Source organism: Sparus aurata, chromosome 7, assembly GCF_900880675.1.
Source record: "Sparus aurata chromosome 7, fSpaAur1.1, whole genome shotgun sequence".
NCBI classification, from domain to species: domain Eukaryota; kingdom Metazoa; phylum Chordata; class Actinopteri; order Spariformes; family Sparidae; genus Sparus; species Sparus aurata.
This window is the reverse complement of record NC_044193.1, coordinates 6,219,499-6,332,579: the sequence shown is the minus strand read 5'-3', so window position 1 is coordinate 6,332,579 and position 113,081 is coordinate 6,219,499. Positions and strand designations below refer to the sequence as shown.

At 43.5% G+C, this 113,081-nt stretch overlaps 4 protein-coding genes across 11 annotated transcripts; 2 read left to right on the top strand and 2 right to left on the bottom strand.

Moving 5' to 3' along the window:
* Positions 1-1,683: 1,683 nt before the first annotated feature.
* On the top strand, positions 1,684-8,179 carry LOC115584591 (homeodomain-interacting protein kinase 3-like). 2 transcript variants are annotated; one of them, XM_030422122.1, is made up of 11 exons: positions 1,684-1,833; positions 2,293-2,500; positions 2,797-2,988; positions 3,087-3,268; positions 3,453-3,576; positions 5,220-5,330; positions 5,483-5,557; positions 5,662-5,987; positions 6,104-6,394; positions 6,515-6,805; positions 6,943-8,179. In XM_030422122.1, exons 2-11 carry the CDS (start codon positions 2,309-2,311, stop codon positions 7,088-7,090), a joined length of 1,932 nt encoding a protein of 643 aa, XP_030277982.1. In that variant the 5' UTR covers positions 1,684-1,833; positions 2,293-2,308; the 3' UTR covers positions 7,091-8,179. The 2 variants fall into 2 exon arrangements, with proteins under 2 accessions (XP_030277982.1, XP_030277983.1); XM_030422123.1 differs by lacking the exon at positions 6,515-6,805.
* Positions 8,180-9,016: 837 nt separating this feature from the next.
* sdf4 (stromal cell derived factor 4) lies at positions 9,017-16,618 on the top strand. The gene is made up of 7 exons (XM_030423650.1): positions 9,017-9,378; positions 10,209-10,525; positions 13,012-13,148; positions 13,300-13,413; positions 13,530-13,688; positions 14,744-14,919; positions 15,073-16,618. Exons 2-7 carry the CDS (start codon positions 10,215-10,217, stop codon positions 15,247-15,249), a joined length of 1,074 nt encoding a protein of 357 aa, XP_030279510.1. The 5' UTR covers positions 9,017-9,378; positions 10,209-10,214; the 3' UTR covers positions 15,250-16,618.
* A 1,535-nt stretch (positions 16,619-18,153) lies between these two features.
* hipk1a (homeodomain interacting protein kinase 1a) lies at positions 18,154-31,749 on the bottom strand. 4 transcript variants are annotated; one of them, XM_030423813.1, is made up of 17 exons: positions 31,353-31,749; positions 29,320-30,053; positions 28,700-29,073; positions 28,488-28,611; positions 27,184-27,303; positions 27,005-27,091; positions 26,650-26,831; positions 26,381-26,531; positions 24,347-24,551; positions 24,066-24,184; positions 23,609-23,629; positions 22,307-22,455; positions 22,027-22,179; positions 20,589-20,759; positions 20,309-20,502; positions 20,036-20,166; positions 18,154-19,956 (listed from the first exon to the last, which is right to left on the bottom strand). In XM_030423813.1, the coding sequence occupies exons 1-17, from the start codon at positions 31,390-31,392 to the stop codon at positions 19,531-19,533; spliced, it is 3,381 nt and encodes a 1,126-aa protein (XP_030279673.1). In that variant the 5' UTR covers positions 31,393-31,749; the 3' UTR covers positions 18,154-19,530. The 4 variants fall into 4 exon arrangements, with proteins under 4 accessions (XP_030279673.1, XP_030279674.1, XP_030279675.1 ...); XM_030423814.1 differs by lacking the exon at positions 23,609-23,629 and having other exon boundaries at positions 22,307-22,458; positions 24,332-24,551; XM_030423815.1 differs by lacking the exon at positions 23,609-23,629 and having other exon boundaries at positions 24,332-24,551.
* Positions 31,750-34,751: 3,002 nt separating this feature from the next.
* acap3a (ArfGAP with coiled-coil, ankyrin repeat and PH domains 3a) lies at positions 34,752-109,254 on the bottom strand. 4 transcript variants are annotated; one of them, XM_030422574.1, is made up of 25 exons: positions 109,001-109,253; positions 75,693-75,750; positions 72,321-72,440; positions 71,563-71,616; positions 61,514-61,572; positions 60,992-61,175; positions 59,193-59,237; positions 58,983-59,078; positions 58,385-58,459; positions 56,170-56,181; positions 49,563-49,675; positions 48,257-48,308; positions 47,824-47,924; positions 47,481-47,592; positions 47,160-47,368; positions 45,600-45,669; positions 45,143-45,237; positions 44,830-45,047; positions 44,110-44,199; positions 43,787-43,876; positions 43,457-43,683; positions 43,002-43,111; positions 41,919-42,029; positions 41,766-41,827; positions 34,752-35,714 (listed from the first exon to the last, which is right to left on the bottom strand). In XM_030422574.1, exons 1-25 carry the CDS (start codon positions 109,045-109,047, stop codon positions 35,608-35,610), a joined length of 2,517 nt encoding a protein of 838 aa, XP_030278434.1. In that variant the 5' UTR covers positions 109,048-109,253; the 3' UTR covers positions 34,752-35,607. The 4 variants fall into 4 exon arrangements, with proteins under 4 accessions (XP_030278434.1, XP_030278433.1, XP_030278435.1 ...); XM_030422573.1 differs by having other exon boundaries at positions 43,787-43,885; positions 109,001-109,252; XM_030422576.1 differs by lacking the exon at positions 34,752-35,714 and having other exon boundaries at positions 37,640-41,827; positions 109,001-109,254.
* Between the last annotated feature and the right edge of the window lie 3,827 nt (positions 109,255-113,081).

Here is a 113,081-nt window from a genome sequence, read left to right as displayed (position 1 = left end):
AGTGTTGAATTAAAAAACATGAAAACATTAAGGATCATTCTACAATACGTCTTATCTCATGTATGCTTCTATTGCTTATGTGTGTTTTGTGCATCTTTAACATTGGCTAACTTTTAGCTTACCTTAGCCTAAATTGCCATTTTATCCATTACTAAGGCTGCTATTTGCTATTTCACTTTGTATCCATTTTGTTTAGCTGTCCCATTTAAACCAGCTAACTGTTAATTCATTACTTTAACCTGTGTCGACTGTGTATCCATTACTTTAGCAAGGTTAACAGCTTCAACTAGCCTCCATTCATGACTTGTTTCAATCTGTTTTGAACCATTTATCAACGACTTTTAGCTAATTGTTTCAACTATTCACCATCTATCTGTTTATCCATTACTTTTACCAATCTGTCAACCATTTTGCCAGCATTTATTAGCTTTATTTTAAACATTTATGAATTACTTTTAGTCACTTTTTAGACCATTTAAACGTTGCTTTTAGGGCTAACTGTCTCAACTACTTTCACTACTTTTTTTTAACCAATTTCAGCCATATATTCATTACTTTTATCTCTGTCAACAACTTACTTTTAGCAAATAATATCAAGTTAATATCCATTACTTTTAGCTAAATTTTAAACCATGTATCCCTTTTGTCTTCTTTTAGCTAAATTTCTAGACCGCTTCACTTATCCCTACTGTTATTTTCCACCTACATTTACTTTACTACATTTTCCCAATCTTACATCCTCCTATTCCTAATCTCCAAAACAATTTATAATAAATGCATTTAATTCTCAGAAATTGAACACACAGAGCTGGATTAACTGGACTGTTCATTACCTTGGGTAGACTAACACACATTTTGATTCTATTTAACAAACCGAATTGCTTTAAATGCCACTTGATTATTATTTTCATACTGATGAATCAGTAGGTGTGGGAGTGGCTCGGCTTAGGAGAGCTTTTGTCTGAGTATGCGTGAGTGTATTTGTGTTATTTGGCTTTATGTACTGTATTTTCTGTACATTTGTGTCAAGGACCCCCTTGACAGAGGGGTTTAAGTAAACACTGTATATTTAGCGTATCTCCCTTTATTTTGGTATTCATATGCAATTGATTCGTCATGTACTTACAAGGTAAGTATATCTTACATTGTATGTGTTGGTGATTTATTTTATTTTTATTTTAAACTTTATTTAAAGTCCGCAGCTCTTTGTTCCTCACACCGTGCCCCCTGGTAACAGGTTATCTGGACATTACACTGTCTGACAGAAAATTTAATAAGGTTTGGTCTTATTTTTTGTGTCTGTTAGGCGCCTTGTGACGACATACATCCTTTTTTTTTTACCACATTATTATTGCACATTGATCCCCTGTCATTGCATACTGCCTGCTGCGGAGGCGTCAGCATCCCTGAGGCTGAGCATGGATCTAAAGATACAGTTTAATTGATGCATACTTAAATAATAACCCAATAAAATGACACATCATCACTTTAAACCTATAGAAACACAACACTGATTATATCTTGTAGGACCAACCATGAAAAAAACAAACTATTCTCTTTAAATTCAACATTTGTTATTGTTCAATTTATCTCAGCTCACGCAACACTCCGTGTTTATCTTTAAAATTAAGGTTGGTATTGGAACACAGTTTTATTTTAATTCCAACTCTTCTTGACATCAAAGGCAGTTTTAGAATTACTGCACCACATGGTTTAAAGCAGATCTGGGAGAAGTTTCCTGCGAGTAGTCAGACAAGTCACATCCTTTAAGTTAGCAAAAACTTCAACCATCGATCCAAAGAAGACGACTGTCGATCTAGAGCCGTGATACAGGTAAGTCACTTCTTCCCACTTTGTCAGAGCTGCAGTTATCCTGTCATTTACAACCAGAGTAAGAAAGAAGAGAGAAATTAACAACATTAAGATCTCTTTTTAGTCAGTTACTGAAGCCAGCGACTGTTTCTAGTATATTTTACTGCATTCAAAACTCAAAAAGAGGATCAAGTGTTGATGTAAAGTTCACCAAAGTGCTGCTTGCATTTCACAACTTGATGCTGAATATTAAGACTCACAGTTTTGATAAGAGCTCAACAAGACAGTCAGGTGAATACTGAATTGTGGAACATGACATAAATATACAATCGGCGATGTAACCATCCAAATTAGTGTTTTTACATGCTCTGTGTGTGACAGGATGGAAAATGTAGCAGATCTGAAAACGCTGTCATGGTCCTTTAAAGGGAACAAGCATTTAATTTCTGCCTCGTCTTGTTTTCACCCGTTTTGTTTCAGCTTTCTGAGAAGAAAAATGGGGCATGGAAGCTCCTCACCTGACCCGAGCGTAGACAATCACCCATATTGGTCCCATCTCCCCAAGAAATATAGGTTTGTGGACATTCTGGGAGAAGGCAGCTATGGAAAGGTCCTGAGATGTCAGGAGAAGGACTCGAACCGTTATGTGGCTGTGAAGATCCCCAAACAGTTCCAAAATGACCAGGAGGTTAGTCAGTTTGTTACAATTTGATGTTTCTTTTCACAGCTGTAGAAAAGATCGTACTGTCTGCGGTGTGGTCAGTGCCTAGAACTAGCAGTCAGTTATATATAGTGTGTAATCATAAGTGCAAAAAAGCAATTCCCTTTTGTTAGTGCTATTTAATGGTAAGTTACAAGATACAGCTATTGACAAATGTTTAATACTACTATCTGTTGTTCAGTTGAAGTGCCACAGACATCATTATTTCCCATTATATTTCTCTAAACAACTAATCTTGTAACACACTTGCCGTGTGTCCTCAGGCCTCCTTGCTGAAAAAGTTGATGGAGCACAAGTTCGACCAACACAATATAGTCAAGTTTCATGATTCATTCAACACCGTGTTTGGAAAGGCGATGGTGTTTGAGACATTGGATATGAGCTTACTTCAGTACATTTCAAGGTTTAGGCTTCTCCCTATGAAGCTGAGTGAAGTCAGAAACATAGTCCAACAGGTATGTATACTGTGACTTCAGACATATAGAAAGCAAAACACTGGTCAGTTTAAACTGTGGCAGTTCTCTGAATTGTATTACTTGCCTTGTACTTGCAGGTAGCCACAGCATTGAATGCACTGAAGAGCGTCGGGATAATCCACGGTGATTTAAAACTAAACAACATAATGCTGGTGGATCGTGTTCGAAAACCCTTAGAACTCAAGGTGATAGACTTCGGACTGGCCATGAAAACATCAAAAGTGAAGCGGGGCAAGCTAGTGCAGATTCTTCCCTATAGGTAAAGTCTCAAACAACACTCATTGTTATTGTATTGGAGTGAAGAAGTAGTTTACCATCTTTTCCGATGAATAAAAGCAGCTGTGTGTTTCATATAATTGTTTCCTTCATGTGTCGACTTGCATTCTGGATCTTAATATCTTGTAATTTGACATATTTGTTTAATGCTTTTTTTCCACTTTCAGGGCCCCAGAGGTTATTTTGGGCCTACCACTGTCTGAGGCCATTGACATGTGGGCACTGGGCAATTTGATGTTCAATCTGGTCACTGGATGGATGCTGCAAGCAGCAACATGTGAATATGATGCTGTAAGTCATATACTATAGTGATCTATGCTTGCTGCCGCCCCTGTTACTAAGAGATTGAGTCGGCTATGTCCTCTACCTTCAAAGCCAGCCTCAGTTCTTGACATGACGGGTTTAGCTCGCAGCTTTCTTGTCTTTTTTCACTGGCGCTTTTTGGTTTTATTTGTTCTCCGTTCATAGCCTATAAACATGGAATCATTTAAACCTTCAAAGTAACTAGTAAACGGAAGTTATCAAATAAATGTGGTTGAATGTACATGGTAGCAGAAAAAGGAAATTCTCATTTATAGTACCTAAGAATTGCACCTAAAGTAAAACTCTCGCTAAAATGCAACTTAGGCTTTTTTTGTGAATGTATCTGAGTCAAACCTTCGTGTAAAAGCATAATTATGAGGAAAGAGGACTTTAAAGATTTACCGTATTTTCGCTTCGTGTCAAACTCATTTTAAATGGGAGCGCTTGGGGCAAATTAGCAATTTTTAAAACAATAAGAATGCTCGACACAACATGAAACTTTGCTCGTAGTATCACCAGGGTCTCTACACATGAACACGAGCATTGAAAACATTGTTTGTGTACAAAGAGTTACTAAAAAGAGAGTTTTTGAACAACTCACGTTAGCAGTAGCTTGTTCCGCTCGCCGCCGTCCTGCCAGTAGAGAAGTATCGACCTCTGAATGTGACGTAACCTGGAGGACAATTATGGTGGATCGCTCCTAAAGCTTAGTTCCATATAAATGCACAAATAATTTGTTGTTTTGTTGTTAGCGAAAAACAATATTGACCTTGTAGTTGAAAAAGGAGCCTCATATAAGAAACAATACTAAAATAAAAAGCTGGAAAAGTCACTTGAGATATCACGTGGATCATTGTTGCCGGAAGACAGTAGTGTTCCACCTTAACTGTCCTCCATGTTACGTCACATTCTGAGATCGATACTTCTTGGCTGCCATGATGGCTGCGAGCGGAACAAGCTACTGCTAACGTGTTGTTCAAAAACGTTCTTTTTAGTAAACTCTGTGTACACAAACAATGTTCTCAATGCTCGTGTTCATGTGTAGAGACCCTGGTGATACTACGAGCAAAGTTTCATGTTGTGTCGAGCCTTCTTAGTGTTTTAAAAATAGCGATTTTGATGCTAGCATAAAAGTGCCCATAGCACTCCCATTGAAAATGAGTTTGGCCTGAAAACGAAAATACAGTAAATCTTAAAAGTGCCTCTTTCGTAGTAATTATGCTTTTACACGAAGGTTTGACTCATATACATTCACAAAAAAAGCCTAGGTTGCATTTTGGCGAGAGTTTCACTTTAAGTATAGTGCTTGATTAAATTGTACTTAGTCACATCACTGGTTATTCTAAATCTGGACATTAAGACTTTATTTTTAATGCCAATGTATACCCCTTTCAAATATTGTTCATCATCAGTCTCCTTGATTACCAATAATTGGTAATCAGACCCCCCAAAAAACACATCAGTTGATCTCTATTATCATCAGTTTTATTACCACCCCAAGGAATTCACAATTAACAGATAAAATAAATTAGGACAAATAAAATAGGGAAGGAAATAAACCATACACCCACTGGGTTAGGGTTAGGGTAGTCCTTTGTTCAAACTAATTAAAAACTGCATATTATCTCCAGATCAACGTCATTGTTAAATCCTTTGGTCAGCCGGCGGACCATCATCTTGAAAATGGGATATACACAATGCAGTATTTCACCAAAACTGGCAGAAGTGGCTGGAGGATCAAGGTACCCCAACAAACCTTCTGTTAAAAGTTATTTTATCTTTGCTAGACATTCCTCTAATTATGATAATATGTTTACATTTCACAACATTTAACAGTTATTCAGTTAGATTTATTAAGAATACATGCGTTACATAACATCAGCCTTTCTTTTAGACACGGAAGGAGTATTTTGGACCTAAAGAAAAGTACCGCCATGTGAATATCAGGACTCTGGATGATTGGAAATCAGTAAGTACAAAGTAACATATATTGTGACTAAAATCAATTGTATTTTCATGTAACACAATGATAATTTCATTGGTCATGGATTTAACCATTGTTTCCATCACTAGATGGGGAACCATGCTAACTCTGTAGAACGAGACCAATGTTTTGAGCTACTGAAAGCCATGCTGAAACTGGATCCGAAAGAGAGGATCACTCCTGGTGAAGTCCTCAAACATCCATTCATCACCAATAGCTTCAACAGCAATGATGCTTCAGGATCTGCGCAAAAGAAGCCATCCGTCTGTCCTCCACCACCTCAGTGGGAAGAAAAGGAAAGAGTAGTCCTAAAACATCCATTCCAGAGACATGATGCTTCAAATTATGCTCAAAAGAAGCGATACGTCCGTCCTCCGCCACCTCAATGGAGCACGCCATCAGACACTGACTCTTGGTAAGATGACTTCCTCTGGTCCTAAAACTTTTCTCTCAGGTTCTAGGAAGTCATATCTTTGAAAATGTCAAAACAAAAACTGGTATATTAACCTCATTCTTTGTGTGTGTGTTTAGTATGATATTTAATTTTGGGACCAACACGCCCAGAAGTCAACCATCACCTTCTATACATGAGTCCTTGAACTGTGAGCCTCCTGCCACTGCTGTGATGGCGGACGCCAATGACAACATTCAACCAGACCACCAAAGTCCATCTTCTACAGTCCAGCCATCAGGTGTGATGATGGTTCATCCTGCAATCAACCTGGGCGGTCAGGATTACCACAGATCACTTTGCAAAATCAAGGTTGGACCTGTGGCACCTGAGAACACATCGGAATTGGAAGATGAGGAGAGTTCAGTTAGGTAAGATGACTTCTTCTGGTACCAAAACTTTTCCCTCAGGTTCAAGGGAGTCATATCTTTGAAAATGTCAACACAAAAACAGGTATATTAATGTCATTCTTTGTGTGTGTGTGCGTTTAGAAGGATTTTTTATATAGGGAGCATCTCGCCCAGAAGTCAACCATCACCTTCTATACATGAGTCCTTGAACTATGAGCCTCCTACCACTGCTGTGATGGCGGATGCCAATGACAACATTCAACCAGACCACCAAAGTCCATCTTCTACAGTCCAACCATCAGGTGTGATGATGGTTCATCCTGCAACCAACATGGGCGGCCAGGATTACCACAGACCACTTTGCAAGATCAAGGTTGTACCTGTGGCACCTGAGATCACATCAGAATTGGAAGATGAGGAGAGTTCAGTTAGGTGAGGTGATTTCCTCTGCTCATGAAACTCATTTTCTCAGACACAGTAGGAAATGGTTCAGTTTGTCAAGGTTGGGAGCAGATTTGAGAGTGTGTTTATCTCTCTGGTAAGTTTACACTGTGTGTTTGTGTGTTTAGTTTGCAGGCTGGGCTGGAGCCGACATCAGAGTCCATAGTGGAAGTTAAAGAAAGGAGGAGGAAGAACCGAGTCCAACGCATCATCGCTTGGATGAGGAAGACCTTCTCCTGTCTTTTGCGCAACAGGAATGTGATGGATACGGGGTGAAGCTCTAAAGTCCAGAAAAACATGCACATCTCCAGATGTGTGATCACAAGAGGAGCAGCAGCATACCGGGAGAAAGGCAAAGAGGCCGTTGTGTTCACCTGCAAAACTACGGCTCTAATGCAGTTTGAGTCAAGCATAGAGAACACAACCAACGTCTGTGTGGAGTTTGCATGTTCTCCCTGTGACTCAGTGGGTTTCCTCCGGGTGCTCCGGTTTCTTACCACATTCTAAAGACATGCAGCTCTGATAATGTCTGTTTCTTTGTGTTTTTGAGCTGTAGTTTTGTGGGTTAACACACCATCCTCTTTGGCCTCTCTCCCGATCTTAGACAGCTGATAACAGGCACTTGGCCATGGGTCCCATTGATATCCCTTTCTCTTGTTGTCCAGCAGTCCGTGACCCCTGTAGACTGCTGGACAACAAGAGAAAAGATTGAGTGCCTGTTCTCAGCTGTCTTCCTGAGTCTGCTGTCCCCGTCCTGTGGACAGCCGGCCGGTCTGCTCTTACAAGCCCGGAGACACTCCTGCAGTGAAGAGCGTCTCCAGGCTTCAGGATCTCCAGAAGTATGTCCTCAAGAGAAGCAGCAGCATACCGGAAGAAAGGCAGAGAGGCCGGTGTGTTTACCTGCAGAACTACTACTACTATAGAAAACACAACCAGCGTCTGTGTGGAGTTTGCATGTTCTCCCCATGACTCAGTGGGTTTCCACCGGGTGCTCCGGTTTCTTCCCACAATCCAAAGACATGCAGCTCAGGTAAATTGGACACTCTAAATTATAAAATAATTGCTAAAAAAAAAAGATTGGTTGTGTTCTCTACTGCATATCACCACTGACTGTATCAATGGCCAAATCATGGTTGCACGGTGGCTCGGTGGTTAACACTGTGGCCTCACAGCAGAAGCTCCTGGCTTTGAATCCGGGCCCTCTTCCTGTCTGTGTGGAGTTTGCATGTTCTCCCCGTGACTCAGTGGGTTTCCTCCGGGTGCTCCGGTTTCCTCCCACATTCCAAAGACATGCAGCTCAGGTAAATTGGAAAAAATTTGATGTAATCAGGCAATAAAATGTTTTATTGAAATAAAGAAAACTGTCTCGTGAGATGTATTAAGTAATATGTCAATTTAAATACCCACACATCACTTTAAATATGTTAACTGTTTATAATTGTAAAGTAAGAGTATGCAACTTTTTTGCCTTAACAGCTTCAAAATATTATATTGATGGTACAGTGTCTTGTAATAAGGTGAATGGTGTCTCAGCACCCCCATCACTTGTTTCTGCACTATGTGACTTCAGTGAGAGGGTAGGATCACAGCATTTCATAAAAGTTTACATACAACATAGAAGTTTGAAGAAATAAAAAAATGGGCACTGTAAGCGTAAGTTAACACATTATTGCAGATAAAGTGTCTTCTAACTTAGCAGCAATATGATAAGTGTCATGAGCATAACACTGCCAGAGCCAGCGTCTTGTTACCGGAGGGTCGCAAGTTTGATTCCCCAGGTTGGCATTTCAAACTGCTCCTGATGTGCTGGTTGGCACCTTGCATGGCAGCGTATGAATGTATGTATGAATTATTGTAAGTCACTTTGGACAAAAGCATCAGCTAAGTGCACTAAATGTAAAATATACAAATTCCCAAAGACAACTGCTATGATGCTAACATGACATATCATTCAACACTATTACCAGCACTGATTAAATGTAAGTTAGAAAGGAGTGAAATGTAGCTTATTTCACTGTGGACATCATGATACCAGGTTTATTTTGAAAAAATATATATATTCAAAAAATATTTTATTTATTTATTTATTTATTTATGTAACTATTTATCTCTATTTCACACTTTGGTTGAGAATCACGTCTTTACAACTAAAAGTAAATACGAGTTTTACTTTGAAAGTCCAAACCGGAACTTGTAGCTGTGCATCTTTGCTAGCTCCTCAGAAGAGGAGAACCAGCCAGCCAGCCAGAGACAGCCGGTCCAACTGACAGCTTGAATGAATTAACGCTAACTGGCAATCATCGGAGAGTGCTTCTCAGCCGGGCCGTGTTTCCTCGGTGGTGTTGTGGACTGAGCCCGGCCCACACTCACTGAGAAAGGGGGAGTGTTGTTGGAGAGCCACGTGTACAGGAACTGGAGTGTGACAGCTCTGCTCACTGGATCCACCGCAGGTCTGCTTCGAAAGGAAGTCAAGCTAGCCAGCTGGTAGCGTTACTCTCACCGCAGCAGCAGCAGCAGCAGCAGCAGCGAACCAGCTCTCACTCACCCGAACTTCTCCACACAAGGTTGGTCGTTTTCTCTGCGAGCACTTTGTCCTTCTTCACAGCTAACATGTCGGCTATTTCTCCAGACAACGGTATAACCCGCTGTGTTGTGTTTATTACCCTGCTTGTGTTAGCCGCTTAGCTAGCACAGTCAACGGCTGGTTCCGTTAGTACGAATGACGTGACGAGGCTAAATTTACGAGCTATCCGTTTGGTTTAGGTGAAGAAGCAGAGTCAGTTTTGTTCTTAATAGGATGTAATAACATTCCTCTAAATTACGTTTACGTTGATAATTAGCGCAGAAATCACACCAAGTAATGCGACATAACGATGATTGACAGCTAAGTCATCGTTATAACCGTGTGGGGCATTCAGGTAACATTAACGCTAGCTACAAAACGTTAGACGAGTTCACGTCTGTAACAACTAAACAGTGTCTTATTTATTAATGTTAAATGACAACTGAACCAACGCAAGCAGATAAAGAGCGAGTTTTAAAGTTGCATTCACTGAGTTTAATAGCTAATGGGGATTTACTAAACTATTTTTGCATTAAGTGTATGTTTGTATTTATTGGATGTTGAAGGCTTTTATTGGCTATAGATCTTTTGATTCAACACATTTCCTCCTCTTGAGTCCTGTACTGAAGTATGCAATCGAGGAGATGGACAGGAATGGGATTTTTCCAGTGGGCGTGTTGCAATAGTGGAAAATCCCGTTCGCCTTGAACGTAGCATTACAGTTCAGGCAGCAGTGCAAAAACCTGCAATTGACAGTGTTGATGCTCCAAATAACTTTAATTTTCAGCTTACATCGCTAATCCTCTGCTTTTATTGTTTACTTTTCTTCAGGTAATCATGGCTGCTGGGGGAAAACTGTGGCGCACGAACCTCCTGTCCTTGTCTCTGCTCATCTGCATCCTCCTCCAAACCTTGGATGTGCGCGCACGGCCAGCCAACATGTCAGCCGTTAAAGAGAAGCAGGCGCCCATCAAGGACGAGAACGAGATTCTCCCCCCGGACCACCTGAACGGGGTGAAGATGGAGATGGACGGCCACCTCAATAAGGACTTCCATCAGGAGGTGTTCCTGGGCAAAGAGATGGAGGAGTTTGACGAGGACTCGGAGCCGAGGAGGAACAGAAAGAAGCTGATTGACATTTTCACCAAGTAAGACGTGTTTCTCATTCCTGAGCTACATACTTGAGCTGCCAGTCCGGTTCGTCAGAGGTCGCCGGCATGATGTCAGGATGCAGACGCAGGACCTTGAATGCCAAACACTCGAAAACTAGACTAGTTATATCCCAGATGCTGTGGTGATATCTATATCCATCACTGTCACAAAGTGCTGGGGTGAGATGTGATTTCTGTGTGTGTCCCAACATCACGGTATTGCAAAACACACAGAATGAGAAAGTGAGCTGAGTGTTTTGTAACTTCAGTCTTATTTACTCTAGAAGGCAGCATCCAGATATAGATAACAATATCAGTTAGAGAACAAATGTGAGGCAATACTTAAAGCGAAACTCTCGCCAAAAAGCAACCGAGGCTTTATTTGGGATTGAATATGAGTCAGACCTTCGTGTGAAAGCATAATTACGACGAAAGAGGCACTTTTAAGATTTATCGTAGTTTCGGTTTTGGGCACGTTAATTTTGAACGGGAGTGCTTGGGGCAGGATACGCATGGCATGACGGCGACGCGCAGGAGATGCAGCAGCTAACGTGACTTCTTTTTCATAAACTCTGTGTACACAAACAATGTTCTCAATGCTCTTGTTCATGAGTAGAGACCCTAGTGATGCTACGAGCAAAGTTTCATGTTGTGTCGAGCCTTTTTAATGTTCTAAAAATAGCGATGTTGATGCTAGCGTGTCGTGCCCCGAGCACTCCCGTTCAAAATTAACGTGCCCAAAACCGAAACTACGGTAAATCTTAAAAGTGCCTCTTTCGTCGTAATTATGCTTTCACACGAAGGTTTGACTCATATTCAATCCCAAATAAAGCCTCGGTTGCTTTTTGGCGAGAGTTTCGCTTTAACAGAACCAGTTTTTTTTTTATTTCATTTTATTCTTAAAAGAGAGAGAGCTTTAGCAAAAAAAAGGCGAAAAACAACCATAACAATGACAGTTAGATGCTAGAAATCCTCTATAAAAATCGGGTTGTATTAATAAGTCGACAGGTTTTCTCATTTACTGATCGAAAGACGGAAAGAATGCTGGTTTTGTACCACCTCCAGTCTTGGTGCTTAGAGGAATCACTCTCCCTCTTTGTCTTCTTTGCCTCCTCTGTCAGCAGGGTTCGCTATCTTCTGCAGCGTTTCCACAGAACATTCCAGTTGTTGTTGTTACTTCGGGCTACTGACTCGGGGAAACAATGCCTCTTGCTATTTCCCTTGCACAATTGCAACGCACTTCTTTTGTAATCATCCTCAATTTGTCATAAAAAAGTCCAGCCTGGAGGCAGACCGATTAGCATAGTGAATGCCAGGCTTACAGGGAACCAGTCCAGATGTGGATGGTGTTATTTTCTAACAGCTGTTACACTTTGTATTTACTTCAGAACGATAAGTAGAAGCAAAACAAGTGAAAGTACTCGACCCACAATGTAAAAATGTTCAAGCAGCATTCTTCCTTTTAGTTGATGGAAATGAAACTCACTTTTAATTCTGTGAAATAGGTCTGCAACTAATTAGTATTTTTTAATCCTGGATCTTTTCTTGACCAATCCATTTATTCCATGTTTCCGTCACAATTAAACAAAACTTAAAGTGTTACCGTCACATCGTCTTCTTTTATCGGACCAGCAGTCCTCAAGATTATTGTGTCGCCTCACCAATCGTCCACGTTAAAGGGTGTTTACAGGTCTCGACGAGTACTTCTGCCTACGACATGAAAGTAGTATAAAGCCTTTTGTGGCTCCAGAGGAAGCTGCATGTAATCTGATAAGTGGCCTCCGATGATGTCACTCAGTGGTCAAGTTCCATCGTTGGTAATGGAGGCGTCAGGTTTTGAACAAGAAGAAGTACACGTGGAATAAAGAGGACGGTATCTCTTGCTGTATGCTGTCCAACAGTGTTACAGGAGTGTGGACTGCTTTTCAAAATCTGACCTACTTTTTACACGTATGCAGTCGTGATATATCCTGATCTGTTTGGTAACTAGTAACTACAGCTTTCAAATAATTGTAGTGGAATAAAACTCAGAATATCCTCTGAAATGTAGAATCATAAAATGGAAATACTTGAAGTAAAGAAAGACACATTTAAGTGCAGTATTTGAAAATGTAGTCTGATACATTTCACCAGTGTGCATAGCATACACGTGCCATTGTTAAAGCAGAGAGTAATAACAGAAGAAAAGGCCTCTGTGTATTGTTAAATGTATCCTCCTCCCTGACCTGATAAATATCCTCACTATTCTTCCCTTATTTTACCTTAAATGGAAAAGACTGTTCAATGTAAAAGCTATTAGTTCTTGGCAGGATTAAACAAACGCACCGGACTGGACACCGGCCAGACAGATCATAAATCATGAGGGTTGTTACAGCTGATAATATACAGTATATGAGCAGTTTAATGTAGCAGTGACAGTGTTCATGTTCAGTAACTCAAGCTAAATCGGCAGCTAATTTCGTCTTTAAATTCTCTCCTGACAGAGTCGATTTCAACAAGGACAGGAGCGTGAGCGCCAAAGAGATGCAGCGCTGGATCATGGAGAAGACGGAGGAGCACTTTCAGGAGGCCATGATGGAGAACAAGAACAGTTTCCACGCTGTGGACCCAGACGGCGACGGTGAGAGAGAGAGAAAAATTACAATTCAAAGCACACCAGCTGGTCTGTTCTCAAATCCGGTTGGACTTGTGGCCTTTGTGAGCAACACGGTGTCCTAAACTAATAAATGTTTACTGTGTTGTCAAATTATCAACCCATGTTTTGTCCACAGGCCATGTGACGTGGGACGAATACAGAGTCAAATTTCTGGCCAGCAAAGGGTTCAATGAGAAAGAGATTGCTGAGAAAATAAAGAATAATGAGGACCTGAAGCTGGATGAGGAGAGTAAGTATGGAGCTACATGGGAATATGTTGTGATCTTATCAACAATGTTATGTGCTGCAGATTGTATAATTGTATAAAGAATAATTGATTTAGATTTTCTTCTCTTCATCGCACAGCTCAGGAGGTTTTGGAAAGCCTGAAGGACCGCTGGTTTCAGGCCGACAACACCCCGGCCGACCAGCTGCTGAACGAGCAGGAGTTCCTGTCCTTCCTTCACCCCGAGCACAGCAGAGGGATGCTCAAGTACATGGTCAAGGAGATTGTGCGCGACTTAGGTACGTATTTACTCACCCAACACCTGAATCCTGGCCTTCTTGTATTTTTAAAACCTGTCCTAAAAGAACAAGACCGAAAAGCGTGTTGGCAAACAGCAGCTTATTTACACATCCAGTAGATACAAAGCAGCGTTGGCATTAAGAGTCATGTGCTTGGCCGTGTGATGAAGGTAATCAAATATTGACTCTGCTGTTACCTTTTTATTGGATCTTATCATAAAGCCCTGAGACAAATATCAGTCTGCTCAGCTGCTCAATTCTCCACTGTGTTTACCGTCTCTTCGCTAACCTTGTCTGTGATGTTTGTTGCCCGGCAGGACGCGTGCAGTACGTTTTTATAGCTGTCTGTTGCTATTGGACATGTTGATAAGACCGTGAGAGTGAACAAACACTGTAAAATCACATAAAGTTAGTTATTCCTTCCAATGTCAGTATAATAATTGTGTACATGTACGTCAATTAAGATGTTTAAGATTGCAGTGTGCGTGTTGCATTTTTATATGTTCTATGTTTACATGCAGACTTGTTTTATCGTTAACCTCTCGATGTAGTGTCTTCTTGGTGTCAGTGAATGGAAATGGCTCAGCAGGTGTTAAACAGGTTCAGTGGTTAAATAAATGTTCCTATTTCCTCGTAGCTTCCTGTTGGCAATTTGCCTCAAGAAGTCATAAAGTATGCCTAAGGACTGCAGCTAACACATTTAACTTTTTAAATAACGTAACTTCTTTAAGATATTTTAATTATGGATTTTTCTGAAGAACATCGTGTCAGAAAAAGCTCCCGTTGTTCAATGGGACAAAATTGTTTGTTTACGGATTGAAACCCGAAGATAACAAGAGTATCTTATAATTCATGATACATTTTGTTTTTGTTCAATTATTATTGGAACTTAGAGCCAAGGAGAATCTGATCTTCATCAGAAAATATCTGCAATTACATTTGCACATTTGATTTTAAAATGCTTGATGTTTAACTTGTGCATTGGGCCTCTGTATTAATATATATTTAACAGTTACAGGGTAAAAGTCTGACGTTGACTGTGCTTTTCCTTGTAGATCAGGATGGTGATAAAAAGCTGACACTGTCAGAGTTCATCTCTCTGCCTGTGGGCACCGTGGAGAACCAGCAGGCTCAGGACATCGACGACGACTGGGTCAGAGAGAGGAAGAAGGAGTTCGAGGAAGTCATTGACGCAGATCGTAATGGCATCGTAACCATGGAGGAACTGGAGGTGAGAGTGCTTGTTTGATCAGTCCCTTCTTTGATATCAGATGTTTATTTTTTGTGTGAAGTTTTTCAGTATTTCTAAATTCTTTTAATTATCCAGTCTGCTAAAATGTCGCCATCTTTCCTTTTTCTGATGTCTTTCCTGCGCGACACTCAGGAGTACATGGACCCGATGAACGAGCACAACGCTTTGAACGAGGCCAGGCAGATGATCGCCGTCGCCGATGAAAACCAGAACCATAACCTGGAGCTGGACGAGATTCTCAAGTACAGCGAATACTTCACGGGCAGCAAGCTCATGGATTACGCCAGGAATGTTCACGAGGAGTTTTGAAGAACGAAAGCATCCCCGCTCCTCACCTCTTAACACCTGCTTCACGGACAAGCTTAAAGAGGAAGGGGCAACGTCACGATGATCTAGTGTGCAATTGTGTGTTTTAAAAAAAGCCTCACTGGCCTCTCACTGCTGCCTAAAAACGAATACGTCCCTCCTTCAGCCCTGGACTGTCTGCCAGCCAATCAAAGTTGACAATGTCCTCCTTCTGTGTGCCATTGGACTATTAGACTTTTAAATGTTGGGGCTTTTGAGGCATCGCAGCAACTCCAAATTGATGTGTGTAATATTGTGCAATGTGTGTATATGAGGAATTTTTCACCCCCCAGAGTCGAGTTTTTTCCGTTTCCCAATGCAGCGGTGAGAGAGTCCGAGCAGCAAGGCGAGCTATTTGTTCTGCAGGATCCGCTGTTTTTTTTGTTTTGTTTTTTTGCCCGTGAGTCTGTATACAGTGTAAATATTCATTGTCACGTGCCGATGCCTCTGTCGGAGGGAAGAACCTGCGAAAAAATAAATATAATGCTGCTGAGATGAACAGAGATATCACTATAGAAAGAGATTTATTGGTGACGCACAAAAAAACATCATTCTTCTAAATTCTACAGGTGATTTTTTTAGAAAAAGCTGATTAGTGGTGAACAATTCCACTAGTTTCTATAGTAGATAGTTATCCGTACTTCTACTTATAAAACAGGGTATTGATTGTTTAAAAACATAGAAGTAGAACTTTTACAAACGTCTTCAACACAGTACAGTAATCCTACTTTAGCACAAACGTTCACTAATAATTTATTGTCAGAAAAGGAAAATGTAAGCAAAGACTTTATTATATGAGAACAACGTGGCTTCTTCACGGCGGCCATTTTGACTTATTGAAGGAAAGCGCATGGGTGTCACTGATATCTACGTAATGAGTTTCACCTGTGTGTGTCAGGACGAACTGTGTCCTGTGTGAAGGCCTGTTGTTTTGATCTCGACTCTAAAAACTAATTCATCCTCTTGTTGTGGGTACAGATGGATTTATTTATTGGATCAGCTGCATCATTGAACATCACAGGTAATTATTCTTTACTGTCTTGGCGACTCGCTCACTCTTCGTCATGTTTTCCTGTTAAAACTTTGAATGACCTTCCTTACTTTACTTCACTCACCTGTACCTTGTTTTTACTTGCATGGACAAACGGTTGAAGTACATTCATCCATTTTTGTTGAGATTTTCGATGACCTTGGATCCTGCTGCAGGCGTCTCTGTTGTCAGACTTGTTTTCCGATTGTAAGATAAGATTTATGATGACAGAATGCGACACAGCTTTATAAAATGTAATGCAAATATACTGGTAAACAATAAATATTTCTTATCAATTACAAAGCTCCTGGAGTTCTTCAGTGTCGAGCTGTTTTTTGGGCTGTCTGTAAATATCAAAATATCAGAACATTGTTAAAAATGACCGCAAGTTGCTTTTATGATCCATACAAACAATCTAAAACTCAAAGCTAGCTAGATTTCCTATCATACAAGCCTGGAAACTCAGCAAATATTCACATCTGAGGGTAAATTAAGAAGATTAAATTAAGTCTGCTGCCACGTGTGCTTTTAGCTAAATGGTAACGTCAGTATACTAACATGTTTAGCACACATTTGGAGAACCTGTATTTGCCATCAAAGTTTAGTGTTAGCATGCTAACATTTGATAACTTTTTATGGGCTGACAGTAAATAGAAAAATATCAGAATATTGTTAATGACCAAAAGCTGCTTTTCTGATCCATACAAACAATCTAAAACTCAAAGATGGTTAGATTTTCTATCAAACAAACCTATAAACTCAGCAAATATTCAGATTTTGGGGTAAATTAAGCGTATTTTTGGTTAAACTTAGTTTGCTGTCATGCTAGCTAGCAGCTGTTATAAGTGCTTTTAGCTAAATGGTAACATCAGTATACTAACATGTTTAGCACACATTTGGAGAACCTGTATTTGCCATCAAAGTTTAGTGTTAGCATGCTAACATTTGATAACTTTTTATGGGCTGACAGTAAATATCAAAATATCAGAATATTGTTAATGACCAAAAGCTGCTTTTCTGATCCATACAAACAATCTAAAACTCAAAGATGGTTAGATTTTCTATCAAACAAACCTATAAACTCAGCAAATATTCAGATTTTGGGGTAAATTAAGCGTATTTTTGGTTAAACTTAGTTTGCTGTCATGCTAGCCAGCAGCTGTTATAAGTGCTTTTAGCTAAATGGTAACGTCAGTATACTAACATGTTTAGCACACATTTGGAGAACCTGTATTTGCCATCAAAGTTTAGTGTTAGCATGCTAGCAATTGATAATTAGCACCAAACTAAAAAACCGAACCAAAAATATTATGCAAGACGTAAAAGTTGAGCTAATAAGAGCTGCAACGTCGCAATGATTCATCAATCAAAACTGTTTTATTGCCATCCTGCATTTGGCTAAATGCATCTGTAGCCAACTGCAGATAATGTTTAGTATGTTCGCCGTCCAAGTTATTGTGTTAGCATGCTAATATTTGCCGCTTTATACTAGAAATTAAAAGCTGATTCTCTGACAACAAGAATATAAAGCTCTAATTCAAAGAAATAAAGGAGCAAATATTTTAATCATTTGACAAATAAAATGCCAAATATTCTGTTTTCTGCGTTTTACAATTCGAGGTTTTATGTTTTGTGTAATTAAAAACTTAGTTACCTGTTCTACAACAAAATAAGACATTTGTAGACGTCACCCTTAACTTGGAAACTGAACGAATAATTGCTAAATCAGTCAATCTTTAAGAAAAATAATGGGGTTGGGTGCAGCCCTAGAACCAACAATCATTTGGAATCTGGATTTAATCTGGATGAACATGACTGTGAAACCAAAGAGTCCAAAATTCTGTTTTGTGAAGATTTTTATTGCGTATATACGGGTTAAGGTTCATCGTGTGTCCTATGTAACGTAGCACTTCACAACACAGCAGGATCGTAGGAACAACCATCATTTCACCAAACCAATGATTTAGTTTTAGAAGCGGTTACATACTGAACATCAATTAATATTCCTATAAATCATCGTTGTCGGATTCGATCATTCACAATTGAAAAAAAACAAAACGCATTTACTGTGAATTTTTAACAGTTGGAATCTAAATGGCTTTGACTCTTACATGATGGCGTGAAAACCCCCCCCGATCGGATTGAATGTGCACGCTTTTACTTCACAAACATCACTTCACAAGACAAGAGCTTTTACATTTTTTATCCCCCCCTCTGATATCGTTAACGCGTTTGTCGTACAAATTAAAAAGAACAGTAATAATCCTTCCTGCGAGCGTCGCCGGGGAAATCAGCTAAATCTGCAAGTTTACAAACTCGTCCTGAATGCTACTTCATGTCAGACACATGCAACCTTAAGATTAACTCCTAAACCTTTAAAAAAAAAATTAAGAAAACATGAGGATCCTCTCTAAACACCGAGCCTACGTCTACACGGAGTTGTACTGCATCTCAACAGATAAATATAATCAAGTCAAAGGCCAGTTCTAAAACAGAATGGAGAACACAGTGACACATCATTGTACAGTACGTAGCTTACTCACCTCCATCTTTTTTTTTTTCATAATACAGAGAAAACACACACACACACACAGTACATTCGTTAATGAAACATACGACACATAACTCTTAACTTATCGCGACCTGCCGGCGTATTAAAGTTAAATTAAAGACCTAAATAAGTAAGGCGGTTGTGGAAATGTTGATGCGACTTTTAAAAACAATTCGTTGGTGATTTCTGGCGATGATAAACAACAAAGAGCAGCAAGTTCCAGTTTACGCCTCAACGCACACTTTCTCAAATTAATAAAAAAAAAAAGGCTTAACATGTTCAAAATCAACGTAACATTTCCGTCTGTGAGTTTTCAGGGCTCGTTCTGTCTGACGTGGTTGTATTCGCCCTTAAATCTCAGTCGAGAGCAGACGTGACGAGAAACGCGTCACCGTTCGGATACACATTGCACAGTTCTGTCATTGTTAACATGCTGTTGCAACATAAAGGAAAACTCCAAAGTTGGAATAGATTAAAAAAAAAAAATTAAAAAAAAGTGACCATGATTAAAACATAAATACTTCCTGTGATTATTTGATCCGGACTGGACGGTAAAAAGGAAAAGTTTTAAAGTCGGGTTGAAAACGATCACAGTCAGCCGTGATGAGCTTTTGTGCTCCTCTCTGGTCGCGGTCTCCATTTTGGTCTTCTTTGCTTCAGTTCTTTACAGGTAGGGGTACTGGTTGAGTTTTCGCTGGTAAGGAGCACTGGAGTGGTGGAAAGGCTGCCCTCCCAGCTGCTGCTGCTGCTGCTGCTGCTGCTGCTGCTGTTGGTGGTGTTGGTTGCCGTACTGTCCCGGAGCAACTGACCCTGCCAGGGCCAGGCTGCCGCTCTTCTGCAGCAGAGCCAGGGACGAGTAAGCCCCGCTCGCCCTGCCGTGGCGGGACGAGCCGCCTTGCATCTGGTCCACAGCTTGGGACACGGAGGCCAGGGCGGCGGAGGCCGGGTAGGCGTACAGGTTCGGGGTGGAGCTGAAGAGGGTGTTGAAGGACGAGTGGGAGGAGACAGGAGGGGGGTACGTGGGCTGCCGCCTCAGGGAACTGCTGCTTCCGGTTTGGTCGTGGGTTGACGACATCACAGCCTGCTGTACCTGGACACAACGGAGAATGTTGACGTCTACAAACCGAGGGTCTGTCTCAGTAATGAGGTCAGCAACATTTGAAAGTTACCTGGCTCAGGTTAAGAGGCTGAGACCTGCTGGAGGCGGCTCGTGGGTGGCGATCAGCGCTGGAGTCTCCTGGCCGACCGGCCTGCTGAGTCGACCCCTTCTTGGTCTTTCCAGAGCCGCTTGTTGCTTGATCTACCAGTGAGAAGCAGACAGAATACAGTGAGCAGTGAGTACAGTTGATCCAGTAAGGTCACATGATACAGCCACATCTAGTTTATTATAGTAAAGTTAATATAAATGAAGACTTGAGGATTATGTCAGTGTCCTAGAGCACCTGGAGCTGCCGGAGCTTTGTGGGTTGTGCTCTCCCCCGGCTGGCTCTTCACTGAGGGCATGACGATGGCCAGAGACTTGGCAGGCTGGGAGCTGTTTTTAGGGCTCAGCGGGCTGCTGGTAGAAGAGTCAGAGTCGTGGGAGTCGTGCACCGTCACGCAGCTGATCACGTTCGTCCTCTGACTCGTACCAGAGCTGCAGGACAGAATAAGAGAGGAGTGAAGGAATATTTCAGGTTTATTTTTTCAATTCCAGAGTTCAGAGTCAGGGTACGAGCTCACCAGGCAGCGGAGAACTTCCTGTCGTCCTCGTCCTCTGAGTCGCTGTGGATGGTGATGATGCTGACGGCAGGACTGGGAGTGTCGGAGATGACGATGGGCTGAGACTGGTCGCCAGCAAAAGTAGAAGTGTTGTGGACCACAGTGGTGGTCGAATGGACTGAAGACACGGGCCTGGAGGGGACAAAGACACTCTGTCACTGGCGGATCAGATTCTGAAGCTGTTTGGTCGTTTTTCAGTTCAAACTTTTCTCACTGCATTTCATGAGTTAAGTAAATAGTTTGAGTTCTTTCAATTTTTTCTGACAATTTATTTTTAATGTCTGAAACAAAGTGACATTTTTGGGGGGTTGGAGGATTTGTTTGTTTGTTTTTTTTTAACACATCTGATGATCTTTGTTTATGTGAAGTGTTGTTTTCTGATATGTGATAAACAGAGTGGGAAAATGTTTTTCTGGAGATTTTTCACGCTTGAAATCGAGTGCGGGGAGGTTTCAGTGGGAAAACGTTCTTTTTGGACACATTGAAGAATTTTTGTCACATGTGAAATTGAGTGAACACATTTTATTTTCTAGATTTTTCCTCATGAAAACGAGTCTGGGAAAAAATAATTTTGGCTTGAGAAAAAACATAATGTTTGTTTTGTTGTGTGGTACTCGTGCTTCATTTTTTACCCAAATTATGAATCTTTCATTTTTCACAAATCTGAGGAATTTTCTTTCTTTCATGTGTGAAACTGAGTGAAAAAGTTTTTTTCAGGATTTTGTTTGTCATGTCTAAAAAAACAGGTGGGTTGGTTTGAAACGTTTTTGAAGGAAAAAAAATATAAATATATATATAAATCTATATTTTTTAAATACATTTGAGGATTTGTATTTTTTTTAATACCATAAATGGAGTAAAAAAAAAAAAATTCTTGAGATTTTTTTTTTAATTTTCATGTTTGAAACCAAATAAAAGAAAAAAAAAACAAATTCCCCAGGAAAAAAAAATATATACATATTTATAATTTTATGAGTATGTGTGAAAAAAAAATGAAAATGTCTACAGAATTTTTTTTTTCTTTTACAAATCCAAGAAAAAAATTTTTTCTCTAGAGAATCTCCCACAAATCTGAGGATTTGTTATCGTTCATCTGATTTTTTTTTTTTTTTCAGGACACAAAAAAAGGAAAAAAATCTGGAGAATTTTGAACACATCTGAGGATTTTTTTCCTCATATGTGAAGCTGAGTGAAAAAAAAAAAAATTCCGGAGAAGTTTTTCTTCCCCTTCATGCGTTAAACTGAAACTTCATGTTTAAAATGAAGTGAAAAAAGGTTTCACACATGGAAAAAAAAAAATATTCTCACATTTTAGGAAGAAAAAATTACTCTGTAGACAAAAAAGTCATGGTTATGGTTTTCACACATGAGAAAACAATCCGACTGTGTGACAGAACACCTGGCTCTGCTCTCTGCGTGTCGACCCTTTGACCTCTTGCCCTGTTGGGCTCTTGAGTGAGCGGCCCCTGAGTTGTGGCTTTGGGACGCGGCGTGACGGCCGACTCCAGAGTCCTGCTGGCCGACGCCATCGTACTGGCTTCCATGCCGACCCCTGAGAAAAGAAGAAAAATATCAACTCGCTCATTATAAACACTCCTGTATGCACATTTTTGTGAGAGAATGACCTGAAGCTGTCTTTAAACACATGAAGACGCACAGTCCCGTCAGACTAAACTCACCTCCAGCCTGAAGCCTGCTGATTGTCGGGGACGGGGGCTCCCATGGGCGAGTCGGGCACCACGGCCTGGCCGGGGTTGTGGATGGCCATGCCGGGCATCTGCTGCCACGTGGAAGGGATGAGGATCTGCTGTGTGCCTGCTGGCCAGCCCTGCTGTTCACACACACACACAAACCCATAAACACATGTTTAAACACCACAGTCCGACAACTTTCACAAGAAAGAAGAGAACAGAGTGTCGACCAGTGTGGAATCAAACCGGAGCTGTTTTCTGAGAGAATCAGTTTGAAAAGACAGGAAAAAGACACGATGAGCACATGCAGTTTGCTGACTAACACCAATGTTCCCATCTCTGTCCAACACCAAGACATCCAGCAGATGTCACACACACACACACACACACACACACTGACAGCTGAACAGAACATAAGAGATGTGGCAGCAGGACCACAATCTGTATCCTGCCTCCAGACTTAATCCTGCGCAGAGAGAGCTGCACTTGTTGCTGCTCAGAGGAAGAATGAGATTTCAGAAGCAGTGAACACCAAACCAAGCTTAAAGGAACGGAAGAAAAAAACAAGAAACATTCCTGTCAGGTTCTGATGCCAAGCAATGCATGTCATAGAGAGCCAGCACCGTGAAAAAAACAGAGCGGGTCCAGAAACAAGCCGGCCCACCTGAAAGCGATAAAAATGTGTTAGTGTGAGATAAGAAGAGGAAGAAATAAAGAAGACAATCCTGTTCTCACTGCGATAGTGAGCGCTGTAACACTGGTGAGACAGCATCAAAGCCGGCGTGGAGCTTTAAATGTGACAAGGTCGAGGCAATTTTGAACAACCTCTAACTTTCTATACTCTGACGGGACGATGAAGGCACAGGGATCAATATTCAAACGTGTGTTTAAGGTCGTCCATTTCTGAAATAAGGATTTTGTATGTGCATCCACTTCAACTGCACCAGGAGTATGTGTGGCTTTATAAATAAGCGTGCATGTGTCTTATTCTGTGTGTACACAAAGTTGCTGTTGTGATTCTACAACAATTTTATGCATCAAGCCCCTGAAGCTTCAAGCAAAAGCATAAAAAACCAGCACGACGAGCTGCACATGCGTCCCACGCTCCGCTGCACGTCAGCTGACGGGGAAGAAAGAAGAGATTTCTTGTGATGATGGTGTTTTTTTTTTTACCAGCACGGAGGCTTTCTGATCCAGCAAGCCGCCGAGGCTCTCACCCCTGCAGCCAACCGGCAGCCGGACCGAGTCTAAACGCGGCATTCCCGCCACTGAGGCGTACAGGCTGCTTACCAGCAGGGGGTCGAGGGAGGCCTGGGAGGAGGTGTGAGGGGGGGGGGGAGGGTGACAGGAGTGGAGGTGTGAAATCATCCAAACAGACTGAGAGCAAAAAGATACGCTTCACATTCTACAGAATCCTTTAAGGAAGAGAAAATCTGTGCTTTGGATGAAGAAATTTTCAGTCAGTGACACCAGGACAAGAATATTGTTTTATGACAAAAGCACAGAACATGTAGAACAACCACATGTACACAGATGTTGACTTTAGAACCTGCTTTAAGGGTCACAAGTCAAAAAGGGGTCGTAACAACTGGTTAAGTAACATAAAATGGAAACACACACGTCAGGTACACGTACCTCAAAACTGTACTTGTGTACATTTACTCACACGTTCAACTGACAATTTCAACAAGCGGATTAAAAACTGGAATAAATGAAACGATAAACGTCTTGATCTTAAGGGTCCTACCTGCGCCAGCATGCCGGGCTGGATGTGAAGCGACTGAGACGACTGGTTCTGAGGAACTAAAGGTACCGAGTTGTCCATCCTCACTGGATAACCAGAGGGCTTATTGGATGTTTGAAGACCTATCAGGAAAAGCACCAATACACACAAAATAAATACATTTAGAACGGCACAAAGGAAAATATCAATAAAAATGTCATTTTCCTCGTCGCTGGCTGGTCAAATAATTTGAATCAATTAATTTTTGTCCAGAGAAATATGACACTAACATCTCGCACTCTCACCCTGGATGGTCGGGGGGCAAACGATGAGGGTCTGCTGGAAGGGCTCCGTCTGGGTGCAGAGCTGGGTGGGTCGGGTCTGCAGCGGGACGCCCTGCTGGGTCAGACCGGGGATGTTTATGGTGGCCTGTTGGTAGAGGCCGGGCTGGTAGTTCAGCAGCGGGACGTTACTGCTGAGGGACAGGGACTGGCCCCCCGTAGAGGCCATCTGTAAGACACAACATGAAGGAAAACACAGTGTTGTGGTTATGACTTCAATGCAGTTATAAATTGGTTTTAATTCACTTTTTAATTGTGGCACTTAACAGTTCTAGCAATGGTGAAAATGCTGCTTGGTTAAATCAATTAAAATTGTTACTCAGTCGCATGTAATCAGTGGGTAACAGAGAAGCAAGATGAATCTACGGAAGCCCTGAGAGGCAAGTGAGATAAATATTTATTAAATTATTATTTTTTTCATGTGTGTAACAGCATCCATGTCCTCCCACGGGAGTAAAGAAGAGTAAGGAAATATTTCGACACATGAAAAAATTCTTGTGAAAAAATGTTCTTCGCTGATTTTTTTTTTCCATGAGTAAAACTGTGAGAAAAATGTTTTCATTAGAATGTTCTCACAAAAATGATTCGCTCTGTAATACTCATTTTGACCACAAGAGGCTGAAGTGCATGGAGTCCAGTGGAGCAAAGAAGAGTTAAGAAATGTTTTTTCTTGTGAGATTTCTTGTGTTTTTCACTTTTCAAACTTAAAAAGATGAAAAATGTTTTCAGAGTAAAAAAAAATATCTTCATGAGTTTTTTTTCATGTGCCTAGAGCGGCCGGAAATATTTCTTAACTCTTGTTTACTTTCCTGGAGGAACATGGATGCTGTTCATCTTATGTAGGACATGAGTAGTGACGCACTTCAGCCTCTTTCACTGGGTTTCACACACAAAATAAACTCGTACTAATGAAAGAAATTGTTAAAAAAAGTCTGTTCAGGGGGAAAATAAGACTATTTGTGTTCTCTCTCTAATACTCCTTTTGACCACAAGAGAAAAATCTCTTATTTTCACATTTTTTTTTTTCACAAAATATTTTTTTTCATAAAGGAACCTGTTTTTTACAGAAGAGGATTAGATTTTTTTAGTTCTGACTTTAAAGTCAGAATTCTGACTTTTTTCTTCAAATTCTGAGAATAAAGTCAAAATTTTGAGAATAAGGTCAGAAATCTGAGAAAAAAGTCAGAAGTCTGCAATTGTAAATTTCTTTTGAGTCCTGATTTTTTTTCTCAGAATCAGAACTAAAAAAAAAAAATCACATGTGCCCCTAATCCTCTTCCGTAGTTTTTCATGTGTGAAACAGTGCGAAAGAAATGTTTTCGTAAGAAAGTGTGTTGAGACAAGTACATTTTTTTTTCAGGAGGACAATTTTTTTCATGTGTCGAGCTGAATCAAAAAACTTTTTTTTTTTCAGTGTGAAAGCCAGTTGAAAAAAAAAACAGTTTTTTAAAGTGCAATTCTTATTTTGACCACAAGAGGCTGAAGAGTAGTATTACTCATATACTGACTAAGATAAACAGCATCTATGTTCCTCCAGGGGTGTAAAGAGTAAAGAAAGATTTTCTTGTGAATTGTTTTTTCACTGAGCTCGACACATGAAAAAAAAAAATTTGAAAAAAATATTTTTTCACTGGGTTTCAAAAAAACATTTGGGGAAAAAAATGTTTTTTATACTGGGTTTTTTAAACATAATAAAAAACTATCCCTGTAAACATGTATTTTCCCATTCAGCTTGACACACAAAAAAAACAATCCCCTCTGTTAAACACATTTTTCAAAAAAATTATATTTTAAGAACTTAAATTAAAAAATTTCGCACAAGAAGAAACCTATAAATCAGATTTTGCGCTAAATGAGAACATGCAGGGTTGATGAATGAGGCCCCAGACCCATCACTGTTATCAGTGACCGGTAAAACCTTCAACAGGGATCAAGAAGAATATTGCTAAGAAGAATAAAGAAAAAGACCCTGCGGCAGGTCACAGATAATGTCCTCACCTGATTGTGCTGGTTTAACTGGCTGCTGAAGGTGACAGTGAGGTTGGTGGCTGCACTTGGTGTGTTGTTGCTGGCAAACATGTTCTTGCCGTTCTCGAAGGCGCTGCATCTGCGTTTGCATATATCCATGTTTTGGAAACAGGACTTCACACTGTAAAAAACACGAAACACGGTCAGCGACACAGATGGAGGCTTCACCGCCGCAGTCGCAAATGAAAACATCGATCGATACCTCGACTGATCATCTACAGCTGAGCGTGTTGTCTTACTGTGAGCTGTGAGGGAAGTGCAGCAGGTGCGTCATGGTAACGAATGGATGGTTCAGCGTCTTCATGGGCGTGATCCGCTTGTCGGCGTCGAGTGTCAGCATCTTCTTCAGCAGGTCGATGAACTCCCGTCTGTCGGCCTTCTCCGCCAGGATGTCAGTCCCCTCCAGGTTAGTCATGTTCACCTGCACAGCGACAGGAAGTTTGTCAGAGTTCTTGGTGCACCCAATGTCATCACGTCAAAATTCTGTTAAAGCGTTGCACATACAGCTGGAGGGGGGATTTAAAATAACAAGTTCTAGCTTCAATATCACTTCGCACTGCAGGAGATGACCTGGAATGAATCCTCCTTCCTCACCTGCATCATATCATCCAGACAGTTGAAGATGTACTTTCTTGCCTCCTTCGACTTGATGCCCATCTCGGCCTCGTGCTCCGCAGGTGTCTGCGGAAAAAAGAACCGCGGCGAGACCTCAGCGTATGTGCTGTTAACACACCTGTGATACAATCTCTCACACGGTTTTGTGTGTCACTCACTTTGAGCCTCCAGAGGGGGTAGCTCGAGTCGGGGCCTCTGTTGAAAAAGCGGCTGGTTTTGGTTCCTGCGCTCAGCAGGTACTCGGCTGGGAGGCCCTGCGTCTGGGAGATGTAACGGATCTGAGAGACGAAAACAAAACAGGGGGGAAAGAAAGTCAGTGACAAGCAGGAGACAAATGTAAAAACAATGTGACCTACATTTCTGCTCGGTACCACCCGAGGGCCGGGTGTGTCCGTCTCTGAATGTCATCTCAGAGATTCATGTGAAAAACTGAAGTGCAGTCAGGTCACTGCTTTAGTTAAACTGTCACATGTCCTGAAACATGATCTGTAATTAATGCAAAAGACACATTTCCCTCTCGTGGTCGACACTCTGACAACGCTGCTAAGGGGCCGTCCACATGGAAACGCTTTTGTGTGTAAACGCATGTTTTGCATCGTTTTGGCCGATGGTCCACACGGATCCTGTAAACGCACTCGCCATCGCCCCACCCCTCGACCTATAGCCTTCGACCTCTTAACCCCGCGACGTCTCATAACAACAACAACAATGGTGGACTGCATGCTTGTGTTCGTGCCGCAGAAGATATTGAGCCTATCAGGGTTACTAGGGCAAAATATTCTGCTCCTCTGCCACTACGCTGAGCAAAAAAGGATTATGGACAACCGACTAGACATTTTCGTCTTCTTCTTGTTGTGTTCGGTTTCTCCGTCTACTGTCTGTTTGTTTACAGCGCGCAAGCTTTATGCGCATGCTGCGTCTCTTCTTCTCCGTTTTCGGTGAATTTCAAGCGCCACCTATAGGCCTGGAATATGAACTACAGCGTGTTGAGTCGTTTACAGTGGATCCATTTGGACGCAAATATTCTTGAGACATGCCAAGGTAGACAGGGAAAAAAATAGAAACTGACGCTTTTAACAAGGAAAGAAACAGCTCGAATTCAATGCTGGCTTCACAAGAAGGCATGAACGATCAAAACGTTTTCTTAGCTGCAGAATTTTCTTCAGGGAGTCGGGGGAAACTGCAGTTAAAAGTTCAATTGTTAGATCGGGAATAACACGACAAACTTGTGCAAACTGCTGCAACAATGTGGTCATATGTGACACAGACCCGTCCAAAGACGCAACTTGATGCCAGCTGTAAACGGTCACAGAGAAAGTGCTAACATGCTGTTCAATATGGAAGCTACAGCCAGTTAGCTTAGCTTCGCATAAATACATAAAACAGGGGGAAACAGTTAGCCTGGTTCTGTCCAAAATTGTGGATTTGGAGGAGATACATGCATGAGAGTGCTGCGGCTGACCTGATCGTACTCTGAGGCGCCGGGATAAAGCGGCCATCCCAGGAACAGCTCAGCGATGACGCATCCCAAAGACCACATGTCGATGGCTTCACAGAAAGGAAGGCCCAGAATGATCTCCGGAGCTCTGCGAGCACATCCAAATGACAAGATGATGGCAAGTAATTTACATATTTCAAACAGAAGGAGGTGATAATTCAGGCTTCAATACCCACCTGTAGTATCGCGACTGCAAGTAGGTGGAGCAAACCGCTTTGGACACGTGGCTGGCCGAGCCGAAATCGATGACCTTCACTCTGTACGGCTGCCGCAGAGGGTCCACTAACATGATGTTCTCGGGCTTCAGGTCGGCGTGGATCAGCCCCAGGCTCTTCAGCTTCATCAGAGCCGTGGCCACCTGCTGCAGGATGGGCCGGATGCACTTGAGCAGCAGAGGGCTGAACTTGCTGTGCTTCAGGAAGTCGTAAAGGTTCTGCTCCAGCATCTCAAACACAAGGCACGTGTGGTTCTTGTGCTGGAAACACTCGTACGAGCGGACGAAGTTGAACTCGTCGGCGTTCTCCGTGCTCAGTCTGCTCAGGATGCTCACCTGCGGGGAGGACGGAGAGGGATAAGTGGGTTCATTAATGGGTAAGAATGAAGAAAAACACCAAACACCTTTTGTGCTTTTGGACCTGGTTTCACTGCTTTAAATTGCTGACAGAATCAGTACACATCCTAAAAGCGAGAAAAATAAATATCTGTATACGAATGGACAGGGAGGAGGGAAAGTGTCAGAGCTGCAGGGAAATAAAAAAACATGTTTGTTTGGTCACATTTTACACGACACACTCACTTCAATTTGACCTTGCCGAGCGTAAGAAGGGTGATTCTTCAAGATTTTGATCGCCACGATCTCGTTTGTGCCCCGCTTCCAGCATTTTGCCACCTGGCCGAAGGTGCCGCGTCCCAGGAACTCCAGCACCTCGTAGCTGTTGGACATGGAGCACAGGATCTCGTGCTGGACCAGCTGGTAGTCGCCCTCGCTGTGGGAGTTGCTGCTCTTCGTGGTAGAAGTGGAATGTGCTATGGACTGAGCGGTGGTGGTCCCCCCTCCACCGCCGGTGCGGTTCGAGACCACGGGGGCGGAGAGCTCCTCGAGGATCTGGACGCTGTCGCTGCTGTCCACCTCCTCGCTCTTCCTCTTCAAGCTGTACTGCTTGTGGTAGAGGTCGCACGGCTGGGAGGAGGACTCGGCATCCTTGACGCGGCGGCTGGAGGAGGACGAGGAGGAGGAGGAGGAGGGAGGTCCGCGGAGGCTGCCTGTGCTGTCTGCTGCCCGCACCACCGTCTGCTCCCGGGAGCCGGCCGCCGGCGGGTGCGCCTGGTTGGAGTTGTACACCGGGTTGAAGTTCGAGCCAGAAGTGGAGGGTGCAGCTCCCTGGGTGGGGCTCTGCTGGTAGTAACCATTATCTCCCAGCTGGTTGGACACATCCCAGGCAGGGTTCTCCACTTTGAGCCTCTTGGAACGGGAGTAGGCACTGGAGGACACGGAGGGGGAGGAGAACACCTGGAGCTGCGACGCCATGTCTGTGGACAAGACGATCACAAAGAGTTAAGAGTCTGTTATTACTGATGATGATGACGCAGACAAGATGTGAAACGTATTTACACCTGCAATGAATAGTTGATCAATCGTAAGTCGATGGACAGAAAACAAACTGGCAATTATTTTTGATATCAATCATAAATTTCTAGGTGCGAATCAAAACATTTTAACATTGTTTTTTACTGTAATTTAATTCAAAAAATGACATTTTCATATATTCTAGATGCATTAAACATAAAGTGACATATTTCAAACTTTTTTCATTTTTAATTTTGATGATCACAGCTCATGAAAATCAACAATCCAGTATCTCAAAATACCAGAATATTACACAAGACCAATCAAATAAAAAGCATATTAGTTTATGCACTCAGTACTTGGTCGGTGCTCCTTTTGCAGAATTAATGCATCAATGCGGTGTGGCATGGAGGAAATCAGCTGACCCGAACCCCATAGATTCTCTACGGTCGACTGGCCGGTCAAGCCCAGTAACACCACAGTCAGCAAACCAGTTTCGAGTAGTTTTGGCTCTGTGGGCAGCTGCCAGGTCCCGCTGGAGAAAAGAAATCAGCGTCTCCAGACTGTATTGGGACACTGGTTTTACTTTTCCAGCAGGAAAATAATTAGTAATATTCGAATATTTAGATTTTCATGCGTTATAAGCCGTAATCATCCAAAATTAAACAAAAAAGACTTGAATGCATATATAGAATATATGATTGAAAGTTCAACTTTTTGAATTAAATTACAAGAAACAAATGATATTTCAATTTTTTTAGATGCACCTGTAGCTCATTTTTGAGTTTCCATATCTACATAGTGCCCCTTTAATATTAACCCTCTCAAACACTGTTTACATCTGTTTAAAGTGCAGCTGGATGAGCAACCAGCAGTATTTCTATTTTAGTTACTTTACACTTCGACTCCACTACATCCCCAGAGAGAATTACCTTACTTTAACTCCGCTACATTGATTTGCCAGGTGTAATTAGGCTACTTTCTTTGTTTTTCCTTTTCTTAAATTTTTTTTTTCTTATTGAAAATTTATATAAAAAACTAATGCAAAAAATGGCATTAATTAGGTTCCCTCTTAATGAAAAAAATATGGCAGTATTGAATGTGTAGTCCCTCCAGCTCTACCTGTTACCCCCCTGCAGGGTCACACAGGGGGGTCAGGGCTGTGGTTTGTGGGCCCCCCGCCCCTTCAGGTGTCTGTGCACGCCACTGCTAATAAAGCTAACTGCTGCCTGACAGTCTCACCTCTTCATTGCATACATTACCTGTAATTGATGCCTGAACACACCGTCGCTGATCTGACATTTAAGGCCTCTTCATCATCATCATCATCTCCTCGCCGGGCTGTGTGTGGTGCTGCAGCGGATCAGCTGAGCTGCTAGCTGCCTGCTGCTGCTGCTGGAGCTCTCTCACTCTACCGGGATGGATGACGGCTAAGCTAACAGCTAGCTAGCCAGCTGCAACCATCCGAGTCACATCTGACTCGAATCCGCAGTCACATCGCGTGTCAAGCGAGCAGAATGTGCATAATGTCCGCGGAGAGTGTCAGACAGCCTCATAATGAGCGCTGTCGCCCGGACACAGCTCCATCATCACGGACCGTCCGCCCGCCGTACTTCCTCCCTGACCGCCGACGTAACGGAGAGACGTGACGGACGTCAACGGCTATGACAGACAGCCAAAGATCGTCTATGTTTCCAGTTTTTTTTTTCTTAAAAGACTTTGTCACCGTTTAAATATGTAATTAATTAATCATATCTGTTAAAGTGCAGCTGAATGAGTGACCAGCTGTGGTGGAATGTAATTAAGTAAATTTACTCAAGTACTAGTCCCACTGCTGTATTACTGTTTTCATCTACAGAGGTAAACACTGTACTTTTTATGTGTTGTAATTTATGTTGGGTGTAAATACCTCTCACATAAAGAAAGACAGCCAAAGATCGTCTATGTTTCCAGTTTTTTTTCTTAAAGACTTTATCACCGTTTAAATCTGTAATTGATTAATCATAATCTGTTAATTGCAGCTGAATGAGTGACCAGCAGCGGTGGAATGTAATTAAGTACATTTACTCTAGTACTAGACCCACTACTGTATTACTATTTTCATCTACTCCACCACATTTCAGAGGTAAACATTGTACTTTTTACCCCACTACATTATGTGTTGGGTGTAAGTTAAATACCTCTGAAGGTATCACGAAGGTATCCTTCCGGATTTCAAAGTAAAGAATGACGTTATGTTTCCATAACTAGTCCAAGATTCATATACTACTGAAATAAGTACTTCCTAAACTACTTGCATGAATAATATGAAGTACATTTACTGTGCACTTTTTGAGTAATCCTGTGTCAAAATCCTTAACAGAGAAAAAGAATAAGTATATTTCGCCCAACTTTGATGTGGAATAAAAAACTTATTTTCCATGAGTAGTCCAAGATTCATATACTGCTGAACTAAGTACTTCCTAGACTACTTGTACAACTATTATGAAGTACTTTTACTGTGTACTTTTTGAGTAATCCTGTGTCAGAATCCTTAACAGAGAAAAAGAACAAGTATATTTCAGCCAATTTTGATGTGGAATAAACACGTATTTTACATAACTAGTCCAAGATTCATATAATACTGAAATAACTACTTCCTAAACTACTTTTTTTGTCCAAATTTGATGTAGAAATGTACTTGTAACAGAGTATTATTAGACTGTGGTATTGCTCCCTTTTTGTTAAGTGAAAGATCAGAGTATTTCCTCCAACACTGTGCAAATCTCAAACTTGGATTCATGAGTAGGTCTTTTTCCAGTCATAACAACACTCAAAGCATATAAGGCCCTGGATACAACTTGAGAAGTGAGCTGACCATCAGAACTGCTTTATTTGTCCTGCAAACGGGGATATCTGTGTGTCACAGCAGCCTAAGGACAGTTCAATTTAACAATAAATGATAATAATAGTACAACATAAACAATATAATAAAAAGGTAATATGTACAAGTACCCTGCCCCTTTCTGTGACATCACCCCCGCAAAGTCATCATTCACATTTAATTTCATTAATTCTATGGTAAAAATAAAGAAAATAAATCAACATCACTTGAACTGAGGTGTCCAAATTACCCCAATTCACCCAATAACAATATTAAAGTAATGTAACTTTATTATATTCCATTAGTATTGGAATAATAACCAGAGAAATGAAATATCAATAAAAAAGTGACCTTCTTTTATCCTATTGACCGGATTGTTTATCTGAGTTGGTTTTTATTCACATTTGTTTTATTTTAATTCGAGCCTCTTTTGACACGACAGATAAAAAGATTCCATAAAACTGGATGAAGTAATGGACCCCAGACCAGGATGTGAACCCAACACGAAGACAAGGGTTCTGTTCACAGGACACCTGCTCTGCCAGGTGAGCTAAACAATGCTTATAAGGCATTTTGACTCTCTGGTTATATCAGCGTAAATCACAAAATATGTCCTTCCCACAGATTTTGTGACTAATGCAGGTGGTGTTCACCAAAAGGGGCGGTCTCGCTCGTTTCCTGAGTGAAGTTAGTGCATTTCCCTCCAAAACTTTAGATCCCTATATCAGTCACTGAGATCATCACTCTGGTTGAAGCGGTTCTTCTCTGAGGACACGTCTCGTGTGACTGTTAAATGTTGAGGTAAATTTGGCTGAACATAATCCTCTAACTACATCCAACAGGGTTCGTACACATTTTTCAAGGTCAAATTCAAGCACTTTTCAAGCACTTTTAAGGGTCATTTTTAAGATTTTCCAGCACCTTATTGCTATAAATTGCGGTAAAATACCTATCTAAAGGAATATATATACTTGTGATTTTTTTCTTCACTTTTTATCACAATTATGTACATTGTATTCTGCTGTAAACATCTAAAATTATATTGTATAATAGCAAAAACTTCAGAAATTAATTATCCAGTCTGATCCCAATTTTGTGAAAGACACAGAATTATAATGTCAAGCACTTTCAAGCACTTAAACTAAAATCCAAGCACTTTTCAGACCTTGAAAACACAACATTGAAATTCAAGCACTTTCAAGGATTTCAAGCACCTGTACGAACCCTGATCCAATTAAATCCGTGATGGACGTCATGTTTTTTGCTCAGTGCACCAAACTCTATTGTGATGAAAGGTTTTGAGCTGGGACTCATTTTAAAATAGACAGCTTCATTTACGTAAGTATAATATCTGGGCACTTCTTCCTCGACTGCACATTTCAAGCTGTCAGAATCGCCTCAATGGCCCCAAAACCCTGAATGTAGCTGAGGCGTGTAGCTCAGGTCGTTCGGTCTTTTTCTTGTGCAAAACAAGTCAGGTTAAGTCTTTAGTCAAGTTTAACTTCCACGTCCAAGTCGAATCTCAATCCTTTTTTTAAAAAAAAAAAAAAACAGAGTTGCAAGACATTTAAGCGTCCACTCGATTATCTTTACAGCCGTTCATCTGAATTTAAACCAGGAGACTTTCATTGTCTCCTGGTTTCTTCTGTTTATGAGCCCTCTTCTAACCTCACAGAAACTTTATGTCTGATGATAAAAGACAGGATGTCACTGGTCTCACATATGGACACAGGAGGGCGCTGTTGTATCAGCTGCATGTTGTGACGTAGGTTAACAGGTTGGTCAGCCTGCACAGAGGTGTGTAAACACAGACAATGTTTATTTTCATCCATCTTTCAACAGTTTTCCTGTCCATTCCGATATATTAGCATTTTTCTGCCTCTACAGCATGTTTACAGTAACGGAAGCACTGCATTTCATAGTAGTGGTACTGCAAAGTACATTTAAAACACAAAACATTACGGCGACTACACCAGCATAGTCGATACAACAACAACAACAACAACAACAACAAAAATGCATTTCATAACAAGATAAACAAGAGAAATAACACTGCGACTTCAGGATGGTGGATTGTTGATAGTGATGATATGACACATAGCTGAGTTCAAGTTTAAGTATGAGATATAATGAGAGTAAAATGCATGCAAAACACAGACACATGTATTTATGTAGAGTATTGATGAAAGTCCTTCAACAAAATCGAATGTTTCCGACCAGAATAACGAAACCGACGCAGCAAAACAAACGCCAACGAAAGTAAACAAAACAAGTGCTTGGCATTTTATTAAAAGTCTCATCTAACGCTGTACAAAAGCAAAATGCTGTATTTATATTTTTTTTTAAAAAAATGCATGTAAGAGGATAAGACCAGCAGATCCTCCATTTTTTTTAACAGCACAAGACTCATGCAGCTGTTCTACGCACGAACGACAGCATCACAAAATCAGGATTTCTTCACTTTGATCCACTTTAAAAGGTGATTTTTTTTTTTTCTGAGCAAAAAGAAAACCAAACAGGCATGTGATGAATAAATGATCAGCTTTCTCCACGTTGGTCAAATGCCAGCCGCCCCAAACTGTGACTATATGGAAAGTGGTTGCTGCTACTTTTCAAGTAAATGTCTTTGTTCCTCTGCAGGCAGCTCGGCGGAACTACCTGAAGGAGTGTCGGAAGTGCACACTCCTTCGCTTCAGCTTCTCTGGGTTGTGGGACGCCATGTGGGAGAACTCTCTGAAGATGTCGAGGTACGTGGCGTCTCCTGGTGAAGAAAAAAAAAAAACACAGAATGTAAATGATGGAAAATGATTCGAGTGAGATCTGATTCGTCACGGAGAAGAAAAAGAAAAAGAAAAAAAAAAAAGTCTGACTTGGTTTTTCTGAACAGTCAAAACATCTTTTATATGAAACCTTTGAGCAGAGGAGCTGTGGGTAAGAAAAAAGGCCGCGGTGAAAGGAGCGGAGGCACCGTGAAGCTTCGCTCTTTCAACTCTCCGGATTCTGAGCCTTTACTTTTCTTGTGGCCATGGTAACCGCTGAATCCACCGACACGACAAAAGCAGTTGAGGTCTTTTGTGTCCCATGAGAGCTCCCAGGCCCGGCTAATTAAAAAGGGGAATGAACATTCCTGGCTTTCCCTGTTTTTTTTTTGCTTGTGTGAGTGTGAGAACGAGGCGGAGGCTGAGAGATCACTGAGTGCAAGACTCACAGTAAATATTCTGGCTTCCTGGTAACAATTTATTTCACACAGATATCGTCTTCCTACTATATTTACCAACGTATTTATGGACCTTTTGTCACAAACTAAACAACCCACCAGGTTATGATAAACTACTTTGGCTGCTTTGCCTTTGGATTATCTTAATTTTTCTTATATATTATTAATTATATTGAATTTTGTACCTTTGTTTGGATAAAAAAAAAGCTTCCAACACTGTTTTAGACACATTATATTACATTATAATATAGTTGTAAGCAGATGTAAGAGCATTTATGAATGAACCATAACTGTGTAACCTGTTATATATATATATATATATATATATAATATATTACCTGTTAGTATATTTACTCGTTTAGTCAGTATTTTCAGGTACAAAACCATTTTCATCGTTCTCTGCCACTTTTATGCTTCTATTTCACATTTCATGACAGAAATACTACACTTATATTTTCTATTATTACTGTTTTCTTGACACATCATTTTGTTTTAAAATGTCTGAAAATAGTAAAAAAAAAAAATAATTTTCCACATGGGAGGTGACAAATGCATCAAATGTCTAGTTTTATCCTGTCTACAGTCCAAAACCCCCGAAATATTCAAATTACTATCAGGTATGAAAAAGAAAAACATGCAGTCTTCACATATAAGAGTCAGGAACAAGCAAATGTCTGCCGCTTTATTTGTTTGTTTGTTTGTTTGCCAATAAATTTTCTGACGATCAGCGATTACCCTCACACGTGTGAGCTAAGCATTTTGTAGGATGAATCAATTAGTTATTATAAAGTGTTTTTGTACTTGCATATTCTTACGGTCTGGTGCAGCTGTTTCCACTTAAGTGAAATATTTGAGTTCTTTTAAACCGACTCCATCAGCTGACGCCGGCCACGAGATGGCGCCGAAACATCTTGAAGAAATCTAACAAGTTGAGTCTGTCGTTAAGAAAAATCCTCCAAGAGCTCTTTGTGAGTTTTACGTGAATTATATCTTTGTGTATAAACAGTTAATACATGTTTAAAACACACTGGATCTGTTCGTGTTTATCATATTCAATCATATGTATATATATATACATATATATATATATATATATATATATATATATATATATATATACACACACACACATATATATATATATATATATATATATATATACTGTAGTGCTCATACAGGCCAAGTGGGGGGTTGCATGATTCTGAGTCTAATGCTTCAGTGGAAAAATATTCATATATTCATTTAAACTTGAATATTAAAACTCTCCCCATATATATTCAAACATGTTATTCATATTCTAGTTTACACTATGAATATTTTATATGTCACGCTGTGAAAATCAGAGACATTCGAGCCATGTGTTAGTGGCACCAGCAAGCACGAGAAGTTAGAAGTTTGTTAGTGCTGTCAGACGTTAAGTAAGAGACAGAAAAGACACCGAAACGAAAGGAAAGAAGCGAGGGGAGAGGTTAGTGTTCAGTCACATCTTTCATTTATTGTCAGTACCATAGAAGAAGACACTGGGAGGAGTTATTGAACAAAAGAAACAAAGGTAGCAGTGGTAATACGCAGGTACTGTATATTTTACAGATAACAGTCAGAGACAGAAAAAATATACAAAGAGAGTTAAAAATTGCATGTTAGAAGCAGGCAGTTAAAGTGTTAATATTTAGTTTATATACACAACAGTCAACATGTTAGACCCACTGACTGACACACTGCAGACACGTCGCACTGTACAACACATAATCCTTCATTGGCTGGATGCAGATCATTGTTAGTAATGACGCCATTCGTCGAGTAACACCTGCTTACGGTTGACTCGTGTATAAAGTCGGCGCGCAGCTTCAACGGCTACCACGCAAAAGTACTGCACGAAATAAGAAAAGGCTGGATTTAGTGGTTTTCAAAGTGCTTTGAATCGATCACAGACGAGCAGGGAGGGGAAAAAAATGAGTGAGCTTCTCTCTCCGTCGCTGCCACGTCTAAAAACATTTCACCGCTAAAGCTGAAACGTATGAGGGGGAGCGAGGAGTCAGAAAGGGTTTAAAAATGATAAAAAAAATTGATTTAAAAATGTGTTTTACTGCGGTCAGAAATGCCCTCTGCTGCACCTTTAACCACACCCAACAGTGATGTCATAGGGTCCACTGCGGCCAGCGGCGGTCAACAAAACGAGATTTTCAAAGACTGTCGAGTTAATGTTTTGGTCCACACGTGTTCACAGGTATTTCTGGAAACAAGGTTTTAAAACAAAAAACAATCTGCGATATTGTACCCACACGTGAAAACACACATCACATGATCATTGTGTACTCGGTTGCTTAGTTACAGAAAACACTGTGAATGAGGATGGGAAATGTGACCGCTTTCCACAGAATCCCCCGGGATGACGTCTTTCTGAATAGACAATATATCATCTATTCACCGATGTACAAACTTAAATACTCAATATTATAAACAAATGCTCTGAGTTTATATTTGCAGGCGATGCTACAAACACCGATGAGGCCAAATTAGGAAGCGAATGTGGGTCATCTCTTTAATAAACGTCAGTTTCAGATGTAAACACTGATAACCGAGTTTACGAATATCTTCACCCTGGATGGAGTTTTCCAAAAGGTCAATTTCCATGCTGTTTATTTGCGCACAAATGGCCAAAATGCAAATAAGAAGCCTCATTTTGAGAAATACCCGTGTTAAGTGTGGACAGAGCCTCAGGCCTGAAATCAGGGTTGAGTTGAGAAATTAGCGGAGGGAGCGTCACAGATGGCAACAGCCCTGATTGTTTTCATACAGTCTGATATCATTTAAAACATCCTTTTGGATTCGTGGCTTACCACGAGAAAGAAAGTGGTAAAAAAAAAAAATACTGTCTGTGGTCTTTGGTTCGACTAAACCGCAACAGTCTACAGCATCCGTCAAAGACGAGCAACATCTGTGGGGAAATCCTTTCAAACTAAAAGCACCGATCGGGCTTTAAGCATCACAGTAGAGCTAAAATTAGATAATTAAAGAAGAGTTTTGGGCAGCGGCTGTTCTGCCGTGTTCATTGTCATCGAGCTTCTTTTTTTTTTTCCGCGCTAACGTCGTCCAGCCGATGGAAGACAGCGAGAGAGAAGGGGAGCGTTCAGTCTGTTTTGTATTTCTTCCCATGCACGGTTTGTCATGATTTGGCAGTATATAATATGGATATTAACATTATTCAACAATAGCAAATGCCAAATATTCACATACACGGGGGCACAGAAGTCAACAAAAGCAACAAGGAATCAGGAAGACCTGGGCAACATCCACCCATGCACTATAAACAAAGAACAGATCTAATAGAGGTGTAGCCGTGAGACATTAGATTACTATAAACAGACGTACAAATACTGTATATACAGTAATACATGTTAGGTTAGTGAGATTTATCAAAAAAAAAATGTCCATCTTCCACTGCAGAGTGATTAAATATGATGAAACTGTGGCGTTTTCTTTTCTCAGAATGAGAATAGAATACTGGCGTTGTGTGTGTGTGTGTGTGTGTGTGTGTGTGTGCTCGGCTAAATAAAATCTAAACAAAATATATCCAGCTTAAAAAAATACCATCTGCATTGTTGTTCAACGTAATACAAAAAATACTGATTATCTGTACGGAGAGAATCATTGCACTGTTGCTCTGGAAGTTTCCTCGTGAGTAAAAAAAAAAAAAAAAAAAAAACCCCTGTTCAAATCAAAACGACGGTACGACGACGCAAGAGCAAAAAAAAAAAAAGAAAAGAAAAACCTGTTACTGTTGGTAAGAAAAAAAGTGCATCATTTTCGCTTTCGATTCAACTTAAAAGCTTCACATCGTCAATCGCTCGATCGATGCGGAGAAATGATTCTGCTGGGATCATTTCTGCTCAGTCGCAGTTGTCGCAGCCTCACAGTGAACCTCCGTCACGACTCATCATGTACATACGAGCGCTAAGCCAGCTTTTTTAACACGCGTGTTTTGACATCAGATGCTCGGGTTGTAAAAAAAATGGCTGATTCATTTGGCTGCACCACCACAACACGATACTGCATCGTTCTCACGCTCATCTGTGCTACGATAATACTTTGTTTTGAAGTGAGAGGAGCTGCTGGTTCCAGAAGTGCTCGTCCCGGTTCTTAATCCCAATTTGAAAATGTTATTTAAATAATATCATCAATATAATCAGAGTACTCTCCTGGTAAATGTAACGGCCCTTTAGATTGATGGTATGACCACCAGTTTTACTTTATATATTTTTTCATATTTACTTTCTGAATGGCTCTAAACACTGTGATACTCATTAGAGTGCTGATACCCAACCAGAAAATCATCAGGACGATGATGTCTTAGTTTAGCTCGGGCTCATTCACATCAATTCACATGGTGCTTTCAAGTTCCGTTCGAGATAAATAAAGTGTAAAAATTAATACATGTAGTGTGAAAATGAGCAATATCAGGGTTTAAACGGCAGGTTTATAACCATGATAACAACTGTGTGACAGGGTAACACAAATTCAGTGCTTCTGTCAAAACACAGAGCCGCAGTGAATTCAGAATGCTCCGTTGTTGCAACTGGGAGCCAAAATCGACACCAGAGCTGCTCATTTCATCTAAAAATTACCCAGAAATTAAAAGTGAACTTGTTCAAAGCTGCATCTGTAAAATCTGTTTCCGTCAGCGGTGCATGTAACAGAACATCAAGCTCTGCGGATTGGATGTTTCATTTAAAATTGGACCTTGGGATCTGTTTTTATTTGCCTTCTTTCAAAGGAGCTTTTTAATCTTTGGCTCTGATGATTTAACCAGGAGAGTTTCTTGAGGATCCAACCTGTACGAGAGCTCCTGCTGTGAGCTACGCAAAATTATCAGTGGTTCAAAAAAATGATGGGACTTTGACTTGTGGAACCTTTGGGCGCCTCACACTTAGCACAACAACTCAAGTCACGTGATCAAATTAAACATATATGAGTTCGAGCAGGTCTTTGGTTCAGAGCACCCTGTTCCCTCTATTACCTCCAAATAAAACACACCGCTGATGATTTTATCTGCGGTCGACTCTATTGATTGCCTCACGATAATGCTGCTGGATATCTTTTTTTAAAAAAGTGGCTAACCGTTCCCTGGCAGTGATTTTCTCGACTCCGCTGTGATCGGACCGGCGAGCACCTGGACGAGGCTCATCTAAATTATTTTTTTTTTGGCAAACCGGTCCGTGAAAAAGTCCCCGTCGGTTTAAATCTGACATCATTAGAGGAGGTTAATACTGTGTGATGTGATCCTGAGCGAGGAGCTGGCGGCTGTGCTGTGTGGGGGGGGGGGGGAAGAGGAGCGCTCGAATCATTCTGATAATATCTGATGTAGAGATGAAGTTAATCTGGTGGTGAGAAGCCCCTCTGAGAGGAAACAAGCTGAGGATCACCGACACGTCTCTCTCTCTCGTTCTCTCAGTCAGTCGTGTGTCTACTGGCACCCCCTGCACTTGTCTGAACCTGACCGGACCTGACTCTAGCACTCGGCTATATTGAGACAGATAAACTCCTGAATGCATCTCTTATACTGCTGCTCAGTGGGGCTGCTGGCCGGGTATTGACCTGGTTGTCCAAACGGTCCCTCCGACTCCCGCATCTCCTCGTTCATCCTCGCCAGACGCAGCCTGAAGGAAAGAAAAGAGGAAGGATGTTAGAAAGGCATTAAAGCTGCAGAGGAAAGTCTTCACGGAGGACGTTTTTAATGAATAAACATACAGCGTGACTATATCTGCGTTGGCTTGCTGCACGGCTATACTCAGGGGGTCCTGGCCGTCCTCGTCCTCGTCGTTCTGCGTAGCTCCTCTTTTTAGGAATAAGCACACCTGCCTGGAAATACCAGAGAAGAAGAGTTTAATCACAGCACAACCAATCAAACATCTGGTAAAACAAAAGAGATTTCGATTACTGTGATTTAAATAAATGGCTGCAGACAAACAACCTCATTTAAAAATGTTTTCTTGTCCCATATCTCTGTGTTTTCTGTGAGCTTTGCTCCTATTAAAGTGAAATTCAGGTGTCCGAAATTAAACTTCCTGACTCACTGGACACGGGGTCTTGTAGATGAAAAATCGCCAATGGAAAAGGAATATTTTTGGCTTTATTATTTGACTATGGTTGAGTTTGCTGAATTTCATAGGATTTTTGGAGAGAATTGTTCAAATCTGCTTACGAAGAAATGAACTTGATGCGGTTTTGATTTTAGGATCTTATAATTAAAAACACTGCATTGAAGGACCGATGAAGAAAAGCTTCTACTGGTGTGGTGGCTCATGGGAATCCAAATAAATAATCAAATACATAAAAATAAGTAGGTCAGTGGTTTTCAACATAGGGAAAAAAGAACATAATTCAACTTTTATGGCCATTCGAGTGTAGATTTCTGAGTTTACGAGGTGCAATTGAACGCACCATAAAGTCCCTGTTGGCCTACATGTGTTTTGCTGCACAAAGCGATGTGAATTTGAGAGTTTATGAGAGTAAGAAGAAGAATTTCACACTGCTACACTTCTAGTTGTGCGGTTCGGGACCAGCTAGTAAAATAGAACTAATTTAAAAGACTCACAAGTCGTATTAATGTAATAATTAAAATGAAAAGTGCGCTACAGCTACGACATGTTTCATCACATCAGCGCGGCGCCGTGTGAGAGACATAAAGATGGAATAATTCCACATGAAGACAGATCCCAAAAAAGCTGTGTGCACGAGTGGAGAAACTATGAGAGACAAATGGTACAAATGCATCCTGGAGTTAAAAAAACAAACAAAAAAAACAAACCCTCTCTCTGCCTCATGACTCACCCTGTGTGTCCCAGATATGTGGCGTGATGCAGCGGGCCCCTCCCTCTCGTGTCTCTTTGGTTGACGTCAGCAGCGTTCTGGAGCAGGAACTCGCAGGCGATTAGCGAACCCTGCAAAAAATGAACGAGCACCAGATTATAATTCAACACCGGCAATAAAAATAATGCTCTCGGATTTTTGGGAGCAAAAAAGTAAAATGTAGATTATCTCCACACACACACACACATATACACACACACACACACACACACACACAGTTGCTGATGTAATTTATTTTCGCCGGAGGGTTACGGTCAATAATCTATTGAATTTTTAGCCCAGTTCCAGCTGATCATCAACTCACAGTGTGTGATTCAGGGTCACTCTCTGTTACAAATATTCTCCTGGTTTTAATCATATTCAGAATATTTGGTTATTGAGATCTCTGTATGATTCCTCTCAGTTGACCGACTCACCCCGATCACAGCCTGTATGAGCGGCGTCTTTCCTTCGTCCTCATCGTTGGCCGAGTTGACGTCGGCCCCGTGGGCCAGCGCTTCGGCCATGACAGGCAGGTTTCTCGCTTTCGAGGCTTTGTAGAGCAGCGCTCCGGGATGAAGGTCCCTTATATCCTCCGGGTCTGACGTCTCCGGCTCGGCCTCCAGCTCGGCTTCACCGCTCGAGTCCTCCGACACCTCGCACTCTGAGGACAAGACGCACAAATTATATAAAAGACTGTGGCCGTACATCCTGTACATAGCATCTAAAAGGGACCATCTGTCACACATTCCCTGCGCTGGACTCACCCTCTGTGACGCTGTCCACCACCGAGCCAAACACCAGGATGTCTGTGCTGCCATCTGTGCTGCCTCCCAACCCGCTGTCGCTGCTCAGGCCTGCCGGACCAGGAGATGCCAGAACATGGACACGTTAGTTACGGCTGTCTCTTTCTGCCGGCTCGGCTTTGTTTAACAGGAGCAGAATCACGCAAACAAACAAGAGTCTCGTACAGAAACACAAGACTCAGGCATCTGATCAACAATCCGTGAAAGGCTCGAAGTCGCCTGTGAACACTGAATTAAGTTGACAGTTCTTGAGGAACAGATTGTCAAAATAGAGAGTGGCTTACTTCGAGGCCCTGATCCAGTGTCGAAGTAGGAGAAGAGAGAGTCCAGCTCATCGGGACAGAACAGGGATTCTCGTCTGAACTTAGCAGCTGCTGTGAGACAAACGTGAGGGAAAATAACCGGTGAGAAAAACCAAGTATTTTGCTTCAGACATAAACATTACATTGAAGTCCAACGACTAAGCCTTCAGTTTACCCGAAAATAATGGAAAACCTAGCATGAAGAATCCTTTGTCCTGAACATCTGGATGAAGAAATATTCCATCTGTTTTGTGTTTTTGTGGAGCACAAGCTTAATATTATTGTTATTATTAAAAACTTGAGCCTGTATTTGTTTTAATCTTGGCAGGTAAGAGCTCATAAAGTATGCTGAATACGCTATTGGCAGTTCCTGTTTCTAGTATACTCGTCAATGTACAGACAATCGTCACTGGATTATTTTGATACTGAAGGAAACCTGAAAATGTGTTGATTTTCAGGCAAGTTCTGAAGTTGTAAGGAGCACCTTGTTTTCTACAATTTCTAAGTGGACAAATGGACGTGTGTTCGTGATAGACGTTTGAGATGATGGTGTCATTCCAGTTTAATTCAAGCTGAATCTAAAAATATAAATATCGTGTCTGTGTGGTTCGGGTTTGGCAAAGTTATCAGCCAGAAAAGGAGCACGAGATTAAGCATCCATGCGCCAGAGATCCAGAGATCAACCAAGTACAACTGAAGTACCTGCGGAGAGGGTGGACGGGGAGGTGCTTCCCGGCTCTTGTCGGTATCTCCTCCGCGTTTTAGGTACTGTGGTGGCGCTGTTGTGTCTCCGGCACTTCTTCACGCTCCACCGCCGCTCCGACTTCCTCTCGCCGTTGATGAGGATCTCCGTGGAGCCGAGCTTCTTCAGGAATTTCTTCTCTACGTATTTCGCTTTGATCCAAGCCTCCTTCTCCTGCCTGTAAAGGAGTCCACACAATGTGTAAAAAAAAACATAAAATAATGGATACGATCCTGTTTTTATTGGCTTGAGTTCTATTTTTTGAATTCCTACCTTGAACTGGACGGTAACGGTTTCTTCAGACCTTGTTCTTGGTACGAGCCTTCGTAGATGTGGTTGATGACGCTGTTACCGAGCTCGCACATTAACTGCAAAGCAATGACAAAACACATTAATAATCTCCACAGTGAGACTAGATGAAAAGATTGAATATTTGTCCTTCAAATAGGAAGCTATGGCAACAGGCCCTTTAGCTTAGCTTAGCATAAAGACTGTAAATAGGTAGAAACAGCTAGCCTGGCTCAAAATAAAAAAAAACACTTGGGATCTTCAGGCTTTGTTTTATGTTTTAAAAAGCTCCAGAAATATTTTTGGGATAACATAATGACAGAATTTTCATTTTTTGGTGAATTGTTCCTTTAACCTGCTCGCGGTCTGTATGCTAAGCTAAGCTAACTGTCTCCTGGCTGTAGCATCATTCTCGTCTTACTCTCCGGGAGACAAACTGTACCTTTAGTAACTCCGGTTCCCATGAGTCCAGCGTGAGCGAGCGAACCTTCGAACAGTGAACTCCCAGACTCCTGCAACGAAAAAAACAGATTCTAAGTTTTAAAAAATACGCTGTTTATTTCCTTAAGTCGAAACAGTTCAGAGGTGAAAGCGAAGGAATTCCACTTTGTTATGACTGTGAGGCAACAGATGGCGGCCAACACGAGGACACCAGAGCAGTTCATGTTCTTTTAATAGATGCCGTTGCGCGGTGACCTCGCCTGAATAGCTGCAAGCGATCTAAAAAATCAGCAGCGTTACCCAGAAGAGCAACGAGAGGAGCCGCTCCTAATGTCATGCAAAACAGCCAAGTTCCACGGACGAAGCTGTCTGGTATCCAGGCAACAGCGATACTGTGCTTCTCCCCTCCGTCGCCCTGCATTGTATCAACAAGAGGCCACGTCTGATCTCACTGCCCCCCCCGAAAGAGAGCATGAATATTCAGCAGGTACAGACACACACACAGGGGATGAGATTTGTCGTTACGTAAGCTGCGATAATTGCGACTTAAAAATAACACACACATCTCCTCAGGGAATATTCCCCCCCCCCCAGCGGGACGGAGAGCGAATACTAACATCCGTGGTGCAACAGTGTGATGTAACACAACGAGCGGTGCGGTGCATTGATCTGAATAATGAGAGGATGTGCTGATCTGGAGCGTTACGTCACATTCGCCGACACTGTATTCGTACAATTCTGCGGCTTCTTTCGCTGTCTGTCTCTCGGCTACTGCGGGCCGTCTTCATCTTCTCACTTCCCGCCCTCAATGAAACTCTCAATCAAATCCAATAAGCGACGCACTGAGCTTTAAATCGCCTCAGCGGCGTGTGTGGCGGACCGTGCTCGCTGCCTTTTTACCAGCACACGGTAAGGTCAAAGTGACAGACAGCTGGCACCGCTTCCTGTTTCCAGCGCCAGTATCCGCGAGGCACATGGCAGCGTCGGAGGAGCTAAACGGAGCTAATCCTCCTCCACTCAGAATGTGCTCACGGTTATTGTTAATGTGATGTTTAAGCTGCACTGCTGCTGGAGTTTGTTGCTAGAGGACTTTTTTTGAAACACTTCCGCACCTTAAATCTGATTTTAATATGCGACACAACGCATGGCCCGGTCGATGAAGGTTCTCATTCATCAAGGTCACGGTTAATCTAAGTGCTGTATCGTTGGCAACTGGACGTGATTCACATTCTGGAAGACGGTTCACCTCTCATACCAAGTGGAGGGGAGGGGAGCTGCAGGCGTTTAAACCCTGTGTGTCCTCACCGAGTCGGGCAGGACACGTGTGAACTCTGAGTTCCAGAATCGTGGTCGAAATAGGATTATATGGACTCAAATAGAATTATTAGACAAAAATGAACTGATAAGATGATTTTTCTTTTGGTTGTGCTGTATGTAAAATGTTTATCTACAGAGTAGCTCCGTCCGTCAGATCAACGTGAAGGATGTTCTTTGTTAATTCAAGCACTAACACATCTGATTCCTCCTGGCTTTCCCACAACGACACGGAATGTTTCTCTACCTGTGGATGCCGGAGCACTCGATGCACAGCAGGATGCCGAGGTTGATGGAGGCCCAGCGAGGGTCGGCCTGGCCGCAGTCGCAGCACTGCTCGTTGCCCGGCAGACACTGGATCCTCTGCAGGATGGTCTCCCCTCGGACGCTGCGCTCCCGCGGCTCGCTGGCCGAGTCGATGCTGCTGGTGGACGGAGAAGCCGTTCGGTCCAGGTGCTAAATATGAATGACACACAACAAAGCCACTCATTAGGTTACTTTGTTTTGTACTGCACTGCTTATGTCTCTTAAAACCAGAAGGTTGGTGCTCTCTGATCCTTTGTCTCACCTCGATGTAGTAGGTGTCTGGACTCTCTCTGTACGCTGAGGCGATGCTAGCTTGAACCGCCTGAATCCAGGCTTGCCTCAGCTTCTCAGACTCAGCCTGAAGCATACAGCTCCTGCAAAACAATCAGAGTAGTGTCAACAGTTATAGTGTGTCCTCTGTGTAGATCTGCATAATCGCACAAACATGTAAAACTAACACTGAATGTAGGCAGGATTGTTTTCTTCTGCTTTATTCATAGGCACACTAAAAGCGAAGGCACCACCGAATATATCATAATTCACCCTTTTGAGAACACGAATATCTGAGCCAGAACACACGCCGATCCTTCCTAGTTAAGTCTTACTTGGAGGGGGAGACGACCTCGAAGCAGAACCTCCTCTCGATGTCCTCACACGGCTTAACGGAGCACAGCCGGAGGTCCTCCACCACCACCGTCAGAGAATCCTGCGAACACGCACACAAACAGCGTCTCAATTCTCTGTTTGTCCACAAGCACACATGAAAAAACAGCTGTTCCTCGTTGATAAACACATTTTACTCTGCCTGCTGGAAGCTTTCTGTCCATTAGATATTCACACACGCCGATGTCAAGCAGAGAATTGAAAATGACCTGGAAACCCCACCGCCAGCTCCCAGATTGAGCACTCGCATATCAGCGGTGAGGGATGATGGACTTCAGTGAGAAACATTCATCACCCCCACCTTTAAAGTGCACTTAACCTTAAAGCCCAGTTTACCCAGGGGGGCTCTGGTAGCTCTGAGATATATGGACTTGCCTTGAGCTTCTTCTGATAGACCAGCTGACTGTTCTGTATGGAGAACCACCGCCTGAAGAGACAGAGAGAGAGAGAGAGAGAGAGAGATAAATACATTTATTAGACTATAGATGGATATCCTTCTGATGCTAAAGGGTCACTGAGCAAAAGGTGAACCGCTGTGGGTAGTGGAAGTGATCAAGGACGGGTAAAAGCACTGAGTCAAATGGGTTTATAGCTGCTGGCAACACAACATCGTGACCATGTGAGATGAATTTATAACGACGACCTCGTCCTTTTCAAGAGGAAGTATGACGTTGCAGTGGTGTCAGTGAGCTAGCTGTGTGCTACAAACTAGAGCCCTGTGTTTTCAGCCTAAACTCGTATACATTTAGGAAAATTGTCATTTCAAAGTATGCCGAATTAGCTGTCGGCAGTTCCTGTTTGTAGTTTAGTCATGAATGAAAAAACAACTATCACTTGATTTGTTTGATGCTGAAGAAAACTTAAAAATGTGCTAATTCTTAGCCAGGTTCTGTGTATAGGGGTGTCTGTTTTTCTATGATTTTCTAAGCGAATTTATGGATATGATAATCTCAATAAATTAGAAATCATCATATCCTTGAGAAGTGTACGTCCTCCTGAATAAGAAAATATGCGAATCATGTGTCTGAGTTCAGCTATCAAAGAGTTAAAACTCACAGAAGGAAGGAAAGTTTTGATGCATAAACTGACCACAGTAACTGGTTAACTTCTCACACTGTATTATACACAGATGTAATCCAGCATAAGATATATATAATGGAAGCAGAAATACACGTCAAAGCAAACTATAATGTCAGTAGAGTGCATACCTCCCTCAAGGCCCAACCTTCCCAACCAAGCAAAATCCAATTTTTTTTTTGTCCCTTTATCTGGACCCCCACAAGAATTTAACAGGGTCTATTCTGGGCCGAGACCCATCCTCCATCCAAGTTTCGTGAAAATCCGTTGAATTGTTTTTGTGTAATCCAGGTCACAAACCAACAAACGGACACAAGCGAAAACATAAACTCAGTGGCAGAGGTAGTGCCAATTATATGACTGCTAGAGCTGAACTACAGGATTTCTTTCGCAGAAATACTTACATAATTAATTTACATAATTTAATACTGAAATGTATATTTTGACATCTCCCTACATTCTTTAATTTCTGTTCGTCTTACTGAGTTTCTAACATAATACAACCTAAATGCTCAGGCTACAGCCACATAGGGCTTTTCAATCAATAAACTAATATGATATATTACAGTAAATAGAGATTTAAATAGAGAGCTGTATTAGTTACCTGTTCCAGGTCTTAAAGGCGTTGCTTGCCCTCTTGAACAAGTAGCCCTCCATCACCACACCGTTGGGAGCATCCACGTTGAACTCCACCTTAGAGTCGTCATATGAAAAGTCCTGTAGGAGAAGAGAGCGTGATTAACCCTGGCTGTCATTCAGAAGGTTAACAGACTGTCTGCAGGATGTCGTCCTAACCTTGAAATCGTCAAACAGGAAACAAAACTGTGTGTTCCTGGACTACCAGCAGCATTGGCTGTGCACTGCGCTGTGCATGCAGCCAAATCATCACACACTGTGCGGTCATGTAGAAACGCTCACGTGTTCGTCCATGTATGTATGTATGTATAGGAGGAGTTGCATGCCATCTTCCTGTGTGGCACGCTGAGGCATTTCATAACTCAACAGATGCGAGTATGACGCAGATTATTACATAAACAGTAGTATGATTCATGTGAAATTAGCCTCTAACCTTTTTATGACATTATTACACTTAAATACTCGCCAACAGGCAGTGGTGCGCAGGTATTTAGGGTGTAGGGTCGAGTGAATTGCCTCTGAGTTTTAGGAAGCACAAAAAAAGGCCAGTGCAAATCAGAGGTTTGATGTTTCATGTTGAGACTCAGCCTGTCCTGGGACTGCTAACGAGCTGCATGTTAGCAGTAATGTAATATGCGGTCAGGACAGAAAATTAACTTATCCAAAATGTAATTTCAACTTTGCGTGCATGCAGGAATCAGAGAAGTCCAGACCCAGCCTGCCCTCCAGACTCAATTAGGAGCTGCAGGCTTCAAATGCAGAGAGATGTATCAGAGAGTAGGGAAAAAAAAAAAAAAGTACCCAAGAAAATATGAAAGAGTCTGCCGGAGTGACCTGAATAAAAACTGATCCTCATTCACTCTGCTGTTTCATAACAGGGTGTGTGTAGCATGCGGCAGCTCCGAGAGCACGACCATTAACTTCTTACTGCGCGTTTGAATAATAGAACGGCTTTCTGCTTGACGAATTTTAACTTGTACACACATGAAAAAAACAAACAGAAAGACGTCAGAGACACAAAATAATTTAGTCATGGACCCTAAACAGGTACACTGAAAATACCAAGTGCCAGTTTTTTATCATCAATAATTAGTAACAACGACAAAACTCAGAAATATTACAACTAAATGCATCTTTTGCTAACAAAGCAAAAGCAAAAGACTGTATAAAATAAGCAGATGCAGCCTCCGAGTCTGAAATGCAAAGTGCATTCCTCTTTCCAATGGCCAGGAGAGAAGCAACTCCACTGGTTGCAAAAAAAAAGTGATTGTATGTAAGTTTATGAGAAAATTACCCTAGTTTTAACCTTATTTATAACCTCAGCAAACTGGTTTTCCTCATGAGTTTATGGACACTAATTTCAAGTCTTCTTCAATACTGCATGATTTTTGTTTTGTAAATGATGTTCCATTCAGAGTAAAATAGATGAGAAATCAGGGTACAGGCATCAGCTTTACCTTAAAGAAGACTTGCACTAAATATATCTCAAAGTCCCAGTTTGTCGCATCAATAATTCATAGAAAACATCCCAAAAATGGGACAAACAACAAACTGCAGGACGCAGTGAAAAGGTAGGAACTGCAAAATAAGCTTATTTCTTTCAGCCAGAACATTCTCCTCTTCAAAAAAAGGAGAAAGTAAACTGCAAATATCTTCATAATCAATTAACAATGAAAATGACATCAGAATCAACTGTCAAATTATCTTAAGATCTTAATGAGAACGACTGTGCTGAGTGAAAGCAATGTTAGAGAATCACAGAGAGAGAAGGAGATGAAGACAGTCAGTGAGAGCTCCAACAGTGTTATTCTAAAAATAAAACATTGTCACAGCGGTTCGTCTATTGCTTCGTTAAAAAGGGACAGATCTCTCTAAAGTCGGACAAAAAACTATCACAGAGTCGAGAGTTAAGTCCAAGTTAATCACTTCTAGATACTAAAATAACAAACATCCAAAGAAATGCAGAATCAACCCACCAGACTGTGGTCCCAGCGGCAAAAGATCTTCATTTTCAAGCGTTTCGTGTGTTCCAACAACATCGGAAAAAACGGCGATAATATCACAAACGGGGCTCCTGAAGCCTCTCAGAGTGAAAGCATCCTCTCGCTCTCTCAGCGCTCTGCCTCGCACAGCCGGGGCTAACACATTGTGTCGCTGCAGCTCGGTGTGCGTAATTCCGACACTGACATGTGTGCCCTCCACTACAGCCACCTGCCTGCTGCCCTGTGAGCCTCACAGGATTAAATCTAATTACCATACAGCTGCCAGTGTATCCGTGGCTGTGGGAGAGTAGTGACACTACACTACGCAGTACTGTAGCTGCTCTTGACCCAAAGACAAGCAGGCTGCTTTGACATTTCTGTGCCCGGGTCTGTTTCAGTTTTACAACTCCCTGCACACACACCTCCCCTGCTGAGGGAGGTGGGAGTTTCCAGTCTCCCGTTGACCCAGAGGGAATCAATCTGGCAGGCTGCCCGGACCACCGGACGAACACTACCGAGCGCCGATTCACCGTCCCGCACGCTTGACAGCAGCTCCGCTCACAGCTGCACAGCAATACACACCGAAATCTGCAAGAAGCGGTCGCAGCCTTACCTTCCAGACGAAGATTCGTTTTTGAATACGACATCAGAAAACGAGCGAGGCGACGCCGAACAAGATGTGCACTGGGTGGCACTCTGCAATCTCTCAACAAAGGCCATCTATTTTTGATGATGCGACGTCACACAGACAGAAACTGAACATCGGTTGAATTATTGAACGAGCAGGGAAACAGAGACTTCTAAATGTTTGGAGCAAATGTGGGAATCGTTGGGGAGCAGCGGGGTTAAAACACGAGCGTGAGTTTCGCCACAGTAGCGACCAGGTACGCACAGGGATCAACGTGTTCATGGGTTCAGATGGACGCAACGTTGGTCATGTGTAGTGAATCTGTTCAGAAAGTTAAAAGCCTTTTACTCTCAATACTACACCCCCCTTTTGGCGAGCTGACCCTTCCCAAGTCCCGCCCATTTTAAATCTGTGCTCCAATAACAGGTGAGCATGCTTAGCCAGATGAACCTCGGTCAACTTTCCCTGTCCGACGTCAAAAGTGAATTCGGCCGCGCAGCAGCTGAACTTCAACACCGTCACCAAAGACCCCTACGTTTGTTCCATTCATACTGATTTGATTATCTTACCGAAAACAAAATTCAGGATTTACGACATCGCTAGCCGGCGTTCAGAATGGCTTGGCGCCAGTTTGCATCATCGCCAGCGTACACTGGTGCCAGAGGTGTTACCACAGCAGCACACGCAGATAGATGATGGTGATGTCTGGACACCAAAATCAAATCTGACCACTTGTGCTGACGGTCTGTCTTCGAGATTGAATGAGAAACCAATCTAATTTGCCTGCTGTCTCAACGTAGGCTCGGCAAGCTGTCCCTTGGCTCATGACAGCAGCGACTCTGGCCATGAATGGGGTCGGAAAAAATCTGGTTGGAAAGTCGGACAGGCTGGCGAGCTGACGGAGCGGCCTACAGAGCTGCTGCTCACACCGACTCGAACAGTGGATGATGCAGACAACATGTCGTCATGCTCCATCCACCGTCTGCTGCCGTGCGTGGGTCCGCCTACGGGCCACTCTGCCAACTCTCAAACCAAATGGTGAGTCCATTTGGTGGCTCTGATCGCTCGGTCCGTCTGTGTCTCATTATGACTTAAGTCGACAAGCTTTCATCTGTTACAAACTGGCTTTATGCCTACATCCCATCTTGCCGTAGGTACCTGCCTAACACCTGCTTTAACTAATCCTCAACAGACCTGATCGACTTCACTCCAGAGTGACGAAAGCCTGACATCTCAGACACGTCTTGAAATACCACCCGGCCATGAAATGCAGAGGAGACGATAAAAATGTCACTGTGTCTTCTGCGATAGATTCAGGTGACTCACAGGATCAGACAGACTCAAGTTAAGGCTTTAATTAAAAAACGAGATCGAGCAAAAGTCGTCAGGAGCAGAGGTTAACGCAGATCAGCGGCTCCGAGTTCCTGACAGCTCCACTGAGAGAAAACTTTCCTCAGAACACGCTGAAATAAAACTTGTCGGGTAACGCGACTTTCTCTGACTCCTCTAATGAGCTGAAGCGCCGGAACGCAAAAGGGATTTTGAGGATTAGGGGAGTACAGAAAAACACCCCTGAAGACAAGGAAATAAAGTGCGATGTGATGTTTGAGTCTTCTGAAGATCTCATCTAATGGAGGCCCAGGGCTGAAACCTCTTGTGTTTATGAATAAATGTGTTATAGATATATTTGTCTACTGAACATCGCACCTCTGATCATATTCAAACAGAGTGGAGACACAACTTCTGGGGATGATTTTGCTTGGATGTACACAATCAAAATGTGTATACTGATGACACTCAGCTATACATACATACATGTCTGAGGTGAATCCGTTCCCAGGGTTCGTACACATGTTTCAAGGTCAAGTTCAAGCACTTTTCAAGCACTTTTAAGGGTCATTTACAAAATTTTCCAGCACCTAATAGCTGGGGTAAAATACACATCTACAGAAATATATATATTCATGATTATTTTTTTCACTTTTTATCACAATTATGTACATTGTATTATGCTGTAAACATCTAAAATGATGTTTCATGATAGCAAAAACTTTAGAAATTAAAGGAGAACACAAAGTTTTATCCAAAAAAAAGAGAAGCCACTTGGCGTTCTTCAGGTACACTTACACTTGGGACAAAGAGAGACCTGACAGCACCCTGTAATTTTCTTTTTTGACATAAACTTTTATAAGCTTTTCGCTTATTCATCAAAGTTTAATAATATTGAACGTGTCATCAGTCCAAATTGCATCAAATTCACCTTCTCCTCAGCCATACTTCTCTATTGTTACCGGGCTGCATGTGTGATGATACACACACACACACACACACTGATTTTATTTCTCCTTGTAATAAGAAAACTATCCAGTCTGATCCACAGAGCTATAATGTCAAGCACTTTCAAGCACTTAAACTAAAATCCAAGCACTTTTCAGACCTTGAAAACACAACATTGAAATTCAAGCACTCTCAAGGATTTCAAGCACCCGTACGAACCCTGTGTTCCGTCCCCCTGTGGTCCCATCAGGTTTGTTGGTGCCCATCATGGCTGACTTTCAAATAACACTTAATAGGCTGCTGGGAATCTTGGAGCATTTGTTACTAACCTCAAAAAGTGCTGTTCATCTTCTGTCCTCCAGCTAAAGACGATCTCAAAAAAATAGGTCATTCTAACATTTGCACATTCGCAGGAAGCCGCGCCGGCTTTTATCTATTCTCGGCTCGTTATCAGCCGCGGCTCCCTTCAAAACGTCACCGGCTGGTGCAAAGGGGCTGCTGTGCTGGAATCTTTCCACTGGCTCCCTGTTAGATTTAGAATCGATTAAAACATTTGATCGCCCACCATGAGGGCCTTAAATGGCTTCGTCCTTAGATGCATTTTGGATTTATTGACCTGCTGATTACTCCCAGGTCACAGTTGGTGACGGAGGCTATTAGAGCCTCCAAACGATGATACCTCTGCCTCTCGCAAGTCTCTTTTAAGTCTCTCCTTGAAACCTTTTCATCGTACAGGCTTTTAGAGATGTTCGATATGTGCTTATATTCACAGTGTAATGTTTTGTTGCTTTGATGTATGCATCATTAAAAGCGCCACACAAACAAGAGTATCCGATCGTTCCCTAGCCACAACATCCATGTGGGGTAAAAATAAATCCGCTGACGCACTGTGGCGCTCTGGAGACGTAAATGCGGAAATATGGAGCGGCAGGTGGAGCCGGCTGCCTCGGACAGGACTTCTCCATTAAATGTGTGGTTAAAAATGGATGGCTCCGGCATTTAGCCGCTTCACCCAGCCGGCAGCAGTGACAGTTCAGTCGGAGCACTTTAACTCTCTTTCTGCTCTCTCGTGTTTTTTTTTTTTTTTTTGTGCTTGTACCGACCGACTGAGGGCTGCCGCCCCCCCCTTTGTCCTGTGTAAGTTTACACAAGGGTTATTGGACATGCTGGATGCGATGGGGAAGAAAAGAAACAAGCGGGGGGGGAGAAAAAGAAATCTCTTTAACAAAGTGGGCCGCGCTGTTCTGAAAGCAGCGGTGAACAAAGGGCGAGCCAAACTCGAAAAAAAACGAAGATTTTATACAGTTTTGTGCACCAATGACTCTGAAGCTGCTGTTCCTTTACGCAGGAAAATCATCTGCAATGGTCAACAATCACACTGTTATCTGTGTATGTACAAAAACTGTAGTTATCCCTTTTGCAATAGGCGATAAAACAGCGTCTATACAGGCCACTCCAACTAGGAACAGCAATTCTAATTGTTTAGTATAAATGATTCAGGGTTCACTTCAAGCTTGCCCTCGAGGCTTCGGGAGTCCGGATCCAGCTCGGAGAAAACTTCAAAGGGGTTTGTTCATGTTCCTTACGAACACTGTTAGCCCACAGTTTTCGCGAGGAACATGACCAAAAGATGTGTTTCAAGTATAAAAAAAGTTCAACTCGGGAAAAACAAACGTAGGACGACTCACCTGCAAGAGGGTCTGAGAGGAGATGGCGGCATCCGGATCACAGAGGCAATAGAGAGAGAAGAGAGCAGAGCGTTAGAACCGGCAGACAAGCCGAGGTGGAGATAATACAATAATCGCACCTCTGATTATCCCCCTTACATCGCCCACTGGCTGTAACGTCACTATACTTGAATGTGGCTTCGACTTCGTGACCTCAGTTCACGGACCACTACAGTCCACGTCCGCTGGTGCGGCGAATGGAGCGTGAAGCTTAAGTGTCTTAACAGCTCCAACAACAAAAAAAAAAAACCAGATCAATAACTGGCTCCACATGTGACCCGGGCTCTGTCCACAACACAGACCCACAGCGCCTGGAGGGAGCGCACGACTGACCGGAGCGGGCTGACAGATGGTCGCTGATCCCGGGATACAGGGGAGCCAGACGCTGGCCCGCTGAAAAGACGGCTTCCTGAATTATTAAATGGCAGGACGGTGGACAAGGAGTGCACCCCGCGTTTGTGGATCCCATTTATCTGAACACCAGGGGACAATGTAGTCATAGTTGAGCTGGATCGATATAACGCTTTGAGTCATTTTTCAAGATTTTGGTTGTTCCTGCTTCGTCAAATTGAGGATTTTGAGTGTTTATCCATTTTTATATGCTGTCGGAATGAATAACCCTGAGTTTTGGACTGTTGGTGAGACAAAAGAGGACAATTTAAGATGTTATATTGGACTCCTTGGGACACCGTAATGAGCATTTTCTGATTAATCAAGAAAGTAGTCAGCAGATTTACTAACAAAGTTTATTCAGTCATTTAGTCCGTAACGGAGAGAGAAAAGATACCCGGCTGCCACTCAGCCTTCGTTTTCCTGAGAGATTTTGTGCCCGATGGCGGATAAAAAAACAAAATTCAACCAATTCCAACGCGGACTTGTGTAATTATCCTCAAGCCGTTCCACTGTGCAATCAACATTCACTTCACAACAAATAGTTTTGGTGAAAAAAATGACTCAAATCTGCAGCCATGTGCTCTGTGAGGCTGCAGGACTCCCTGTAAACATGTTTTCCGCCCGGAGGCAATGTGCTCTGTGACTGAGGCGCATGACAGTGGTCGCTTTTTTGGAACAAAACATTTACAAAATCTAGTCAACAAACTCCATTCGCTCATATGTAGGCCAAGTGCAAGATTAACCCTCACATGGTCCTTCCTCCGTCTACAAACTAGATCACATAACTTCCTTTATGGTAGAAAAGTCGTCTCAAATGGTCTCATGAGTCTCGCTCGATATCAGGTCAAATACACAAGTTGTAGAGAAACACGTGCACCTGAATCTCATCGAAGCGTGCACTGTCATGTCCTGCAAAACCAACGTCTATCTGGAAGAAATACTAAGTTTCTGGTGAGACCCATGAGATTGTAGTCAGGCACAGTGATGCTGTGGGCTAAATATTCAGACAAAGAGTATCACCAAAGTCAGAGGGATCCAAGATATTTCTCTCCGTATAGAAGTGGTGGTCGGAGTCCGACATCCACAGCCTCGCGACACGAAAAGCAACCAATCAGCACTTTACCAGTCTGAGTCCACATTGATCTTCCTTCTTACACATCAGCACATTCTGCAGTTTATGTACCGAACGTCTACAGCAGACAACAGTGGGATTAATGGCTCTTAAAAAAACATTACTTCCACCTGATTTAATGCTTAAATCAATGCCTGGACTTTGTTAGAGGGGATTAATCAAACACTTCCCAGCTGCCCAGGTCTAATCCCACCCCCAGTCACAACAGATGCACTGGGCCAAGTGGCAGACTGGGATCCCGGAGGTGAGATGTGAGCACGTTCACACCCGGTTTGATTCATCGAGCCGCTCGGTGTCCAACCTGCCAGAGCTAACCAGTATATAACTTCAAACCATCCAGACGGTCTGAGGCCTTTTCTATCACAGAGATATATCAATGACAGACAGGCATAAGGGGCTCTCAGATTCAGGTTAGTGTCAGGTGTGTGTGTGTGTGTGTGAAGGTAAACAGGAGAAGACGGTCTGACCACTGACAGAAACGTAGAAGAAGCTCCTCAGAAGCAGAAGCTGAAAATGGTCCAGTGACGCCAACAATCTGAACTTTTTTGCAACCTTTTCGCTCAGTTTTCTGCATCCATTCAAGCATTTCGTCCCATAAAACCAAACAGTTTTTATTTGGTCAATCTGAGAAAAACAAATATAGGAACTCACCCTCTGCTGAATGGTTGCGTGTTTGTGCTCCATCTCCCTCTTCTCCATCGCTGAATCAATCACCAGCTGATCCAGCTGAAAGTCAGAAAACCAAAAAAAAAAAAGTTCAGCGTTCTGATAAAAAACCCTGCATCCCGTGTAAACGTAACACGCAGTATATAGTAGAGGAACAGGACTGTCAGAGCGATTCACAGAGGCTGAGTGTGACATGTTCCACTTGCAAACACAAGCTCCAATGGCACATTGGGTCAGTGTTACATAACGAAGCATCGATTCCTGCAGCAGTGACACATTCTTTAAACCACAGTAACATGTGGGTGAAATAATGGTTTAAACTGTAATGAAGCTTTTCTATTGGGTGCAGAGAGGAAGCTTGTCAGGTACAATACACCCAAGATCAAATCGAAAAAAACAAAAGTATCAACCAGGAAGCAGAAATCCACATGATGCATTACGCAGCTGCCTCCTGTCGATAGTTCAAATGAGGATAAACCCGATCCCAGTGCAGACAGAGCGCCTGAGGGGGGGAATGAAGCGATGGTGTGACTGATGACTGATGGAGCAATACGCCGAGCGGCGACGGAGACGCTTCGCTCACCTCAGCAGCCAGCTTCTTCATGTACGGGTCGATCTCATCCAGCAGGTTGTAGCCCTGCTGGAACAGCGAGTACTGGGCGTGCATGAAGGACAGCATCTGGATGGGACAGGAGCATTTTGTCTTTTAACTGTGCAGATGTTTGTACGTGGAATATATCACAAAGGCGACACAGAGGACGATGCACGTGTTTGTGCGTCTGCAGGCACTCACAGCATCGAGGATCTCAAATTTCTTCTTGGCCTGGAGGACGTTGATCTGCAGAGAACGAGGACAAATGTGTTTTATTCTTTTATTCATATTTGGTTTATTTTGCTCCTTTCAGTGTATGACGTCCAAAACGATCACACAGGACACATAATTCACTTTTACCCGTTATAGTTGGACACATTCCATGAACGAGCGTCAGAGTTGGACACTCGTGATGCATTCAGGTGCACGTCGTAAAATCCCTGAGCGCCAACAGTGACGTCCTGGTTTATTTATTGTTCTTTCACTACATAACTTTTGATAATCAGATTGATAATATATCGACATCCCATTAATTTCTACACAGGAAAATTTTAAATATTCTATTCGAAACCTGATCGCATCAAATTGCCGTCAGCAGACTAAACCAAACTTTTAATCTCCGATAACTTTCAAGATGTTTTACTGCGGCAGTTTTTTAGATGCGTTCTTACTAAAGACGTGCGTCATTCATTAATCAATTTAATCTTTTACCAACAATCTTCTGGACCCCTGACCAAAGGCAGCAATATATAGTGTATATCAGTTTTTTAAAGCCCTCAACTTGGAAATAATGCAAGTCTATGTAGTTTTATGCAGTTTGCCCTCTGAATCGACTGCTTTTCCACATGTAAGACTTGTTTTTCAATATTTGATATGCGTAAAATCACTGTTAAAAAAGGAAATAAAGAACTATAATGAGTTTTTCCCCCAACTTACTCTCAAGCAGGGGCATTCTGATGTCACAGGATAAAAAAACACGCCGGAATATTTCCTTTAAAAAAAACACAGGTGTTGATTTTCAGTGATATTGTTATTAAATTTGAACTTGTCAGGCCATCTGTTATGTTTTAACCCACAGTCTCAGGTCACCTACAGGCTTATTTTGAGGCTCAAGGAAAAATAAATAATTCAGTGTGTCCACACTTTTGCCAGAAGCACTCAGATATTGTGCTTATAATCGTCCAAAAGAGCCCAAAACCCCCCCAAAAACACAAAGTCTGTGCTCCAAATGGTTCAACAACAGCTTGGAATTGACTTGTGGTTGATCGGGTGAGACTGAGTCACGCCTATCTAAGATTATTCTATATAAACGTCCAGGAATAAGAAGAGGATTTCACCTACAGGAAGTCGAGATAACTCCCTCTTGTGGACGATATTTATCTCTTTCTGGAATAATAAACTACAGTCTTTCCCCCTCGTGGGTCAGAAAACTTAACGCGCTGCCATAAGAGAACACATTCCCTGCAGCGTTTCCTGGATGGGAGCCTTTACATTCTACATCGCAGCCGCTGCAAACCTTAACGACATTCAGTGCTGCGTTTAAGAGGTCACTCACACATACAGCGCATCTCCCTCCGGCTCTTGACCTTCTCTGCTGTTAGACACTTTCAATTAAGACTCAAAAAGGGGTAAGACGTCTGAGAGCAGAGAAACAAGGCACCCGGCAGACGGAGGGCGGAGGGGGAGAATGGAAAAAAGAGGGCACGGCCATCACAGCGGTCACACTGAATCAGTGTCTTTGTGCCCGCCGGGGGCTGCCGAGGGTAGGAGGGCACAACTTGTGGGCAAAATAAACGCATGCTGCTTCACAAACAGAGAGGGGAACGTGTCAGACAGGAAGGAGGGCGGACACGGACATCGCTGCAGGGTCACAGGGCTGCATCACGGTCGTTCTCTATTCTCTAGAGTCTATTTGAACATCATCTAAATATTTTACAGCATTATTTATCCCCCCTCCTCCTCCTCCTCCTCCTCCTCCATCAGTTAGCCACGACTCTAACCTGCAGCACGTAGTCCAGAGCGAGGTGTCTGAAGCACTTGCGCGTGATGCTGAGCGTGCCGGCGGCCTCCTCCACCTCGTGAGGCTTGTTCCTCGGCGCCTGAGCGTTCTTCACCTGCGCGATTTCCAGGTCCTCGCGCACCCGGTCGAAGTTCTTCTTGGTGTCCTTGAACTTGCGAACATCCCTGACAAGACACACACGAGATCGGTAAAACAGCTTCACGACCGGATCACAAACAAACAGAATCGCAAACTTTGGATATTTCGACCGAACACGGGGGGGTCAGCGTGAGGTCACAGGTCACTTCAGGCTGCATCGCTCATGATACGTCTGTGACAGCGTATTCGGGCTGCAGAAGCTTGTACTCTGTTAAATATTTAAAAATGCCAAAAAGGTTTTTCGGGGGGCATCAAGGGTACATCTAGGCTTTAAGGTTCTGGACTTTCTTCTACCTGTGTTGAATAATTCAAAGGTCTGCAGGGAAAACCTGACTGAAGCACCGCGAGCGAGAGGTTTACTCACTCCTTCACGAAGTTCTGCAGCTGCTGCTTCACAGAGCGCTGGGCCTGATCGAACAGGATCTGAAACACAGGGAGAGAAGATAGAGCATTACTTAATTATGTTTTTGAATCACATGCAAACTTTATACATCAGGAAGCTGCGTTAGTAAACCTGAGGAGAAGTGGTTTATGTGGATGAGCAAATCAAAACTCGAGCCGAGACGATCGATCATTTAATCAGTCGGCTAATGAATGTTTTAATGCTACTGAGGATCGAGCTTTTCTTTGTTTTTTGTGATCTTGTTGAGGTCAAAGGAGACATTTAACAGAGAAAATAATCAAGAAATGTATTTCAGATGAACCAATAACACAAATATTGATATAAAATCAAATTAAAACATAAAACATTTTCTAAATATTACATAAAAGATTGTATAAACTACATTTATCAGATGGTTGTAGTTACTATTCACTTGTCAATTAAGGATTTTACAAAAAAAAACACATGATGAGTTTACAAAATACATATTTATGATTAAGTGATTCCCAAACTTTTTTGACCCCGTCAAAATAAAGTGTCTCATCAGGGATCTTGCTCATGTTTCAGATGTAAATTGATCATTTCCCACTTTAAATCAATCAGATGGTCTGTTTTAAATTAATGCATGATGGGAAAAAAAAGGGTCCGACAGTAGGACAAAACAACCCACCGGTTCAAGTTAACTGTCAGGTCAAATTAATGACTTTCAGCCTGACGGATAAAGATGTAGCTCCTTTTGTTTAATTGCTTTTCAGCCTTTAAAACCAGCACGGCAGAAAACAATGCAAACTGTCTGCACGACCTCGAGCATTTCAGCTTTTCTCGCTCAAAGACTTTTTGGAGGGAAAAGAACAGCGTGCGTTCCTGAAACACACCCACAACGTATTTCTAACCAACAGAGGGCGATAAAGCACAGCTTTTTCACACGACTGCCTGCAAAGGATGCAAATCGGCCCTTGATGCCCGCTGGAATGAAAAGGTGGAGGAGAGTCGCTCCGGCTCGAACTACACCCGCTCTGACACAATAACACGCTGCCTTTGTCAGGTGTTTCACAGTCAGGACCCTTCCTCCTCCTCCTCCTCCTCCCTCCTTCAGCCTCTCAGCACATCCTCTGTGATTCCTCCTGCCATGCTGCCGCTGCTGCTGCTGCTAAATAGGTCACTCGGGCAGAGAGGGAGGGAGGGAGGGAGGGAGGGAGGAAGTACGAGGGAGGAGAGGAGGCTTTCGGTACAATGTGACACTGCAGAGTCCGCATCCAGCGCCGGGTGCAAACCCACTCGCCGATCATGTGGCATCGCCGCAACCGAGGTTAAAAGGGTTCTGACTCCTCATCCGGTCTGAGTAATTGGATAAACAACTCTGTGCGTGGATTACAAGATTTGAGTTTGCACGGCATTGTAAAAGTAAGGCTTACGGGTGTTTTAACTCGGGGATTACACCGGCGCTGATTATGAGTCAGACAATGAATCTGGAGACTGAGTTGTGCGTTGTGCCATCGAGCGGCGCTGCGATCCCTCAGCGTCACTCACAGAGGGGCCAAATAACAATGAAAACAATATCAATCAACCAATCATTGTAATATTTTTGATCATTTTCTGACATTTCTGTCTTCTGCACGCTCAGGGAATCCATGTAAAGTGTGTGATCTCACACAGGAGCGCTGTTCATGAAGTAAAGGTTGGTTTAAGACTGTCGGAGCGTCTCAGAGCTGCACAGGTTTATCCTGATTTTCTAGACATCGTTGTCAAATGTCGCATCGAAAGTACGTTTTGAAACCAGCTTGCATTCAAATGGCCCTGTGGCGGTAACGGCAGCTCGTCCACCTCCGCAGTAACATGTTAAAAAATACATTTAATTGAGTTGGATTTGACAGGACGCTAAAATAAAGATGTGGCGGAGATGGAAGCGGTCAGCTTCATGGTATTCCCGGCACCACCTCTCGAGAGAGACGTGTTGGTTCTGATGGTGGGTTGAGGCTTCGTTTTAACTGCTCTATAAACCCACTGGGTCCAAATGAGTGTGAGAGCGAAAACAACGAAGCCGCCCTCCCGCCCTGTTCACCAGAAACACACAGTGAGCCAGCGACACACAAACAGGTGAGCCGAACCCTCTCCAGACGAGATAATGAAGTGTTTATTAATGGCGTCCTGTCGCGTTCAAAGGCCGCTCTCCGTGACTGCACATCGCCCGGAGGTTTGATGGAGCGCGTGTGGTCTGGTTTTGTTTTTTTTTCTTCCTGGCTGCAGTTTAACGAGCTCCTCCGACAGCACGAGTGAGAAGTGGAGTGTTGTGCTATCGAGGGCTCCTTCAAACATGCAAACAGAGGCGGCAGGTCAGCGGTGTGCTGCGGCCATAAAACACCCGGGTGTAAGATGACGTCGGGGCGGCGTGCGGACGAGGACGGAGGTGGCTCAATGTAAACCGCGATCTTTAAACGCAGTCGAGTCAACAAGCGCAGGTCCATGTTTGTGTGTGTGGCAGGGGAGCTGCTGTGAGACTTCCTGGCTCTGGGGGAAGTGCTGCCTGTAGCATTCCTGAGCTGCTTTGTGGCAAGTTGACACCCTACTTTTCTTTGTGCGAGGTGCCACCGGTCGCCTCGGAGAGATGAGAAGCAGCTCGACAGAAAGAGATTTAAGGCGGGATCGCCAACCTGTCGCAGAGAGGTTAAACAATATGCCTACGAGAGAGAGTGACACTTGTGAAGTGAGGTCCAATAACGTGTGAGATATTTCAGCAAATGTAAGATGTACTGCATTCAGATTCGGACATTCATGGTCCCCAGAGGTTTAATCCCTAATTTAGATGAACATCTAGACTCACCTACAGTCGCAGCATCAACAAGTCAAAATCTCTTCCTGCTATCACTGGATACATCCAAAACTGATGCCATTAATTAAGTTGTTCCTTGACCTTGCGGAAAACATTGCTCCTCAGCAACAAATACACCGTAATATACAAGCTAGCATACAATAATGAGCGATAAAACCAGCACTTTGCACTGGCCGACAACTAACAGCAGTAAAATGTCTTCTGAACTCAGAACTGCACCAGCAAAGGCAGGAAAGACGTAGCATTCTGAAATTTCCCATGTTTTGTACGGAGGGGAAATCACAAAACGTGTTTGTTCAGTGGATTTAGCATTGAAAGCTAACTCGTTACAATCATAGCGAAACAGAGTTGAGCTTGTTCTGAGCTCCTGTTAAGTGATTTCTCCAAGTGAAATGGAGCGCTAACATTGTTCAGATGAAGAAACAATGTTTTTTGGAAATCTAAACACAGTTTTTGTCAATGAAACGCTCCTTTCTATCTCTGCTAGCTACTCGCTACGACGCAAGCTAACGATCAAGGCCAGTTAAATTTGATTGGATAAATATTCTAATGTTTTACAACAGAAGAGAGGTGTGGGATTATGTATTTTATCAAAATAAGACAAGACTACAACTTGAAATGAAGGCTTAGTCTTACTTCACTGTGTTGGAGGATCTGAGCTAACTTAAATGCTAAACATTAGCATGCTACTGTGCCAACTGTGTCTTGTCATGCCAGCGTTTGGCAGTTAGCTCACGTCTTGAGGTGACTAAGCTCAAAGCTGTTGACTTTATGAATGAGATCCTTCTTTGTTTGGATTTGAAATCTTCTCAGCAATTAATGGCTATCATAACATTTTATTCTCACATTTGACAGACAGATCAACACACAACAGAGTTTGAATGTCGAACAAAGAAGACACTGTCAAACATGTTTTCAGTAGGTAAGCGAGGAGTATCTGGCACATCTTCCCGGACCTGATATCAGAGCCGAGGAATGAGACGCACACCGTCGCATCACAATGGACCTCTGTGCTGACTGAGAGTCGGCTCATTCACTCTCATTCCACCAGCGTGTCGGGACACGGACGAATCTAATGAGGTCAGTCGAGCAATTATCTTCAGGCCGAGGTGCCGATCCAAACACAAAAGCAAACACGCAGCTGAGTGGTCTGTCAGATCAGACAGGAAAAAGTCAAAGTGCGAGGGGATAAACTGTTGGTTTAAGACCCGATCCGCTTCAGAACGCTTTCCGCCGTGACGTCAACGTTTCTGCTCGTGTAATGTTCAGGTTTTCTTAATACTGCCTGCCCTCACGTGCATGTTAACTGGAAATATACATTATAATGTAGACCAGTAAGGCTCCACCGTTAATATAATGGGTTTAATCAGGCGGGGTAAAGATTTAAAAGACGTTCAACAACAAAATATTAGCACCTAATGTTGATGACGGTGCTGCATCATAGGTAACTGGACTTGTTTCCGTGCCTAATAACCATGTAAACACTTAATCTGATCTTTTCTCTCTGGCAGAAATAAATATATCCTTTCTGCGCATGTTTGATCTACATGGGGCGAAAATTTGGTGACGAGTTTCATGGATGGACAGAAACAAAAACTGGTTAAACTTTGAAAACTGTATAAACAGGCAGGACAACTTCTTCTTCTTCTTCTTCTTCTTCTACTTTAACATTCCCGGAAAATTAGATCACTTTGCACACGTCAAAAAAATGTGTCTGATTAAATGCTTTGGGGCATGAAAACACACAGATTGGATCATTTTTACTGAGTGTCACTGCGGTCCGTGTGCTTGGCAGCCAACGGATTTTCATTTTGAAATGAGACTTTCTTACAACTTCTGCGTCACAACAGAAAAGTTGTCGCGAAACCAATGATGGATGATGATCTTTTTCCGATGCGTCTCCTGATTTTGGTTTTTCTCATTTCAAAACGAAAATCCATTGGCCGCCAAGTACAAGGACCCAATGGTGAAGTTTTAACGTCTAATCAGAATGATTTCAATCAAATTAAAGGAACATTGCTCATGTAACTGCAGCTCAGGTCAACAAAAACTGAACATAGATAAAACATATAAAAACTTTGCATCTATGAACTTGAAATAAAGTTTTTCTTTATGGCACCGATGTTTAAATGAATTGCAATATATTTTACGGATGAACTCTGACTGAAAGAGTTAAAGGTCATGTTGCATTCACCGCCTCTTTACTGATCAGCTGTGAGGTGAATCTGCCACTGGAGATCAAAACTCCTTAAAGGGCTTCAACATTAATCATAATATTCAGAGGACGGGTTCTTGCTGTCCGTGTGAAGTATTTTAAGGAACACGATAACAACAAAGTCTTACGAGGCCACAAATAAGAGTGTTAATTAAATATCGGTCTCTCCATCGGGGCCCTGTTCTCCCTTTGAAGACACATTTTTTCATACATCTTCACCGTCTGAACAAAGGATGCAGTTACAGTCTGCGGGGAACGATCAGGAGCGCAGCAGCAGCAGACAGAAACGGCTTCCTGCTGCGCGTCTTGCTTTTGTTTTCTATATTCCAAATATAAACCGAGAGACACCGGCGTTGGTGCCCCACGTGGGAATTCACTCCATCAGCCTGTGTGTGTGTGTGTGTGTGTGTGTGTGTGTGCAGCCTCCATCCTACTCCATCCAAACGAGTTCAATCAGGAAAATCAAAACCGCCTGAATGTAAATATACGCGACTGCGACCTATAACTCCGCCGTGCTTATTTTAAGACTTGGCAGCTCGAGATGTTCGCCTCCGTCTCTCCTCATCTCTAATGGATGCTCGGAGAGTCAAACGGAAGTCAATAATTTATGGAGTGTTCATATGGAGTTTCATGCTTGAATTAAAAAAGGAGACAGAAATGTTGGCCTGGTTCTGTTGACGCTTTTTCTTGCCGCCCGTCGGCAGACAAAACAACTCTTGTGACCTCGCAGGAAGGGCGACGCGAGAGCCGCTGCGCCCGGCCCACGTTCGGACTTTCATGCGAACAGAGGCCGTTTGTTCTGTTGTGCCGTACGAGACGGGCAGGAGAGCCAAGATACCAGGAAATGGAGGGAAGCGAGAGGGCCCGCGACTCTTTTATACTCTGCCCGTCTGGGTTTCAAACATATGCGCCGCTCGTGTTTATTTTGAGGGCATCCGAGCGTGGCCACAACAAGGGCGGCTGGCACTCAGCGGCTCCCCTTCCTACGACGCCTTTTTGTTTTTTTTTCTCCTTATTCTCGAGCTTGCAGGCTGCCGTGGCGGCTGCACGCGCGCCGTGGGACGTCCGTCACAAGGAGCGGATATAAAGCACCGTCATCTCTTATTCATCGGAGCGCTGCTGGAGTCCTTTTCGGCTAAGGCGGCGCCACACACACTTAAACGCACGGGGTGTCTTTTCTGATTAGAATCCAAATGCGTGAGAAAGATGTCGACAGAAAAATGCGACAGCTTCGGGTCGAGTATCAAGACTCCCCTCGCTGCGTTTAGGTCACATCGTTGCAAATGTTATCTTTCGGTGAAATCTTTTCCTCTGGGGGATCCCCCTCTTATCGCTTCAGTCTCGCACTACTCGCACACCCCCATCACCACCATCACCGCCGCCGCCTTGTTCTGCTTTTACATCAAAGTACAAGGAAAACCTTTGAGAGCCAATCATATTAATGTCCAGTCAGACTCTTGGCTCTAATGGACTGGAGGGAGGGACGGAGGAGGAAGAAGAAGAGGAGGGAGGAGGAGGAGAGAAACAGGAGGCTGAAAACCCAGCTGAGCTTACAGTGGAGGAGGCCAGCTGGTCCCGGGCCAGACCGCGCTCTCTTATGGTCTCTAAAGTGTGACACATTGAACCCGACGAACAGGGAATCTGTCAGTCGGACAGAAACGCTGACAGACCGACTGGGAATGGAAAGAAGAAGCACTTGGAAACACAGAGAAGCATGCCGTCCTAAAAACTGCCGGAGGTTAAACACGAAATCATTTTAACAAAGGAGCAGCAGCACAAAAAGGACACGCCTCGCTGTAAAATGCTCTTAAATAAAACATCACAATCTACAGCCTCCATCACGGAGACAGCTTTTCGTTGTACTGAATGTAGAGGGATCATAATTGTCGCTTTATTGCCAGATTTTCAGGTAGACTTTGCTAAAATAAATGCAGTGCACGGGTTTCGTCACCGGTGTCACGTTGCGCTACGCTGGGGTTTTTGTGAAACCATAATTGCCGTCATACGCGCTTCACTGTGGCCGACGCCTACTTATAGAACTTGAGTTACATCCAGTAACCAACGTAAACATTTTTTCATCCCATCACATGATTAAAGAAGTGAAGACCAAGTGAAAAAACTATGTTTTTGGTGGAAATGTCCCCACAACAACTGGAAAAGTCTGAGCTATGTGCGCGCCAATGATTTCTCAACGAGGGCCAGTGACCCTAAAAAATCAGGACACACTTTAAAAACTCAAGCTCGCGTACGGATTGTCAGCAAGTTCAAACTTGGGAACCTGTAAGTGTCGCCTTTATTTCTTCTATTGCTGCTCGCTGGATTAATGTTTGGAGTACTTAGTATGATGAGACAGTCAAGAGAAATGTAGTTTGCACTGTCTGAACATCGTCATTGAGTTTTAAAGAGAGATTCAAGCAAAAGATACTTTTAAAAAAGCACCGTAACATTGTGTCTGACCTCCACATGGTACTGCACACGTGCAGCTCTCAACAGAGATGGGAATGAAGCGAGATGCCTCACTCTGTAGCTATTTCCATCACCAGCTCCATGTGTCTGATTCAGAATGTTATTAAGACTTTTTAACGTCTTCTGAATGAAATAACATGTTCATAACATCAAACATGAAACACCAGAATAAAAACAGAAAGGCAAACTCGTCCACTAGCAAAGGGAAAGGAGCCGCTCGCCTATTTTAAAACGAACTCACTCGCGTTTAAAAAACCTGCAAATATCTGCTTATTCAGCTGTAAAAGGTAAATTATTGAGAGTGAAATAAATTACGCAGAACACGGACTGTCACCAAACTCAATCAGTTTGTCGTCATTTCTCCCAGCATGCTCTGCAACCATTAACCTTTGACATCGCGCAGGTCCTAACTATCGTGTAATCTTCACTCCCGCTCGTCTGTCAAACCTTTTTTCTCTTCTGGCATCGTGTCTTCGATCTGCAGCACTCAGGCTGTGGAGCATGGCACAGTTTTCCTTTACTTGCCGCTCCATTGGCTCATCCAGCAGTACATATACATATATATATATATATATATAGGACACTACTGTACGTCTACTTGACTATCGACAGTCACGCACATGTATGTACACACGCCCGGCCATATGTAGCACGTAGAGTGACATGTCAAGGTTACGCGGGGTTACTGCAGTCCGATAGTTGGAGCTGATCCACGCCTGGCTGCTCCATTAACCCTCCATTTGTAAAACTGACCTCTCTCTCTCTCTCTCTCTCTCTCTCTCTCTCTCTCTCTCTCTCTCTCTAAGGCAGTAGACTGGGGAGGGCTGGAGGGAGTGGCTGATTTGCGATGACACATCTTTGAAAGGAATGTGATCCCCCCACACACACACACACACACACACACACACACTCCCAGACTTTACAGCATCGTCCAGCACGCAATGAGCTCAAGCTAACGGGCTTCAAAGGGGGCTTCAGAGGGGGGGCAGGGTGTCAGGAGCCTCGAAGGCAAGGACGGAGGGCAAACGAGCCAGCAGTAAAGCAGAAGCTGTGTTTAAACTCGGGGTGGGGGGGGGGGAGATGTAGATTCTGAAAATGCAGTCACAAAGCTGGGAAATCTATATTACGTCAGTGTTTTTGTTATTCAGGGTTGTGACTCCCAGGAATGTTATCGGGGGAGACTTTTACGCTGACATACCTGCGGATTACTTGCTGGAAAAACAGAAAAAATCCACAAATGGCCTTTAATGTTCCCGTGTCCGTTAAAGCTCCCCTTTATTAAGAGTTCATACCTCACAACAGTGCGTTAAAAACGCCGCGATTAGAAGGAAGACGATGGCTTTGTCACCATCTTCTCACCCTCATGCCGACGGGACATTTCTTTGCTTTCATTTCCATAATTTAGTGTTGTCAGAGGGCAAAACCTGCTGCTTGTGCGAGTCCACCGGCATTAAATGCAGAGAAGATAAGTTTTTTTTCCTACTAGCTCACACGCTGTATGTACAGCAGGCTATGAGTGAAGTTTGCATGAAAAAACTTCAAAACATTAAGAGCTGGCGAGCTTATCGCCGTGGTTGGACGGTTGAGCGGCTAACACCGTGAGGGGAAAATAGCTTTTCTTTGTGCATCAGAGATGAAGACGGCGATAAATAATGTATTACCGTCCACATGATGGATATTTCCTCATCAGAGGGTTTTTACACACCAGCTCTGCGTGGCTACAAGGGCTCCAACTACTCGTGTCCAGGAACTGTGTGAAGAGGTGTGCGTCTCTGACACTTCAGGTTTGAAACGATGTAAAAGACAAATCAAATGTGCTACAATTGTGGAGGGGGATTGGGATTACATTTTGGGAATGGAACAAAGAAAGAAGAAATATTTGGGAGCGTAGTCGTCGGGAACACGTCAATATATCTACTGCACATGTGAGGAACTTTTTCCTCCAAGCGGACTCCAGAAAGCAGTACAAACAGAACTACTACACGTCTGCGGTGACCACAGCGGTCCATGTATGCATCCATTCTGGAAATATAATCAATAAAGACCGTCCATCCCTGTCTTTCTCTCTCTCTCTCTGCATGTTCTGCTGCAGTCTTTAAATCCAGAGCTCTGCCACGCTGAAAAAGAGACGGAAATGTGACGACATCGAGCCCCGTAAGAAGCCAACTGTGACTTTTACGTAGCAAAAAAGAGGAAGAACAAAAACGGGGTTCTTATTCTGAAATGTGGAACTTTCATCAGATTCAGAGTTAAGTGACGCAGGTCTGAAGGAGCCCTGGAAAAGACGGCGTCATGAGTCTTTCTCGTCCTCTGCGGCTTTGAGATGTGATCACCGCTCTGACTGACAGTCACACAGACGGATTTTAACGATGTGTGAGAGAAGAAATCCACATGGAGTCCCAGCTCAGTTCTGACCCTCAGTATTGTTCTGGAGGGAATACTGGACCCTCGCGAGGCTTTTAAAAGTCAGTCGGGGTGATATCATCGAGCTGTACGCGGAGGAGTGCAAGGCCGGCTTACCATGTGGTAGTTGATGATTTCCTGGAGGCTTTCACCGCACTTTTCCAGGCACTCCTGCAAAGACAAAAGAAAAAAAATCATATCATAAAATAAATTCTTTAACGAGACAAAGAAATATTCCAGGAACTGCGGCTGTGTTTGTCTTAGACGGTTGAAACAGAAAAGGGGAGCAATAAAAACTGTCCGAAAACTGAAACCAAAATTTATTTGAATTCTAAATTGAGGAAAATGAAAAGATCCGCAAAATGCTAAAATTAAGTCGAAGCTGGTTAATGTCACCGAGGTGCACGGAGGATTTTTTTCCCTTGAACCCTGCACGGGGGAAAAAAAGGAACTCTAATTGCAGGGCTGATTCACTTCTTTCTTTCTTTTTTTTTTTCCTTCCCTTTACAATGGAAACTACAAATATGAACATGACTTTAATAAGAAACTCACAATTAGTCATACAGTCGAAGCCAAGACGGCTTTTAATAGCACTTAATGTCAACAGCGAGACGCTGGTGCCGCTGCGAGCCGAGCCAGAAGTGAGTTTCCAGATCCTCGCTTACTAATCTGTTAGTAATCAGGTTTACTCACACACACACACACACACACACACACACACACGGAGCTGTAAGGCCAAAAACACACAAAGAAGGCGGAAAGTCCCGATCCCAGGAGACGTAAACTATAAAAATTCCTATCCAGAAAGCATAAATACATTAAAACCACAATAAAAGGCTGAAACAGAGGCCGTGTTTTCCTCATCAGAACCTCACCGAGATCATCTCGTCCTTCTTGCACTGCTGAGACAGATCCCGGATGCCGTTGACGAAGAGCTTGTTGGCGCTGACGTACGCCTTCCCCGCTTCGATCATCCCGCTGCATAGCTTCACCAGCTGTGGAGAGGAAAAGAAAAGGCGCGGAGGGGATAAATGAAAAAAAAGCATCACTTTCACCGCGCGCCCGTCGTTTTACTGTTAGACGGGCTGTAAGTGCCGTAAAAGGACGCAGCGGACACGTCTTCTGTTTGGTTTTTATGTTTACATTTTATAATTGGAAGTTGGAGTTTAATTAGAGGTGATATATGAGCTCGATTTGAGCTATTTTTAGGCCCAAACCGTGTAAATAAAGGGAACCGTCTTCGAAAAAGCGTTTAAAACTTTATGTAAAAAGAAAATACCGACAGAAATTATAATTTAATAGTTAAACACATGTACACAAATTGATATATCATAAAAATATTGATCTGCAGGACGGAATTTGGAATCACAACCCGCTTAAATTAAATCTTTGTTGCAATGCACGGCGGTTAAGTATCAGGAATATCACAGTAAGCTGATGTGAATTTAAATTTGACCATCCTGTCGTCTTCACATTCTGTACACGCCCCTCAAAAACGTCCCACTTTCACTGAAGATTTAAAATAAAGCAATTTCATTTCATTTTAAATGCCAAATCTATGTTCTCCTGCATCAGAAACTGAGTGAATATCAGAGTTTTCCCTTTGTCACAGTGCAGACAGACATTCTTCATTCATTCAGCGGACGCCGCTTTGTTTTTATTTCAACACAGCTGTCGTACATGTTTTCTGCAGGTCTATCTCATCCATGCTTTTTTAGCCGTCTCCATATTTGTCATCTCCAGGATGGGAAACTGAACATCTCGTGGGACCTGGAGTCATCTTTATGAAATGCTGTGCTGCCATCCTTGCCCTGGTTGTCACGCGGTGATGAGGACCGTGTTCTCCTCAGATCAGTGCAAGTATCAGCCGATCATTTTACTGTAAAAATCACAGAAAACCTTCCGCGGCGCAGCCGAGATCGTCTCGCCTCTTTGTGGCTCCGCGTGACGATCGCCGCGATGATTCTGCAGCTTTCACGGCTTCAACGCCAGACGGCGAGATCAAAAACCTGCAGGCTTTCAGCACGCCACCACACATGGACCGCAGTCAGGGTCACACAGCTGGGCGTTTGTTGTCTAGTGATCATCTGCGGTAACCATACAGTAGTGTTGCTCGATCACATGGGGTCCACGTGCCGTCAGCGCGCCGGCCCCGAAACAGACGGAGCCCTAATGTATCCCAGCACCAGAGAATTGCGAACAAACACTGATCCCGCCGCCATGTACATGTCAGCAGAATGCACGATGTTTGCGGCGAAGCCTGTTTAGCTTCTTCTCTCGTGACAGCAAAATTAACTTCCTATTATTCTTCGGCCTGTGTTCTACTGCCAGGTTTTTTGGGGTTTTTCAGCACTTCACTTCCACTTCCTCCCAGCTGCTAACCAGACATGAGACTGAGGACCTTTTTTCCCCATTAGTCTTAAAGGAATAGTCTGACATTTTCAGACAATGCATTTACATCCTGAGGGGAGAAGAGCGGGGAAACCAAGGTGCGACCGTCTCGTCTTTTCGTCTATCGGTTAAAATAGAAGCCATCGTAACATCTCAAGTTGCACCGATCAACAAGATAGAATCAATAAACGTAGTGTGGAGATGGTCTGTGAGGATCCCTCGCTATGTCTCATACTTCATGTCATTATTTTTTTCTCATATTGTCTGAGTCTTTAATGTCTTTAAATCCAAATCTGTCTGGTTTTGAAGACCAATCTGTTGTCTGACATGTGATGCCCAAACTTTCAATTTGAAATGGTCATACGTCCGGTTTAGAGCCTGATTGTGAGCAGCATTGCTAAAGATTATCCTGAAAAAAAAAACAAGTAAATAATCAGAGAAACGAATGACGTGCACGAAAATGTTTATTTGGGTTGCATCGGGCTCGTCCTCCTCTGCCGCCGTCCCTCCCAGCTGCCCTCCAGCGCACCGGCGGGGGGGGGGGGGATTATTTTTATCCAACAGCGCGCTGGCAATCGGGATGAGAAAAAAAAAATCAACTGAAACATGGATCACTGAATAGGTCCTTTACTGGATTTCCCTCTTTTTCGAGATCTAATGTTAAACTGTAACTGGATTAAATTAGAATCACTCAAGCACAGGAAAAAAAAAAAAAAAAAGTATTAATCAATCCCAGAACTGCAGATGTTTCAAATTCAAAGTGTGAGTAAGTGAGCGAGGAAAGTACGAGTCCGAGAGTTTCACTTCTACTCTCTCCGCTTCAGACAACACACGACCATGAAGGGAGCTGGAAGACCATCGGTTTGATTGTGGAATAAGAAATACTCCGGCAACAATTCCCAGCACTGCTGGCAGGAAAAAAAAAAGAAGAATTTACTAATCCTGGCTCGCACATATACAGTACATACCGTGATTCGATGTCAGCAGGAGCAGATGGACCGGTGACACGAGCATTACGGGGGAAAAGAGCATCTGGCTGCCTCGTTACGAGGAAACCGGATGCTTTGAACGCCGCCGTGATGCAGTCTAATGTTTTCAGTGAGTCGCGGTGCCGGCAGCGACGCTGCGTCACGTTTTCAGTGATCCTCACGTGAACTGTTCAACAGGGCTGAGTGACATTAGCGGAGGCTAGCGATGCTCAGAGATTATGCACTGCAGGGTATTTATAAGGCTGTAAGTGTGCAGCTGTATAAAGGGCAAAGCTGTGTTTAATGTCAGCCGCAACACAAAGGACGCTCAAAGACACAGTCGGTTTAACCTGCCGCCATCTGGCAGAGGATACAGAAGTATCCGCTGATGTTCCACCGCACCGTAATGCAGCTTCTACATCAGGCTGTGAGACAGTTTGTACACCTGGCCACACCTCAGCCAGTGATGTCACAGCAGGCTTTTCTGCCTTCAGGTAGACACAGCAGGCAGAGCTGTAGCTGACGGGCCTGGATGGTTTCCTGGACTCATCTCAACCGACTTGTAAAGCAAGAAATCCGACATGAACCAACAGCGTCAGCTGGCATCGCTGAAGATATCAAGACGCCTTTTAATGTTAAGCTGAATATTTCTGTCTGATGTGTTGTGTTAAATCCACTGACAGCCAAATACGCTCCTCAATACGTGCTCCGATTCGAGGCCGTTTCATTCCAAGCTGACCTCCACTTTATCGATTTTCACGTCTTCGCGCCCTGCAGCCTCGAAGAGATGTTATAAACACCAGCGATGACATCAGTGATTGGTGAGACAGGACCAGACGTGCTGACAGGATAAAGTGCATTATGCAGAGAAAGCATCAAATGTCTTACCTTATCTAGCTTTGCCTCGATCTCCACGACTTCCGTCTCCACCTCATCGATATTCGCCCTGCAAAACAAAAAGAGAAGCTGTGAGTGCACGTGTTGTGATGTGTAACTAAAAAAAAAACATCCCATCAAGGTCGTTCAACAGGTTTGGAAAAAACAGCCGTTGTGCAATCTGCTTGTGATTTCCCACGCTCTCAGAAAAAAAGAAAAAAAGAACGAGGACTCCCCCATAAATCTGCGAGTGACAGATGGAGTTTTGCCGAAGCCAAACCGAGACGTGTCTGAGCGGCGGTGGCGGCGGCGGGCGAGACGGCGTCCTGGGAGCGGTCCAGCTCTGTCAAAACAAAGTGACGGACGACGTCTCGTCACGAGCGAGGGGAACGTGACGGCCTGGCTCGACACAAACCCCCCCCCCCAGATCCACCTCCACACTGTCAACAACACCACCACCACTAATGCCACACCCAGCTGCACCGCCGCGAGGTGTGATTTACACCCGGAGGCTCACAGCTGCATGATGTAACCTCTGACTACACCACCACCACGCTCAGATTCTCAAATATCCAAATAAAAAGTGAGTGTATCATAAAGAGACTCACCACCTCGATATGTTCGTATCTATCTGCTGCTCCCCCTGACATTATCTGACCTTGCGGTTCCACTGGAGCGTGAATACGATCTTCATATACGATCACAGCTGTGCGTCCCTCAACCAGTCTTCACGAGCGTTACGGCCTCGAGGGATAAAATGTCAAGTCAGTGAACCGCTCTGATCCAAGACAACGTTCACGGTCCCCAGAGGATCCACGCTGCCGACTTTGATTATCCAGTTTCTCGGTTTTCAGTGTTTGCCTCCTTTATTTCATCGCAGCGTTTATTGACAAAAGCACTTCTGTAGTCAAGTGCTTTACTTGACTGCTCAGCTGACGATCAGATCCCATGTTCAGCATTTTCAGATTATCGGAAGTTGCTGATAGGATAAACGTGCCACTTCTGCTCTGATGCAACCGCCTCACTCGTGGTACGTGTCTACGCGAGCTACACCGTCCGTCAACCACGCAAAAGCACACCACCTGCACCTGATTGGACGAGTTCCACTGGGGTGCCGCCGCTCTGGGATTTAAAAATGCACCAACATGGGATCTCGTTTGGAAACAGAAATCAACTCAGTGTCTCTGAAGATGTTTTAGGCGAGAACTAAGCCATGCAGATGCAGAATATTTGAATTATATTAGATTTTATGGTGTTTTCAGGAGAATTCAGAGGCGGCAAATCACACTGGACACCCCTGATTCGCATCAAGTAGCCAGATTTGAACTTCATATGAATGAAAATTGGGAAACACGAGGTCCTGTTTTTAGAAACAGCTCCCAGGGTGCACTACATGAGCTCCTACATTGACAATGAAGGCAAAGGGTGAAAAGCGACAGATCGAAATCACAATTTGGATTTTCGAAACCTTGACAGACGTTCTGACACCAATAATCTGTATCAGTGTCAGACGCTCCTTTACACTGGCTGCTTTTGTCTTTCTTTTTCTCTGACACACACTCGAGACTAGTTCTCTATCTGATATCGAGGAGAAAGTGTAACGAATCAGAGCTGCACGCACACACAGCAGCCCGGTGATGAGAGCGTCTGTGGCATATATCGGCCAAGGCTGGCGGGATATAAAACTTGTATCTCTATTTCATCTCTTCCCTCTCTGGCCTTGGGTGGATTAGCCTGCCCGGCCGGGCTGCAGAGAGCTCAGGGGACGAAGGATGGCACGTGCTCCCATCATCCTCCTCCTCCTCTTCTCCACCACCACGGCTTTTTACACTCACCATCTCCTTTTCTAAGGATCCGGAGGGCGTGCTGGGCGGGAGGGGAGGGGAAATACTCCGGAGAGGAAATATCTGTCAAAAGCTCGGACTCACGCAGAATGGAAAACACACGTTGCCTAAATAATCAATTCCATATTGTCCCACATGTGGCCGTGTGTTATTGTAACCTCAGCTGATCTCCGGCTGAACGGCCTTCAGCCGACCATGCCCAGGGATAATCTCGCTGTGAGCGAAGCTGTTTTCATTGCAGCTGATGTCATTTTTTTCAGAAGTGCCCCGTGACATCGCAGAGCTTAGCGGGCTCTCGCTTTCCAGGAGGCTCGATCCTCCTCACGCCTTCCAGCAGCCGCCAGACTGATCTTAAAATGTCATTTTGGTATTTTCTCTTTTAATGTCTACAGTTTATACATGAGCTTTAGACGGTTAGAAGCATTTTATCTAAAGAGCGTTATCTGCAATTTTACTGAACAATCTACAGGTTTATTTAAAAACAAATGGACTAATAACTTTAATGTCACCTTCCCTTTATTCTGCTTGAAAACAAACTAGTTTAAAAAGGTATCATACAGAGTTCATCAGTAATATAATGCACGTTCAACGCAGCACAACCTGTTCTACCAGCGGGTGAGGCGTCTCAGCAGCCACAGGGTGTTGCCATTTTTTTTTCTAACTCAAGGGGAGGATCCCAAAAATCTTTTTTTTTTTAATCCTGGAACCATCTCCTTTAGCTGGATCAGCACCAAAAGTCCATGGGGGGCTGTTCTGGGCCGAGACCCATCCTCCATCCACGTTTCAGGGAAATCTGTTCACTAGTATTTGGGCAATTCTGCTGAGAAACCAACCAACCAGCGAACGGACACGGCTGAAAAAAATGACTGAATTAATCATTTTCATTTGGACTCTTAAGCCACAAAACTTTTTAGTTGAGTGGTTCCCAACCTGGAGGAAAAACCTGGAGACCTCCCGCTTTTAGCCGCAGGACACGTGTGAGGGGTCGACAGATGGTTAACAAGATGGTGAAGAAGAACATAAAACATGATTGCGATCAAAACTTCTTCTTCTTAATTGTTTCTGGTCTTTTTTTCACTCGAATATCTTAAGACAAGATGAAACACTTTGGTTAAACTGCTCACAGTTTATAGACGAGCCGCTTCGAGGGGTCAGCATTAGTTTAAAATACACGGCGGTCCCAGCGCGGGGGGGGGGGACGCCACCCCGAGTTCCAGCTGTGCTTCCGCTGCTCCAGTGAGGCTCGACACAGTGACAGCCCAGCCAGCTGTTCCAGATGTGCGGCCTCTGTCTTGAGGGCCAGCTGCTGCCGCTGGAAACCCCCTGAAGGCTGTAACCCCCCCCCAACCCCACAGCACATGCCTCCATTAATAGATGCACACGAAGCGCCCCGGGCCTGTAGCCACGGCAACCATCTCCATCTCCTAAGTGGGCCGCAGAGGTCCCCGATGAGTTGACCCTCATTCACACCACGGGGGGGGGGGAGAGAGAAGCTAAGTAGATAATAACATCACTCACAACAGCCACCGCGACAGGAGACGAGCATTAAAACCTTGTCGGGAGTCTATTAAACTCACATCCAGTCACCGATCGACTCAGCGAGACTTGTTGAGGCGGACTGAGGTCACACGGCCTCTGTTAGCGTAGCAGGGTTAGTCTGGGATCATTTGCGTGTTAAAAAACATAATAAACACGCAGATTGTGCTGAGCGAGCTGCAGCGCCGGTGGTTTTCTGGCTGGTGACGTGCTGACGAGGCGTCCAGCAGAGCAGCGGCGGTGGTGGTGCTGCTGTTTACTGGCACAAAGTGGCAGAACACCTCTGGTTTCGCTTTAAGTCAGGAGCCAACCGCACAGTCTGAACAGTTTCACACGATGCCATGTTGAGGAGTTTGGAGACGTTGCAGAGTTTGGTTTCGTTTTTTGTCCCCGCTGGCACGTTTCTGTGACGTTTGAACGATGACTTGTCTCGTGCCTTTGCTTTTCATTTCCTCCCCTTGTCCTTTTCCTGCCTTTCTTTCCTCTTCACCTGTGTTTCGTTTGTTAACTAGTCCTCACTATTTAAACCTCAGTTTTCCAGTTAGTCTGTCAGTTCGTCAGGTCTGTGTCATGCCTCTCCTCTTCCTGTTCCTCTTCCTGTTCCTGTCTGCATCTCTGCGTCATCCTGTTTCTCATCTTCCCAGCTCTTCACCGGTTTGTGCCCCTGACTGCTTCCTCTGGTTTCTTTTATTCCCTTTGTCTCTTGCATTTTGTATTTTGTATTGTTTGGATGCTTTTCGTTTCCTACCTGCCTCCATGTGTCTTGCATTTCAGCCTTTTTTGTTTATACCTGAACACAAAAATGTTAAAATTGCTCTGAAAAATAACTTTTACCAAGAAATGTGAGCTGATACATGACAAAACAGCTGACTGACATGCACTGGTGCTTTCTATAGTGGGTGTGTGAGTGACATGCGGTCGAAGTTGTTGATTTGATGCCATATTGATGTCCCGACTACTTTTCAACATGCAGAAACTGCAACTCCAGTCTGCATAATGAGTACTATTACTTATGCTTTATTCAGAAAAAGGACGCATTGCGAAATATTTCTGACGTATCAAAAGTGAGAACGGCCCCTGTGAGTTTTATACTGTAATATAAACAATTACAGATGCATGAACGTGTTTATAACATTTTACTGTTTTCTTTGAGGAGTTTTATAGGTAACAATGCATCATATTCTCTGTTTTGTTTGTTATATCTTTAAGTAAAGTAAAGTAACTGTAGAGTAACCTGTAACTAAAGCTGTCAAATAAATAAGTGGAGCAAAAAGCACATTCATTTTCCAGTAAAAGTATAAAGTAGCATGAAATAGAAATATTGAAGCGAGGCGGTTATTTTGACAGATATTGTAATTGTGATATGAGTCATCGTCTCAGGAGGAATGGTAATTTTTTTTTGTTTTATTTTCACTGAAAAGTATAATAATGGTGATGATGTGATTTTTAAGTACTTCAAATGTTGTACCGGACTGCAGTACTGCAGAGTAAAGAGTGGCTCGGCTGCTGCGTGTGAGCCGGATGGCTGCTGGAGACGCAGCTGGGCCCCGACGCCCAGAAGGGTTGTGTTTTGGGAGGGTGAATCAGCCTGGTGGTCTGGATGGGGAAGGAGCAGGTGGGATGCTGAGGAGAGAGCCAACACGGGGTCCAGGTAGTGACCCTTAAAACACAGTGGTTACCTCTCCGAACCCCCTCAAACCAAACCGCCAGCTGGGGCACACCGACTGAACCAACAAACCCGCTGGGGAGAGCGAATTAGCCGGTGAGTGATGCAGCGGTGACGGGGCGAGCTCGTCTCTCCGCCAGCGTACAAATGAGAACAGCTGTAGCGCAGACGGCACGCAAGCTCCAAGTGATCCTCAGCGATCATCAGACTGTTTGACATCTTTAATCTCTCTCATCTCTCCTTTGAATCATGATTTAAAAACCCCAACCACACAAGGTTTCATCAAGTGTGGAGGAGGCCGGAGACGGGGACAGGAGGAGTTCTGGAGGAGGTGGAGGGGGTAAGGCGACAGGGAGTCGGAGACGGGGCGGACCGGTCTGTCTGAGGCCCCCATTGTGACAAAGCCACTTCCTGTCTGGAAAAATTGGCAGCGTTTTTGTTAGAATATTGATCGCTTTAGTGTCCTAATTGAGGCTGTATTGCGGGGTTGAATGGCTGATCGGAGGGGGGTGGGATCCCTGAGAGTATTCCCTTCAGCTACACTGAGCAGAAGCTGAGGTTATTCTTAGCTGTGTGGCTCCTAATGCCTCCTGCCCCTCCTCCACCTCCTCCACCTCCTCCTCCTCGCTCTCCCAGGCCATTACATGAACTATGCAGGGTCAAAGAGGCACCCCTGGCTATGCAATGCCTAGCACTTCAAAACAACCCCAGCCGGTTCATTTTCAAGGCACTAGCTGGTCACTGAAAGATATCTAAGCTCTTCACACACTTCTGGCTCAAACCCCTCCAGATCCTCCAGAGTTGTGCAGTGATGTGGGCTCATTTGAAACTTTGCAAAACAAAACAACAGCAACAGAAAAAAGTGTAAAGAAATGATTAAATACTGTGTTTAGCAGCAATCTTTAGCATATCCAGCTAACTAGCTTACTCCCAACAGTGGTAACGTTACGTCCAAAAGTCATAGTGCACATGATTAACCAGCTACATTAGTTTGCATGGTTAAAAGATAAGTGTTCAAAGATTTCCTCCCACTTTCTGGACACCAGTCTTGGACGCTATATGAAGGTTCAAGCTAATGTTAGCAGCTCTGTCCTGTTCTATATTGAATTTGGAGGAGCCAATGTTACCTAATTTTATTAAATTTTCCAAAAAAACTGTTTGGTCTTCATCCGCCAAGTCTTTGCTCTTATGATAAATTGAAAATATAGCCGACTGTTTGAAAATATGAACATGTAGGCTAAGCTAAGCTAAGCTAAGCTATGCTAAGCAGGCAAACAAGTTCAATGGTCTGTTTCCACACTTTCCGTATCATGCGTAAGTCTTAATAGCCACTCCACAACAAAACAAGAAAATAATTGTGGCCTTTTTTCACATGGATCATTAGCCTGTTAGCTTTAGCCTCAGTCTATTAGCATTGATATCATGTTTGTAGCCATCAAGTGCAGACCGTATTCATGGTGTCTTTTACGGGATTCTCGTTTTAATACCAATCAGCTGGAAACACTAAAATGTCAGCTGCAGACTGCTATTTTCAAGTAACTCATGGTGCCAATGTTAGCTTAATTTGCTAGCTAGTTATAGCTGCTCCAATGTGCTAGCGACAGTCGTCATTTCAGCTGCCAAAATCAGGGGTTGCTAACAAGAATTAGATGCCTGATTTGGTTTACATCTGCGTGCTATCCAAGACCACTTCTTTCAAGAACTTCTCTTCTTAATAGCCACTCCACAACAAACCAAGAAAAAATATGTTTCTTTATGTTATTTTTTCCAAATGTATAATTAGCTTAGCTTGTAAGGAAGTACAAAGAAAGCAACAAGAAATTACACGGCTGATTTTGTGCAGGACCACTTCTTTTAAACACTACTACGAATTTCAAGCGTTAAAACCACCACTGTTATTGTTCTACTATAACTAGCTGGTAAATTAAGCTAAGGTTTACTTAAATAGTCTTTCTTTTATAGCTGATAAAATCTCCCAGCGACTGTCATTTCAGTCGTAAAAATCGATGGTTGCTCACAAGAAATAAGAAGCCTGATTTTGTCTCCCTTCTTTCAAAAACTATGAATTTCAGGTGGTAAATCTGCCACTGTAACGTAAAGAACTGACACAATAACTAAGGCAAGCCTGACACAATAACTAAGGCAGCAGGGGTTTAGCACAGTCGACAGCTAATTTTTCCATCCTTCGATCTTTTGACCTCCAGAGAAATTCCTGCTCTCCTCCCATTGGCTTCACATTCACATCATCGTCCAAATAATTTAAGAAGCCTCCGTAATCTTTTGTAACCCAATCCTAATGCATTTAAGGTGCGGAGGGAGTTCAGATGTCTCCAGTAATGCCCTCCCCGACATGTGCTCAAAGCCCTGACTATTGTTTCATAAGCCGGGGCTTTGGTTTCCACTCGAGAGCTTAGATGTGCTCCTCATACTCAAACAGGCCTGCGTTCTGTTCTGAGAGAGCTCAGCCGCTCTGTAAACACGCCTCACATTTCTGCACTATGTCGAAGTGCGCCGCCGCCGCTGTCGTCGTCGCTGCATTAACCTCGAAACCCTCTTCGACGACACGCATCTGCACTAATGGCTTCCCAGAAGTGACATGTCTGCTGCAGCAATAATTACTCATTTATGCTCCGATGGCAACATGCATTAACCCATCGGCGAATGCATGGATTTATCTGCGTGGTATCCATCAGAGGGTTACCGTGTATGCTTCAGGACAGGTGCTCACATCAGTTATGTCAGTATGTATATATTAAGGCCTGGTTGCTCCTCTACAAGTGGATGTAAATGCTCACCATCCCCCTCCTATAACTGCCTGCTATGCTAAATTTGTGTCTGTGTGTAGCCAAACAGCTGAGTGGCAGCCATTCACCGAGCCCCCCCCCCCATTTCTACAGCGACATTCATCTACGCTGGCAGACAAGACGACCCTCCCCGGCCCACCCACCCATTCAGTGGACTCAATACAAGAGGACCACCAACACTCCCACCGAACTGTTCCCTGTGTCTGATCTCTGTAAAGACCCCATCTGCATGTAGAGTTCAGGGGAGGACGTCCGGGTCGCGCTGTGCTGCAGCAAACTGATCTGCTGTAATCTGATCTGCAGGATCTTCAATATTTGATTACAATGTCCATGAAGGATAAATCATCGTGAGGCAAACATTTATTGGTTCTGGCTTCTCAGTTATAAAGCAGAACAACTGTTGAACTCCAGAAACGTAAAGGCTTTGACGTTTTTTTTATGAGTTATCCCAAAAAGCGCTAAATCGAAAAAGCTAATAATTAATTGCAGCAGGCTAGGAAACTTTTGCACAACAAGACATTTTACACAAACATATCGCCACGATGCAAATCAACCTCGAGTCGTCTCCCGGAAGTCACTGTCGTTGTTGTTACCACGGCTGTGTATCGAATTTGGACACTTTTACCGCATCTTGTTATTCCAGAACCAAAGTTCGAGGAGTTCGTCTCATCAATATCAGTGAGCCGATGAGTATGCAGCGTGCTTGTTGTGCCAAGATCTAATAGTGCCGGCGATCGGTAGCAGACATGTCTCGAGGAGTCAATAAAGTCATAAAGTTTCTTACTGACAGTCGGTATTTCAGAGTTGCAACAATTTGTCCATCGATCAATGGATAGAAAATAACCGACAACTGCACTATTTTCATATTCGACCAATAGTTTCAGTAATTTTTCAAGCAAAAAATGAGGGAATTCTGTGTTTTAAATGTGGAAATTTGCTGCATTTCTTTGTCCTCAGTTAAAGTAAAGTGAATATCAAAGGGTTTGAGACATTTACAGGTAGAAAGTTTGAGTTCTAATAAGTGTTTTTGTTTTTTTCAGTTTTTCACATTCTTGTAATGTTTTATAGACCAAAAAACAAGAATCAGTAAACAGTTGCAGCCACACAATGTTTATCATCAAGCATTTCATAATGAGAAAGAAGCAGGCAAGCTTGATTTAATCATCAGTAATAATAAGAACAGATGAAAATATTGATGTTTGCTGATTATCGTCTCCATCGGTTGTCTGATCTTTAAAATGTCAGATAAGATTTATTTATCACTTTACTGTCACATGAGACAAAGAGAAGCAGCAATCATCACAATCAGGAAGCAGGAACAAGAACAAGGGACTGATGTATGTTGAACCATAACTTTGATTATTAATAATTTATCAGAACAGATGCTCTTGGCTTTTATAGCGATGGACCATTGAATTTTGAATGATATGTCTTTTTTTTTTTACTCCAAAAGTAATGATATTGAGTTTACTATCAGAAAAGAGGAAGAAATATTCCTTTGAGAAGCTTGAAACACTGACCTTTCCCACTTTGTGCATTTATTTATGGACTCAAACTGATTAATCAAATAATTGAACATTCAGTTTAAAATTAAACTGCTGTTTTTTTCCTGCAGAGCGGAGGACAGATCTGCTGCTTCTGTCATCAGAAGTAATAAAGATGTTTCATGGGAGGACGTCACAAATTAAACTGCAGAAACAGAGCGCACAATCGAATCTAAAGAGATAAGAAAGCAGAATTCTTTCACCACTTTCAACCAGACAAAAATAAAATCTGCTTTACTTCACTCGCTCTGTGAACGCTGGAGCGCGTGGCCCCGGTTGTTGCGCCATCTAAAATCTGACGGGGTAAAAGCCAAACCTCACACCGCCCCGAGGGCTCTGAGTGAAGCAGTGACTACGATCGACAGTGACTGGCTGTAACTGGCACCTGACCGAGCGAGTCCTCGTGGAAAAGAACCCCCCAAAAAAAGAAAACTGGCTCTATTTTAGAAGAAGGGCATATGTGTACCCTCCCCTCCAAACAATGACAGCCCTCGTAAATCACTGACAACGACGGACCCAACACCCAGCAGAGGTACATTTAAAGGAGACACAGACACGGCTGGATCTGCTGTCGACCACAAGAGGCTGAAATAGAATAATGCAGCCATTAAACCAATTCTGCACAGTTTTGTTTATGCCTGTGGTGAGGAGCCTCTGAAATGCAAATTAGATTAGACAAGGACTCTGGAAATAGATTCAATATGTGTGCATGCTTCATATTTTCAGCAACAATCTTTCAGGGTTTTGGTCAAATCTTGTGTTTCGCTGGTTCAGATTAGAGCTTCCGATGTTTTTTTACTGTGATCTGGGTGATCGTCTTCTTTGTCAGGAAGCTGAACATTAAAGCTCCGAACTTAGACACACACACAACACGAGATTAGACAGTAAGTCAGGTCTCTGTGGGAATAATTAAAGATTTTGCTCAACGGAAGGTTAACCTCACGAGATCAGATCAAAACCTGTCAGCAGGCCGACCAAAGGCATTAAAGACAAGTCTTGCCGCTCAGAAGCCATCTTGGCAACACCGCCAGGCGCTTATTTCAAGCTTGCAAGACTACGACTCGATGTAAGAAAGTGGGGAGAGAGAAATCACTTCACTTTTAATGGTCACCAGGAGATAAAAGCTGCAGAATCACTGATCAAATCTGACAGAAACGCTGGGTGCAACAGCGCTGTTTGATACAAAGAACCACGTGGGAAGTCGCTCTCAGAATCTGTTTTTGATTGGACCAACCATCCGTCTATCATCGCCTATCACAAGCCAACATCAACCAATCAGATCAACAGTAGGACAGTGTTGGGAGATCTGGATGTTGAATCAAACTCTCACGGAAGCCGGTTGAGAACGACTATAGCGGCTGATCTAATATCTCGAGGAGCCGCCATCGTTGTTTTGAAAGACAGACTTAAAGTGATCGAAGGCTGATGTGGCGATCATCCATCATCCTGTTCGCATCATCTCAGAGGGAGAAAGCAGGCGTTGCGTCACATCCGTCGTACCAGGTGAGCCAAGTGCACCCTAACATCAGTATCAGGATCGCATTTTACACAACGACAGGCTGAAACGTGTCCGTCCACCAAAAAGCTGACAGCACGAGTCTGAAACCGTCTTGCATGTGGAGCCCAGCTGAGCCTCCATCGGATCATCTCTCGTCCACGGAGTCGTCTGGACTGGAAAGAACAGGAAGGGTGAAATATAAAAAGGCGACTGAAAGACTGAGGGGGGACACAGGAAAATTAGGAACTTGAGTCGGTCTGACAATACAAATTCGTCTCTCTCTCCTGACTGCACACGGCCGCTCCAAGATCAACACTCCTGATGTTTTTCAAACTGGAGGAGATATCTAGTCTGGCGGCGGGTTGGGCGCTCCACCTTAGATGACCAGTCTGCCTGCTGTGGGTGAACTTTTGCCTGTCTGCACACCTCCTCCTCCTCCATGACAACACTGCCAACTCTCCCTCCTACACACTCTTGTGTCGGCTGCGGTGTTTCTCTGCATGCCGCAGACCGCAGCACATAAATCCTGCGGGAATCAGCTCCGAAATCAGCACCCCCCCCACCCCCAAAAAAAACCGAAAAGACGAAGACACATTTGGTGTTTGTTTTATCCGACGAAGCCACAAACAGAAGCTGGATATGAAACTCATACTCCAAGTGTTTCAACTGAAAGGCTTTACTAATGAGTTTTTAAATGCAAAGAGTAATACCAAGAGGATCGACTGATTAATGTAAGTGTCAAATGTTTTTATATAAATGTCCGATCCCGCGCCAGAAATGACAAACGCTTAAAGTCTCCTCCATAATTTTCTACTTTGAAATGATATTTTGGATCATCAACAGACGCTTTCAAACTGCCCAGAGAAACCGAGAGCAATTAAAAACCACGCAAAGTAAAGAATTAAAAGGAGTGATGATAAATTACATCGCTGGTTTTTACTGACAGATTTTATGTAGCTGCGGTCAAAGAAGACTCTCAATCATATCGGAAGAGAAACCGCACGGCTTGACAACATCAACCATGTTTAATAAAAAAAGGCCAATATTGGTTTGAAATATTGGCAAACTAATATAAACCCTGGTTAAAGCAATTTTTTTTGCATTTATTGAAAGGAAATGTAAAAAAAACAAATAGTAAAATACAAGCTTGGGAATCAGTTTCGTCTGTTTTATTGATTTAAAATGATTTTAATGTCATGTGACAGCTTTGAAAATAGGCGCTCGTGCAATTTAGTGTTGGAGTTTGATAAAGTTGAGTGTCTCTAACTTCCTAATGCACCTTAAAGCACCAGCCGTGATAACTGTGGAGTGAAAATCTCATATCTTAACAGTAGTATCGACCCAAAAACTGGCTCCTACACTTCCCGCAATGCAACTTGATCATTAGACTCCCATTCGCGGCAAAATGTGCAAGTTCCTGTACTTCCAAATTGTGTTCCAGGCGTCCAAAGCCTCAGCAGACATTATGCAGCTGTTTTCACAACGAGTAAACTGATCTTCACGCCTAAAATTGGTGGAATTCTCCTTTAAGAAACGCCTGCAAGAACATACAGTTTGATATTCTGGATGATCAACACGTGTTTCAAACTGTTGCCCATCAAAGTAGACGGAGAAAAACTTTCAAATATGATCAGATGTTGCCTCTGCTGTTATATTTTCCCTCCTGTATCAGGCTGTTGGTGTCTTGTTGGACCTTGAACAACATGTGTGCATATTTTCGGAGCCTCCCTTGGCGAGAGACATTAGTTCTGGCGCTGTCCAACGACCAACGGTTCACAGGCAGTAAAGGCGGCCAGGCAGGCAGTCCCTGAGCTGGGGATAACATTCCCACTTAATCTGAGCAGATGAATCCCATCTTCTAAATGTGCACACGAGGAGAACAGGGAGACATTCTTCAGCAGAAACATTCATATGAAACAGGACGTCTGCAGCCAAGCTTATTCCTGCAAAAACTCCTGCCAGGGGTGTTCGCTGACAGGTCCAAGGAAAAAACACTCAGCTTCAGGTTTTCATTTAAACACAGAGTTTCATGTCAAAATAAAAAAGTAGCAAATGTAGACTGACGACGAATTATTTGACAAAATCCTTTCTTACTCAGAGTTAGAGGAGTAGATGGACACCACTTTCATGGCTGTCCATTTAATATAAGGCTGCAGGCAGCAGCTCATTAGCTTAGCTTAGCATAGAGACTTCAAACAGAGGGAAAAAGAAAGCATGTTTAAACAAGGGTGATCATGTAAATCAGTGAGATGTGCTTGTAGGCAGATTTGGTTACCTTTGAACAGAGCTAGACAAGCTGTTTCCATCTGAATAAAGTCTTCATGCTAAGCTAAGCTAACTAGCTGTTTGCTGCAGCTTCATAATTAACATACAAAACGTGCTATTAATCCTCCTTTCTAACTCTCTGCAAGAATTCAAATAAGCATATTTACCAAAAAGTTGAACTACTTATTTCATTAAATGACACAAAGAATAAGAGTCTAGCAGCTATGCTAGCAGCTCCACGAGGGTGTCCTTAGGTAGCTAAAATTGTGTGTCAAGCAAAAAGCTAAAATCCATGTATTATTCCCTGAGAAATTAGTGAAAATGTTTAAAAATGCCTGATTTTGCAATTTTGGAGAAGGTGAAAAAGACTAGTCCTGGATTTGTCTCTTAATCCAGGTCCGCATCCAAAGTTTATGTGGTCTATTACGGGTTGGAAAGCATCCTGCATCCAAATTTGTAGAAATCCGTTTGGTCATTTTTGTGTAATCTTGCCAACAAACCAACCAACAAAAAAACGTGGGTGAACATATGACTGCCTTGGTGGAGGTAATTATTGGAGTCAAGCAGTTGCCAAATTTATCACAACTGATCTTGAAGGGAACATTAACATCCCTCCATCATTGTTGAGATGTTACCCTCAAAACAAAGAAGTCAACCCTACGGTGGCCCAAGAGAGAAAGTCAAGGGATTGTCAAAGTCAGCAGGATTCATCTTCTGAGAACCGTGAATGTCCGTACAAAATTTCACGACAATCCTTCCAATATTTGTCGAGGTATATTTCAGTCTTGACCAACTGACGACCGCTGACGTGGCTTAGAGATATTTAAATGATGCAATCGCTCACAATCCACTACTCCTTACTCCTCGCCAGACGTTTATGTACTAGCAGCTCCTTCACACCTCGCTCACTCATTCATGCACACATTCAGTAAACACTGCCCGCCAACTCTTGACCCCGGGGTGACCCCGTGTGAGGGACCGGCCTCTCGGGAGCGAAGCAGCTGTCCCTCAGCCTCCCCCCGTCTGATCACACTCAAGCAGCACAGAGGTACGCACAAGACAAGAAGTGTGTTAGCCTGCCAAAACGAAAAGAAAATAACTGTCTCCCCCCCCCCTCGTTTGCTTTATCGCCAGAGAGAGCAGCTGAAGCAGCCTTTCCCGCTCTTTTTGAAACCCCTGCCTGTTCAAAATTCAAAGCTGCAGACAGATCCACCGAGACGGATCCATCCACATGATTCAGACTTGAGGAAATAAACATCCTAATGAGAGATAAATATATCACTTGATGATAAAAGGGCCCTTTCATGTACAAAACAAGCTGTGCAGCTTCTCTTCTTCTTCTTCTTGAAGTCAGCCGCTGAGATTTTCTTTAATGTCTTCAATAACAGAAATGACATTGTTTCCGTTTATAACTCGTCTGGCTCGCTGGATTTTTTTGCTTAGCAGACGAACGGCAAAACATCTGGATTATCTAATTTTAGCTCCTACGCGGACAGATTGATTGGTGGGTACACGACCCAAAGTAAAGCCAGAGTCATTAGCTGAATTTTGTTAAAGCAGCATTACTTCTGGTTGCGTCAAGAGAAGAGACGAGACAAAAAAAGGCACGTCTGAAAAACTCCACAATTATAATCCTGAATGGCCCGAAATGTGGCAGAAAAGTTTCTCTCCTGCTGCATCGGAGTTTGGATCTGTGAGGGTTTTTCTTTCCTGTGTCAGCCTTTCCACTAATATTTCAAAGCTTTAACTACAGGTCAGCTGTGGAACAGACGTCTTCTGCACAATATCGCCTTTCATTCCGTAGTCAGACAGCTGGATGGGTTTCAGTACCGAAGACAAGTCGTATGAGAGACTCAAAGTGTCTCAAAGCAACTGCACATCTTATTTATTCGGAGAGGGAGAAGCATCTCCCCCCCACACAACTGGATCTAGAAGAAACATTGTCTCAGAACATCTGTGTAGACGGGCTGTTAATCTGTTTGTCCTAACCTGGATGTCACTCAAGTTTGGAAGACTAAACATTGAGAGTTTTGCGAACCAAGACCCAAGACAATACACCTCTAGACATGTTCATGCCCAGGGGAGTCTGATCCTTGTTGGAATGGAGGGTTCAGGCCAAAGAGTTCAGGCTGTATAACCCTGCAAATGGAGACTTTTCAGAGGCAAAATTCAAACCGAGGACTATGTCAACTTTGTTCCAACGTATTATTGTCCTTTTCAATTGCTGCTGGTCTGCTATTGTCTTGGTAGCTAAACAGCTAGCTAGCGAACATTACATTGCTATTGATTTAAGCTTGACAGTCCCACATTTTGATTCATTTCAGCTCTGCATTCCCCCACTTCTGATGGCATACGACGCCCAAACTTTAACTTTGACTTTAACTACACTTATATACAACAGTGCCGGAGCATGTGCTGCTAATTTTAGCCCACTAGTTGCCAGATAATGAAGCAGTGCTCTGTTGTATTTGATGGCTTGATTAATACTGAAAAGTTGCAAATGAATTGCGACCGTGCTTTTCAATCAGCATTGCGATTCAACAAAGTATATCATAATGATTCAAATCAATGCCATCCCTCCCTGATTGGAGAGGTCTGATTTTGAAAATGGTGTTGAAATGATTCATTCAATAGTTAACTGACATTTTTTAATGATAATCGCTATAAAATTGGCAATTTTTCTTTGGCTGCAGCTTCTCAAATGTAAGTATTTGCTGATTTTGTCTGGGCATTGCCATTGGAAATAGAACATTCTCTTGTTTTGGACTGAAGACAACTGAAGATGTCACCTTTGGTTTTGGGAAATTGCGACATTCTAACAAAAATCATCACGTTAATCATTAACGACAAAAGATTCCAGCTGTATGTGAAGAAAAACCTCTACTGGAAGTTCAATCTTCATTTGGAGACGTTCAGTTATTCCCTAAGGAGCATTTTCCAACCGTCATCATGTACACTAAACAATATCGAACTCTTCTTCAACATCTGGCGTCTGGCAGCACACTTACTATAAAAGCTCTCTATTAAAACTGTGTACTCACTTCTATCCTGAATGACAGATCAAGTTTGTTCCTTTCGCAGTTTTCCACGCACCATTCATGTCACTAAAAGCCTCTGGAGCTTTGTGGTCGGAGCTCTATTAGCTTGTATTACATCCTCAGACTGTGCTGAACACTACAACCACACGGCACAGGAGATTATAGAGATCAGTTAGCAAACAAATAATGATGCTCGGTCCAAACAAAGAGCTAAATCTACTGTGAATAATGCAACAATAAACTGAGAGGGAGGCTGAGGCAAAGGTTTCTATAAATGCAACCGTTGTATTTAGTCGTCGTAATGAACTTCCTGCCGACTGCGCTGGTTCTTGGAAGCTGAACTGCAAAGCAGCTGTATAAAAAGGACACACAATGACTGGGAATGTGGCCAGAGGAGGTCCTGTGTGACCCGAGTTGTTCTGGGTCAGTGGTGAAGTCATACTGGAAGTCCCATAAAACAACAAAGTCCCACTTTGAAATCAACAACAGGACGGAACGGCAATCCTGCTTTCACTCTCGAGTCTGTGAGCAAAAAAAAAAAACAAAAACACAGTGCTGGTGTGATGCAACAGTCTGTAACGAGACTCGACCAAACACCACATTCAAATTACTGCTTTTTTAAAACATACCACAGTGTCTGTCTGCTCGTCTTGAGCAATGAGCGGCTCACACTGAAATGTAAATAACTAAAAGAAATAACTAAAAGAAATGGTTTCTTGTTTGAAGCACTGAAGCAATCTGTTCAATTACTCAATAAACCAAAGGATTGACTGAATGAAGACGTGAGATAAGTACTAAGGATGCAACAATACATCTGTCTGGATCAGAACACCAATTTAGGGATCATTACAACAGCGATCCGTGTCATCAGCTGTAAGATGCGCCTTTATTTTGAAATGCCGACGGTGCGTTCAGTGTCACGTTGTCCATCCAAGTGCACGGTGTCTTCGCCCGCAACATTCAAAGGCAGCCAAGAAAAAGACGATGAGGACATTTAATCCCCTGTCAGGAATAAATCATTACTGCGGAAATAGTTGGGATTTTGGAGAAAAAAGAAGAGGCACCAGACGAACACAGCATTTCTCATCAGCAGTCCACTAACTTAAAATAAGCTCCTCTGTTTCAGCGTCAGACTGAAAAGAAACTTGTAAAAGTCTGCGAGCTGCCGGGCTGATTCATGCGATGCTAAAATCTAATAATGGTTCTCGTTGTTGAGCCTCGTTTTATGTGTTAGTGGAGTCGGTTTAGAGTAACCTTCCACACTGAAGGTCTTTATTATCGGCTGCAAATTAGGCCTTTTAGCAAACCAGCCTGGTTGGTGCAGTCGCACATGCATAATACAATGCAAGCTCCATCCAACCCCCCATTAGCTTCGGCGGTGATGATGGTGGTGGCGTTGGTGAGAGGGGAGGTCTCGCAATTAGGCCACCACAGCCCAGGGGGGAAATGGCACTTCAGACAGGGAGCCAACAAAGCCGGTCGTATAGAGGAAATGTGACACAGATTAACACATTGCAGCGCTTCTCTGTTAAAGGAAAAGTTCACCCAAAAACTGTCAAGTCACACATTATCCTCAAAAACAACTGATTTTTCTCTAGCAGCAGTCTCTTCTCAAATCAGTTTGTGATCTTGGAGCTTCCTGAGACTTGGATTACGCCGGATGAGCTGCGCCTTTTCACTTTTACGTGAACTTTTCCTTTAAGAGCTGAACGAGTGTGGGGTCTTTGCGAGTGCTTCCTGTGCATCGTCAGAAGGGGGGAAAACGGACTTGAGTGGACGGCCTCAAGTCGTGCGTGTTTATTATCACGTGGGACGCACGAAGAGGAGGATGTGTTGGACGTCACAGCAGTATTGTAGGGAGCGGGCGGGGAAGCGCGGCGCTGTTGATCGTTGGGGGGTAAAAACGGGAGAGGAAAAAGTCAGGATGTGAGAGGTCTCGGCTGGCGGGCGCAGGTTTACGTTAACTCGGGTGGTCTGGAGATTACGGCAACACACAAAAATGTCAATGAAGATATTCGGGATGAGGGAGACGTAAGAGGGAACACACACACACACACACACACACAGAGGATCCAGAGGAGGTCCGGGCTGTGAGAACCGGCCTGGACAATGTTCCATTGAAGGGAGGAAGACAATAAAGCCCACAGACGCGGTGCTCCTCGCTGCCTTTTTCTAGGCTGCCTCAGAATAGAGCGCCAATCCTACAGTGTAACACCCTGACATTTGGGTGAAATAGCTGAATTCCCTCAGTGAAAATCCCCACGCAGTTGTGATGTGTCCGGCGGTGGTGGTGGTGGTGGTGGCAGCGGCGGCGGTGGGGCTGAGCTGGGAGTCTTCCCGGCATTTTTGTGGGCTAAACATGCAGCTTGGCTTGCACTAGAAAGGCATACCAGACGTGTGAAGCATTCAGCTTCTTTCCTGTCTGAAAGCCTGAGAGATGGTGCTCGCAGGAACAACAACTCAAGACGACGGACAGCTTCCACATGAATTATACTGAATTCCCTCTCGTTCAGAAGAGTAACAGAAAACATGAAAACTTCAACTGGAAGTTCTTCTTTTTTTTTTTTGTACATTCCGATGGCCCCAGAGCTGCAGCAGATTCGCGGTTTACATACGCATGTGAGGATTGTTCGTACATCATGCGGGCGTCACGGTGTTGAAGAGGAGAGGTGATGAGTGCTGTCACTTCCTTCGGGTGTTTCCTCCGGTCAGCAGTCAGCAGCACGCCCCTGACATCACCCCCTGGCTGTCCTCCATGACCTGTGACCCCGTTCCATCAGTCCATGAACCTGGATGTTGATCTGACTCCTGAGTCAGCCAGCAGAGAGCCAACCGGACCCTGACGCTATCAGCAAAAGGAAGTACAATGAAGGGACACAGCCAGAGAGGATGCTGGGAAACAAGAGATCCAAAAGCCAGGCGTTTGTATTGCCCAACCTGAGATCGGCGCTTTAAATGTGGACGGAAGAAAAACAAACAACAATCATCTGCTAATCTTCCCTTTTGTGAAACCCGCAAAACCGCGTGAGAGACAAACCAAGATAACAGCAGAAGAATTAACACTGACAGCTGATGTGCAGAGAACAATAGCGGAGTGAAGCGGAGCATGGGATAAGTTCCCCCGTCCTCGGTTAACAGCGCTGAAACACGGCGCTGAAGAATGACTCTCTGGAGGTTTACAGCCACGGCGGCTCTGCCAGAATCAGAGCGAGGAGAAGAAAAACAGCAGAATTACACAGTTTTGTGAGAGAAGTCGAGTCACAGCTCATTGGTCTGCTCAACCAAAACCGCACTCTCCAAGGAGCGCCGCAACAAACATCAACAGCGGGCCAGAGAACAATGAGAAACGAGTTAAGTGGAATGCAAGAAATCTGGACGATCTGTGTGTTTATAAAAACGCAGACGAGGACCAAAGAAATTTTAAGCCCAACTGTGGCTGCAGCTGACAGCTGTTGTCGTTATCAATTAAAGGTGCAATGCGTAAAAGACTGGTAACCTGTTGAATTCATACTCCAAACACATAGGAGGCAGTAAATGACCAGAGGAACGCTAACTGCTGCTTACTGTGGCTCCCATTAGATAGTTAGCTCTATTAGCAGTGCAGCTAGCGGACATGTTAGCTGACTCTGTCCAGACAGGGGAGTGGCTAACGGGCTAGCATGCTAAACAACACACAGACGTCTTTGACATAACTTCAAGACTGTTTCTTCTTCACATTCTGTTTATATTTTTTCAATGTTTAAACAGATTCAAGATGACAGTTTAGATCATTTAACATTTCCAATGAAATGAGGTCCATCAGCTCCTGTCAGCCACAACAACAACCACCACAGATTGTTGATATGTTCGTTCAGCCGTCCCAAAAATGAAATGTTAAAAATCGCAATGGACATACGAGTCACTCAATAACAACATATCCATCCCTAGTCTGTAAATATCAGAGGAAGTTGTGCCCAAGATGATGTCGTCAAATCGTCCGAAGATCCAAAGATATAAGGTTTACGATGATACAACAGAGAAGTGCAGAAAATGATGTGTCATTGGAGAAGGTGGCGCCAGCAAAAAGCTGCATTTATGCTTGAAAAGTGACTTTTAGTTTGAGAATAATCAAAGTTAGGGTCCGACTGAAGGTTGGTCGATATTATCGGTCGCTATTGGCTTCTCACAGACTTATATGGAATTGTATATGGTATATAGTATATGGTGTCCAATATGCACCTGCATGAAAACTGTTTTCAGGGTAATAATGTAGAAAAATAAAAGTATCAGTCAACCTGCCGTTGCTTTTTAACCTCTGAATGTCAGAAAAAAGTTTAAAAAAACCAACAACAATAAGGAAAATTCAGCAATTTTGCCTTTAATCTTACATCCTGGGTCTTATTCTTACTGTTATTCATAAGATGAGAGCTTATTTTGTCCGACCAACCATCCAAAACCTAAAAGCAGGGATGTCTTTTATTCCGTATGGATAATTTTTTTATTTCAGTCAGTTAACAGTTTGGTCCGTGAAACATCAGACAACAGCAGAAAATAAGCTGACACCATCAAAGTCTTTATATAGTCTTTAATATTTCATGAAGTAAAGAAAAGCAGCAAATTCTCACATTTGAGAAACTAGAAATCGACTTTTCTTCAGGTCATTCGAGGTCGTTTCAGCACTGAGAATAATTCTTTATCCACTAACTAAAAAAAACAGTAAACAACATGTTTCTTCACTTACACAGCATTGTTTTAAAATTGATGGATTAAAGAAATGTCAGAGCAAATAATCAGCCCCTGTTCTCGTGAGCGCTGCCGGGCCGTCGTTTAAGTTTTATTAACGCCATTAAAGCTGTTTAAGGGATTTGCGCTGTGATTCGGGGGGCTGGGCGTCATAACGGGAGAGTCAGCATCCTCCTCACACCCATCGTCTCCCCGGGGATTTGCCCTTTCACTCCGAACCCCTGCTTTCAATATTTTTTGCGCGGACTGACGCATTTCCTGGCCCGTCCCTAGACCCGGTTCTGGCCCAGCCACACAACCAGGACTCTGCCCCCGCACACACACACACACACACACACACAGAGGAAAAGTCGAGGGGAGGACGGAAAAGGGAGAGAAGAGAATGGGAGAGTATGAGGCCGGGAGTGAGAGGGATGGAACAAATCAAAAACAGATGCTTGTACACGTGTGATTCAGCATTTCGAAAGAGGAGCGAGGCGCCCGAGGAGCCTAATGATTTCTTCTCTTTATCTCCACTTTCGCGCTTCGTATCGGACGTACGGTCGTTTCAAATTTAACCGCTTTACGGTTGAAATCCCTGCTTCTATCCATAACTCCCGTCCAGTTTCCTGACCTGTGGAGTGATAAACATGTAGGACGGGCTGATGTTGACACACCTGGAAACTACCCAGCCACTTCCCCCCGCCACCACCGCCTCCTCCTCCTCCGGCACGATCACGGCATTTCCAAGCAGCCTCAGGGGAGACGTTTCAGAGACGTGACATTAAACAGTGAAATCTGTTAGTCATAACTCTTTCTGTTTATCCCGTCAAACGTAGATCCGACTACGCGGAAAAGCTTTTTTAATTTTTTTTTAAGAATGCAGTGGTAAGACCGAACGAGGTCGTCGCGCCTGCTGACGGGTGACGCACAGCCACGATTAAAAAAAGAGCCGAGCCCAGTCGGCGTCTCACCGAGCGGGGCAGTTCCCTCCTCACATGCCGCCTTTGACTGGAGGGCGAGCTTTTTTAAAAAAACACAGCTGAGCCCGATGGGCCACGAGATAGGAGGGATGCAGCCGTTACGCGTGGAGGAAATTGGGTATTTCTTCCAATTAGTCGTTTTATCTTTGACCGTGAAAGAGGTCGGTGAAAAAAACCGTCAGGGCTGAACGCGAGGCGACCCCTAATGAGAAAACCTGATACACGTTAATCTGATTTCTAGAAGCTACGGCTCGAAACCTCTGTGTCGCGTTTCTAGGTCACGCACTCTCGAGTGAGGACGCGCTCTAAAACAAAGGACGCTCTCCAAGCTCTTTGGATATACAACTGATTCGCTCTCCGGCACTGAGTTACAGGAGCATACACTAAAACATAAAGTTGAGTTCAGGCAAATGTTCACCGTGTGCCAGTTGCATAAAAATTTGACCATCAGTCTTCTAGTGCATTCCTTGTTGATTCACCCTGAAGAGCCGGTTCACCAAACGTACAGACGTTAGCTGAAGCAGATTCATAAAGGATATCTAGAAGAGTTAGCTAAAACCCTTTGAACTCATGCCGACACGTCTTTGTATCCAACCAAGTCTTCCCATTGACTTTTATGCAATCGTGTCTTCGCAAAAGTCTCCTTTTCTATTTGCGCTTTACGAACTAAGGCCTCGAGAGCCCTTCTGCTGCCGGCAGACACTTGGAAACCCCTCCCCGACAACCCACTTTGCAAACATCCAAAAACAACTTTGTGCGACACCTCCAGCTGCGTTCTAGGGGGGAAACACTGCAGTCGGCCCGTGACGGCAGCTCTTCAGCCGACTGAGCGCGTTGAATGCATCTCCAGCGGAGCCCGTTAGTGAGAAAAATCACTCTGATCGGCTGATCAGCTGAGCAAGTCAGTGCACGGCAAGAGAAACGGAGAAAGAAAGAGGAAAGCCCCTCTACTATCTTTTTTTTCACCGGTCTTATCAGATGTATTGTTGGTTAGAAAAGGCTGTATTAGCAAGCGGCTCAATCATAACTTCATGTCCTCGTCCGGTGTTTCCCACACATATGTTTTAATAGGGCGGTTTTATGAACAGTCGTTGAAGTATATTTGACGACCCGTTTAAACATGTACATGCTGCTTTTATTTTTTCTTTGATGGTGGTTTTCTGTGTCTGGGCCTTAGATTTCACTTTGCCTTCTGTCTCAACACACAGCCAGTTAGCTTAGCCTAGCATAAAGACTCAAAGATGGATTTCCACCCTTTGGTGCTAAGCTAAGCTAACCACCTGTAGCCTGATATTTAACGGACAGATGTAAGAGCAGATCGAACTCTCCGCCGGAGAGCGAATGAGCCTGAACGGATGTGAGGGCAACAAATAATCACCGATCAGAGCCGAGAGGGGAGCTGTGCCGCCGCCCTCTCGTGTTATTAAAGCCTTTTTTTTTCCTGCAGTGCATCTGACAGCTCTGCTTTAACAGTACGGATAATCCAGCAGGAACATTAGTCAGACTATTTGTATTAACTCAGAAGCATAGTCCGTTTCGCAAGGCATAACCGGGCCGTCCTCCACGGAGTCACGTTGCAGCTGAAGGCTTAACTCCCTCCGTGCAGGGTCAGGAAGGGTTGAAGGTGCACAGACGATACTAATACAGATACGAAGGGATTCCTGCACATTTTCATTAGCAATGCTCCGCTGCACAAACTTCCTTCACATCTCTCGTGTTTCTAGACGGGGCAGAACACATGATGGAGCCTCGTCTCGGGGCAAATTGGAGCCCTTCTCCTACGTATCAACGGGAGAAGTGGATTTTCTCTCCCAAGCTGTTGGGAGACATTTGATATTTACAGGCATACGGAATTGGGATCAGATGTTCGTTCTCCGTTTGCCATAATCCAATCTGCTCGGGAAAACAAATGCGGGTTTTGTTCACCCACGCTGTGAAGTGAGACCAAAGGTTTTTTTGGATTATCAGCGTCAGAAATCTGCTTGGTGCGTTCCAGACTGTGTGATTCTGCACTCGCTTGGCCCCGGCTCTTGTTTTTCTGACTCCCCTGCCTCGCATTAGTCATCGCTGGTCTCCTTCGCCGTGGGTTGTGATAGGAATACTAATGCCAATTTACTACAACTCATCCATCATTGAAGGATCTGGATGTTGCCATAGCGCTGATTCAATGTCTGCGGCGCGGCAAAGGCGCAACCTGTGGCAACACCGGATGGCTGGTTTGAAAGAGAAAAAGAAGCAGCCGCGAGCTTTCGGCTCACTTTATAAACTGTTCACACTCGGCCGGCTGATCGGGGTCTTTGTCATCTCTCAGGATGTCCGTCAGGAGCAGATTAGCACAGTGTTCAGCGTGCAGCGGCCTGCTTTTCAAAAGCTCTTTGTGCGCGCAGTGTGTGAAACGTCTTGCAATTCATTAAAATGAAATGAGAGGGGCAGCCGGGGCTCATGTGGAGAGCCAACCCCCCCCCCCCCCCCACCACCACCACCACCACCATCGACGTCAACACAAAAGGGCTCAGGGATGACATCATCGCTGCGTCCTGCAGCATTCACCGGGGATTAACCTCCATTTACACAAATCATCAATTAACTTCCTGGATATGGAACACATAAACAGACACAGTATAATACCTGCAGCAGCACCGTCTGAAATTATTCACGTGTATCGTGACCTCACGGGTGACAACCAAAGAAACATCATTTTGAAATGACCAACGTGTCGTTTCTGACTCTCCACCGGCAGAAAGCGTCCTCGGAGTCGTGCTTCGTTTGTCGGAGACAGCAGTCTGGACGCTGAATAGACAAGATTGTCTCCGTCCAAAATCCCAACTTGATTCACAGTAACAATTTATTTTCCCTCCGTCTGATTTCGGAGAGTCCCCGAATCTGAGTCTCGCAATTTCCAACAATTCTCAGAGAAAATAATTCGAACTCGAGAGACGTCCTCGAGCGTCGTGATTCCGTGCCACAGAAAATATTTTATTTCCTGAGCCAGTCAGTTTCAGATTTGAGTGAGAATGCTTTGCTCTGGACATGTGAGTAGTGTCGAGTCACACTGCTGCTTTTAATAGTCACCGGCATGTCAGGTATGAGTCACACAGACTTTGAGCCATCCGTGGGAAGAACACACGACGGTCCGGTTTTCATTAAAAACTCTGTTTTTTCGCTGTTTGATTCCTCCGATCGCTGCCTCTTGCCTCGTCTCTCTTCTGTGTCCGACTCAAATCACAATTCATAACACAACGCACAGATTCTATTGGCTGAATAGCATCACATTGAGTGATTTACAATGCATGCAATTAGTGTCAGCGATGACGACGCTTCACCTATCCGTGACGCCTTTTTTATCTGAGGTCCATCTACTGTGGTGGTGTCACGGTACTGGAATTTACAACTGCGATACAATACCGTAAGAAAATATTGATATTTGACACCACAGGGAAAAAATGACAGAACACCGGGGGGGGGGAAAATTTCAGATTTTTTTGTTTAAGACAAATATAACAAGAATTCTGCACTCTGTGTTGAGATTACTTCTGGACGAGGTGGGACTGTGTAGAGCGTTGTGTGTCGGAGAGCGAATACTCGTGTATCGATCCTGCAAAAAAAGGGCATTGAAGAGTATTGAAACCATTTACAGCTTTCAGTATCGGTATGTGACGATGTCTGGATTCTTTTGACGTGTATATGTGTTGCACATTGCTCTTTGAAATTGAAACTTGTGTCGACTTCGACGACTGCAGCAACATCTTTCTAAAACAGCTCTGAGGAAAACGGACTATCACAACCTTCATAACGGGAGGATTTTTCGCAGCACCGTTGCGTTAGACTGCACTGGGTTTAGTAGGTGAGGTGTATATTCCTTCAACACGTAACGATAACCTCTGTGCGGCGACCCTCCGGCGGCTGCCCTACATGCTCCGGGATCCTGGCGCGCTCCGAGGCCCTTCATCTGGTCTCATTTAAAAAAAAAAAAAAAAAAAAAAGATGAATGCCTTTTCCAGCTAATGGCGCTGAGCCCTCTCGGTGGGAGGGCAACAACGCCGTGATTAAGAAATCATATTGCCGCGCGTATTATTAGATCTGTTTGCGGTCCCGTCACGTCGGGATGACACCAATTGGACGCTAAGCCTCCAGGTGTGACACCTTTTTTTACTGCCCGGGGGATTTCGAGCAGGCGAATGTGGGCCAATCCCTGATTAAGACACGCGGGCTCATCAACCTACACACTGCTGCTTTAATCCCCGTCACTTTCATTACCTGGGAGTTGTTAGCGGCCGGCGCTCGGGGCTCGCTGACGGGCCGGCGGAAATACCAGCAGACACTGTGCCACTGAGCTTTTCTCGGTCATTAAATCACGAAGGCGGATGAGAATTAAAATAGCAGAATAAACTCACATGGGCGGAGGGGGAGGGATGTGGCGGCGGAGCATGATTTTAATGCGTCTAACGCGGAAAAATCACAAGCAGAGGGCATTAAATTGATGCCAATGGCTTTACGAGGAACATTTTTTTGTGGTTCAGGCCTGAAATATGCAGCAGAAAACATCTATAAATGATATCAGCTGCAGTTGCTGCCGCCTGACTGGACGCAAAAGAGACGGAGACCGGCTTGATATCAACAAAGTGTTGTTTCTCGGTCACTATAACGCCGCGTCCCCCCCCCCACCGCCCTCAACTGGGCGCGAAGTCGCAGTCTTGGGGTGGAGCGCTCTTGGCTGAACAGAAGGGCCACTGACACAGATTCAAGATGGAAGCAGGTCAGTCGGAAATAGAGCAGAAGCAACAAGAGCGCGCAGTCGCAAAAAATCCCTTCCAGCTCCGTGCAGCTGGAGATGCAGATCCTCCAGAAACAAAACACGAGGAGAAAACATCCTCCGACCCCCGTTATAAGACGAACCCAGATGGACCGGGTGAATTCGACGCGACTCCACGCGTTAAAAGATGTTCTTCGCCTCATTAAAAGCCAATCGTTGTAGCTCTTTATACACGAGCGGGAACAGACCCCAACACGAAGTCCGCGGCGCTCCTCGGCAATAAGCTCCTCGCAGTAAATGTGTATTATATATGAAGTCGGCTAATGTAAGCCCACTATAAATTCCTTCCCCGCAGAGAAGGAAACAGACGGGCAGAGTACATCTTGAAATATTAAAAAGAAAAAAAAGAAAATAATCCAGAGGCTAAATGAGCCTGGTACTTTCCAGCCCCGCTCAAAAATGCACAGTATGCAAAAGCAGAAGCTGCAAGCCTAATTTGGAGAGAGTGGGACCGTAAACACCGCGTAGATGCACTGAGGAAACATGCAGTCATACGGCAAAACAACAGCGGCGCGTCAAGAGCTCGGCGTTGTTCATCATGTAATGACTTTCGCTGGAATCGAAGGTCAACTTCGAGCCTTTTTCCAGTTTATCTGCAAATGTTTCCGGCGTCCAAGTTGTGAGGATTATTTGACTTAAGTGACGACAAACAGAATATTTTTTTATCTTTTAAGGAGGAAGGTCGGACAAAATGAGACATCCGAACATGCTCACTTATTTGAGGGGCCGATGCCAAAAACAATATCAGGAAGTAAAAGTAATAGAGATATCAACATATTGGCCGCCATTTTTTGCAGTGATCCCTCAGACGTCTTTATAAAACACTTTGACAAAGATATTTAACTGAAGCAGGCATTTTTTTTACACTTTAATGATAATAATTTAATTGAGTCTTATGTCTTTTTGGATTCAAATAGTATTTAAGAAAAATAAAAGACTCTATAGTTAATCAGAAAACACCAGCGTTCAACGATTTACAACAAAAGATAGAAAATCAGGTCGTTGTGAAAGTTCGGTTTCCTGAATCTGTTCCGAGTGAACCCTCTTCCCAAAGAAATCAATATAGGATCTCTGAAAAACTAAAGAAAACAAGCCCAACACATCTCTGACGCTGTCGGGGTGACCTTTGTACCGAGCACACAGAAAGAAGATCTCCGGGAGAGGAATCACTGATCCTGCTTCTTTATTCCGCGGACCAAAACTTTCAATCAAGGGTTAAAACTGTGACACCCCGATCGATTACAGGATCTAATCGATTATTGTTTTGTTTTGCCTACATTTACCATATTCTACATCAGAAACGTCGCTGCTTGTATTCCTTCTCCGCTTTTTCACATCACAAGCAAGCCTTAACTTAATCTCTTATCATTTCCTCAAACTTCCACCGAACAGCTGTAGTTAATTCATTACACGGATTCTCTGCATTCCTCTGCATCAGCCATCTCCTGGTATTCGACATGCAACCCCCCCCCCCCTCCTGCCGTCACCCTGTCATCTGACTGTGTGTCACAAGTCCGTCCGTCCTGTCGTTCTCTCACAGACGCTGCAGACTCTCTGGCAGCGAGCGCCACAGGTCATTGGCCTCGGATTCCCCCCCCCCCCCCCCCGGCCTGTCATGGGGGGGGCTCTCTGCGCCGCTCTGTGACTCGGTGACAAACACATCAGCATGAAGGCCGCTTCGCCTCGCCTCGCCCCCAGCTGTTCACATGGGAAGGGAGGAGAAGGGCTCATCGTGGCTCTCTGCCTCCAGGCCATTCAGACGCAGAGAGAAAAGAGTCTGTCTCTCAGCGGAAGCAAGAAGCTCTCTGGACAATAGTCACATTCTGCTGAGGGACTGATGGGACAAGCCGGGACGCTGAGAATCCCCCCGAAACCGTCCTCAGAAGATCTGCATAAAAACAAGAGGCGCTCCTATGTGGCCGAGTCAGAAGAAACTCTGATTAAACACAATACATGAGTCCTAACTTTGAGGCGTTTCCAATGTTTCCGGCCTCGTAGATATTCACAAAGCCTTTCGGGGCTGCGGGTGCAGAAGAAAAAAAACACAAACATTACATTTTTTAAAAGCACATTTTGATGGCAGGCTGACACCCAACGATGAAACACGCAGCTTGAAGCGCCGATGAACTTTGCATTCATCAGCTGTCTGTCACGAGAGAAGCCGCCAGCCTTGTTTCATGAACTGTTTTGAGCGAAAGAAATCGGCTTTTCGTCAGAGGATGGCGCGCTGTGGGCTACGTGGCTGCGTCACGTGCGGATGTGGAAGTAAACAGCAGCTAAGAGGGGAAACAATGCAGAGAGGTTCTTCAGGAAACACTTGTGTTGCACGTCAGCGACGAGGAAATGCAACGACTGCGATGCAGACGGCCGAAACAGCTGATGGGTCGCGTGAGACGGATGTTCGCCGCGTCAGAGTTTGTTCGGAAACTCTCTAATTTGCGAAAAAGACAAGAAACACCTCAAGCAAGCGTGCAGATGTTTATTGCGAATTGGAGGGCGTTTTTTTCCTAAATTTGTGATGTGAAAATGTGATATTATTCAAAATGCTTCATGCACAGCTACCAAACTGCTTTAAAAAAAAAAAAAAAAAAAGGGGGTAGAAGTCAAAGTCCATCTCAAAATGCCACTTCTGATGAACGACAACAGCGCAGTCCGGTCTCTGCGCGTCCCTCGTTGTTCCCCTCCGACAGCGAGCGAGTGTGACCTCGGGTTAACTCGTCGGCGGGGGGAGGGAAAAAACTAAAATCCTGCTCAGACGTTGCGTTTTCCTGCAAACGTTGTGCAGGAGCAAACACAAACACACACGGGTTCCTGCGGCCGCGTAATCATCACACGCCACTTTCTCAGAGCAGATGTTGAGGAGAGCGTCGCCGGCTGCGAGTCTCACATCTGTGCGAGTCGGCGTCTCCGTGGAGACCAAAACACAGAACGCACACAGTTTGTTCGAGGGATGTGTTTTTTTCTCTCGAGGGCCCCGAGCCGGACCGGTGATTCATCGTGTTGTTGGGGGGAAGCGCTTGAACAGCACATTTAGAGCGCAGAAGAAGAACCCGTGTCGTCCGCCGTGTCCCGTCTACGGTTCAAGCTGGAGCGAACAGATAACAGGAAGCCTGATACACGTGAGAGATAAAGTGCTCGCCGCTGATTTCCCGCGTGATCTTACACGTGTAGAAAGCGGGATGTCAGTGCCAATCCTAACAGCGAGAAGCCTTGGTTTTCCAACGTTCTGGCCCTGTTGCTTCCTTCCCATCATCCACCTCCAGGGCTGTTACATAACGCCGCCGCCGCCGCTTTCAGCCCCACAAAGGAGCCGTTTGAACGCTCTCTGAAAAACACTGTTACAGGCTCCAGTGGCCTCGGGAACACGCGTTTACCTCGCCTCTTTCAAGCGTCTCTTCCAGTCATTTAAGCATCCCGGGCGGCGGATAAAAGGGTCTTAACATAAAACCGGAGGAGAGCTCACAATGACGGAAAGTGGAGCACGTAAGAGAGGGCGAGAAAAAAAAGATCTGTACAGTGTGAGGAGGAGGAGGAGGAGGAGGAGGAGGAGGAATATTTTCATTCCACATCCACAAAAGATAACTTCCAACCATTCAAGAAAAAAAAAAAAAAGAAACAAGAAAGAAACAAGCGAGGCGCCTCGGAGCTCAAAATAAAGAGGCGAGTGAGTCTTTAGCATGCAGCCTGTCTCTGCTGCTTAGCATATGAAACGAGGACGGAGACGGTTCGCGCAAATAACCTTCAGTCAGCGCTTCCTGAGATGTGACTCCCTCCAGCCCAGATGGCAGCCATTAAAAAGGTGCCGCTGCCAAGCGTGGAAGTCTTTGATTTTGGGAGCAGAGATTTTTATCTCCGGGAGCCAACACAAGTGCACTGTTGGAAAGTCACCGAGTGGATTCATTCAAACGCCGCTCTTTTTTTTTTTTTTTTTTTTTTGGGAGAAGTTACTTGAGGATTTTCTATTTTCTGCTACGTTATACTTCGACACCGCAGTATACTTCTTACCCCCGCTGCATCGATCTGACAGCTGGAGATACTTTTAAGATTAAGACTTTACATGAATACACACGATTTTATTAAAATACAGCGCTTCGTTTGAGATTAAACGAAGGTTGGGTACACTTTTCAGATGTCAGAGTTGTTAGAAGTTTGTTCCAAATCAAAGACGAGAGAAAATTCCAAAATATGAATATGAATTTTGGCTTCCTTCCTTCATTAATCATCTCATGACCCCCTCAGATTTATCCCGCGACCCTCCGGAGGGTCTCGAACCACATGTTGGGAACCTCTGGAATAAACCTAACTGAGGATGAAGAAGTTCAAACTCGCTCCACCTCAGCCGGCTACACATGATAATGATATTTTCTCTTTAGCTAGATATTGTGTCAGTTTATCAAAGAATAAAAACTGCCAAGAACACAAAACGTGACAAAGCGACGACACAAACCAAACTTCAGCGGAAAAAAATTCAGAAATAGGAAAATAATAGAGTCTGTTTACAGAGATTTTGAGATTATACCCTCATTTTTCTGCCTCTTTCATTCAAAGTCTTGAATAAAACATTAAGTGCAGAACTTTTACTTTACTGGACAAACTTTACAGAGTTGTATTGGTGCTTTTACCAGCTCAGTAAGTGTAAAACCCCTCCTCCCCCTCCTCCTCCTCCTCCTCCTCTCCGGGAGCAGAGAGACCAGGTTCAGATGTGGGTGTAGAAAAATTCCTGCCTTTGTTTATGTAACCTCTGGTGAGCGGTGGTCGGGGAGCTTTGGCACAGGCTGTGTGGGGAAACCTTCAGTTTCCTCCGATCCATCGATCAGTTTCACCGTTTGAACCGGAACTGACGCACGAATCGATGAACCGTCAGTCAGCTGACAGAAAACGGATCAGCGGCTGCTTTCAAGCAAAAAAAAAAAAGCCATAAATCATTTGGTTTAAGCTTCTCAATGCTGCGTCTCTTTGTCTTATCTCAGCTTCATGTTCATGTTCAACTCTGCATTTAGCAAAATCTGACGGACGTTTTCACTATTTTCTAACATTTAATCGACTGAAAATGAATCAATAAGAAAGCAACAAACTGTGCAACTGATGATGACGAGGAATCTTGAATTGCAGGCTGAGCTTTATCATTAATGAACTTTCAGATGAATCATATCTTCAACAAACTATTAACATTTTCCTGACTAAACCTTTAATTATGTGGTGTTTAAAGCCTGATGTCAAAAATGTGAACTAGTTTTCTTGAGCCTGAATGAAATATCACAGTATTAATCTCAGATTTATCAGTATTGACGTATGTTTTGGCCGATATGCACCAATAAGAGACAGTTTTTAATGAGCCAATAATGCAGAAAATTGATGATTAGATTGATTCATCGTCATCAAATCCCCCGTTAAGCTTACAGTTTCAGTGCAGTGATGTCATTTTAGACAATAAAGTATTCATCCGTTACAGATCTTGTCCGATGACAAAAATCGAGGGATCGTAATCGAAAATGTGAGTTGTTATATCGGAATTCTTTGACTCCCTTATATCAGTACGGTCCCAAAAATGAAGCAACGCAACGAAAAACTTCAAAATAAAACTCAACTTCCTGTACAGTTCCACATGGCAGGCTATGGATCCCTGCAATCATTCATTCAGTCAAACTACACAGGGATTATTCCACCATATTTTTGAAAAAATGCAATAAAATAAACTTCATAAATGGCGCTGACACTCGTAATAGATTCATCTGACTGATACCAGATGTTTAGGGCTGATGTTGATATCGATATTAAGGGTGAAAACATTCCAATATCAATATATAACAGCTGATATTCTTAGATACAAAGAAAATATACAAAAATGCAAATTTTTTGCAACTTTCCCCTGGACAACATGTGGTTATCTGAGGCTTCACTGGGAAATTAATAATCATAAAGAGTCAAAAAACAATGTCATATATCAGCAAATATCGGACAACACACGCCCAATATCGACCCATAATATCAGCTGACCAATATCATGACTAATCGATTGATCATTCTCTCAGTTTTTTTTTAGCTGCTTTCACACAAAACAAGACGCTTGAAGGCATCTTTAAGAACCTGGAGGGGGATTCCTCACGTCTCCTGACATTTCACAGCAGAGTTAATGAACCGATTGATTGATACAGTCAGTGCAGTGTTGTGAGGAGTTAAATCATAACTGGTGTGTCAGTGTGATCAGCTCCTGATCAATGGATGAGAGGATGGTGTGATCAGATCTATGACAGCAGCAGCAGCAGCAGAGAGGAAACACAGCGTGAGGAGACCAACCAAGTTAAGACTTTGATCTGAGCACGTGACAGCTCATCATCATCATCATCATCATGCCAACGGTTAGATCCAGACACCCATTGATCGGATCAGGGTATCGATCCCAGCAGTTTTTTTTTTTTTTTTTTTTTTTTTTAAGTGCAACGTGTCGCGGTTCGGGTCCAACACGCTGCATCACAACACAGCAGGACACGTTCTCATAATGTGTCTCCCCCCTCAGGCTTTGAACGCAACGGGGACCGTTGCGTTCAAAGCCTGAGGGGGAGACACATTATGAGAACTCAAGTCTCGTGTGAGACGTGACAGCGGGACATGAGTTCCACGTTCTTACCTGAAGCGGGGCGAATCTTTAATACATTCTTCAAAATCCACCGTCATCTTGGGCCGGAGTCAAGTTTCAGTTTTCGATTAAAATGCGGATTTCATGTCCCGGGTTGTGTGAAAAAAAAAAAGAAAAAGAAAAAGAGAAGAGAGGTGGAAGTATCCGACTCAGAGATATCGTCCCTCCGGCTCCGGCTCCTCTTGCAGCGGCTCGCTCCCTCACTCAGCTCCGCTCTGAGGCTCCGGAGCCGCCGCGCTCAGTACTGGAGCCCCCGTGCTGCCTTCAGGTGCCTCCTGCCAGGCTCGGAATTTTAAGCTGCCACGTCTGACTCGTAGCTTGTGACGTACAATATTGAATTTCTTCACGTAAGAAACGATCGAGGGGGCTCCAGCTCACAATTTTATTCATCATCGTCATATTTTTGCGATTGATCACCTCTCGTTTGTTCTAACGGCATTTTTTTTATTAAAGAAAAAAGGTTGACGCAATTTTTTTAGAGCCCAATAGACGTCTTTAAAGATACTATTTATAAGAGAAGTTGATTTTTGAGTCAGTATTTGTTGGGGGTGAGACTCAAAAATCAACTTTTCGTACAAATAGCACCTTTAAATATCTTCTTTTCTTTAAATCCCTCATTTAATATCATAAATAGCTACAAATTCTCTTATTTAAGAAGATGAAATTGACATTCTTGCTTGATAAATGATGGAAACTATTCATCAGTCATCAAAAAATATTTTATTTAACGTAATAATCAACTGATCAATGCAGCTCTAAAATGATCAACGGTGAAAAGTGGAGAATAAAAACTAGAACTAATGTTTTCTAGAAAACATTCTACCCAAGAAGTACTTAAGTGCAATAAGGTACCGGTGTGACTGCAATTCGGAGGGAAGTAATAAAAGTTTTTACTTCACTACATTTATTTGTCTTTGAAGATTAAGATTTTTACACCAAAAACACATTTTTAATGTTTACAATATACCACATTTAATCAATCAACCTGCATTTAACGTTTACTTTAATTTCACAGCCAGTGGTGATAATCAAATATTTTAGCCAACTTAAAGTAGAATAATAACAATGTAGAAAATACAAGCAAAAGCAATGCATTAACTATTTTAGTCCAAAAGTCAAACAGAAAGTGGGCTTAGACTGGTCCATTTTGAATCCATGTTTTACTTGAAATGGAGTATTTTGAGATGTCAAAATCACAGTTATCTTAGATTTCTTCTTGTAGAAGACTTGTTGTATTTTCTAAGAAGTTATTTGTGTTTAAAGGACATCTGTTCAGCCCGTACACTTCATCCGAGTTCGAATACAACAAATAAATCAAATGCTTGAATGGTAAACCATTACCCAAACTGCAGATGTCAAAAAAATGTAGTAGAATAGAGTACAAGTATCTCAAGATTGTACAGTTCTTGAGTTAATGTAGGCCTACTTGATTTTATTTCCAAAATTTAAAAGCTGTACATGTGGGTGTCGTTTTTTTGCACACGACTTTAACATTTCCGACGGCGCTTGAATGCAACGCACGCTCAGCCCTCTGCACGAGAACGAGTAGAGCGCTGACGTCACGCTGCAACTAATTTGAATGAATACAACCCGATTCTCTGGTACAGTGATGTCACACAGGGTTGTTGGCCCACATAGAGAAACAACATTTATCAAAAATAAAACATTTACGTAAACAAATTTAAATGTGCTGATGATCACAATCACTCCTCAGTGAGTAAAGAGAAAATAATTCTTAATTTGTGCCTGATGATTTACAGCTTTGCATTCATCAGATAAGTGTAATGAAGGTCTTTTATAAGCTCAATGAATAAGCAAACGCCCAGAGTCGCTTCAGTCGCTGCTCTCAGGTCAGAGATGCTCCCTGCAGCCGCTCATCTGTTTCACACCTCTGGTACAGTTTGTTCTCCGCGTCAGATCAGCATGTTCTTACCGCTGTAAATCTATTCAGTGTACAAGCGTGACGCGGTGAGACTAATTGCTCGATACACCAAGCTGCTTTTAAAGGGAAACTCCTTGCATCGTCAACATGTTCCCGGGTCGCCGTATCTGTCTTTGCTTTCCCATGCAGCTGTTTAAATGAGGCTATCTTAAGTGAATCCGTTTTCTCCCAGCGAGGCTATTATTAATTCACAGGAAATGGGGGAAAGCTTGGAAGGAAAGAGCGCCTGCTTGGGATTTCACGGCAGGTTTTTCATAGAGAGCTATTGTTCCCTCTCCTGTCCCGGCTTTTTCTTTTTTTTTTTTTTTTAAAGACTGCGGCTCGGGCCATGAATGGAGATGATCTCATCCATTCTCTTGGCTTGAATATCGCCATCAGTGACTGAATCTCAGAGGAAAGTTTCAGACTGTATCCGATCTGTTGCAGTCATGGCGATGTCGGTCAGGTGGTCCTCCACTTTGGTTCCAAAGTTTATTGGATGGATTGCCATGAAGTGATGTACAAATATTCATGTCTCCCAGATGAATCCAGATGTTTCCAGCTGTCTGAGGTGATCCCAGTTTTTTTCCTCCAGCCGATCGTGAAACGTCAGCTATTTTAATAGACTGCCATGAAATTTGGACCACCAGACATTCGCGTTCCTCTCTGAATGAACTGTGCTCACTTTGCTGAACCGGTGCTATTCATCTATTGCCGTGAGGAGTCTGCATGTTCTCTGGGTTCTCCGACTTCCTCCCACAGTCCAAAAACATGCACAAAGTTAGTTTAATGGGTTCCTCTAAACTGTCTGTAGGCGTGAATGGTTGTTTGTCCGCTATTTGTCAGCCCTATAATGAACTGGCGACTTATCCAGGGTGTTCAATCCCAAAAAGCCCTCCCCCGACCCTGAAAAGGATAAGCTGTCACAGACAATGGATGGATAGCAAGTGGTTTTCTCAGTTGGATAAGAAGTTGTTGCTCTTCTCCCAAGTAGCCTCAGCCAGAGTTTGATTTCCCAGCCGGCTCTGCTGCTGGTGGTGGCGCTCTCCTGCTGTTGATCTGTGATGGATAAATGGTTCGTCCAATCGCCGGCCAAGTGTTAAGCAGTGCTTTGTGTTAAAAGAGTGTTCGTAACAAACCATCCGGCAATCAAGCTGCTAGCGTGGATGTAAACCAGGGTTGTTTTTTTTTTTAATGGCATCACTGGTAGATGGATTCATGTGCATTTTTCAGGCACATTTAAATGTTTGAAGAAAATAGAATATCACCACAACCTGGAGGCGATCAAACGACGCCTAACCTCGGTGCTCGAACAGCGCAGCAGCTCTGTTTTTTCTTCCTCTTGCAAAAATGTCCTTCACTGCTGTGGGGGCTAAAATAACAGCTCCTCAGTCTTTTGATGCCCACCACCATCCCACCATCCCCCCCCCCTCGCTCCCTCTTCGCCTCGTCCCCAGCTCCTTTTACTAATCTGAGATCAAAGCAGCCACTGCTTCTTTATGAAACTGTCGAGTCAGCAGTCGGCTGATCTGAAAGTGCACACTGCTGGAGAAAGTTAGGAGCCGACTTGACTTCTCCGCAACGTGATCATATGCGCAGAGGCATTTATCTCGTCCTTTAGCGTGAAATGTAAAAATGCTTTTCTGATGCCATCATCAGTGATCAGTTCAGTTTTTTTTTTTTTTTAGATACAGTACTTTGGGTTGTGGACATTCCCGTCAGGCTCAGTTGTGTTTTGCGCTAATAACTAAGATGGTGAACATGGCCGACATTATACCTGCTAAACATCGGCAGATGAGCGTTGTAATTTTTTTTTTTCATTTAGCTCAAATCCCTGTGCCAAAAAAAATGTGCCCTGCATTGAAACAACACTAACCTCCACACAGAGCCTGGCTAGCGGTGTGCACCCTGTTTCCAGTCTTTATGCTAAGCTAAGCTAGCCTGCTGCTGGCTCTTGCTTCATACTCAACAGATGGATATTACACTGGTCTCTCTCTCTACTCATTTAAATGTCAACGAGAAAGCAAATTCATGTCTTCCCCAAGATGTCAAAACACTTCCTTTGAGATTTGCGAGTGTCTCTGGGGCAGGTTGTGGGTCACACGCCGGACAGAATTGGGTCCTTGTCGGCAAGATGATTTACAGTGAATA

Bases quoted from the DNA above. Each gene is read 5' to 3' on its own strand.
- hipk1a (XM_030423813.1), bottom strand. From the start codon at position 31,392: ATGTCAGATCAGCGACGGTGTGTTCAGGCATCAATTACAG. The intron at 27,304-28,487 runs GTCAGCCGCAGC...TTCGTCTCTCAG, and splicing joins GCGCCTCAGAGTACGATCAG to ATCCGTTACATCTCCCAGAC. The intron at 23,630-24,065 runs GTAGGACCCTTA...ACCTCCTCCCAG, and splicing joins AGCCCGGCATGCTGGCGCAG to GCCTCCCTCGACCCCCTGCT.
- LOC115584591 (XM_030422122.1), top strand. From the start codon at position 2,309: ATGGGGCATGGAAGCTCCTCACCTGACCCGAGCGTAGACAATCACCCA. The intron at 5,558-5,661 runs GTAAGTACAAAG...TTCCATCACTAG, and splicing joins CTCTGGATGATTGGAAATCA to ATGGGGAACCATGCTAACTC. The intron at 6,395-6,514 runs GTAAGATGACTT...GTGTGCGTTTAG, and splicing joins GATGAGGAGAGTTCAGTTAG to AAGGATTTTTTATATAGGGA.
- acap3a (XM_030422573.1), bottom strand. From the start codon at position 109,047: ATGACGGTGGATTTTGAAGAATGTATTAAAGATTCGCCCCGCTTCAG. The intron at 72,441-75,692 runs GTAAGACATTTG...TCCTCTCCACAG, and splicing joins TCGAGGCAAAGCTAGATAAG to CTGGTGAAGCTATGCAGCGG. The intron at 45,238-45,599 runs GTACAGTTTGTC...ATTGCTTTGCAG, and splicing joins GGGAACCGGAGTTACTAAAG to TTAATGTGCGAGCTCGGTAA.
- sdf4 (XM_030423650.1), top strand. From the start codon at position 10,215: ATGGCTGCTGGGGGAAAACTGTGGCGCACGAACCTCCTGTCCTTGTCT. The intron at 10,526-13,011 runs GTAAGACGTGTT...CTCTCCTGACAG, and splicing joins CTGATTGACATTTTCACCAA to AGTCGATTTCAACAAGGACA. The intron at 13,414-13,529 runs GTAAGTATGGAG...TTCATCGCACAG, and splicing joins CCTGAAGCTGGATGAGGAGA to CTCAGGAGGTTTTGGAAAGC.